Source organism: Myotis myotis, unplaced genomic scaffold (assembly GCF_014108235.1).
Source record: "Myotis myotis isolate mMyoMyo1 unplaced genomic scaffold, mMyoMyo1.p scaffold_m19_p_8, whole genome shotgun sequence".
NCBI lineage: Eukaryota > Metazoa > Chordata > Mammalia > Chiroptera > Vespertilionidae > Myotis > Myotis myotis.
Genome location: NW_023416390.1, coordinates 67276134 through 67420312, shown reverse-complemented (window position 1 = coordinate 67420312; position 144179 = coordinate 67276134). Strand labels below are relative to the sequence as shown.

Below are 144179 nucleotides of genomic sequence, written 5' to 3'. Positions count from 1 at the left end.
CAGAGTCAGGAAACAAACTGGATTTTGAGGACCTTTTACAAAACTGACAGTGAAGATGTTAAGATGATAAGGTTTGGAGGAAGGTGGTGAATTGAGAGGAGTCTGGCTGCTTGTGCATTAACACCTTAGAACCATGACTTCAGGGGACACCCCTCCTCCCCTATTGGAGTCTATTAATTTTTCAGCCCATTTCTTGCAGAAACTACCTGGGTGGCCAAAATAAACAAGAGCCAAGATAATTGGGACTTGAAAAACAAATCAGCCTGGCTGGTATGGCTCAGTAGTTGAGTGTAGAGGACCAACCCATGGGCCAGAAGATCATGGTTTGATTCGGGTCAGGTTATGGGGTCGATCCCCACTGGGGGGCGTGCAGCAGGCAGCAATCTATGATTTTCTCTCATCATTGATGTTTATCTCTTTCTCCCTCTCCCTTCCTCTCTCTAAAATCAATAAAAACATATATATATATATATATATATATATATATATATATATCACACAGATCAATGTGAAAGTGCTGGTGTTGGAGTCAAGATTTTAGTTAGTCCTTGACAGAAATGTGATTTGAAAATCAGGACATAAGTTCGTACCTTATGCTTTTTATCTCTCTTAATCAGCATATACCTTATAGAAATGATGACTCATTTCTCATTTCTCATATTTCTATAATTTATTGTTATAGGGAAATATATTTAGAGCTACTTAGAGCCATTCATATGTAGACAACACTATAAAAATTATGAAATGGAAAACCTCTATGCCAGGGATCAAAACATCATTGGACAGTCATATCTTTACCAATCCAAAAGGAGATTTTGGCCTTATTTAATTATTGCCATTATAGTCTCTCTCTCTCTCTCTCTCTCTCTCTCTCTCTCTCTCTCTCTCTCTCTCTCTCTCTCCTTTTCTTTTTTTTCTTTTCTCCTAAGAGCCAGCACAATTTTAATCCATCCCATTGCAAGGTATGGCCTTAAACAGACTTTTGTGATGGCCCCTCAACCTGAACCTACTTCCGTAAAAGTGCATGCTAGTAAGTGAAACTGAGTCATTGACCTTTCCAAGTGAAGCTGGTCACTCCAGAGGGCTGGGCTCTGCTTGGCCCTCACTCTGCTCGCTGCAGCTCCCCCTTCCTCTGGGGCCATCCCTTAGGCCTGGCCCCAAACCTTCCTGCACCACAGGCAGGTCTAAGGGTCATCCTGTGTGGTTTCTCTATCTGTATTACTTATAATTCAAGAATCTGAAAGCCTGGATCATTAAGCACACTGATCATTCAGACTCTTTGTTCTGGGCATAATCTTCAATCTCCATAAATTTTGTAAGAGCTGCAAACAGATAATATCATTTGAAGGATATAAAATTCATGCTTTTCTGTACTCTTCATTGTACCATAGAGTTCACACTAGGAATAGAAGAAGAAAAAAAGCCCAGAACCCCAGATAGCCTTCCAATGGAGTACCTGATTGTAAACGCTCACAAAAATATCACATATTTATAACCCTGTCTGTGAGGAGAGGTTTTATTTTGTATCCTGACTACTTTTTTATGCACTTAACATCAATCATCTAATTTAGTTAAAAATAATGACATTCCAATCACAAAGAAATCTCTCCCAAACACATACAAATATAAACAAACAGACACACACACACACACACACACACACACACACACACACACATCCTCATACACACGCTTCTCCAGTACTTTTATGCATGACATCGGTTAGCACAGCTCCACATTTACAGCCATCACTATATCTGACCCCTCATTCATGAAAACTCCTGCTGCTTAGCCTTAAGCTATTGGACTCCTGTCATTTCCCACTGAGCACACTGGGGTGGATTTGGGTGTCTTGCCCTCATTTACAATCTGAACAAAAGAAACCCAAGCCAAGAAAGCAGCTGGCACCATAAAAACAGTAAAAACTCTAGCTGGCATCCCTGGTTGCCATTGACTAGCCAAATATCCACAGGGAATGGTGCCAATCTAGATTTCAGGGACAGAACAACAAAATAGATTTTTGTCAATAAACATTGATTTGACAAGAAGTCACACAAATCCATCCATACCAAAGGACACGGACGTTCAGAGTTCCAAACCAATGAGCACATTATGGACAAATTGAAAACCTGCCTAAGCTGGATTCATACATGGCACATGCTCTCCAAGGTCTTCATCTGCCAAATATGGTTATATGGTAAGTGTCAATGTTGCTCTCTGATTCTGCTACCAGCTGACAACATAAACCATGAACACTGACAAAGCAAACACATACCATCACTCTGGGGGCAATGTTTTCCAAACTTTTTTGAAATGAAATAAAAGAAATACGTTTGTAGTAAAGCCTAATACAAACACAGACATACAAACAACAACTGAAATAAATCTAATGGAACAATAGTTATTACTACTATAGATGATATGGTCAATTTTATTCTTGCCTTTCTAGTTTATTGTTATATTCTATTGCATATTTTTAATATTTTAAGCTATTGTTTTGCTCACTGAAATCTATATATATAAAAGGCTAATATGCAAAGTGTCCCCATGGGAGCTCAACCGGCAGACCGGGAGTTCTATTGCTCACTATGACATGCGCTGACCACCGGGGGGATGGCACAGAATGAAGGAAGGCCCCAGCCAGCACCCAGGGAAGGGGGGCCCCAGCCAAAAGCCGGAAGGAAGGCCCCAGCTGGCAGCTGGAAAACCCCGATCAGCCCTGATTGCCGGGCAGGCCTAGGGACCCTACCCATGCATGAATTTCGTGCACTAGGCCTCTAGTTAATTATAACTTATCAATGAGTCACGGCAATGATTTTAAATATCCTACTCAGGATGATATAAATTTTCCTTTTAGAACTTGCTTTTATTTCTTAATATCTTTTGGTAAAAAATAGTTTTTTTTTTCCCCTTTCTTTTCTTGTTATATACAGACATATAGTTATTATCTAATAAATCCCAACAGACATGTGGTTCAAGAAAATTACTCCATCAAATGTATATACATTATGCACTATGTGTATGACCCTGGAATACATGTCTTAAAATTTGCTAAAGACCATCTCAGAAATTACAGCTACCAACATTCATTGCATCTACATTTTAAAACTTATATTTAAAGAATTACAATTAATTATGCAGCTTTTTAGGGTTAATTATTCATCTACAGTTGACCTCGTTAGGGAATATAAAATATATTTTTTGAGCAAGTTAGTAATCCACTAATATCTAGTCAAATATTATTTTTCTCTCTTTAGGTTGAAAACCACATAAGTATGCCCTGAACTTGGGGATGCTGGTGGTGGTTGGGACTAGAGAGTCATCAGTTTGCAATTAACCAGGGACAAATAGATCACTAGCAATACCAGTCTTCCTTTCTTAGCTTACATATTTGTCGTGGGATACCTCATTCCCTGGCTCCTGAGATAGGCGTTTGAATCTGGCTCAGCCAAGCAGGGTATGCCAATGACCTGGCCACCAAAATTAGCTCAAGATTGGGCACATAACCCAAACCATTTAGTAAGAGTCAGTATATAAAACACATCTTTTTAAACATTGGTAAGGTTGTTACCTATAATACAACAAAAATGACTTAGTTAAAGCCTATCTAAGAATGAATCCAGCTCTAGCCGGATCAGTGGATAGAGCGTCAGCCTGTGGACTGAAGGATTCCAGGTTCGATTCTGGTCCAGGGCACATTCCTGGGTTGTGGGCTTGACCCGCAGCGGGGAGAGGGGGGGGGAGGGCATGCAGGAGGCAGCTAATCAATGATTCTCTCTCATAATTAATGTTCCTATATCTCTCCCCCTCTCCCTTCCTCTCTGAAATCAATAAAAATATATTAAAAAGAAAAAAAAAAAGAATGAATCCAAATATTAAAGGATATTAGCTGGGGCTCTGGACCTGGTTATGCTTGACAATGAAAACATCTTGAAGACCACCCACTTAGAAGAACCAACTCATTTATTTGGAATATGATACAAAGCAGCTTTTAATTGAGTTTCCAATAGGGCAATAGGAAAAGGCCTGGCCCATGCTCTACTGTGTTCAAACATTTTGAAGAATCTAGTCACTTCACTCCCAAGTGTATTCTTTAGCAATAATGGCTCTATCATAAATGATTGTGTAACTCTGAGCATCTGAGTATGTCACTGTACATCTCTGTTTTTGATATACTTTACATAAAATAAAAGTTAAGGGTGTTTTAATTGTATTGCCAATTCACTCAGTTGACTAGAGCTTGTGATCAGTGAGTACAAACTCTAGACTTGACCCAAGTTCAACCTTGTAAACTCCCCTCTTCTCCAGCCACTAACTGCACCTCAGTTCCACTTTTTCATTTCACTTAAGATAAGCACTCACTTGCAGCATGCCTGAAAGTATCTGCCTTAATTATTCAGTATAATCCCTTCCTATTGCCAAATAACCAGCTAAAAGAATAAGTATTTTTATAATGTAATGTCTTACTCTTCTACAGGCATCTCCAGCACTCCAAGATATTTGAAATTTGGTTTTTTTAAAAACTATCCTCTTATCTATAATAAAAGGCCAGGCGTCACTACCAGAATGACCAATCGTCCAGTTGCTATGGGGTGCATTGACCACTTCTCGATCTCTCCTCCCAGCCCACAGGCTCCCATCACTGGATGGCCAACGGGGAACCACAGAAACCGGACTGGGTAGCAGCGGAGCGGGACTGGGAACTGGATTCCTGGGGCAGCGGCAGCTTCGTGGAGGGTCGCAGGGCAGCAGCAGCGTTATGGAGCATCCCGGAGCATCCCAGGGCAGCAGCAGCGTCAGGAAGTGTTGCGGGGCGGCAGTGAGCAGTGTGTCATGGAGCATCCTGGTGTGGTGGCCAGCAGCATTGTGGAGCAGCGGACATGGCTCTGATTGCAGGCTAGGCTTAGGGACCCTACACGTGCACGATTTTGTGCGCTGGGCCTCTAGTCTTTTTTATAATGGGCATATTAATAAATGTGAAGTGATATCTCATTGTGGTTTTGATTTGCATTTCCCTGATAATTAGTGACATGGAGCATCTTCTCAAGTACTATTTGGTTATCTTTAAAAAATAAAAGTCCATTTGGGCCCTTTATTCTTTATGTATGTATGTATGTATGTATGTATCTATGTATTATTTTTGGCTATTTAGTTATATGAATTCTGTGTATATTTTGGATGTTAACCTTTTATCAAATATGTGACTTGAAAATATTTTCTCCTATTCCCTAGTTTTCCTTTTCATGTTGATTTTTTTTTTTTTTTGGAAGCGCTTTAGTTTGATATAGTCTCACGTATTTATTTTTGCTTTTGTTATCAAATCCAAAACAGCATTGCCAAGACCAATGTCAAGAAGTTTTCCTCTAGTAATTTTACAGTTTTAGGTCTTTATTCAAGTCTTTAATCCATTTTGAGTCCATTTTGTGTACGGCTTATGATAATGGTCAAGTTTCATTCTTTTGCATCTGGCTTTCTAGTTTTTCCAGCACTATTATTGAAAACAGTATTTTTTCAGTATTGTATATTTTTGGTTCCTTTGTCATAAATTAGTTGACCATATGTATAGGTTTATCTCTGGGTTCTATTCTGTTCTATTGATTTATGGATCTGTTTTTATGCCAAAACATATTGGTGTTTTGGGTTTTTTTTGTTTTTTTATCACTATAGCTTTGTAATACAATTTGAAATCAGAAGTGTGATCCTTCTAGCTTTGCTTTTCCAATCCAGGAACATGAATACCTTTCCATTTATCTGTGTCTTGTTTTTCATCAGTGTCTTATAGTTTTCAGTATACAGATCTTTTACCTCCTTGGTTATATTTATTTCTAAGTATTTTATACTTATTAATTATAAATGAAGTTTTTTTTTTAATTTCTTTTTCTCATATTTTTATTTATAATAGGCATAAGCATCATACCAATTATGGTGCCTGTTATAAAAAAGACAAGACAGCCAGGCTGTCATGGCTCAGTGGTTGATCACTGACCTATGAACCAGGAGGTCCTGGTTCAATTCCTGTTCAAGGAACATGCCCAGGTTGTGGGCTCGATCCTCAGTGAGGGGCGTGCAGGAGGAGCCGATTAATGATTCTCTCTCATCATTGATGTTTCTATCTCTCCCTCTCCCTAATCAATACAAATATATTTAAAAAATTAAAAAGTCAAGACATAAATACTGGCAAGGATGTGGAAAAGGAAACACTTGTACAATGTTGGAGGGAAAGAAAAAAAACAAATGGGCAGAGTCACTATGGAAGTTTCTCAAGAATTTAAAAAATATAGAACTACCACATTATCTGGCAATCCTATTTGGTATATATCTATTATCTCAAGGAGGTATCTGGACTGCCATGTTCATAGCAGCATTATCCACAATAGCCATGACATGGAAACAACCTAAATGTTTGTTAATGGATGATTGGATAAAAAATATGACATCATTGATGAAACAGGAGGACATTATGGTAAGTGAAATAAAGTAGACAGGTAAGGATAAACACAGCATGGTATCACAGGTATGGAATCTAAAAATAAACTCATAGAAATAGAGAGTAGAAAAATGGCTCCCTGAAGCTAGGGGTGGGGGAAATAGAGAGAAGTTGGTAAAAGGGACAAACTTTTTGCTATAAGATGAATACATTCTGAGGGTGTATTGTATTATACGGCAATTATAGTGGATAACACTGTATTGTATAATTGAAATTTTCTAAGAGAATAGAACATAAACAAAAGGAAGATAAATATGTGAGGTGTTGACTTGTTACTTAACTCCATGGGGGGAAGCCTTTCACAATGTATATGTATATCAAATCATCACAATTGTGCACTTGAAATATCTTATGATTTGTCAAATAAACCTCAGTAAATCTGGGAGAATAATAATAATAAAAAAAGAAAGCTTCTCCAAGCTAGTAGAGAAGTTTTTTACTGGATTCATTTTACCCAAGAGGAAACAAAATGAAAGATATTTATTTATTTGCCTGAAATCAAATCACTAAGGAGTTCTATTCAATAGTGCAGAGTGCTCTCCCTCTGCGCTCTCCTTCCCTGAGCACCCTTTGCCTTTCCCTCTACCTCCCGCTGTGCTCCTTCCCCAGCCCCTCACCCCTTTCCCTTTACTTAAGCTCCAGGGGCCCTTCTTTTGCCTCTGTAACTTGTTTTTGAGCCCATTTCTTCTATCACTCACTTCTCCCATCTCTGTGATTTTCTAAATAAACTTTCTCTTATAATTTGAAAAGAAATACAGTGCATTGAGGGAGTAGAACATGGATCAAAGTGGGTATAGGAAGGAGATCTAAATAAATGTGTAGAATATGGTTTTAGCCAAAGGCATGGAGAGAGAAAGGATCCAAACAACCTCGAGGACTTGGATATCATCTTGACACTTGGGCCAAGTTTATAACCAGGTACATGTTTTACATGAGAACGAGCAGACAGAAACTCAGTATTCTCAATAAGTATCATTATAGAGTATGCAAGCATGAATTTATTCACATATCGTATCATTTATTTTATCAACAGCCGTCTCTAGCTTGGATCCTATTTTCTTGAGCAGCTTTGCCTATGTTTTCTTTTGATCAATCTACACATTGGCTGTTTTTCAGCATTTTTCCTTCAGCAGCTAGAGTGAGGACCTCCCACGTCTATGACGGACAGACCTTTAGCTCATCTGTCAAAACAACCTGCTTGTTCACGGAATGTCTAGTCACTGAAGAAAAATGCCCTTCTGTTATTTTCCATCTATTCTCCTCTCAAAATTAGGAGGCTAGCTTTTCCTTTTTCACCCAAAAGAAAACTTATGAGCAGAAGGGTGGATTTTCAAAGCTAATGAAGAGAAAATACAAAACAATATGAGTTAGTCTGACATGCATTTCAAGGTGACAGATACATGGTTTTAAAAGCTTAAAACTATCATCTGCCCTCTCCATTTGATTTTGCAACATTTTGCCATTTTGCCCTTTCTCCTCCCATTTTTAGCATAAACTTACACAATAAGAAAGGGTACAGATAGGCGAGATTCAGAAACATTTCATAATTTAAGCCACAGAAATTTACTATGTCTGTAAAACAAATTGTATACAATGATACAAACTCAAATCCTGTTGCCTAATATTGCTAACCATCAAAACGCATTTTATGCAGTTTATTGTTTAAAATGCCAATTATTTGATCTGTTATTTTAAAAATGTTTTTACTCCCAAAGTTTGTTAATTTTATTCATTTATTAATTTATTCAGCACAGATATTTCTAGGTCACATAGAATGTGTAAATATTTTGTAAAATGTTAATTATTTTTTAGTGACTGAATAATTATTGTACCAAAACACTATCATGAAGGGAAAATATACTGTCTGAGTATTTTGAAACTTGACACTAAATAAAATAATCTGGTGTTTATTATGATATATTTTTCTTTCTGATCTGCTTGAATGTTAGACCCAGGTTTACCACTCTGTGGCTTCCTGAGGAAGTCACTTAACTTTCTAAGTCTTATTTTCCACATTTGTAAATAGATAAAATTGAATTAAGTACAAAGGTTATGCTCATTGTGTGATTTAGATTGCTCTTTTTTTTTTTTTGGTAATTCTTATTTCTACTTAGAGATTTAAGATTCTTTAAAAACTGGGACTGTCTTTGATTTTGCTATATCCTTAAAACAATATCAAGAGACAGTCAAGAAGTGCTTGTTGAGGTGAACTGAATTGGATTATGTTAAACTATTTATGATACTGAAAAGGGAATTGGAGTTTAACGGAGTCAGTTGAATATAATATTTTCTCTCTTCTTGTGGCAGGTTATTCAAACTGATTTCCACTATTCTGCTAGGCTACACTGGAGGTTCAAGGCAGCAGGAATAGTTGAGTTTTTTAAAAAAGTATAAGATAGCATACATAGCATGCCATGACCATTATGAAGACTCCACATGCCCACTCACCCTGTCCCCTGTTACCATGTTTTCCTTGAAACACCTCCTATATCTCTTATAGAGTAAGATAACTTTACGTCAACCTATTCTCCCAGTTGCTTTTGTATTTTAAGCCTCACCTCTAATGGCTGAAAGTGCTGCCTATTCAGGAGCATTAGCTGGAGGAGAAAGAATATGTGGTAAGTCTTCCTGACTCCCTGAAAGTGTATCCAGTTCAAGATGAATTCTGTAGTCAGCCTAAAAATCCAAATGCAAGAGATGCGAGCAAGAAAATGACCTTCCTGCGTCAAGTCCAACCTCTTGCAAACAGTGATCCTAGCTCTGAAGGAGTAGATCTTCCTGGGAAAGGGACTCTGCTTTCCTCCCTTTGTGCCAGGGTGTCAGAGGTTTCAGTGTGTTCTAAATCAGACCCTGGTAATCTTGATGTCCTAGAAGAAGTGTATTTTATGCGGCTATCCTGGAATCAATTAGCCCTCAACCACAGTTTTCAAGGATGTGTGTGGCACATTGTATAAGTTGTGGGCAGATTATAAACTAGAAGATATAGCTCTTGCTCTCAGAAAGCTGACAGTTTAATTGTTTCTAAGGCCTGGTTATGACCTGGGAAAAGGTCAGACTTCCCAGAACTTTAGGTGCCTCAATGAGTACAGTTTTTTGGTGTTTTTTTTTTTTTTTGAAACTAAATTCACACTCAGTTTTAAAAGGAGATGTTGTCTGTGAGAAAGAAACAGCTGTAGGAAAGGCTGTAAAAATGTACCTAAATTACAGACGAAAGGGCCTTCATATGTTGTAAGGAGAACAGCTGGCTTTATACCTTTCAGAAGGAGCTGGAGATCTATCAAGGGCCCCGCACTATGGATCAGTTTGATGATAAGCAGCAGGTACAAAGTGAATAATTTTGGCTAATATCTATTCATTTTACTTATGGCCCAAATATAGGTGTTTTTTAATATGTAACATTAAAATGTTCTCATCTCTTCCAGACTCCTTGGCACACAGATATTTGCCCTTTCTGTTGCTTGGTTCTGCTAAATAGCTCAAAGCTTGAGTGGTTTGATTCCTTTCTGTCATTGGTAAGAACAGAGGTCCTTTCTACCTGGGCCAGTTTGGTAAGACATTACAAAGGCAAGCTAATCATGCTCTTCAGACACTCAGTGGTCTTAACATTTTGCTTTATTGGTCTAGAGGTATTTCTCTCTCACATGTCAATAGATCTCTTTGCTCCTTTTCTCAGCTTTCACCACATCCCACAGGAGCCCTGTGTCTAGGAATAATGACTGTGATGAGGCTCTACGTATTTTGGTGTAAAATAGCCTTTCAGCCAGATGTTAGATCTCTCCACTTATTTTATATTACATTGAAGATGGTAATTCTTTTTTTACCTATATATGCACAAGCTCAAGATATTTCAGAAAGAGTTACAGAGAAGAAGAAAACACTTATTGAAACGTCTGATCTTTGCATCCAGAGTAAACTAAACTTTGGGATCTCCTATCTATCTATCTATCTATCTATCTATCTATCTATCTATCTATCTATCATCTATCTATCTATCTATCTATCATCTATCAATCATCATCTATCTATCATCATCTATCATCTATTTATCTATTAGTACAATTGCTAATTGTATTGGAGAGAAAACTTCTGGGAGCATGTTCTAGTCCCAGAATACTGCGCTCCTTTCATACATGGAAGCTGTGGGGTTGCACTTAACAACTGTTGTTTTCTTGTCACATTTGTCCTATGAGCTGTGAGTGTTACAAAGGTAACTAAAAAAATCGAATGAGAAAAACCTGAAGGGTATTTAAAATTAAAGAAGTTTATAAAAATGCATACAATTTACAAAAATGAACCAAATAAAAGGATGGGAATAATATTTTTACAATTTAAGTTGAATTCTGTGTAGGAGAACTGCATTTGAGGAGAAGAAAAACAAAGGTTTTTACCTTGAAGTTCATCACATACAATTCTTCTATCTCTTTAAGTTTCCTGTGTGACAGTTGGAACCACTGGTGTTTGTCCTTGGTCATTACATTTTATATTATTATTATTATTATTATTATTATTATTATTATTATTATTATTTTAAAAAATGTTTTTAGTGTGTTGTTGTTCTTTTTTTCTTTTTCTTTTTAATTTTTTTTGGATTAAGTTATTACATATGTGTCCTTATCCCCACATTAACCCCCATCCCTCCACTCATGCCCTCACCCCGCTGTTGTCTGTGTCCATTGGCTAGGCTATACGCTTGCATATAAGTCCTTTGGTTGATCTCTCCCCTTACCCCCACCCTCCCCTACCTTCCCTCTGAGGTTTGATGGTCTAATCAATGCTTCTCAGTCTCTGGATCTGTTTTTGTTCATCAGTTTATGTTCATTATATTCCACAAATAAATGAGATCATGTGATATGTATCTTTCTCAAATAGAATGACTGGAAACATAAAAGGCTTTCACCCCAGTTTCTTTCAGTGCAGTTTTGCTCCCCTAGTGTTAAAAAAACACCTCCTTACTAAAACATGCAAGTCAGCAGTGTCAAAAGACAGTGCTTTTCATGAGTTGTTGCTTTTTCCCCTCCATTTACCACCTTCAAACTAAACAAACAAACAAGCGAAAAAACAGGAAAGGACTCAGGTCATAGTTTAATTTGTTGTTATGAGTAATTATGTCTGGTGTTCGAGGTTTACTTCTATGTAAGTTTTAAATAGGACACCATTTAACATATCTTTGTAAGCTGTTCTAAATGATCATTAATTTAAAACAGTCTTATTCTGATAAAAAGAAAATTACAACCTATGAGACCATAGGAACTACAGTACTATTTAGGCTGTGATAGACACTACAAGGAGGAAAAACATATTTAATGAGCATTTTTTTTCTTTGTCCATTTTGACTATTAATAGACACAGATTCTATTTTGGTATGTTGTGAACCCGGGTCCTGGTCAATGAATGAGAGAGAAAGATATACTGTAAGCTTTAAGAAACATTTGAATTGAAAGACTTTGTGATAACTTGTGATCATTTATGACAAACATCAAATCCTCATAACTTAGAAGAGTGTTCAGTTGTTTTTGCACGGTAATATTATAATGCTATTTATATATATTCTTTGTTTTATTCATCTATTCTCATTAAATAAAAAAATTAGGACTTGCTTATGGATGGGAGTTAGTATGAGAGAAAGAAAGGATTAAGGGTGAGTACATATATTTGACTTGAACAACTGAAAAATTTGAATTGCCATTTACTGAAATAGAGTCACTATGGAAAATTCAGGTTTGGGATGGGTGAACAGGGATCAGGAGTCTGATTTAATATGTTAGATTTGAGATGTCTCATCAACACCAATGTAGACATGTTAGAGAGTGGGGTATATATGAGACTGAAGTTCAGAGAAATCTAACTTGTGGAATTGTAAGCATATAGAGAATATTTAAAGCCATACTATTAGCTGAAATCACCTGGGAAAAAAAATGAGTAGATGAAGCAAAAATAAAAACTATTAAGCTTGATTATTATAGGCCTTTAGTATTTATTTTTGGTGGTTGGAGAGATGAGAAAGAACTAGCAAAGAAAAATTGTAAACAACAAGGCAGGATGACTTCAAGAAAAAGTAGTGTCCTAGAAGCCTCAGAGGATGTTTTAAGATGGAAGTAGTGATAAGCCCTGTATCAAAATAATTCTGACAGTTTTAATATTTATTTCTGGGAATCTAAATCATTGTATATATATTTTAGTTTTTGTTTAATATTACTTCTTTTTGTTAAAAGTAGTCTATGATGTTTGCAGATATTGCAATATTGTATACCTGGAATTTCCATAATGTTATTAACCAATATTATTGCAATTTTAAAAAGTTAAGACATGAAAATCTATATACTATTCGAAAACCAACAAAAATAACTTCATGGTGTACCTATATGAAAAACAGACTTTAAGACTACATGTATCATTAGTGATATAGAAGGGCACTTTGCTTGCATATAATAAATACATCACTTAAAAATATTTAAAGCAACATTTTAAATGGGTGCTAAAAATATTCAGTCAGAATGTCAGGCAGAAGAAATAAGATGAGGGGTCTCTTGGACTATGTTATGGAAGTTCAGTTTAATTTTAAAGGGAGTGGAAAATCACTAGATGATTTTAAGCAGGGACTGACATTATCAATTTGTGTTTTAGATAGAGCTGGCAGCAATGTGGAGTATGAAACATAAGTGCCATCTCCCTTTCCTCCACATCAACCAAAAAATATTGAATAAAATCCAAACATGCGGAAACTAAGGGATAAATACTGTCGTCAAGTATATGAAACATTTATGAGAAGGATGCTCAGCAGTTGTTCTGGGTGTCTGTGACAGACCAAACACAAAGGAATACACTAGGATAAAAGCAACGGAGTTGAGTTGGACTTTTAGCAAAATCATCTCAAATGGGGGCTGCTCTGGAAAGGGATACTAAAAGAATGGGTTGAAATGGGCAATTGGAAAAAAAAAAATTTCTTTAAATAGATAGGAGAAATGAGTACAGCTATTAGTTTTAGGGGATTTTTTGATAGTTCCTTTTCTGACAACAAGGGATATGATAAACTATATTTTGAATACTTTAAAGTATTTTTTAAATGATCCTTAAGGTCTAGAGGTGAATTATCCCATCTACTATGCCCCCCAAAACTCTGAACTTACAATATAGACAAATAAAATACTGATCATTTGCATTCAGGACTACTTACTAATATCTTCTAGTAAGTGGTTAATAGAATAAAAATTAACATTGGAATAAGCCCCCCAATAGTTCAACAATCATTTGAGGTACATTTTCCTACATATCTAATTTACTTAATAAAAGAGTCCATGCTGTAATAGACTTAGTAAATGGGGTTATAAAAATTTAAATAAAGTTGTTTATTTCAGAATACCACAAATCCTTTAATAGGGTAATATCATTATGAATCTCTAATACGTTTAAATAAGATTTTATCCAAGAGTATCTTTGTCAGCTCTGGCTGCTGTAACAAAATACCATAGACCATCAGTTCTCAACCTGTGGGTCACGACCCCTTTGGTGGTCGAACGACCCTTTCACAGGGGTCGCCTAAGACCATCCTGAATATCAGATATTTACATTACGATTCATAACAGTAGCAAAACTACACTAATGAAGTAGCAACGAAAATAATTTTATGGTTGGGGGTCACAACATGAGGAACTGTTTTAAAGGGCCAGAAGGTTAAGAACCACTGCCATAGACTGTACTGGATTGATTAAACAACAGACATATATTTTTCCCAGGTCAGGATGCTTGGAAGTCCAAGATCAAGGTATGGGCAGACTTCTGGCTTGTGGACAGCTGCCTCTCACTGTTGGCCTTTTCTCAGTGCACATTCATGGACAGTTTCTCTCCTTCCTTGCTTATAAGAGCATCAATTTCATAGGAGAATCCCACCCTCATGATGTAATCTACACTTAACTATCTCCAAGGGCCTCACCTCCCAAACCAGCACATTGGGGAGTTAGGGCCTCAACATATGAATTGGGGGTCAGGACATAAGCATTCAGGCCATAACAAAAAAGGATGATAAAATATATTTTAAGCAAATTTATTTGACCATGGAATTTTATTTTTATAAATACAACAACAAGTTATTAATGGATTTTATTTTTGAATTTGGAAAAAAAAATTAATAATAGGAAACCAGGTTTCTTAAATAATGAAAAGAAGGCAGAAATTTAACCTATGTTGGTTACAACTATGTTCCATACTTTTTACATTTAATTCCCAAGCTATAGGGTAGCATATAATAATCCCATGAGAAAAATGGGGCTTAGTAAAGCTCTTATTGTCTAAAATCTAATAAACAACTATAGGAACATCTTTACTACTAAAGTCAACTTATGTTCCCAGCACGGGCCCATTTGTGAGCAAACTGAGGTCCTAAAGGTATTATGAGTAGTTTAGACCTGAAGAAATAACAATAATTAGTTAGCAGAGATGAAAGAAAGAGTATTCTGTCTGGGGCACCAGTATGTGTTCTATGATGATTAAGAGCAATTATAGTTTAAGAAAATGACAGAAGTGAAATGAAGGGAAAGAGACGGACAAGGGCCTAAGGAAGATCTTTAGAACCATGTTCACTCTTCGGGCCTCTGAAAGCGGAGGAAGTCAGTCATACCTGGAGTAGTGTTTATGAAATACCCCTGCCTCTGCAGGGTGAAGTAGGTGTCACCTTCCAGTCTGAGATGGTAACTTACACATAATAAGAACTAGCTTTGCATAAACAAGAGTGATGAAATAAAGGTACAAATTTTGTTGCTGAAAATATACAAATGAATAATCTTTCTGCTTCCTGTGGCAAGCCCAGTGCCTTTCAGCACTATGAAAGCAACATCTGCCATTTGTAAAGTTTCTTAAATCTTGAAATGTCCTGTATTAGGAAATATATATAATCAGTATTTTTTCTTTTGACCTCTATTGGATGGATAATATTTTCCTGACTAACCCTCAACATTATCAATAAGTTGTTCCCATTCACTCATTCCCATTCACCTTATTCCCTCATGAACATCTCAATAAGGAGATAACAAACAGCCATCCATTCAGTTTCCTGACAGAAGCTTTCAGATCGAGTACTGAAGCCTCACCTTAACTTGTTTGTCTCTGCCATAGGCTAGGTATGTGCACATTCCAAGGGTATAAGAAAACATATGGCGATTTCTCCGCTTTCATGGAGCTTCCTTTAAAGATGTAGGACACAGACATTACTAAACAAGTAAATAACAAAGGAGATTCTTTGTGACAGAGAAAGATGCTAAAAGAGATTTAAAATATGGTAAGAATGGGGGATTTCTGCTTTGGGAAATGGCTTCCTTAATTATAATTGTCAGGGTCAAATAACAAGGGCAGTTTGGAAATATCTTCTTCAAATGCCTCTTTTGAAAAAGCACAGCCTTACACATGCATTTTAACAGTAAATGTGGGTTTTTAATTCATTTTATTTGCCTTGGGTTTTCATGCTATCCAGGCAGAATATGTAAGAAGCGTTAAATCCTCTAACATATAACCAAATAATATAAAATCTCCCTAGTAGAAATTTGATATGTTTTCCAGATGAGGAGCACATATTTTTAAAATGTTACATTTAAGTTAGGTTATCAAGTTGGCTCATCAGCACCAGACAGGGCAGCTTTCAGGGTCTCTTGGTTCTCTCATTATCCTGAAGTCTTTCTACCGAGTTGGACTACTACTGTATGCCCTTCACAGACAGGATGGATTACCCAGATCCGAGCCAGTAAGATTTATTCTGAAGGCTAACAGAAACTGAAGCTCTCCTCACAGAGGGAAAGAGAAAGAGGGAAGAAGAGGGAGAGAAAAGAGCAAGAAAGTGGAGTGAGAAGAGAAGAGACAAGAGGAAAAATAAACGAGAGAACAAAATAGAGAAGGAGAGAGAGCAAGTGAGAGAGAGCAGGGCCTGAGAAACCCAGAAGGTAGACAGACACCTGCTGTGCCAGCCTACTGCCCAGGGTGGGCAGGCAGGTGCTTCCTCTCCACATGGTTGCCCAAAGGTTTCAGGACCTTATTCTCTGTACTTCAATCTTCATACTCCATTGGGAAGAGGAAACAATTATTTTATGTTTATTTAGAACTCAGGCCGGGGACTTTTACTAACAAAGCCATACTTGAAGGCAGGTTAAAGTCAAAGTGTTCTTAATGGAATGTGTATCCAAACCCCATTATTGAGTTACTGACTAAACTAAAGACAGGGGCCATAATTAGCAACTCTCTTCATCTCTATATCTATTGCATTCCTAGATACAGAACATCAATTAAAGGACAAAGGTGGGGATGATTAAGATTTTACCTAAAATCTCATTTTGATTTCTCTTCTCAACCACTTCAAATAGACAAGCAAACAAAAATCCCTGCTTTATAATATAGTTTGACAAACAACAAATTATCCCTCTCTCTTTGGAGACATTATTTCTTTCCCCCTTTACATAATCATTCCTCAACTATTTGATCTTAAGCAAGTTAGTGAATCCTGCTGGATCTTAATTTCTTCAGCTGTCAAATGAGAATGCTAACAGTACCTACCTCATAAGCTTGCTAACCATATTAAATGAGATTATTTGTATAAAAAAGATTATACCACAAAATATTCAAAGGATATTAATCCCCAGGCAGTTCTCCTTCAGGCATGCAATGGGGGTGTAAGAAGACCTCACTGGTGTGAAATGAAACAGTCAACTGAGTTGGGTAGGAGAGTCTCAAGCAGAAAATTAAAATTGTATTTTCTGTACCCAAATTTGGGAAATATGTCATATCATACAAGGGAGCCTAAGAGAATCAGGAAAGCAAACATATTTAAAGGATAGGTAGAAAATGCAACATCTTTCATGGAGGCTGAGATGAAACTGAAAGGTAATAGAAATATCAAAAAAGTCAAGAGGAGGGGGCATTTTAAGCAAAGTGGATTAATAATATCTAATGCTATTGTATAAGAACTAAAAGATAAAAGATGCGCCTTTCATCAGCAAGAAGAAGATCTTGGTAACACTGAAAGAAGCTACTGTAGTGAAGTGAGGAGGTGATAGTCCGAATTGCTTTGGTTTTTTCAGTAAATAAGAGAGAATGAATTGAAGATTGTGATTTAAGAAAATCAAGTATGGCTCTAAAGGAAATGAAGCAAATTGTGACCATTGCAACGAAATGTGTTCTCTGAAGTCATGGTAGGTAGCACAGTAGACCCTCCAAAGAGATCTGAGCCCTAATCCCAAGAAACTGTCAACAGGTTATCTTACTTGACAAAAGCAATATAGCAGGCATGACTAAGGATTGTTAAGTATTGACATTGACATAAACCTAGATTATCCCAATGAGCCCAAGCTAATTGTACGAGTCCTTAAAAGGAGATCTTTTCTGGTTGTGGTCAGTGAGGGAAAGGTCATAGAAGTGCAAAGCTTCTTGCTTTGAAGATGTAGAAAGGAGGCCACAAGCAAAGGGGTACATTACCTCTAGAAGCTGGAAAATGTTTCATTCCTATTTCCCCTTCAAGTCTAGAGGTGTTAATGGCTTCTTATTATTGCTATTCCCTGGATGCTTTACTTACACCTTTGGATTCCTTAACTCTACTCACACCACTATAAACGGTCCCATTACTATGCTTTCTCCTGTTAAACCCTGTGTGTACCATGGATTTCTGCCTGGAACTGGACTCATGTGCTTTGGAAGCCACTATAAGACCCTTGGTTTTACCAGGAGTGAATGGGAAGTTTTTGAATATTTTAAGTTATGCAACTAATTAGATTATCCTCTCCCCACTTCATTGTATTCATCTGTACAACAGGATAATTGCTCCATGGAATTATATTGAAGGCCCTTTATGTTTTGAAAAGTATTTAATGTATTAGTCAAATTTACACTATTACTCTTATTCTTTATTAACTGGCTGACTTAAGAATGTGGGTTCAGGGGAACACCTTTCCTCAAATCTCACAAAAAAAATCCTTCATCCAGAGCAATACTTAAAATTTTATTTCCTGGAGATTATTTCCCATATCTTTTAAAATATACTTTCATATGTACATATACATCTTACTTTAAGTAAACTTTATTTGATTTTTTTCTCTTTATTGATTAAGGTATTACATATGTGTCCTTATCCCCCCCATTTTCCCCCCACCTCCACTCATGCCCTCACCCCCCTGCTGTCTGTGTCCATTAGTTAGGCTTATATGCATGCATACAAGTCCTTTGGTTGATCTCTCTCCCTTCCTCCCACCCTCCCCTACCTTCCTTCTGAGGTTTGATGGTCTGATCAATGCTTCTCTGTCTCTGGATCTGTTTTTGTTCATCAGTTTATGTTGTTCATTATATTCCACAAATGAGTGAGATCATGTGATATTTATCTTTCACTGGCTTATTTCGCTTATGGCTTTAATTCTTATATTTTTAGAACTTTGGATACTTGCAATAATTTTTGAATGAAATTGCTGAAGTTGTGAAGATGAAGATACCAAGATTATTCCTTAAGTGGAGATTTGATATAGGATGAGCAATAAATAACCACCACAAACTTTAAAAGGATCATATTTGCTTACCCACTTTCATACATATTTAAAGTAATTAATTCAGCCCTAACCGGTTTGGCTCAGCAGATAGAGCATCGGCCTGCGGACTCAAGGGTCCCAGGTTCGATTCTGGTCAAAGGCATGTATCTTGGTTGCGGGCACATCTCCAGTGGGGGTGTGCAGGAGGCAGCTGATCGATGTTTCTCTCTTATCGATGTTTCTAACTCTCTATCCCTCACCCTACTCTCTGTGAAAAATCAATAAAATATATTTTAAAAAAATAAAGTAATTAATTCAATATAAAAAGACCAAAAGAGATTCTCAATATACCCTTGCAAACCCATTTTATATTACACAAAATGGTCTGACAAGCTATAAGCAGATCTATGCTTAGATGCTCCTCATATAACTACTTAAACTAACCTAAGTATTTGCTTACTTACTTGTCCTATCTCCCACAAGACTGTATGCATTTGGATAGTAGGGGGACATTTAAATTCTCTGCTGTATACCAAAAAACAAAAAAAACAACAAATCCTGTCACTTAATATTAATGAAATCAATAATTATAAAAAATCTCTTTCTTCAAAAGATAAGAAAATGAGTGCTAAGACATTCAATAACTTCTCAAAGACTTGTAGCTAGTTAGTAGAACAGGGTATAGAATCTATGTTCCTTGACTTTTATACCACTTATCTCTTACCTCTCTACCACTTACGTGGAACTTCTTTAAAAACTTCCTACTACCTATCTTTTGCCTTGAACTCACTTCAACCACTAAATATCTTTTTTTTTCCTCTTGTTTCTTTTTAAACTTCAGTAGCAGTCTTGGAATTCTCAAGAACGTTTTTCTGGTTCTGTTGTTAGGAGGATGCATTATGTTATGTCTTTGTCTGATCTTGGTCAATCCTTGCCTGAAGGATGAAATATATTGGGCTTGTAATTCTGCATATGTTATGTAAATTATTGTAGCGTGTTGTATTGCTTTGACCTTTACAACACTCTATAATTTGATTGGCTGACTAGTCAGGTTCATAGTGTTTATAGGCTTTCCTTTACTTGGACAGGCATGATGAGATATTCTAATCCAGCCAATCAAAATGTAGAATATCAAAAAGGTCAAAGTAATATAATGTTTTCTTAAACTACATACCATCTTCTCTTTACTGGTTAAGTAATGTATTCTCATAAAATTAGAGAAATCTTGTGAAATAAAGCATATCTGAGAATAGTACATGTAATGAGTATTTAGATTTGATTAAGTTGATATCAACTTTTTTGTTTTCAATCTAGATTCGCTCAAGATAACTACTTATATTTTTAATAAGCAGTGTTATCACAGACTGTGTTTTACTTTACTTTGAATTTCCAGCACCTGTAGTAATATCGTATTATATTTACTGAATAGATGAATAACATTTGTAAACTATACCAAAACCGTATTATTCTGTCCCCTTAGCTTTATGATACCACATGTTCCTTGGTCTCCTTTATAGGCTTATCTCATTCTTTCTGGGGGGTCCCTCAAGGCTCAGTGTCAGACCCTCTTCCCATTATATTCTTCCTTTCTGGTAAGTACATGTAGTTCAACATACTTCAAGTATTATCCCTGAGCTAATATCTTTCAAATGTGTATTTCTAGAACTTTCTTCTGAGTTCTGGAAACTTATATCCAAGTGTCTATTTGAACTTCCCAATTGAGTTCAAGAGGGACTCATGTCTAAAACCAAATCATGACTCTCCTCACCAAACTTGTTTTTCTCTCATTATTCTTATAATAGTGAATGGTACCACTATCCATTTTGATTCAGAAGAAATCTAGACCAACATATTACTAAGGTCAGTAGTTTTTACTTATTAAATATTTCATCACTGCCTTTTTATAGCCCAGGGTACCACCATCTCTTACCTAGGCCATTGGATAACCACTTATTGTTGCACCTGTATCATTCTCATAAGAAATATACAGTTTTATTTTCAAAATAAAACTTGACAATGCCATTACCTCTTCCATTTCCTTCTTTTGCAATAGTGAATTATTCCTTAAGTACAGACCAAATCTTTTAAGTTATCTACAATATTCTGACTATTCTAATATCTGTCTCATCTCAAACCACCCTCCATTTCTCCTTTTATGTTTCAGTCTTGCATTCTGCTTCTTTTTTTTTTAAATATATTTTATTGATTTTTCACAGAGAGGAAGGGAGAGAGATAGAGAGAGTTAGAAACATCGATGAGAGAGAAACATCGATCAGCTGCCTCCTGCACATCTCCCACTGGGGATGTGCCCGCAACCCAGGTACATGCCCTTGACCGGAATCGAACCCGGGACCCCTCAGTCCGCAGGCTGATGCTCTATCCACTGAGCCAAATCGGTTTTGGCGCATTCTGCTTCTTATAATATTTATTTTTGCTGTAGGGACATTTGCTTCTGTATCTTAGTCTGGCTAAAGTCTTTTTTTTTTCTTTCTTTAACTCAAAAGAGTGGAACTGAAAACAAATTCTTTGTCCACTAAATAAGTGGACATATTCCCAGAGGATACAGACTCATCAATTATGAAAAAAAGTGAAAGCAAGTGTAATATGTTGTTCCATTTTCCCTAGATTTACTATAATCAGATACCAGAAGATCTATAATGGAAGCAAAGAGTAGAATCACATCAGACAGACTTGGATACACTGATTTTGTAGCTGAATATACATTCTATGAAAATAACTGCCTAATAGATCTTGTCATTTATATTTATATCCTTGGTTCCAGACCGGGCTGATTTGTTCTTTATTCTGAGGTTATTCTTCCTCGTGATAATTCAGGTAGATTAAGCAAGAAGGAACAGATTTACCTAAATTTCTTTGTCTTGATCAATGTCTATTAAGTATTCAATATACTTAATTTCTAGAATTCCAAATTCTTCACTTATTTTATTTAAAATTTCATTAACTTATGGTTCATGTATTCATGCATATACTCTTTCATGCAACAGATTCTTTTTGAGAGAGTTTTGCTAGGAATAGGGATATACAAGATGAACAAGAGCAGACAAAGCTTCTAACTTCAGAATATAAAAGAGTATCCTAATTGACCAAGGAAGACACCCTAAAGAAAGCAATATTTGGGACTGAATTTGACTGAGGAGTAGAAATTAGTTCTTTGTAACTGTGAGCATGTATGCCACTAGTCTGCCTAAAATCCTCCAGCAGCTTCCCACCTTACCCAGAGAAAGCCTCACTTCCGAACACGGCCTTTAAGGTTCTTTTCTGGGATTTCTCCCACTCAGATATTCAAATGTTTTGTTTCCCCTAAACATTCCATTATCAGTTAAATATCATCATCTCAAACTTCCAATCTGAAGAAATAGACCTTTGCCCAACTTATTTTTAATGAATATTGTTTTTTAAATTACTGTTTATCATCTGAGCCTCTCAGGAGAATACAAACTCCCTGAGAGAATAATCCTTGTCTCTTTTGTTCTTTATTGTGTCTAAACCACCCAGAAAAGTGCCCAGCACACACAGAGAGTTCACTAAATATCCCTTCGATGAATGGATTGGGAATATCAGCATGTGAATTATAGTACCTTTTAGATTTGGTGTAGTCCATTGCTTTGGAATTACTTTAATTTTCAAAAAATTGACTTTATCCTAATTCAAACATTCCAAATGATTAATTAAATAAGACCATTGCATATATTTAATATAAGCAAGGCAATATAGGCCTCGTGTTACTGTTCCTTAGTCTTATTCTGTCCTTCCCAATCACGAACATTGTAGGTAAAAGTGAATCGAATTTTTGCTCATATTTTAAAGCTGATTCTCACAGTACCAGAATTAAGGTCAAACTTGATTTTCTGGAAATAGTTGCTTTTTTTAGGCCTCTCGCTCAAGCAAGCCAGCATCAGTTGGCACCCTTACAGAAACCTTTCCTGCCCCTGTGGGTTCTAAACTATGTGGGGGCAGAGACCAGGAACTCCTTAGGCATTGGCATATTGTTTGCTGAAGTCGTTAGCAGAACGGTCAAAGGAGAAACAACTTAGGGACTAAATGAGAGGAGTTAATTCTTTTTCTGGCTCCTCTTCTTTTCCTATAGGCTCAATGCAAAAACTATGGTTTTGACTGCTTTGGGAAAACATAATAAATCAATACTTTTTATTGTTTGTTTGTTTTCTTTCAGCAGCATTAGAGATCTGCCCCAAAACATAGGCGCTTTGTGTTAGACTGATGGTTGCCAGAGGAAAGGGCGTCGGGGGAACGGGTGAAAAGAGTGAAGGGATTGAGATGGACAGACTAGGAGTTACAAAATAGTCACAGAAAGTAAACTATAACATAGGGAATGTAGTCAATAATATCGTTGGAATTATATATCGTGCCAGGTGGGTACTGGAAATATTAAGGGTAACACTTTGTAGAGTATATGATTGTCTAACCACTATGCTGTATGCCTGACACTAATACAAAATAATATTAAATGTAAAAAAAAAATGTAACGGAAAAATAAATTAAAAAAATAAAGAGACATGGGCACTCTGTTTAATGAAAAACCCACTAGTTTTGGTGGGAAATATGAATGAATTCACTTGAATAAAGTTAATCAAAATATTTACCAACTAAAATATTATAGAATATAATTGGAAATCACACACTACCAAGTGTTTTTAAGTATGTATAAGTGTGTGTTTTTCAAAGTCAAGTCTCAGTTCCAAAAAGTTTTAACATTTGCTGTCTAAGTTACCTTACTGACAAAGGAATTGGACATTCAGATTTGGGGTTAAAACCACAAACCACCTCCCACAATCAAAGATGTTTTGTGAAATATTATAGTTCTTAAAATTCACGAAGATTCTGCTTTGTCAACCACAAAACTCCCTTCTGGATGCTCAGTATCTAATTCCCCAAATCTATGAGTAAGATTATGGTTCAGGTGAAATGTGACACTTAATCGTTAGTCTAAGTCATCGACGATTTGAAAGAAAGGTGTTAGATGTTGGTGGAAAATCAAATTATTATAAGATGTTGGAGGTAAAAGAAAATGGACCCACTTTTTTTTGTTGTTTAAGAGAGGTTATATAATAGTTCAACAAAGTGCCTTAGAGTTTATTAGCACCAGAGTTACCCTTGAATTCTGACTTCCTGTGCATCATCTAATCAATTTCTCACTAGCCCTGCACTGATTTGCCACTACTTGTTACTGTTTTGCTGCTCACCAGAATATCACATTTCTATGCACTATATTTAATAACAAAATAATAAAGAATAATCAAAACATCTTATCATAATAGATTTTTTAAAAATGGGAGCACATATTAAATAACTTTCTGAAACACTTTTCAACTTTCTATTATATGTTGTGACTACACTAAGTAGTATATGATAAAAGTTGCAAAAATAAATGGGCTGTGGGAAATAAATAAAAATAGTAAAGTCTCAAAAAGCCATGAACATTTTTAAGTTTTTTTATTTATTGATTGATTTGAGAGGGAGGGAGGTAAACATCAATTTTTGTTGTTCCACTTATTTACACATTCATTTGTTGATTCTTGTATGTCCCTGACTGAGGATCATAACCACAACCGTGGTGTATTTGGACGATGCTCTAACCAACTAAGCTACGTGTCTAGGGCTCAGCCCTGAACATTTTGAATGTTGGATCAATATCCTTGTTGGAAAGCCATGACAATTTTCTGCAATTTTACCATCTATTCTAAGTACCCTTGTAGCCAAAACTGTCAACGGTGTGCTCTTAGAAGCACTGTTATGAAAGAAGAAAAATAAATTGTTTCTAACTTACTTAGTTTTCAAATGGCTGCTGGGTGATGTGTTGAATAAATCCATTATCACAATTAAATGTAAACAATGGTTTTGACCATTTAAAAGTATTTTATTTTTCTCTTTAAGAAAACAACAACAAACACATATGGTTCAAAATGAGAGAAATCAACTATATAAAAACAGATGGAGGGTGGTTTTATTGGAAGATGGATTAAAATTTAGAAAATTTCTTCATATATATATTTTTTAAATCCTTCTTTGGACCAAATGTTACATATTCAACAAGTTGGCAAGAAGAGGATTTATTTTCTCTCCCCATGCACTCATATGTATAGATACCAGATCCTTACTTTATAACCTAGGGAAACCTGCCAAAAAAAAAAAAATAGAGGTGCAGAGGTGTATAGGATTAAAATTCGGCCTATAGCTTTTCAACAGTGTAATTTGGGTCTTTTTTAGAGATTTACTGGTCAAAAAACTTTTTGTGACATGAAAAAGAGGATTTTGATAGCAGAGAAGCTTTTCTATCAAGAGGTCCTAAACAATCGTTTCCTCAGGTTTTGATACCACTCCCCCAAACACGTGACTATTCTCTAATTCCCTGGCTGAGCAAGTAACCATTTTAATTAGACTCAGAGGCAAGCAACAGTGTGTCCATGGTAACAGGTATAAAAAGAACTTTTTTGAAAAAAGGGGGAAAAAAGGAAAAAAAATGTGATAACTGAAAATGTGTTTAAATCATGATAAAAGGATTTAAACAGATGTTATTTTTTTCAAAGTGTTATTTTAAAAAAAGAATTTTAAAGGGCTCTTGATATGAGAAAAAAATCATTTTTGGACGTGTCTTTTAGGAAAGGCTTCTCACTCCTAACTGCTCTCGTTCATGACTGCCATGGGTGAGTAAGGTTCCTGCTAAAAGAACAGGATGTCAGGAGGGAGAAATCAGTAAGGAAAACCAAGTTACCTTCAGTGACCTGCATAAATTCAACTCAGTTAAAGTATCTTCAATGCTATTTATTAGATTCTGTGAGCTCCAGGACTTTTTATTAAAGTTTGTGTTCAGAAAAGAGACGTGCAGGACTTGAGTTTTGGAGATGCATGGGAGGGTGGGTCAACCTGAGCATGTCGCTTACGCGTGGAAAGAAAGGCAAGAGTAGAGAGCAGTGCTTCCTTCCATGGCAGCATGGGGGATGCACCTTCTACAGCTTTAGGCACTGACTCCCCATGTCAAATGTTTTTGGTTTTTTTTTTGAACTTGACCTTCTTTCATCATATGCATTCATATTTTAAAAAGCACACACACATTTATGTATGATTTTTTTATAAATGGAAATGAGCATGGGATTGATCCTCTCTTAATAGCCCAGGTTTTCAGAATCAGTAAAAGCCATTATGAACAAGGATAGAGTAAGAAAAGACTTGTTCTTGTATTCTTTTTTTTTGCTTTTTTTTTTTTTTTTTTTTTTTTTTTTCTGCCAACAATTGCCTCCTTTAGAAACAGTGATTCTGTCGCTTTGTTCAGAAAGAGTTATAACTCCCGAAAGTTAAATGTCCCTCAGAGGGCCCAGGCAAGTTCCATGGAACTAAGTGAAGGGTAAAGTTATAAGAGGAAACCCAGAGAGAGAGTAGGAGAAAAGGAGGCTTTGGACCTGGCAGAAGGATGGCTTATTTTGGCTGGATTCCCTCCTGTAGTTTAAATACCTACTGATTGAAAGCAAATTGGATGGTAAGGAAGGCTTGAGTGCCCATTTAAGAAAAATAAACACCCAGTGACCCTAAGTTGGTCTTGGAGGAAATCAAACCTCTTGTTGTTTTGCCTCAAATGTTGAAAGAACCTAAATATTGCTTTGTGAGCAACATAATTTTTAGTTCTTCGGTTTTTGCTAAATAAGCTGGTTATCCGAAAAAATACCAGTCGGTCGAGGTAAACTCTGAGGAGCAAGAGAATGTGGGAAAGTAGAATTTTTTTTTAAAAAGTAGAATTTAAATGACTTTATTTTATTTTTTATTAAAACATCAATAATATATACTGTTATATTAGTCTTAGGTATATAATATAGTTATTAAACATTAATTAATGAAGTGATCATTGCATTAAGTTGAGTAACCATTTGTCATTTTTATTTTGCACTCAGATCTGATGTTTAAATTAGTAGGCTCTCTTATATATGGAATCTAATGAACAAAATAAACTGATGAACAAAATAGATCCAGACATAGAAGCATGGAACAGACTGACGGATTTCAGAGGGAAGGGGGGAGAGAGGGAAGAATATTAACCAAAGAACTTATATGCATATATGCATAGCCAATGGACACAGACAATAGTGTGGTGAAAACCTGGGGGAGGGGTGAGTACAGGGTGCAGAGTCAATGGGGGGAAAATGGGGTCATCTATAATACTTTCAACAATAAAAGTAAATTAAAAAAATTAGTAGACTTTCCAAGACTTAGTAAATCTATATTTGTCATATGGGATAAGGATTAAAACAGCATAGCATTAACTGTTATTCTTTTTATATTGAACGGGAAATTACATTTCATGTATCATTCACAACTTGATTTAGTAGTCATGTAAGGACATTCCTATTCTACATACACACATACAAGCTCATACACACATATAAATACATACTCATACACACACATACATTCAACCTACAGGCAATCAGGAAAAACGGTTTCTGGATGTTAGTTGTACATATGATCTGTATTATAAAGAGAGATTATTGGGCCACCAATACATTACAATGTTAGTATAAATACCAACTACAAGTAATTAAATTACACACCCTGAAGTTTCATTTCACCTTGTTTCAATTTGCCTAAAAGCAGAATTGTATGTGTTTATTAAGGCATTAGCAATAAAAGGAGGATCTTTTCTTAAAGGGATATTATTTCCACAACATTAATAAGTGTCCCATGAGGATAAAGGCATATGTTTACAGAAATGATGAATTAAATAAAGTTAGTCTTTTTTTCATGAAAAACTTCTCAAGAATTGTTTAAAAATATATTGTTATTGATTTCAGAGATGATGGGAGAGGGAGAAAAACATTAATGATGAGAGAAAGTCATTGATCAGCTGCCTCCTGCACGCCCCACACTGGGGATGGAGCCCACAACCCAGGCATGTGCCCTGATCAGGAATTGAACCATGATCTCCTGGTTCACAGGTCGATGCTCAACTTCTGAGACATGCCAGCTGAGCTCAATATTTTTTATCTGTTTATTATTAATCTCTAAATGACAATGAGTTCTTCCGCATTTGTCAAACAAACTTGTTCATAGAGCCTTATTTTTTATAGCATCTTTGAAGAATAATGTAACACAAGATGGGAAACACTGACAGAGGGATGGTGCTTTAGTTTAAAAGGTGCTGCTCAAAGACTACCTCCTTTTGAAGTGAATGCTACTTATACTTTGTGTACACCTACTAGGCCAAGCACTGTACAACAGCTTGTGTTCTTCTTTGGACAGCTTTATGAAATGCATGTGCATATCTGCAGTGAGTGGCTAAAACTAAGATCCAGAGAGGTTAAATATTTTTCCAAGTTCATGCAGCTAACAGAGGGGATGAAGCTAACATTTGAAACAGCTTTGTTTTTCTTTTAGGCTGTGTTCTCCCAGGGAAGATAAGCAGCTCACTGACTTATTTTTTTCGAATTTAAGATTTAATCAGGATTCAGGCATGCAACGTGAAACAAAAATACATTTTTATTTAGAAAGCAGGGTAAGTACCTCCCTTCATAATTTCAGAAGTGCCGGGAAGTTTCCCCTTGTCAAAATACCTTCTCAGGGCATCTACATAATGCAAAAATTCTGAAAAAAAAATGTTTTGCTTAAAAATTTCCTTTTCACTTTTGAGAAATGTAAATATTCTTGCATATACTTTAAAGCTGTCTCAATGGCTTAAAGACATTCTCAAGTGCAGCTGAAACACAGCATTACTTAGAGAAAACTCAAAACAAAAATCGAAACAAACCAACCCAGACACCGCACAGTACTTGATATTCAGGTAAACTACATCCAGAACATTAGTTTAATAGAGAAAGGGATCCCTACAGACATACAAGTCAAGCGTTTGGTGAGTGGTCATAAGAAAGAATGTCATAAAGCAAATTATTTTTAATAATACTTGAATATACAAATAGAAATTTTGTATTTTTAATTAAGTAGCTAATCTATTTGTTGAATGGATATAAAGTAATGCAGGAACCTAGATTTTTGTCTTGGTTTTGATTGGTTGATTTCCTGGGCATGTTGACTTGAATCAACCTAGAAACCTCAGATAATTTTATCACATTAAGTACATTAAGAGCATGCTTATGAAGGTTCACATTCATTGGCCTATTTTTCAACTTGCATATTAAACATTTTTTAATTTCCAAGTGCAAAATCTCTTTCATGTAACAGTGTAAGAAAGCACCAAAATGCTATTAAAAGAAAACAATGTTTTCACATTAAACACAAGGATCTAAATCATTGTAATATTTTAAAACCAGAATTAAGTTTTTATGCTTTTCTAATGGCAGAAACATTTCAAAATTATACTCAGACAAACTTATTGATATCACAACTGTGTCATTATAAGCAGAGCCAAATATAATTTTCATAAGTTTTTTTTGTTTCACTTTTTTATGGGCTTCTACTATAAGTTTTACAATATATATGATTTAAAAGACAATAAAAGAATCACCTTTAACCAAACTGAATAAAACTGGGCAACCGTAATATAAGAAGGTACTCTATCAACTCAAAAGGAAAATTATCAACTAGATTCCATTTTGCTCATTATCCAGTCCTTGCCTCTTAAAAGGAAACTGCACCATCCAGAAGTAAAGTCGCTCTATATGAAATTGCCAATATTCAGCCATGTTTTAATGATCATTGGCATCAGTATTATCCTTTGATCATATCAATGGTTTCAAAAAGTTTTGAGATATGGGATATTGAGATAATTCCAGGAATATAGGTCTACTTCCTGAAATTCCAAACTTAAAACCATTATTTAGCATTTGAGAAAACTAGCATAGTCTTTTAGTGGAAGTGAATTGCAGTGTTATTCAATACGTTGGCAATATGTACTATCATAAATTCAATATGTTGGTAATATTTATTACAATTATGTATGTTATAATCGCTGTTGAAGCAGCCCATTCTATTTGTTGGTAATTCAAAAATGGGGTGGGGACGGCAGCAGGGGGAAATCATTGAGATTTTAGAGAAAGCCTAGATTTTTTCACCATCCCTTTGGAAGCGTCCTCTAAGGCAGCGGTTCTCAACCTGTGGGTCGCGACCCCTTTGGCGGTCGAATGACCCTTTCACAGGGGTCACCTAATACCATCCTGCGTATCAGATATTTACATTATGATTCATAACAGTAGCAGCATTACAGTTATGAAGTAGCAACGAAAATAAATTTATGGTTGGGTCACAACATGAGGAACTGTATTTAAAGGGCCAGAAGGTTGAGAACCACTGCCCTAAGGAGTCAAACTGCTTCACTATGTGAATCACCCTTAATCAGAATATCTAGATCGTATAATACTTCTGCACAAAGTAGATTTTATTCTACACGTCAAGCTCTGTAGCATAAATAAATAATGAAAAATAAATATCTGAATAAAAATTAGAAAAAATTATAAGCCCTTTTCATTGTCTCCCTTTCTTCTTCTTCTTTCTATTCTCCACCATCCTTCATAACATTGATGCTCATTATGACACACACTGTTACCTACGATTGGATTGTGGTGGTGCATGGGGGGGTGGGAGGGATAGTTCAGCGAACTAAGCTTTATATTTTTCAATTTATCAATAAAAAAAGAAGCATTATTGTAGTAAGTGCATTCACTGGTGGCAAACCTTAATTTACAATAGTGACCTGTCCACACAGCCTTAAAAAATAGTAGTGTCCTCAAGCCCCAAACTGCAGAGAACAAGAATAAAACATTCCTTGTTCTCAGCTGATGAGACCAAACACCTGTGTCAGACTTCAGTCTATAGCTGTGCCATAAGCTATGTCTGCCACCTGCCTGGGATGAAGGAGACGCTCTAGAGGGAGCCCACCAAATATTTAAGACATTCCGCCTCTGATTTTGCTCTGTGTTCCTCTTTGTGCTTCACACTCCGCTGAATCACATAATACTAAAAGTAACCCCAGGCAATAACTTTTTCAAGTGATGACTTCAATTACTAAACATATATCCTCCTGTCTTAGGAAGATTTCTGAATATCTAGTTACCTGATAATGAATTGTGTGGAGATACTTAAGAGGTGCTTAACAGAAATTGTGCCTCGGTGTGCTTATTAAGCCAAACTAGCATTTTTTAAAATCACAGAATTTAGCAAGTTGTACTCTTGTTCTATTTTATAGAAGAAATTTCCACTGTCACCTTTTATTTCTACATATTTGGATTTTAAATATAGCATAATATAAGTCCATTGCAAAAAAAAAAAAAGAGAGAGTCATGTTGAATGCAGCCTTAAAATATTCATTCTCTTCCTAGTTATAATACACACTACGGTGATGTTTTAAAACTGCAAAGTTTCTATTTAATGTAACTCAGTGTTGCTTTTCTAAATGCAGGAAATTGTTACCCTTATTATTTTTTGGTTTATGGGCACACCAATCACAAGGACATAAGATTCCAAGTCAAAGTTGCTCTTTCATGGTGATTTCAGTTAAGTCTTGTTATATTTCTTGCTCGTGTCAAAAATCTTGTATCTAAACTTAAATGGAAGTCACATAAGCAGCCTTGTGAGATCCCGAGTACCCTTTCAGTGTTCCATGAGCCTCAGCCAAATGAATACTAGTAATTGTCCATCAGCTTATGGTTCATTAGGGACCACAAATCAGTTGAGTGGGAGGTGTTTCATAGGAAACCATTCAAACCTAAGTTTTGCTAGATTTCTAATGAATAGGACAGCCTAGGATAAGGAACTTTCATCTAACAGCTCCAAGGTAGTTAGGCTGGTGGTAGCCAAGGCCCATAAAGCTAATTGGGCGGATAACAAAAAGGGGCAGAATATGGTCTGGAGATAGAAAGGAGTTGGTACTTATTGGCAAGTAGAAGCTTCGTTTTAAGGGTGATCTATAAATGAATTCACTAAAGAATTAAACTTCAAAAAACATCCTCCCACAGTGAAAAATATAGCAGCAAACCTTGCAATTTTGATTTTGGTATTTTAAAGAGATTTTTTTTATTATATGTTAATTATAACTGTTTTTATTAACATTAACGTACATTACTGATGTTTAGTGTTATAATCTTTTAAGATCGTTGTGACTAAAGTTATTTTCAATTACTGTATTATGTCCAATTAGGCTACTATTTTAAAGGGATGGAAACTGTAACATAGCTCTAAATAGAGGAGTCCCCTTGTCTAACCCTCCAGCAATTTTTTTTTTTTTTTTTTTTTTTTTTTTTTTTTTTTTTTTTTTGCCCTTGCACATATGCTGAGAATCATTTTATGATGGGTTTTCTCTTTGGTCCCAAGGAAAAATAAATACATATTCCAGGTTTTAGAAATTCCTAAGAAAACACTACCTATGTTAAAGTGATATGATATTAAGAAAAGCTTTTAAGGTACTAAATCTTACTAAAAACTAAGCAAACCAAAAATAACTTCATGCAACATCCCAAGGAAGATTGGGGAGATGCAGAAATAGTCTTCAAAGTTTTCCAGTTTTTAGTGATGTTGATACTTGAAAAGTGAAAGGCAAACAATGCATTAATTCAAATGGTAAGCTGGCCTTTTATAATCTTAAAATCATATTATATTGTTAATTAAAACATACTTTGATTGAATAGATTAATCATGGACATTTAAAACCAACCATTTAGTCTTGCTTGCTGCATATTAGAGAATTCCATTAACCCGGAGAAATATAATGTGCTACATTTCTTTTGGAAGAACTCTACAAGGCACATGTTACCTATGAAGAAAAGGAGAGCTCTGGGAAATCTGTTAAAGCACAGGTTACTTAGTGAAAGAAGCAAATTATAATTTTAGAACTTAAAAGGAAGGTGTCCCTGATGGCATGAGAAATCAGACAAGAAATTCACTGTGTAAAGGAGAAGTATTGAGCTATCATTTCTTCTCAGTGGCTAATGTGGGCAGGCATCACCTAGGGAGTGGTTGCAAGAGACAATCAAAATGCAGTATTTCACAATTTTTCTTAGGAAAAGTCAGAAGGGACATGGAAGTCATAGCATCGCAATGCCTTAGAGGAAAATATACTATGCCTTCATTTTATTTTTCTAAGAATATATATATCTTCAATTTTAAGTGAAATGTGTGTTAAACAAAACTAGACGTTTTTGCTATTACATAATTTTGGAATTGTTAAATATTTGTGGTAGTAAATTAATTCAATTCAATATGATGTCAGAATTTAATTTCATATATGTAAGATTGACATCAGAATTTTAGGTTCTTTATTCATGCCATCAAAGTTTGAATGATATTTTTTTTTATCCACCTGCTCTCCCTCTCTTTCATTTTAGTTATCAATATACTCTCACATAAAAGTATTATAGTACGCAGTAAAGAATTTTTGTACTAGATGAAAGTTCAATACACAATTAAGACTGTTCTTTCTTCTGACAAGTGCTACTATTCAACATTGGGGGGGGGGGGGAAGCATTTTGTTGAGTTACATAGCAAGATTTCGAGTTATTGTTGAGAAGAATTGTTCACCTTGCCATCTTTGGCATCAAAATGCATTGATCTCAGAATTTCTCCAAGAATCACACATCTAGGGGGAAAGAGCAAACCACACAGAACAGTTCTTCCACTGTGAAAAACAGCAAACTTCCACACCCACAGCAAATCGCAAATTTTCACATATTTGCTCCAGGCAAACATTTGCAATTTTCACAGCAAATAAGGCTTTTGGCTCCAATACACTTTTTTTTTTTTTTTGTCTCCTCCCCTCTTGGGAAAAAAAAAATCACTCTACTTATTTTCAGAAAACCAGAAAAATACATGAGGCAAAATCACTGATAATATCATGCTTATTATAGGTATTTTAATTTTGATAATGTTTATATCTACCAACTTAGACCAAAAAATATTACTTCAGTGTGACTGTACTTGCTTGATTGGAGAATCCATGAGTTTGTGTAAGGACCCTGAAAATGTTATTGTGATTGCTCTTAAAATGAAGGCTAGTGCTTTCAGGACATAGGATTTCTTTTAGCAATCAAATAAAAAGAGAAGTTGGGTTTCCCCTAAAATATTTATTTATTTTTTTCATTTTAGTACTGTAAGGCAATGCTTCTCAGGTAAGGGACAATGAATGGTGCTTTCCATTCAGCTATGAAGTGCAGAGAATTTTTTTCTAGTAATATTTATATAACCATTTGTTTAAATTAAAAACAAAAACAAAAATCTAGAGACAATACAAGGCTATCTCTATACTAATCTCCTCTAATTTACTTGCTTCCCTTTTATGGAAGGGGAATGACAATTATGGCATTATTATAAAAAGTCAGTGAAGATTGTCCATAACTCACCCACAGGAGAATCTTTCCTGGAACTATATCATCCACAGCCTTTGTGCTGTGGTAAAAACAGAAACAAAAAGTTGAAAAGTTAAGTATTGCCTTTATGTTATAGCATGAAACCATGTCATCTAACCAATGTTGGTTTACGTTTTTAAATTTATAAATTCTATTCTATGCTATTCAGTTGATTTACTTTGGAACCACTTTCACATTGCAGGTGTGTGTGAGTGTGTGTGTGTGTGTGTGTGTGTGTGTGTGTGTGTGTGTGTGTGAGTGTGTATATGTGTTTGTGGGTTGTATAATAGAGAACTTTCCATTCCAAAACTGTTCTTTGCTCCTGGTTTCTATACAGGATCAGTAAGTTATTCTGAGGGAAGTCATCTTAAATGAGATGAGGTTCTGCCCCTCTCCAAAACACGGCTTTCTTTGACAACAGAAAAATATCCAGTCCCTTTAGCCTTTTTTAAAACACCAAGCACCACTTGATCCCTGTCTACATTATCAGGTTCCTTTTCCACATCTTTCTTCCATCTCTCCTTGGTGCTACCAATACCTAAATGTTATCACATGCTTCATCCTGCGGCGTGGGGTTTTGTGTGTGCTAGTCTGGTATGTTCTCGCTCCATACAGTTCCCCTGCTGAATTCCTCTTCAATGAAAGCTCAGCTAGTATGCCATTTCTTTAGTAAAACTTTTAGTCTCCCTACTTGAAACTCTTTTCTATCTTTTGTACCTCTACCTCTATGTACCACTCCCTTCATTAATTCACAATCAGTCATTTGTCAGATCTTGACTGAATATCTAATATTGCCGACATCCAATAGAGATAAATACGAAGGTTATTAAACATAACTTTTGCCTTCTAAGAATTCACTATAAGGGACATCGCTCCAATCCAATTATGTAGTCAACTCAAAGGACAGACTATCTCATTATCTCTTACTAGTGCTTTAATATGGCAAATCCTTACATTATTTTAAGAATAAATTATAGTGCTTCACTATATGAGAAATATACATAGCCAATTTGTTCAAAAGTTGATTTATGGAAAAAGTGAGAGCAAAGAGAACCCAGACTATTGGGATTATTTATATAAATGTAGTTTTAAAAAGTGGCAATCATCTGTCCCACATCTAAAAATACAGTAAATTTACTGAGGGAAATACCCTGCTTGTTTGTTTGGGGAACTTCTCCCTTACATCAGCAGTGCTGCCAATAGTTCCTAGCAACTTCCTTGGTGAGTTACTTTGTTATTCAGAACCAAGAAGAAGAGATTTGACCGCATAATCAAGGTTTTCTCTAATCCTATTAATTCAGTGCATATCTTAAATGTACCATATGATGTTTAATGTTTGGTTTTTTTTTAACCTCTATCTTCTTTACCTTTTAAATCTTATGCTAATCACAATGAACACAGTGAAGCCAAAGCTTTCTGATGCCTACACAACCAGTCAATTCACTGGAGAAAACAGAAATTAAAGCTGATCATTATTTTTTGTTTTCTTTAGTTATGGGACAATTGTGCAGTTATTTTTAAATTAAAAAGAAACACTAATTATATGTTTATAACTATGTTATATGATTGACTCATACCTAATATTATATCTATTACATATTATTTAACATACATTGAATTCCTGCTATTTGCCAGACACCAAGTACCAGACATTTCCTTCCTTTTTTATTTATTTTTTTACTAATTTAGACCTTTATCTCTTAACTGCTGTGTTCATCTTCTAACTGAGCAAACTCTCTATCTTTGGCTTAAAGACAGCATCAATAATACAAGCATTTACTGAGTATTATGATGCTTTAATATATTAGCTTATTTACTCTTTGTGGAACTGAATCAGAGATAGATCATATTTCCTATTATATGTTGTTTTCAAATACTGAAACTAATGCTCCTAGGGGTTAAATTGCCTCCAAATTTCCTAACCAGCAAGTGTTGGGGTTAGGATTTGAACTCATGTGATCAACACAGAGACCACAGTTTTAGTCATGATAGTACCATCCTTTATTTGCTCTGGCCAATTTTTGTCAATTTTTGTGTACTTCACAGCAGTTAACTTGGGGATCAAGCTAATACTCTAATCCCAGTAGATCATGCTTTCACTTGCACAGGTCACAATGTAAGCTCAAAAGGGCCCTCATGACTTAGTGCCCTCTTGCTTGCCAGCCTTATTTTTGACTAGTTTCTGTTTCTCCTTTGTTTTCACATAATAAAGAACAATTTGTAGCTTCATTTCCACTCTATACTTGGCCGAACTTCTATGTCTGTGTTCTTATTATACCTGTTTCCCAGAAAACCCTTCCTACTAGTCTTTGCTATAACTCTAATTATTAGTGATTCAACACAGCTCTCATTTTCAGGGAGCTTCTCTAATCATAAGATAAGTGAAATGTCATCGTACCATACCCAAAATGTCTAACACATTGTGCATAAAAATATTTTAGCATTATTTACATTCACTTTTTTACATGTCCCTCTCTTACTAGACTACATGTACTAAAAGGAAAATGCTGCTTATTATCATCCCCACTTTACTTGGCATGTAAAAGGCATTCAATAATTGAATATTGTCGATGCAGATGAACATTTGATTATAGGAGGAGGCAGAGATGGGAAATTAATCCCACAGCAGCATTCAGTTGTACTCATGTGCTGTGCCATATCCAATTAAAATGAGAACTTGCTAAAATTCGAACAATTCTAAAAGGAACTTGTAAGGCTATACCTTTATCTACACTTGGGTAACTCTTTCTGGTTTCTTCCTCTATTCATGTTTTAATTTGATCCTCACAATGAAAGTGTGAGGTAGGCATAATTATTGTCCCCAGACTAGAGAAGAGGAAATTCAGATTTAGAGAACTTGAATGGCTTCTCTAAGATCACACTACTAGATGGCAGCTAGAGAACTGAAACCATGCCATCACACTCAAAAACCCTTTCTCTCACAGTGAACATTAAGGTTATTAAAAAATAGTAACGCCCCCCCCCCGGAAATATGCATTTATCGAACACCCCTAAACTAAAGCATCAATGACACTGGTAAATGGCACTTGTGTGTGTGTGGGGGAAGGGCAGTTACAATACATATTTGTTCTCTGTGTGTTAAAGGAATGTCTTAATTTTGGAATTAATATACCTTTGAGATTATTTTATAACAAGAAGTATATGTTCAATGAATTAATGATTATTCACTAATTTTATTTTCATAATTCAATCTATGGAACATATATAAGTATTAGAGGCCCGGTGCAGAAAAATTTGTGCACTTGGGGGGGAGGGAGGGGGGAGGTCCCTCAGCCTGGCCTGTGCCCTCTCACAGTCTGGGATCCCTCAGGGGGTGACCACCTGCTGCCTTAGGCCCGCTCCCCGGGGGATTGGGCCTAAGATGGCAATCAGACATCCCTCTGGCAGCCCGGCAGCCCTAGGGGGATGTCCACTTGCCAGCGGGGAGCAGACCTAAGCTGCAGTTGGACATCCTTAGCGCTGCTGAGGAGGCAGGAGAGGCTCCCACCACCACCGCTGTACTGGCTGCTATCAGCCTGTCTTGTGGCTGAGCTCCTCCCATGTGAGAGCGCCCTGACCACCAGAGGATAGCTCCTGCATTGAGGGTCTGCCCCCTGGTGGTCAGTGTGTGTCATAGTGACCACTCATTCCCAGTCCTTCTGCTGTTAGGGTCAGTTTGCATGTTACCCTGTTACTATATAGGATAGAGGCCTGGTACACTGGTGGGAGCTGGCTGGTTTGCCCTGAAGGGTGTCCCAGATCAGGGTGGGGGTCCCGCTTGGGTTCCTGGCCAGCCTGGATGAGGGGATGATGGCTGTTTGCAGCTGGTCGCACCCCCTTCAGGGTGGGGGTCCCCACTGGGGTGCCTGGCCAGTCTGGGTGAGGGGTGGAGGGCCGTTTTCAGGCTGGCGGGTGACTGACGCTCCCAACCTCTCCTTTTTTTCTATTTTTTTTTAATTCTGGGATTTATTTACCTTCTATGGCTGTCACTGGAGCTGAGAGCCAACTTTAGCTCTGAGGCTCGGCTCCAGCTCTGAGACCTCGGCTGCTGAAAGCAGGTATCTGGGTTTGTTTGGCTTCTATAATTGAAACACTGTTGCAACTCCAGCTCTGAGGCCTGGCTGGCTGAAAGCAGGTTTCTGGGGTTTGTTTAGCTTCCATAATTGCAACATTGTTTCTTAGAGTGCAGCTCAGAGCTGGGCTGCGGCAGGCGGGAAACCTTGGCTTCCTCCATCACTGGAGCAAGCAAGCCTCCTGTTTGCTTCAGCTGCCTGGCTGCCGGCCGCCATCTTGGTTGGCAGTTAATTTGCATATCTCCCTGATTAGCCAATGGGAAGCGTGTCGGAGGTACAGTTAATTACCATGTTTGTCTATTATTAGATAGGATATAGAATATGGAACATTTCTTGGACATCTTCAATATAATTATCAAATTGACTCTTCTGTATACTTTCAGGAGTTTTTTTGTGTGTTTTTTTTAGTAAAAATACATCATTTAAAGCTCAGAAATATATAATGTTTTCATTTTTGTATGGTGTCCTTATATCTTTATCTGAAGTTATCTTTCAACTATAGTGCCCATAAGCTATCCTATCTAATAAAAGACAAAAAGGATAATTGACCATACCTTCGCTACGCTTCCCATTGGCTAATCAGGGCGATATGCAAATTAACTGCCAGCAAAGATGGCGGCCGGCAGCCACGCACGCAGTTGAAGCGAGCAGGAGGCTTGCTTGCTCAAGTGATGGAGGAAGCCAAGGTTCCCTGCCTGCTGCAGCCCGGCTCTGAGCTCTGAAAGCAACTAAGTTTCAATTATAGAAGCTAAACAAACCCCAGATACTTGCTTTCAGCAGGCCGTGGCCTCAGTGCTAGAGTGATAAACGGTAAATAAATCCCAGAATAAAAAAATAAATATAAAAAGGAGAGGCTGGGAGCTCCAGTCACCGGCCAGCCTGAAAACGGCCCTCAGCCCCTCACCCAGATTGGCCAGGCACCCCAATGGGGACCCCCACCCTGAAGGGGGTGTGACCAGCTGCAAACAGCATCATCCCCTCACCCAGACTGGCCAGGCACCCAAGCGGGACCCCCACCCTGATCCGGGACACCCTTCAGGGCAAACCAGCCGGCCCCCAACCATGCACCAGGCCTCTATCCCATATAATAAAAGCGTAATATGCAAACTGACCCTAACAGCAGAACGACTGGGAATGAGTGGTCACTATGACACACTGACCACCAGGGGGCAGACCCTCAATGCAGGAGCTGCCTCTGGTGGTCAGTGCGCTCCCACATGGGGGAGCTCTGCTCAGCCACAAGCCAGGCTGATGGCTGCCAGTACAGCGGTGGTGGTGGGAGCCTCTCCTGCCTCCTCAGCAGCGCTAAGGATGTCCAACTGCAGCTTAGGTCTGCTCTCAGCTAGCAAGTGGACATCCCCTGAGGGCTGCCAGGCTGCCAGAGGGATGTCTGATTGCCAGCTTAGGCCCAATCCCCCAGGGAGCAGGCCTAAGCCAGCAGGTGGTCATCCCCTGAGGGGTTCCAAACTGCCAGAGGGCACAGGCCCGGCTGAGGGACAACCCCCTGAGTGCACAAATTTTTGTGCACCGGGCCTCTAGTCTATAATAATAAAAGTGTAATATGCTACTTAGACTGGACAGCTGGATGACCTTCCAGACATCCTTCCGGACGACCTTTCGGATGAAGCCACGGCTGTGAGGGCCGAGCCCCTTGCACGAATTTCGTGCATCAGGCCTCTAGTAATACAATAAACGTATTAACTTGTTTACTAAAAAAGCCCTAGTTCATTCCCACAAACATTTATTGAGGGTTTCTTATGTGGGACCTAGGGTAGGCCAGGAACTGTGTTCTGTGATACGTTGGGGTAACAAAAATGGAGAGACCCATACTCCTTTATATTTTCACTCTCATGGTTCTGCAATTATACTTTTTTACCACTTTTAATTCCAAAACACTTTTAAATCTAATCTTTTGTCACGTTTAAATGAGGCTTTAATATTCTTAAATACCTGCCACTAGTAGATTACAGTGCAGGAAGGTCACAGGAAATGAATTTTACTTCTCAACATCACAAACATTTGGAATTACAAAAAGTCCATGGATGAATATTACAAGTAAGAAAAGTACGCCCCAGAAAAGTTTGCTTTAAAAATAACAAAAAAGTTTAAAAATTGATTTTTCCCCAAGTCCAAATAATTGTGGTCTAGCCATCAGAGTAAAGGCTTCATTGGCTCATTCCTTTGATAAGAATTAGTTCATGCCAAACTGTATACCCAAGTGTGTGTTTAAAGCATCACACACAAGCATACACACCCACAAAGAGAGACACACATCTGGGTTTTTGTTGTTCTATACAATTTTCATATCCACCTTCTAAGTCTGCCAGCTGCCCTTTACATTTGGCAAGCTACTTCTTTGGAGGCAGGACATTTTCTTCAAAGACGCCCTGGTTGAGGACATTCCCTGCTGGGAAGTGTCTAGCCAACACGAAGGAGGACCCATCCCTTGCAGATGCTCTCTCTATTCCCATCCTCTTTGTATTCTCCCATACCATGGCCTGAAGTGTCCAGTCTCAGAGTTGAAGCCAGGCTGCTGGAAGTTGCAATTCTTAATTACACTGAACCATGTATCAGCCACCTCCTTTTCTGTCCGACCATAGGATGCCCAGGCCAGGTTCTCTCTGCACTGGCTGGGGCTGGACTCCGGGGTGTGCTTGGGGGTCCTCATGCTGGCCAGGGCCTCTGAATATTGCTAAGCCTCCTAGATGAGCCCCTCGCAGAGCCCCCGCAGGGGTAGGCCGTGCTGCCGGGGTGGGCCTGTGGGCCCTCAGAACCTCATTATTAAACTGTTTGGAAGCTGACTTGCTCCTGGTTAGCTCACAGGCTTTCGGGCTCCCACTGCTTCTGCTCCCTCAAATCTGATTTTTTGAAGGGCATGATTTTAATATAGGTGACCAGGGTGCTTAAGTTTTATTTAGGCAAAAGCCCTATGTGTCATGGGGAGTTTAAATGCCAACATATAATTTTGGTGACATTCTACTTGCGTCTTCCCAGATGCTAGTAGATGGTAATTGAAAAATCAATGCAACATTCTGTTTTAATTATCTTTCTCCAGACACCTATTATAGTGCTACTTTGTCACCCCGTGGAAAAGTGTTAACTAAGCATTTCCTATGGTCAAAGCACTCAGGTGGGTGTTGATGGTCATAGAAAACAAGTATTCTGAGTCAAATATTTTCTCAATGAGCCTCTCAAACTTGCCTATGACCTTCCTTCTTATTGCAATTTCCAGCTTCTTTTCTAGTTGGTTATGTCCCACTTGGCTAACAGTTTTTATCAATTATTCCAGAAACCTTGATGAAGCCACTATATATTAGTGTGCTGAGTTACAAATGCTTTGTGATTGGCTGCTTTCTAAATTTTACAATAATCCAATTGTCCTGAGATGGATTGAGGCCATATTAGTTACATGGCCATCAACAGGCAAGTACTCAAAATCCTTTGAAAACAGTACTAATGTCACTTAATAACAGTTAAGCCTATGGAATAATGCTTCATAGCTAAGTTTTTGAGGCCATTGAAATAAAGATTTTACCTAGTCAGTCTTTAAGTTATATGCCTTAAGTATTTTTTCATCAAGATTTTTTAAGAAAATTGTATTTTTGGAAGTCATGCCTTTTAGCATGTCTGGAATTCAAGTTTCTACATTGTTTAAAAAGGGCAAAGATCTCTGAGAAGTCAGATAAGCTGGTAATTGGCCATTCTTTTGTACACCCTGGGAAAGTTGATTTTTGTGAACTTGGCCCTTTACCTTTATTCTTCTGAGAGATCCATGGAAATGAGTAGCAGAACATAAAGTGTGTCAGGGGAGATATTTTATTGGTGAGAAAAAGAGGAAGGATGGTAGTCTCAGGCCCTCAACTTCAAAATATTTAAAAAAATTTTTTTTAAAGATTTTTATTGATTTTAGAGAGAGAGGAAGGAAGAGGGAGAGATAGAAACATCAATGATGAGAGAGAATCAATGGTTGGCTGCCTCCTGAACACCCACTTCTGGGGATCCAGCCCGCAACCCAGGTATGTGCCCTTTGACAGGAATCAAACCCTAGTCCCTTCAGTCCGCAGGCTGATGCTGTATCCACTGAGCCAAACCAGCTAGGGCTCAAAATATTTTAATTAAATAATAAAAAGGGGGGGAAATGGTGAAATGAGTAAGAACATTGGTTCAGTCCATACTCTTTATTTAATAGTTGGATGGTCTTAGGGGAAAGTATTAAAACTCCCTATCTCTTGGTGTTCTGTGTAAAACGGGAAGGGGTTGTGATTTAAATTATAGGGCAAATGCTCAGCCTAGTGGCTAGTCCATGATAGGCACTCAACAAATGTTACTTAGCAGTACTCATCTGCCCCTTCCTCTTCACCATTGTTACACAGAGGGAATTGGGGTCAGAAATTTGACCCTCTCCCACTGTCAAAGTTTCCCCGAAGGAGCAATGCGGCCATGATCTGAGTGGAGAAAATGCTGAGAGAAATTCGTTCACAGTCTGTGTGAGGGAAAGAAACAGGATGTGGTCTCAGTGAACATTTTAGAAACCCAATATGGCAGGGTTTCTTCCTTCTCTAGCAGCCAGAACAAACAGAAAGTTTCTGAGTACAGGAGAAAATAATACTACAAGTTCTATAAAAAGATACATTATGTCAAAACAAAGAGACATTCCTGAACGCTTAGTGGAATTGATTCAACAAAGTAGATATACTGTAAAAACAAAACAAAATTATAAAAAGGACACAACAGAATAAAACAACAACAACATACTATTAGAAACTTTCTGATTTATGAGATCTCATTAAGATTCGATAGAATATGTTATCTATTTACGTGGAGGAAGGAAATGCGAAACAGGAACAATTTGAAATCAGAAGGCATTGCATGAGAAAAAAATATGATTGCTTAATTGAAATTAGATGCATTTCAAAAACAACAAATAAGATGCATTAGAAAACTGATTTTTAGATGTCAAATCTAAGGAATTCAACCAGACTCAGATAAAATAGTGTAAAGAAAATAAAAGGGAAAAATGAGAAAAATTAAATACAGATAAGACAATAACCCAGTCAAAAACAAAGATCAGGAGCAATAATTACATAAATTATTTTTTCAAGAAAAACATCGCTAGGATGGCAAAAAATCCAAAGTTACAGATTGATACATTTCAACAAATATCAAGAACAAGAAAATTGAAGACATAACTAAATCTATTTAAATAAAAATGTTTAAAATTTAATGATAAAAAAAAGTTATACTAGCAGCCAGGAAGATAAGTAAACAAAAAGGCAATGACTGATTTACAGCAAATGAATTAAATATTGTGAGTAATTAACAATTATCATGAATCAAAAAATAATTTTATCATCAAATATTGGAATTATTTGAGGGGAGAAAAACTATAGTGAATATCTCTTGTTACTCAAATAATTTCAATATTCTTTCATCCAACAATTATTATGTAAAAGTTTGAATATATGTGTCAGGCATTGTGTAATGAAATGGATTTATTGGTAATTTGCTTTATATTTTTACGTTTCCCAAACCTTCATATTGAAAATATTATAAAGGAAAATAAAAGCAAAAAAGGAAATTTATACTAGTAAGTAAGGGGAGAGGAGAGATAAGAGAGGCCAGGGTGTTTAACATCTAAACATTCATGCTCAGAAGAATGGGCAGCTCCTCTTTTCACTGGGCTACATCATACTGATTTCCAAAAGCAAGTCTTTCCCCTTGTCATCCAGCAATCTCACAAGGGCATGGGGTCCAAGGCCAAGGGCAAGGTTTCACAATGATGATGCCCTTCAAACCTTGGAAGCATCTTCACATATCATCTCCCCTTTCTGCCACTTTTCACACCATCACCATTCCAAAGAGGTCACGGGGACTCTTCTTTTACTATTTCTTCTGAGACAAGGCTGTTGTAGTTGTTGACTCCATATTCTTGGGTGACCCATTTCTCTTCTCTGGGCTTTAATTTTTTTTCCCCCTGAGAAACAGATGGAACTGGCCCAGGTGTACAGCTGTTTTTAATTTGTATGTAGTTTATGAGTTATGGCAGTGATTTGCAACATAGACAACCATTGGAATTCTGTGGGGACTTTGTTTGTTTGTATGTGTTTGTGGGTTTTTTTTATTTGTTTGTTTTGTTGTTGTTTTTTATAACACCAATGCCTGTTTCTTATCCCAAGATTCTAATATATATGCCCTGGAGTAAGGTAAGTCCTTCAGGATTTTAAAAGTTATCTGGTAGAGAACCATGGAACTAATTTATTGGGCACCAAGAAAAGACATCCATGTAAAAGAGTATATAGTAAGGAGAAGTTGGATTAAAACTACTTTATTTGCTTTTAGGGGGTACCATCTGCATAGAACAAATACCTAAAACATTAAGATCTTTTACAAAATAGTCAGGTTCCCTAAAAGAAGTCTTTTGTGACAGGGAAGGCAGTTGTCTTAAAAGGATTCTCTCTGGGCATTCCAAGTCCAGGGTCAAGCCACGTGAGTGAGCCAACCCAGTAGACTTCCAATAACTGCCCTCCTAATCAGACATCTGACTACAATTACTAGAGTGACCCAAGCAAGAGGAGCTCAGTAAGTACCTCCCAAATTCCTGACACTTATCAGTAAGTACCTCCCAAATTCCTGTCTAAAATAAAAATCGTTGTTTTAAACAATGTTTTGGAGGCATTCATTTAACCAGTATATTAAGTAGTCCAGATTAGAAAGCCATACTTCTACCTTTCTGATTCAAAAAATATGGCACGAAAAATTAATTTCTTAAATCATCTGCTTATCCCAAAGAACAAGCTTGTCAGAGAAAATTCTAGACTGACATTTTTTTTTTCAAGTTTTAAGTGGCTCATAACTGACTAAACTAATGAATTCCCGTTTTCATATAATGCCTTGGTATTCCACTTTATATGCCAGACATCTGTCCCTTGTGCTCTCCCCTCCTCCTTTCTTTCTGACAATCTTTGCCATTTGTGATGCCCCAAGGAAAACATCCCTCAGATTTCATTCAACTAATATTGGTTAACTTTTATGTAACTAATAAAGTTTTCCCATGGATCTGGCCCTTAAACCATCATTTGTAGGGGTTAAATAAATGTTATTAAATTTGGCCAACTTATCTTTTTTTCTTGAATTCAGACAAATATACTTAGAGGTATAGAAAATTTTATAGTTAAATATATAATTATTCATATAGTTACAAACATATAGTTACCCAGGGTGCAGATAAAGTTTTGACAATGACATTACCAATCCTTTTCATTAGATATTCAGCACAAAGTAAGGCATGGACTTGCTATGTAAACATATAAAGAACAAAAGGCTGTCAAATTGATCTAAAAAATACATACAATCTATATATTTTGGGCAGAAAACATGTATCATTATAAGACATAAATAATACATCTAATTAGGATATGGAATAAATAGGCATGGCGCATTCCATTAGAGAAGCTTTAATAGTCTTAAGAATTAGTCTCTGGTATCATACTGTCTGGGTTCAAGCCCAGCCTCAGCCCTTGTGGTAGACTGCAAACCATTCACCAAAAATATCTATTCTTTTCCCCTCTGAGCTTATGTTTCAGCATTTCTTGCTGTTAGGATTATTATATATCTGCATTCTTGACAATAAAATGAAGTGATATGCAACATCCTGGTCAGTCCCATACAACCTTCTTGCATTGTCTGTATGTCATCTTTTAAGATGATCTTGGAAAATATGTGCTTAATTTTGACATAACTTTTATCAACCTGGTTTTACGAATTACTGTGTGGAAGAGAGTTCCCCACCTCACCCCAAACTCACCACTGACCTGAGACTGCAATGGGTTATTACTATAGGTATATTTTTTAGGTATTATTTGTAGACATTCTTTCAGAATGTTAAGTTTATATATTACTGTAGCCACGGAGCCCTAATATAAACCCTTAGTATCACTGTGACCTTGAGAAAAATTAAAATTTAAGTGCTTCAGTGGCCTCATGTATAAAATGACCATAATAACACCTCCTTATGGGGTTGCTAAAAGAATCAAATGAAGTAGTAAATGTTGAGTATTTAGAAGAAAACATGATTTACTGTAAACATCATGAAATCTTAGCCATCATCATCATTATGAGTATTCAGCATGTAGAAGACCTAATTGTAAGAATAGTCTTAACACTAAGGATTACTTTTTATGGTTTACTTATTAAATTAAAAAATACTAGTACTTATTTTATTTCTTTATACATTAAAGTATCAAATACCTACTTTGTGTGTAGTGTAGTTAGGAGCTGAAGATATAACATTAAATATAACAGATACCTTTACCCTTAAAGAGCATGTTGTTCAATGAAGAAAACAGATAATTACTTCACAATTGCAGGACAATGGGATAAGTCCCATATTCAAGGTAGGGAAGGGTGAAGTGGAAGCATGAATGTAGGAAGCACTTAATTAAATCCAGAGGACAAGACCTTAGTGTTAAGTGAGAATTACGCAGGGCTTATCCAGTTAAAGAAGTGCTTTGGGGGTTCTACAGGGAGGAGAAGAGAATATAAGCAGAAGGAAAAGCATGTGCCCAACCAGGAGGTAAGAGGAAGCATGATAGAATCTTAACAGTAACTGAAGCAATGTGAGCATGTGAAGGGAGAGAGGGGTATGGAGAAAGATGAGATCAAAAGGGGAGCAGAGCAAAGACCATGTAGAGCAGTGGTTCTCAACCTTCCTAATGCCACGACCCTTTAATACGGTTCCTCACGTTGTGGTGACCCCCAACCATAAAATTATTTTCGTTGCTATTTCATAACTGTAATTTTGCTACTGTTATGAATCGTGATGTAAATATCTGATATGCAGGATGTATTTTTATTGTTACAAATTGAACATAATTAAAGCATAGTGATTGATCACAAAAACAATATGTAATTATATATGTGTTTTCCGATGGTCTTAGGTGACCCCTGTGAAAGGGTCATTTGACCCCCAAAGGGGTCACAACCCACAGGTTGAGAACCGCTGATGTAGAGACTTCAGTGCTGTGCCAAAGCCTTTGTGTTTAAAGGAAAGAGGACTGACATGACAAGATTAGGCTTCTAGAAATGAAACTGTCTGCAATGTGAGAATAGATTGGCAAAAACAAACGTGTTCCTCTGTATATTAGCAGAACTATTAGGAGGCCAGGTGGTGGAAGATGGTACAGGTGGTAAATCTATGGGTCTGGGAAATTGATGTTTGTGAGAGTAGGTAGGATGAGTCACAAATAGTATCCAGGTTTATAATTAGGCTACTCAGTTTATAATTAGACTTATTGTTGTTAATCCTCACCCTAGGATATTTTTCCCATCGATTTTTTAGTGAGAGTGAAAGGGAGGGAGGGAGAGGGGGAGGGAGGGAGAGAGAGAGAGAGAGAGAGAGAGAGAGAGAGAGAGAGAGAGAGAGAGAGATTAATAGAGACACATAGTTTGGTTGCTTCCACATGTACCCTGACTGGGCTGGGATCAAACCTGCAACCCAAGTACCTGACATTGACCAGAATCGAATACACTGTCCTTCAGTGCACCAGCTGATGCTTTACCCATTGAGCCACAATGGCTAGGGCATGGTTGGCAGCATTTGAGGGGACTCCCCAAGACAGTTTTGTTGCTTTTAAGTTTGCAGCATGTGGTGGATTTCAAAATGGAGATAATGAGTTAAAACCCAGGCACTAATTCATGTTCAGAAGGCAAATCTGCAAGTATTGTCTATTTGCCCAAATGAGTGGTGTGAAAGGCAAAGAAGAGGCAAATTTAAGTTCAAGAAATGTGACTTATGTAATGTTTATATGTTTATTTAGCTGATGGAGCCACTCTGAGTAAAGTGGATTTGAATGAATATTTATTAGGGTGATTTAATAAAGGAGAAGATTCCTGCATTCTAAAAGGTATTTTAGTGATAATCTCATATTGGAAAATCTCTTCTTAGTTTTCATCATCACTACATAGAAATTGGAAGCTTTAAGAGAACTACTTAATAAAACCCTGCTTTAAAAGAGAGAAAATCAATGTAATTGATCTGAAGATTGATAGAAAATAGATCCTAGTCACCTTGAAAGGGCTTTTCATTGCTACTTTATGGGTAAGTTCTTCATTTTTTTTTCTTATTTAGCAAATATTTATGACAAATCATTTTTCTGATTATACAAGTAATACTTATTAAAAATTTGGAAGATATTGAAAAGTTAATAGAAAAACTCTAAATACTTGAAGGCAATTTTTAATATTTTGTGTGTATTTCCTTCTAACACTTTTAATATGGATACAAATTACTCTACAAAATTATCAATACATTTGTATATCTTGTTCTTATTCATTTTTCTATTTCAAGTATATCTTTAAGTCATTAAATATTCTTTGAAAATTCAAAATATTAGAACTGATGATACTTTATTTTTTAATGCATTTTTATTGATTGCAGAGAGGAAGGGAGAGGGAGAGAGAATCTTTGATCAGCTGCCTCCTGCACACCCCCTACTGGGGATTGAGCCTCAGCCCAGGCATGTGTCCTTGAGTGGAATCGAACTTGGGACCCTTCAGTCCACAGGCTGGCGCTCTATCCACTGAGCCAAACCAGTTAGGGAAGAACTGATGATACTTTAAATGTGGATTCATTCCTCTGTTGGATATAATAGGGATTCTAATTATTCTTCATTACAAAAAACTCAGATGGCCTTTATACATGATATAAGAATCCTGTGTTTTTAGAAGTGAAATTACTTGGTTGAAAAATATGCATAGGTGACGTTCAAGATCACTTGGTTATTTATTAGTGTATTGCAGGGAAATTTTATTCTGGAACCTAAGCTAAATGGAACATTTCAGCCACCTTCTTCTTCTGCATGTTGTTTTCTGTTTATTAAGTGAGCCTATAACCACTGATTGTTCAAAACAGATACCATGAGTTTTTGTGCTGGTAAAATGCTACATTTCCCCCTTAAATTTGCTTTGAGTGAAGATATATATATATCTTTGTAATTCTCTAAAATGGTACTATTTATTCCCACCAATGCTCAGATCGGTGTGGAAACCTTGAAGCGCAGCTCTCTCCATAGCTTTAATGTACTTTATTCTACATGACATTGGAAGGCAGTGTCAATTATGATGAATCATGAAGCTCACAACTAATGATACATTTAAAGCCAATTCATTTGTCTCTTTGATCATGTAAATGTATTGGCATTCACCAAGCCTGCCATGATAGGACATTATAGCTACTTTGGAGTCATTTCATTGTACACTTATATATCAGTGCAGCTGCCACTAATGTTTACACGTCCATGTGCTACACTTCCTCATGATATTTTTGCAGAGGTTAATGCTCGTGCACAGTAGATATATTTATTACGAAAGCAATAACAGACCCATAGGAGACATTACAGCTCTTAAGAGATCAGTGCCTATGATTAGTCCCATTTTATCCTATCTCCTTCTAACTCTGTTTAGCTGATGAGCCCCCTTTTTTAAATTCCTCGTTCACATTGAAACTATTTGGCAACATTCTAATGGTAAAATTATTCTTATACCTATAAGTTTTATGTTTTATAAAATATTTTGTTTGCCTGTAAGCAATCTATTTCTCTAGTACTTGCTCCTTCACTTTGAAGTTGTGTCCCTATTCTTGCTAATCCACCTTTAATAGTAGTCTAGAAAATAATCTACTATTACATAGGAAATATTTCACATCTTGCAAATGTTTTAGCTATTGTGCAATAGTAAGTGATAGCACAGCATACAATGTTATTCCCTAGATCAACACCTTGCAACGTAATTTACAGAGAGGCTTTCTCTTCAAGAAAAATTCTCACTTGCAATTCATGTTTAGTCTGTTTTCCCTATCTTATCCTTAACAGCTGGGTTATATCTGCTTCCACAGAAATGTGTTAATGCATGTTTAATACCAATAGCAAAAAAAGAACTTTGAAAACTGAAAAGAGCCTTACATTTAAGTTTAAAGTAATCTGCCAAATAATTTTTAAATTTTTATTTAATTTTTTTTCTGTCATCATTTATCCCCCCCATATCCTCTTCTACCTCTCCCCTCTTCCCGCCAACAATCATCACACTGTTGTCAATGTCCATGAGTTCTTTCTCTCTTTTTTTTTCCTCTTTGTTGCTCAATAATTTTTAAGTTGATCACCGATTGGGGATCACACCATTAATAATGAACAAAGATTATAATGAGTTAAGGTCCAGTCTACAGAAATATAGCAAAGATAATCATTTTTGTTTAAATCATAACTGAATCCCTAGAATTAATTATTTGTCCTGGACAAATTTACTTTAGAGATTGTATTTTATCCATGGTTTCTGAGGCCGGTGTGTGAAGACAGGAGTTCCATTCTTTCTACAACCTTATCAGTTTCACTCTGCGGGAAGGTCTTCAACCTCGCCAAGTCACATCCTCTGAGATCACATGCTGAGTCATGAAGATTGTTGTGATATTAAACCAGTCTCATTCCTCAGAAGCCACACCATTTTTGCTCAAATTGGAAGGACTATTGGCCAATGGGGGCATTACTCACAGAGTGTTTGTCAGGCCAGCTGTATTGATGTCCACCCGCTACCTATGAGGCAATGTCTCTGGATACTGAGTCACAGGGGAGGGGTGAGCACTTAAGCAATTACAAACCTGCAGATGTTAGCAAGGGAGGTCTCATTCACTCAGAATAACCATAGAGCATTTTTTTTAAATACCAATAAGAATAAAGGTATGGCCCTAACTGGCTTGGCTCAGTGGATAGAGCGTCGGCCTGCAGACTGAAAGGTCCCAGGTTCGATTCTGGTCAAGGGCATGTACCTTGGTTGCAGGCACATCCCCAGTAGGGGGTGTGCAGGAGGCAGCGGATCGATGTTTCTCTCTCATCGATGTTTCTCACTCTCTCCCTCTCCCTTCCTCTCTGTAAAAAATCAATAATATATATATATATATATATATATATATAAAAAGAATAAAGGTATGGGTGAGTTCTGAGTTGTGGAGTTGTATTGAAAGATGATGCTCTACCCAAAGACCTCAACACTGAGCAGGAGTGTTAATGTGAAAATGGTTTTCTCACCTCGCTTTGGTGTTAGCTATCAATGATGGGTAAACTCACCCTATTTTAAAAACCTTGAGAGCCCCAATGGATTGTTTGGTTCCCCAGGCCGACAGGGAACACTTAGTGATGGCACAGCTTACCAAAACCCCAAAACTAACTTTATGTTACTTGTTTATATAACAGATATTCAAAAGCCCATTGTATTCAATTTCCAATTGTACTCTTTCTGTTAAAGGTAGCTAGACTGGAATCAATCATAATAATATTAATGGATTTTGTAGCTAGAAAAGTATCTTCCTTAATCTATATCAATATATTGGTAAATGTCCTTATTTATCTCATACACGTTTTGTACTGAAATATGATAGGGCTATACGTTTGATATATTTAAACCTCACTATTATTTTAACACCAATATGAAAAAACAAAACACCCTGTAAACTAGATTATATTTCGCACAAATAACACACTGAGAGTAGTGAGACCATTTTATCCATAACAAGAATAGTTTCCCTTTTAAAGACGGGCCACTCTTTACACTTAGCTCAAAGCAATACTATACAGGTAGCAGTTCCCTGAAAGATAAATGGCCTTTCACATGCTGAGGATTGGGTGCTATATGCCTTCTGTGTGAGGGGACTTTTTCCTAATGCAGGATTCTAATAAGAAGCACTGATTTCAGTTCAGCATATACAAACCTACAAGCTCTGGTGGCAGGGACGGGGGCGTAAATAATGGAATGACTGTAAGTCTAAGTTCATTGACTCACAAAGGCAGATTTTCTTCTTGGGAAGCAGTGTGTGTGTGAGTAAAAGGGTGGGGGCGGGGGTGGATTCTCTGATGTTACTAATCCAATTCCTGATAAGGCAAGTAAATTAGTCCTTCCAAAAATTTACGTCCTTACTATTTTCTGAGACCTGGTGACATGCTTGGTGCCAGAAAATGTATTTGTTTTCATATACCATCTACAGGATAGGTGGCTGAGGTATAGCAACAAATTCCATGTGGACATTGTTGTTGTTTGTTTCCTCTTGGGAACTATGAAGAAGATGAGAGGCAAACAAATGATACTTGTCGTATGAGAGCAAACTATTTTTAATCTCATTAAAACATATACAACTTTCAAACAGCTTCTAAATTGGGAGACTGCATCATTAAGCATTTGACATTTGTCCAGTTAAAACTATTGACTCATACTTTCTTTGCTCCCCCCGCAAATTACTACAGTGCCACAGCTGATCTGACTATATTTTCCATTTCTTATAAATAGCCACAAGAAAAGTATTAATTATCCTTGTACGATTTAATGCACCAACTGCCTTAACCTTTCAGGTTTTCTTAAACGCCAGCATAACAAGGCATATCCATGGCAGCAAATGTGATTTATGACAGGAATCTTTAATTTCTGTTTTTAAATATGTTACCCACTGATCTGCATACATTTAAATTCGCCTGCAACACTTTCCTCTGTCTTGAGGCTGTTGTTTAATATTCAAGGATGATTTTTGTCCACATACATTTTGGTCTATGTCACCTCAGATTAAATTATTACTGTTTGCAGCCTTTTCAGAGCAGGCCTCAGGCCCTTATTTACAAGAATCAATGAAACAGTAATGAAAATCCATTTTTCATACTATCAGCTCTGGCCTGCTTTTATTTAGTTAGCTGTGTCTAAGCAAGCAATTCATTTTGTGCAAATGTCATGTAGAGAAAAAAGGATGAGCCGTGAAAGGGTTAATCATGAAATAAGACCTAAGCTTTCTCCCATATAAAAAGCATCCGTAATGTTAAAATTTTTTTAAAAAGCCCTTCTTAATATATGCAAAGTAATGTATATTGACACATAAGCAAGGCTTTTCATGATGAATATTGAAATATATATGCAAAGCACAGGAAATGTGTAACATGTTATAGATCTTTCAGTGTACATTTAGAGGAAATGAACCATTTATATTCTACAATTTAGTGAATACCTACTGTTTATTGGTACAGAGCACATAGGAGTATATTTGTCTTAGTAATTTATTTAGGTAAATATATTTATTCTTCTAGGGGTTCTTGTGCTTTTCTTGGTTCTATAGTAGTAGACATAAATATTTAACAATGCATTGTCTCAAATGTTATTCATGTAATTTATCAGCGAAAACAGTGGAGTTGTAATAACTTTTAAGCCTGCATGCACCTTCTCTTAAACCTGAGATTGATTTAGAATGCGTAAAACTGGGCTGGATTTTTTTCCTACTGCCGAGGAGAATTATTTACTAGTAATAACCAAGAGAAGCTAAACTACTCTAGCTACCAAAGGAACAAGGTTCATTTACCGGTTTTTGAATCTGCTTTCTTAAGCAAATACTTTGGCAATAAAAGAAAAGGGGTTAGTGAGAGAAGCAAGCATTTAATTGCTATGAATATATTTCCTTATATTTGCTGACCTACCCACTTTTCTTTATACAGAGATGTAGACACAGAAATATACATATATATTACCCCTTGTGAGTAGTCCTCTGGGGAATGTCTTCCAAATTTTAATGTACTTGGCTATAAGATGTCAGTTCAATTCAAGGCTAAGATCTTGTAAAAGTGACTGTCCACTTTTTAATATCACAAAAGAAATGAATAGAGACGGAAAGCATTTGGAGTCTTCTTGATCTTTGATGTGGACTTGCTTGGAAACACATTTTATAGACTCATAACCCGGATTTTTCTATTTGTACTTTTTTTCCTACTACATTTGGTTTCTTAATTTCTGTTTCCTATGTTTGGTGATCAAATTTCTAATACTGGTATAATGTGCAGATCTGAAAACTTGCTGATTTGATAGTTTCAATTATATTTTTAAAGCAGTAATTTTCTACTGAGCTAAAGCAGAAAATGTCTGCATTATTATCTGGAAGCTGAATCTGAACAGTGGATTCCATACTGCCAGTGTTCATATAGATCCAGGCAAAGACTGGTAATGGAACAGGTCACTGTAAACTAATCAAACATGAAACCAGAACATCTAGTCAATCCCAGTTACCAAGTTGTACTTACCTCCTCAGGTGCTGTTATCTATTACAGTTGCACACAGAGCAGTTTTTATCCAATATTAAAGTGTTATATGTTAAAGAATAGGAAGAGCACATTCCATATGAATTATCAGAGTCTGAATTATTCTGGAAGACTGATCATTAATATATTTTATTGTTAAATGAATGTCGTTAGGTCAAGTCTGATAAAAATGAAAATTAATTGCCTGGTTAATGGTGGTAGTAAATAAGTTGATTATTTTTTATATATTTGGCTATAGAATCAGCCCACCATTGGCTTATTTTCATATACTGACATTTATAAAAGGTGCCAATGACTAAAAGTTTTCCTACCAAACAATGCGTTTTAGAAATCTCAAAGTATTTAAGATAAGGGGAGTAAAAGCACACAGCTTTACTTTTAAAGTTTGAAAGCTATCTATTTGGGTTTCATTTATCCTAACAATCCACATAAACTTTTTCACTTACATATTTTTGAATACATATAATTGCATTACAAATCCAACCTTCATCTGAAAGACAAAGAGGTAAAGATTATATTTGGAAGGCAGTTCCTGAATTATAATCTCCCATTTACAAATGATCAGTAGAAATTTAAGACCTGTTTTCCATGCTTTTCCGTATGATGAGATATGGCTCATCTATTTTACATTACATCTATAAAATTTTGGTGAAAACTTAGAAAATACCAACGTTATATATTAAGTTTAAAAAAGAGAGAACCCCGTAATAGTTGCTTAGTTGTATACTGATTTACAAAATATAGGAGATGGGGTGTTGAAAAGATGTATACAAAAATTTTAGCATCTGATTTCTCTGCTGGATGGAATTTAAGATTGCTTCTTTTAAAAATATTTGTATACATTTATAATCTAAATTTCATAAAATGACTGCAGTCTAGATGGTATTTTTATAATGGGAAGAATATTTTTAATAGAAATGAGGTGAGTAAGGGATACCTCTATGAGAAGGAGCAAGGTACCCAAAGGGGGCTCAAAACCAGAGCACCCCTCCCACCCAAATAGGGTGTTATTTTTTCCTTCCCTGTTCTTTACAATGGAATTTATCCCCATAAGATATTTATTTAATTCAGAAACATTATCTTTTAAAATTTCTCTGAGGAAATTTAGAAGAGGCAGTAATAATTAGATCAAAATTATTGCTTCCTTCCTAAGACCTAACTTAGGAAGGAAGACCTAACTAAATGCGTGAACAGATGGGGAGTTTGGTGGTAGGGTCTGAGCACAGGTAAAGGAGGTCAGCACTGTGAAGAGTAGACTTGGGTGCCAGGCCATACAGAGAAGATTTGGGATGGAATGGATGTACTGGAACCCATTTTTTTTAATTGTGTAAAAAAATTACTAAATCCCACTCTTTTCTATTTCCTCATCTGTAAAATGGTGTTAATTTAGTACCCACACCACAGAATTGTGGTTACAAAAAAATAATACCTTTAAAGCATTTATAATTATTCTTTCACATAGTAATAGCTTAAAATTGTTAGCTATGGAAAGTATATCAAAGTACTTAGGTATCAGTAGGAAGGTATATCTCCAATTGGAGATATATGCAGAATGGGAGGTTTAAAGGTGTGATTTTATTTTAAATTAAATATTCTAAAAAGATACTGAAAGAGTTTTGGATCCAAGAAAGGGAGGATGGGAGAGTAATTATCTTCATTATCCTCTTCATTCTCCTGTTCCCCAAGTAGCAGGGGTCCTGCTGTCAAGAACCAAGGCTAGTATGATTAACATTGATTAAATAGAATGATTTATCTGTGGGTTAGCCTGGGAACCTAATAGCTATATTCTATAGAAAAATATGTTCTTGGTGACAAATAGCCATCTACAAATGAACATTTGAAATATACTCTTTTACAAATTGACCTTCATATTTTATTATATTTTATTTTCCATTTACTTAACAAATGCATTTTAAAATGGCATTGATATATATTCAATTGTAAGCTAGAGAATCAATAAGGAATAAGCAAATAAGAATCAGGGAATATAGTGCCAAAAGAATTTCTCAGAATAAATTTTGGTTAACAAGTGTTCTCAATGAGCAAAAGCCAGAAAATATTTATTTTTATTGTTTGTTTTTGTCAGCTCTAGCTTAGCATTTAGAAAATTAACTGTGTTTATGAATATATTCTATTGTTTTGCCCACATCTTATATAAACTTAAAGTTGAGAAGGTAATATTTCATAACAAATAGCCATCTACCTGATATCTGAAGATGAATCAGTGCCTGACTGATGCACTTACATTAAAAACTGGACAAAATATTTTAGTCAACATACTTAGTAACTAGAGAGAAGGGCAAAATAAAAGAAAAATATGTACATTCTTGTTTTTTGTGAATTACCCTGTCATAGCACAGAATGTTACAAGCATGGACGAAAGTAGCTATGCTTCCAAGAGAACAAGAGGAGGAATTAATTCATCTCAAACATATTCAAATTCCATCAATGATTTATGACCATTTATGAGAAAAAGGAAATATCAATTTCTAAACTTATATTTAATATTTACAAATATGTAAATTAGGCTGTCTCAGAAAAGTGTAGCAGATGTCTCTATCGTCTTGATGCTGATGGACTGCCTAGGTATTACTTTAAAATGATAGATTGGCAAGGAGAATATTATTTTCTACTTTAATCTATCGTATTCATTTGGAAGCATTAATTCTTTTAAAGAAGATTATATATGCAATCCAATCTTGTCAGCCTGGCTCTATTTAATGGGATGTTCTATTTAAATGTGAGGACATATTGATCTCATTCTGAAGTTTCTATCTAGTATCTATCAAGAGGATAAAGTTTGAACATTTGGTACTGTTCCAAAATTTTTGAAATTGAATATGCTATAAAGAAAAAAGCACAACAGTAACTTTTCTCCTTTTGCTTTGGGGGCAGGGGGGAGAGGGAGGGAGAGAGAGAGAGAGAGAGAGAGAGAGAGAGAGAGAGAGAGAGAGAGAGAGAGAGAGAGAGAGAGAGAGAGAGAGAGAGAGAGAGAAAAGAACAATGAAGGAAGTTGTGATCTTTCTTTACACAGGATCTTTTAGCAAGAGGATAAAATACTTACCTCAGGGGAAAAGTAAGTCAAAGGACCCATTTCTCCTTTATTTTGAAAAGTGAATCATTTTGTTCTGAGGCTCTGAGCCATAAACTGTCACAACCTCCACAATGTTCCAATGTATGGTAGTAGGGTTCCTTTGCATATACTATTTCTGGGCTCTCATGAAAATGATTTGAACTAAGTGAATCAACTTACTTTAAGATCTTGGATTGGTCTTGACTGCTTCAAATTGGGTTGTGGAAATGTTCTCACTAAATTATTTTTTATTTTTTATAGCTCTGTATAAAAGTTATGACAAATATTTCTCTTTTTAAGAGAGAGGAATGGGCCCTAACTGGTTTGGCTCAGTGGATAGAGCATCGGACTGCGGACTGAAGGGTCCCAGGTTTGATTCCGGTCAAGGGCATGTACCTTGGTTGCAGGCACATCCCCAGTAGGGGGTGTGCAGGAGGCAGCTGCTTGATGTTTCTCTCTCATCGATGTTTCTAACTCTCTATCCTTCTCCCTTCCTCTCTGTAAAAAATCAATAAAATATTTAAAAAAAACCCACAAAAAACAAAGAAACTCCTTTAAGATAGAGAGAGAGAGAGAGAGAGAGAGAGAGAGAGAGAGAGAGAGATATTAAAGTGAGAGAGAAACATTCATGGGTTGCCTCTGTATGTACCCTGACCTGACCAGAATCGAATCCATAACCTAGGTTTGTGTCCTGACCTGGAATTGAATCCACCACCTTTTGGTATATGGGATAATACTCCTACCAATTGAGCCACACCAGCCAGGACACAAACTTTTTTTTGTATCCATTCAAAGGAGAGTATATTTAATATGGAAAGAGAGCGAAATGTTTTAATAAAATAAAAATTGACTATAAACAATGGCTGAAGTCAAGAATTATCATTTTAATGTGTATGTGTATGTATATGTACAATCCTATATAATAAAAGCCTAATATGCTAAGTGTCTGGTCGTCCAGTTTGCCATTCAACCAATCAAAGCATAATATGCTAATGATATGCTAAGGCAGCTCAACTGCTCACTATGACGTGCACTGACCACCAGGGGGCAGAGGCTCCAACTGGTAGGCTAGCTTGCTGCTGGGGTCCAGGTGATCGGGACTGAGCAAGATGAGCTGGACACGCCCTGGAGCCCTCCCATGGTCCCTTCCTGACTGGCCAACTTCCCACGTCCCTTCCCGGCCCCAACTGTCCACCGGTGGGGCCCCTTGGCCTGGTTTGTGGCCTCTCACAATCTGGGATCCCTCAGAGGATGTCAGATAGCCAGTTTCTGCCTGACAGTGGAAAGACTGCTTGCTATGACACGCACTGACCACCAGGAGGCAGATGCTCCACTCAGGAGCTGCCCCTGGTGGTCAGTGCACTCCCACAGGGAGAGCACCACTCAGCTAGAAGCCGGACTCAAGGCTGGTGAGTGCAGAGGTGGTGGCAGGAGCCTCTCCCGCCTCTGCGGCAGCACTAAGGATGTCCGACTGATGACTTAGGCCTGCTTCCTGTGGGTAGCAGGCCTAAGCTGTCAGTCGGACATCCCCTGAGGGCTCCTGGACTGTGAGAGGGCACATGAATTTCATGCACCAGGCCTTTAGTAGTATTTTATATATTCCAAGCTAAAAAGTAAAAAATTAATTTATAGTGCTGTATAGAGCATAAATAATATTGAATAACAAATATTTTTCTTTAAGTGTTCCACATTAAAGTATTTTAGCCTAGTAGAATTTTCCCAGTAAAGTTTGGATTACATTTTGCATATAAATATCAAGTAAAATAGTTTATAATCATAAAACATTATATTTAGCTAATTGAAGATATTTTATTGTAAAACAAAAACAGAAATGACTAATATGTAGAGATTTCTTTCTATTTTAATAGAACTGAATTAAAATAAAAATTTTAAGTTTTGATGGTATATGGTGAACAACTATCAAAAACACAATTTAAGCATACTTAGCAAATTTTTGTTTGGATTACACTAATGATTATATTAAAGTGTAGTGTTTACTCTTAAAAGCTTAGTGAAATTAAATTAATAAGCATCCAGATACTGTGTTTTGAATATGTCATCAGGTCTGAGACAAAATTTCATGTCTTAAAGGGCCTAGAATATGAATCTGGGATATCTAATTACCTTCACAATGGATTTGCAACTATAAGTATAAATTTTGTATGTGTGTTTACATGAGATGTTTCCTTAGAGTTTCTGCTCAAATCCCTAATATAAGCATAGTTATGATTATAGCATAAGAGCTAGGAAGTATGCTATATGTACATATGATATAGAGAGATTATACAGCTAATATAGGCCATTATTAATAAGAAATTTGAATTTGAAAGCAATTATTCAGGCTACTGGGATGACACCAGATTTAGTGCCAGCATGCAAAAAGGTGAAAACAAAACTCTGTCTTAGAAATAAATGTGCAACCATTCAATATTCACAGGAAGTGAAATTACTTTCCTAAAAGATGCTCCCACTCATTTTTATATTATTTTTCATTATATATGAAATAAAGTACCTCTTCCTGACAAGCTCATGACTTTTTGCTCATGATATATTTTTTCAAGAGGTATTCACTATATTTTCCTTACAAGAAAAAGTGTTTGATTTTTTTATTAATTACTATCTAACTGAAATCAAAATGTCAAAGGGATCTAATTACTAAATAACAGAAATTAGAAATGGGATAAAATTTCACTTATCTGGCTTAACAATGAAACAGATATTTCAAAACATATACCCACACAATAGGCATTTCTATTTGTATTTGGAATGCATTATTAAAATCAATTTGTATCCATAGCTAATGACTGAAGGAGCTGGCACAAATCCACTGTGAATGATAGTGGGAAATTAGCCTGGGAGTCAATTTGCAGAATATTCCCTCTCATTCAAGTGAATGTTTCTGTAGAAAGGTTGAAAGCTGCAACATGTTCTTGATGGATGGCTCTAAATAATCAAAAGTTCAAAATAAATTTGGAACCTCTTTCTCAAGGACCGGTACAAGGTAATCTGGAAATAATGCGTGTGTGTGTATGGGGGGGGAACCACTGTTTGTTTGTTTTTACTATTTGTTTTTACTTTAAATTACATTTGACATTTAATATTATAGCAGTGTCAGGTGTGCAGCATAGGAGTTAGATAATCATATAAATTTATGAACTGATCCCCCAATAATTCTAGTACCCACCTGGCACCATGCACAATTATTACAGTATTACTGACTCTAGTCCCTGTGCTGTGCTTTACATCCTGTGACACTTTTGTAATCACCGATTTGTACTTCTTAATCCCTTCACCTTTTTCACCTAATTCCTCAATTCCCCTCCACTCTGGCAATCCTCAGTATTTTTCTCTGTATCTATGAGTCTGTGTAAAGAAGACTTTTTAACTAATAGGTGATTAGAGGTATTTTAAAAATAATATTTAATAAAATATTTATAAATTGTATCTCATTTTTCCTCTTTTGCATATACTTTGAAAAAAAAAATTCTAAAGAGAGTGGTCTCACGTGCACTTCTAAATCCAGTACCTATTCTGTTCTGCCTTAAAACCTTAGCTGTTTGTCCCTGTTTCAGTCTAAGTCCCTGTTGGCTTCATGTCTGATGGCCTTCGGGAATTCCAGGACTCATAGTATTCTTGGTTCCTGGTGGTCCCTGCTCTGCTTGCCTCTACAGAATCAAGCTGTAGGTAAGGTTACCTTTCATAGTGAATCCTCCTTTCATGTTGGCCAATAGTCCAAGACTGGAAAACTATTTTATTGAACAAATAGGAGAAAATAGGGGAAATCGTGTTGAAAACATCCTGTTAAAGACTCAAAGACACAAGAAAACACATCTCTCTCCTCTCTCAGTCTGTCTGCCTTTCTCATACACACACATTCAAACATGGGAGGTCACTGGGTTGCATATTTTTTGCTCTTCAAGGACCATTTTCTGTCTTTCTACATCCTGTTTTGCTTTGTGTTCTAGGGAGCCGGGTTATGAGGACTGACTCTACAGGACCCTTTTCCTTTTGCTTTTTAATTTGGTTTTAGCCCAAGGGAGATGATGGGATACGTTTGGAAAATGGGAGGAAAATGAGATGAGACTATATATGTCACTCACTTCCACTATAGGTCATCACTCGCCCAAAGGACACAGACGTTGTGTAAAGTGTCTTGCTCTACTCAGTGGTAACCTCAGGGAATTCCTAGTTATCTCCACCACTTTCCCCTTCAGACTGTAGGTGGTAATACTTTCTTTTCCTTGCTAGTCTTGGGCTAATGTCTCATTTGTTTTTTGTTTGTTTGTTTTTGTTGGGGGATTTTCTTTTCTCTTAGGCTCTACCTGCTACTTTGAAATTAACTATTTTATTAAACCTGCTTCAATTATAAGCCAGAAGTCTGACTGAGTAGTCCTTAGCAGGAACCTCTTTCTGACCATGTTTTCCTTCTGGATTCCTCACCTCTTTCCATCTCTCTCAGGGAGGGCCCTTTTCTCTTGATTTTAGGTACGCAAAGCCTACTGCTCTTCAGGATGATGTGCCAAAGAATCCTGCCCCTTCTTGCACACGGTGATATGTAGTGCAAAGTAACCTCAGCAGGATATTGCTGAATGGCTGACTTACTTAGTCCAGATTGTGGCCCCTGTTTGTATTTGCTAAGTTGTAGACTTTCATGGGTAGTTGTTTGTTTGTTTTTATTTTTTTAATAGAACATATATATCTCCCAAGGACAAACTGTTATTCTCCTAGGTAGTAAAACAAAATCTCAATAGCAAGTCAATAATTTCCTAAAAACACGGTATAGACAAGCCTATATAGATACGGCTCTCTGTACTATTTTCCAGAATGTTGTTACTGCTTCTTTTCTCATCTTTCAGTTTCCAGGCTGGGCCCAACAATGTACCATACATAAGAAATGCGGTTAACTATAATGTGTTTCCAAACAACATAATGCCCAACAAGTTGTTTCAAAATGGGCCAAAGACCTGAACAGACACCTCATCAAAGAAGATATACAGATGGCTCATAAGCATATTAAAAGATGCTCCTTGCCTGCCTGTGCCTGCATTACTCAGTGGTTGAGCTTCAACCTATAAACCAGAAGGTCACTGTTCAATTCCAGGTCAGGGTACATGCCTATGTTGTGGCTTCATCCCCAGTGTGGAACCTGCAGGAGGCAGCTGATCAATGATTCTCTGTCATCATTGATGTTTCTATCTCTCTCCCTCTCCCTTTCTCTCTGAAATCAATAAAAATATATTTTAAAAAAAGATGCTCCACATCATATGCCATTAGGGAATCCTATATAACAAAGAAGTAATATCCAAATTAACCCTCACACCCTCACAAGATGGCTGCATACGACCAGGCTGGCAGGGGGGTTAGTGAGGGATGACCAAACAACTGGACAGCAGGCTGCATGAGGAGACCAGGCCAGCAGAGGGGGGCCGTTTGGGGCGACCAGACAGGCAGGCAGGTAAGCAATTAGGAGCCAGTGGTCACAGATTGGAGAGGGTGCAGGCTGGGCTGAGGGGACCCCCCCTATGCATGAATTTCATGCGCCGGGTCTTTAGTTCTATATAATAAAAGGCTACTATGCAAATCGACTGAACAGCAGAATGATTGGTTGCTTTGACACACACTGACCACCAGGGGGCAGACGCTTAATGCAGGAGCTGCCCCTGGTGGTCAGTGCACTCCCACAGGGGGAGTGCCACTGAGTCAGAAGCTGGACTCATGGCTGGCAAACGCAGTGGAGGTTGTGGGAGCCTCTCCTGTCTGTGGAAGCGCAAGGATGTCCGACTGCCGGCTTAAGCCCATTACCTGCAGGGAGCAGGCCTAAGCCATCAGTCGAACATCCCCTGAGGGCTCCCAGACTATGAGAAGGCTCAGGCCAGGCTGAGGGACCCCTGAGTGCCTGCATTTTGTGCACCGGGCCTCTAGTAGTAAAATAAAACAATGAACTACCACTACACAACTGTTAGACTGGCCCTCCAAAAAACAACACTGATAATACCAAATGCTGACAAAAATATAGAAATCACATTAATTGGTGTGGGAACACACAATGATAAGGCTACTTTGGAAGATAATTTAGCAGCCTGTGGGTTGTTGTTTTTTAGTGTGGTTAATCCTCACCTGAGGATATATTTTTTTCCATTGATTTTAGAGAGAGTGGAAGCGGGGTAAGAGGCAGAGAAAGAGAAACATCAATGTGGGAGAGACACATCAATTGGTTGCCTCCTGCAGGCCTCAACCCGGGCCTGAGATCAAGCCTGAAACCAAGCAAGGTACTTGCCCTTGACCGGAATCAAACCTAGGACCCTTCAGTCCTGGGGCTGACACTCCAACCACTAAACCAAACCAGCTAAGATGATCAGGTTTTTTGTTTTGCTTTGTTTTGTTTAACAAAACAACATATTACCATATGATTCAGCAATCATGATCCTTTGTATTTACTGAAATGGGGTGAAAACTTATGACCACACAAATATCTCCACATGGAGTATCTGTAATAATAAAAGGGTAATACCCTAATTAGACCAGACATCTTCCTGGATGTCCTTCCTGACAGAGCTGAGGCTGGAGGGAAGCCAGTCCAGGTCCCAGGTGCCTGTGGGTGGCAGGAAGAGGGAAGAAGCCCAGATCCTGGATGCCTGACAGTGGCCAGAGGAGGGAAGCAGCCAGGGTTCCGGGTACTGGAGGGAAGCCGGTGCCAGCAGCTTGGGGAACGAAGGCCTACTCTTTCACAAATTTTCATGCATCAGGTCTCTAGTTTATTTATAATTGCCAAAACTTGGAACAAACAAAATATTTACTCTTCAATATGTAAGTACATAAATAAACGATGGTACTTCCAGACAAAGAGTTATTATTCCAGTCTAAAAACAAATGAGCTATTAATCCATGAAAGACATGGAAGAAACTTAAAAGTATACTTAAATGCGGGAACCCAATCTGACAAGGGTACATACTGCAGTATTCCAACTATATTATATACCTGAAAAGTCTAAACCGTGGAGACAGTGAAAAGATCGGTGATTGTTAGGGACTGGAAGGAATGATCAAAGCACAAATAATTTTTAAGGCAGTAAAACTATTTTTCTGATACTATACACAATATTATACATTTGTCAAAACCAATAGAATGTACAACACTGAGAGTGAGCCCTAGTGTAAAGTATGAATATGGGTGCTAACGATGTGTCAATGTAGGGTCCTGGAGCATAACAAATGCATCACTCTGGTGCAGCATATTGACATCAGGGAAGGCTGTGTATTTGTGGGGGCAGGTGGTATATGAGAATCTCTGTATCTTCTGCTCCATGCTCTCTGAACCTAAAACCACGCTAAAAAAAATCTGTGTAAACAACAACTAAGTAAATATGTCATGAGGGTTTTCAGTTCTATTTCCATCCTTCTCCATATCAATACATAGTAAGGAGAGAAGACCACTATAGAGAAGTTACCTTCTGTTCCCACAGTGATTGTTTGCCCAGCATCACATCACTCCCTAGCTGAAGAGTTGAGCATTATGGATTTGTTATGGCAACAATTTTTTTAAGCCAGTATAGACTTAGATGGAAAATTAGAGGTAGAGAAAGCCTGGGTCTTTAGAATTTCAGATTTTTCAAAATATTTCACAGAATCAAGTCATTCTTTTATTTTTATTAAATAATATATGGAAACTGTCTACATTGCAATGACATAGTATTTCAAGCTATTAACTTGAAGTGAATATATCAATGTTTATTTCTTTAGAGATTTCTACTATGACTTTCCTCACTATATTATTTTTTATAATTTACAAAACATTTTTATATGCGAAATTTCATTCTCTCTTCATCCAAGTTAAATAGAAATGATCATTGATATTTTCTAATCACCTAGACTTAGACGCCTGTTGATTGTACCTGAGAAATGAATCTCAAATCTTTTCCTTCTTGCGTCCCTTTCTTCACCAGTTTTCCTGTCATCATCACTTCCTCTAGCCTGATATTAAGTTCACCTTTGGAATTATAAATCTGTGATGGGTGCGTGCGCGCACGTGTGTGTGTGTGTGTGTGTGTGTGTACCATTCCCATTTAAAAACAAAGAGAAAATTGGTAACCCATTTTCCATACGAAAACAAAAACAAATTCCACAGCCTGGTCCTCTAAAACTTTCAAAGTTTAGTCTTTGCCTACCTTTCTAGTCACATTTCCAACTACTACCCATTCCTTAACCAATAAACTTTATTTTCAAGATGACAGAATTTATCAGCCTTAAGGCACCATGAGTTTCATGCTTCCATGGCTTAAATATACTACTTCCCCTTCTTTTTAGAATAGCCTCCCTCTTCCCCCTGGTTAAAGTCTATTTATCATCTCAAACACAGCTAATATCCTTTGATCTGAAGTTTTACCAACCTTGACTTCCCTAGAGAGAAACGGTGGCTCCAACTCGCCCAGGTCTTTATACATACCTATCAGATTTAAAGCAGTCTATTCCACTAGATTGGCTTTCCTGGTGGAATTATTCATTTATGCAAAACACAGAGAGGACACATGATAAATACTTACTGGAAGAATGAAGGGATAAATGGACCTCCGTCTTTCAAACTGAGGCTGAGAGAGGACGAGTGACTGGATAATAGAAAGGGAATTAAGTCCAGAAGATGACATGGGTATTCCAGGATCCACTATTCTTTCTGCAGAAGTCCCTCGAAAAGTTTTTCAAAATATAGATGCCACATCTCAGGCCAGACACAACGCGTCCGAGTCTCTGAGCCAGGATGTACACGTTTCTAAGGCTCCGCAGACAAATAGTGTGAGAAGTGAGAGGTGAAATCCACTCTTAATTGTGCCACATCACCCCACACCCCATCACACCCACACCCAAGTGCAGAAACACTGTGTCTGGCTCCACAGACACAAAGTCTTCTGTCAATATTCCTGGAATTCTAGACTTCTGTTCAGGAAGAGGAGTACTGGGGGGATGGACTGCAGTGACAACAAGTGTAGAAGAAAGGGGAGACTCAAACCGTGCATGTCAGGGGGTGCAGCATCTGACCACTCACCCTTTGCAGGGGAGCCAGGGATATTGTGAGAAAGAGGGAATATGCCAGGCTACTCCAGAGTTGCTGATCAAGACACATCAAGACAGATATAAATTTGCCTACAAATTGCAGAAAAGAATGGCTTCCACTTAGTCAATCTGAGATAACTTCTGATACTCCTGCAACCTATCACCGTTTTGAAAGGGCACATATTTTAATGGACCAGGGATCATTCAAAACTCATATTAATTTTTAACTTTTGCCACACATCCCTTAGAAATGGCATTCTGTGTCTTCAGAGTAGTGGGGGAATCATATTTAGAAAGATGGGGAAAAATCAACCTGCAGGTAGAGATTATATCCCCAAATGTACCAGTATACTTGCTTTTTCACTGGGTGCAATAGGGTTTTGTTGTTTGTTTGCTTGAATGTTTTGCCACCAAAGACTTTAATAATAAGACATTCAAGAATTCTTTGTGAACCAACCCAAATCCCACATCACTGTTTACGGAGCCTTGTTCTGCTGTTATTGATTACATATGAATTCCCTGGTATCCCAAGCCATAAATAATTGTATTTTCTTCCTCTTATCCCCCTCCTACCTACTGTTCCCTTTGCCCTGACCTACCAGGTGCCACATTCTGTGTGAGTGCTACAGGCAAGCCTTGATTTGGAGGGGGTGGTGCTTTGTTTCTTATTGGCCTGCTCAACCCAGCATCCCTGCGACTCTTTTGTTTGTTCTGGTCTCCCAGTTTTCTTCACCCTAAAGCCAATCGCTTGCAGTGAGCTAAGACCCCCAAATCGATTCAATCGCATTGCTGCGTGATCTTTTCATTATTTCGGGCTTGTCTTTTCAGATGCTCTGTTTCATTTCTCTGTTGTTGAGAAGTTTGAAAGCTCCTAATTCTAATGAGCATTAAAATCCTCAGGAGTAGCTCTTCTCTTCCCATCAGCTATTTCTGTGTTCTTGCCGAGTTCACTTGCCCTTTAATCTTGGGGCCTCATTAGTCACTTTTATACTGGGATAAAGGGTTGAATTTTACGGAATGGAAGCTCACACTCTGCAAACACTGACATTTCCTCTGTCATCATGACTGCATATGGCAATTGCTGTTACCAGCATTTGTCCAAAAATTTAGTCTGAAAGATAAAGTTATTTTTCGTAGGTGCATCAGACCGATCTTTTGTGTTCCATAAATATTCATGTAAAAGATTTCAAGAGTCAGGGAGAACCATGGATAATCATACTATTGCTTGTGAGAAAAATTAAAGGAAAACAATAAATATTTGTTTGCATAAATGCTATACATATATTAGCAGAAAGAGAGAGCCAGAGCCAGAGAGAGATAGACAGAGGGAGAAAGAATGAGGGTCTATGGTAGGGCAACTCACAAAGTCTATTTCATTTATCCACTAGAGAAGAAGTGCATTAGAATTTCAGCAATATATACGGAGCCTAATGGGAGACCTTAGGGATGGGTGCTTTAGAGGCACTAAAAGATTATCTCTGACATTGAAAATGCTGGTCTCTTGTCCTTGCCTTTTAGTCCCTCTTTCTTCAAAGCTTCGCCTCTGGAAGGACTGACTGCAGTGATATGCTTATAGCTCCATTTGCAGACTTTCTTATAGGTTCATAGATGGAGACGAGAAGGAGGAGGGAAAGGAATAAAATTTAATAACTGAATAAAAATGTAAATAAAGATTTGCCTAAAATTACTTGTCCAAGAAATAATTCTCCCTCCCCCTTAAGCTAATACTTTGATAAGCTCAGTACAGTGATCCTGATTTGGAGCGTGACCTTTGAAAATGCTCTCCAGCTTGATTAAAGATGTATTAAATTTGTTTAAATAAACCTCGTTGTAATGGCACATCATTTGTAAGAAGCTATTAGGGGGCTGGAAACTGTGCTGCTGTATTTGCATGAAAATGTGCCCTGCTCCAATAGAGGATCTCTCCTGAATTAACTGCAAAGGGAAAGTGACACTTTCATAATTTTCTCTGACAAAAAATAAAAGAAAGACAGAAAAACTTTATGCAAAGCTCTGCAAGAGAGGGGACAGCTGCATGTCAGTTACAGAGCCATACGTGTAGTCAGTACTCTCAGTCCAACCAGCATTCTTTTTTAAATGTTATTTTTATCTTTGAAAGTATTACAGATGCCCCCCTTTCTCCCCTACTGACCTCCCCCATCCCTCCCCCACCTCCAACCAGCATCCTTGATGTCCTCAGTGTATTTGGTTAAATGCAATAAGTGAATATTATTTGCCAATTATGTTGCTCCCAGAATGGCTTCATCTTTAAGTCTATGTGTGTGAGCACATGAATTGTTTGAGAGTAACCAAGTCCACAGGGATGTCCAAAAGGAAGCTGCATTATCATATACCTTAAAATTCCAGGATCAAAATTCCTCCCTGGCTTCAATTTTGGTGCAGTCTCTGCAAAGGTGATGCTATCTGGGTTTCGGGAGAAGTTTGAGCACCTGAATGCCTTCCCCCACCTCTCCCACATGCAGTCTATAGTCATCATATGTACGGTAATTCCTACCAGTGGTTCCCAAATGAGCTGCCACTCTGATGAAAGAAGGTCTCTACTTTAATTCAAATATGAAACTAAAATCTTTCACATCTTCTTGTAAGAGTCAGGGTTTGAAGCCACATGCCAATTTGGAGGAACTCTGGCCTCTTCCTAGTCACCATTTTCCCATCTACTCAGGAACAAAAAGGCCCATTTTTAACGTAGCTTCTTCCTGATCAGTCCTATTTTACTGTTGAAAAGTTTTAATTCTGTTTGCTGAAAACTGCCACAATTGATCCAGTGTATGGAGCCTTCTCGCTGAGCTGCCTAAGGCCAGTGCTCTGACATAAGCAGGCAGGGAAATGGCATTCACTCCCTGCCACACTCGGGCAGCTACTCTGTTCCAGGCATTGTGCTAAGAATGTTCACTTTTTAAAAATTCTTAAAATAGCCTCATAATTAGATAATATTCTCATAATTATAAGTTGACAAACCGAGGCTCAGTAACTGGCCTGAAATCACATAATTAGCAAGGTCGAAGCTGTGTTTTCAGCTTTAGTTTGTCTGACTCTGATGCCCATGCCATTTTATTATACTAACTTTGGCTCGAATTTACCATCTGGAGGTAAATTAAAGGGCCCAGCTATGAGGCATGACTGGCAATATTGGTTAACGGTCCCAGATTCAGAGACACATAGGCGTACGTCCTCAATAAGATAAACTACTCATGGAGCAGGACAATGCTATCCTGGCCAGCAATGATTAGGGAGGCCAAATTGTTATCTATCATTTTGAATCTCTCTCTCTCTCTCTCTCTCTCTCTCTCTCTCTCTCTCTCTCTTCCTCTTTAGATTTTCTTTGAGGCTATGGCGTTTTCTGTTAAATATTTTAGATAGCACATTTTCAACATTAAAACTTTTTTCTTTAATTTTCCAAAAGAGCTTAATGTAATTTGAGATAAAATCTGGAGATTAAATTGAGTTATATTTTGACCATGACCTATATGAATCTAAATAATAATGTTTCTCTGCTATCTAAATTTACATGAAGGCAATCCAAAAAGTTTAGAATAATGGAAACATGTTTCAAGCCAGTACCTAGTTTTCTTAAGTGACTACTATGAAGGATACAATGGGAAATGAAAGGAAGGGAAGGAAATTCAAGAACTGTTTATCAGAAAACTAGAAAATGAATGCAGACATTCTTTGGTTGTATCTGAGAGGAGGTCAAAGCATGTTGAGACAATCCCTCTTTATTATTATTATTATTTTCCTACTAATATCCATATGAAATTAAAAAATGAGAATATTTTAATATAAGAAAAAAATTAGAATATTGTGTCTAACCTGCTCATTCAATCAAAAAAGACAAAATAGCCCAGCCAGCATGGCTCAGTGGTTGAGCGTCAGCCTATGAACTGGGAGGTCACTGTTCAATTCCTGGTCAGGGCACATGCCCAGGTTGCAGGCTCCATCTCCAATGTGGTGTGTGCAGCCAACAATGATTCTCATCATTGATGTTTCTATCTCTCTCTCCCTCTCCCTTCCTTTCTGACGATCAAAAAAAATATATTTTTTAAAAATAAACAAATAAAAAACTTGTAAGTCATTGTCCAGCTGATAGTTTCTTTTTGTATTCTTTCTGCTACATAACTGTCTCACCCGGAGACAGATCTTACATTTGATGTGTTCAAAACTAAGAAGGCTTTCAGAGAAGGTGTCATGTCAACCTTGTAAAATTTGTTGTATTTTTTTGTTTTTCACCCAAAATCTACTTTAAAATTTTTCCTCCCAATCTAAAATAGAAAAGTCTCAAAAGTCTCAAATGCTCGGGAAAACCGGGAAGCAGTAAAGCTATCATTTTTGCATAAGGTTCTTGTTAAGTTTCTGTTTTCATTGGTTCCAATGAGCTTCTTGCTTCTGTACATAATCTTCATCCACCTGAGGCTCTGAAGTGCCATCTCCAAAGTGCTTTCACGTGTTCTCCATAAGCAGCATTTAACATTCAGATAATGAGGAAAGGCACGTCTTTTTTTAAAAAAAAAAAATATATATATATATATATATATTTTGACTTTTTACAGAGAGAAAGGGAGAGGAACAGAGAGTTAGAAACATCGATGAGAGAGAAACATCGATCAGCTGCCTCCTGCACACCCCCTATTGGGAATGTGCCTGCAACCAAGGTACATGCCCTTGACAGGAATCGAACCTGGGACCCTTCAGTCCACAGGCCGACGCTCTATCCACTGAGCCAAACCAGTCAGGGCAGGCACGTCTTTATAACCTAAGTGGGGTACAGGCACTACCCGTGCTCCCCTGAGGTCGGTGGAGGGCCACAAAGGGTTACATGCTCTTTGCCAGAGATGTATGCATAGGTTTGTTTTGCTGCAGACAAAGCAAAAGGGAACTCTTTCTGAATCTTTTGCATTAGGGCCCAAAATTTACACTAATGCTCCTGCCTTCTAGTGCTTTTTTCCTCCTCATTTCCTTTTAGTTTTTAATTTACCATTCCCAGCTGAGATACTTGAGCAGATAGAAGCAACCGAGCTCCAGGCTAATTGGTTCATCATGTACTTTATGATAATTTTCATTCTGGATTTTGATTAGGTCAGTGTGCGGACTGCTTTGGTCAAAGATTGTAATGATCTGCCCATTAACTCTGAAATAGGGTCTTTGACTGTACTCATCTTATTAGATATCTCAGCTGCCTTTAACTGTGCTAACCATAAAATATTACTTAATGTCCTCTGCTGGACTCTAATATTTTCCATATTTGCTTTAGTCCTACTCAACTCAATTTGTTACCTTCATTGGAAGTTCTAAATGTTGCTGATGGGCAGATGACATAGTTTCTTCTTAAGAATCAGTAAGAATTTGTAGGATCAGCCCTAACCGGTTTGGCTCAGTGGATAGAGCGTCGGCTTGTGAACTCAAGGGTCCCAGGTTCGATTCCGGTCAAGGGCATGTACCTTGGTTGTGGGCACATCCCCAGTGAGGATTGTGCGGGAGGCAGCCAATCGATGTTTCTAACTCTCTATCCCTCTCCCTTCCTCTCTGTAAAAAATAAATAAATAAATAAATAATTTAAAAAAAGAATTTGTAGGATCAGCTCTTCACACATATCCGGGGCAGTGAAGTGTATCACTGTTCCTCTGAGTCAGCCAGACCTGGTTGCATTTGCAGCGCCACCACTTACTATTTCTCTAACTGGTGACTTACCCACTTTTTGCCTGTTTCTCCAACTGTGGTCCTAAAATCTATGACACGTCCATAATGCACAGCACAGCGTTATGCATATAAGAGAAGTACAATTAACACTGTTATTACCCGTTTTTAAGGGTATCAAAACAGATTTAAAACATTGTAACTCACTGAAATGTAGGTTTAGACTGTAACTTGGAGAATATAGCAATTATTCAGGGTTCAAGCTAGGACAATTTAGATTAAGCTTTCTTGCCTTTTAGACAGCAGTATTTGGGGAAGTGGAAGTGTTTGGATAGTTGATTCTATTCTCACTTTCACTTTGTGTGTCTGACATTCTATTAGATTTTGGTTAATTTCATCTTGGACTTTATTAGTATATATTTATATGAATCAACATTACAGAGGGGTGACTGTCTTTGCTTACATTTTATTGACTCAGATTCATTTACAATTTATTTGTTAGAAATTTGGAGTTCATTTTGAATGATAAATTTTGTAATTCATGTCAAGCCACTGCTTCCATCCAAATTCTTATTTTTCTCCTATTTTAAAATTCAATTATTTTAACCATTTGGAAACTTGTTTTTAAGTCTCCATGTAATTTAATTTATTTCTAATATTGTTTCCCCTTTATTTTCTGTGATTTAACATTTAGACATGAGTGAATGTTATTCTCAAAAGACTAAGAAATTCTAACAGAACTGCTTTTATACAACCAAAGTGAAAATTTGAAATATGGTTTTCCAAAAACTGGTTTCCAGGAAAATAATCCACTTAGCCTAAATTATCTGAATAAACAATATATTTAGAAGAAAAACTCACTGTTGTTCATATGGATGTGTATATATATATATATATATATATATATATATATATATATATATATATATAAACTGACCTTTCTATTCTATCCTATTATGTTTTTAAAAGTCCTACTTTTTAATGACAAAATAAATAAAATAGTAAAATATCAAAGATACAATTTAATTGTTTTTTGAATATTTGGTTATTGTGTAATGGACTAGTGAAGTTTGTACGGTTAATAAAACACACATGAATTAATAAAATAAATTATTATTTATTCTATGTAAGTTATTTTTTATATTTAATGTTAATTAAATTACTAAGTTATGATAGTCAGGATTTCCATATAATTTTAATTCTAATGGCAATGATAATGTAAATGATAAAAAATGAAAGTACCACATTCACTTTATACCAAATTTGTATATAATTTTATAAAATTTTAAAAATAAAAACAAAAGAATGAAAAGTTAGATTTTCTGTTTTAAAAATATTTTTACTTTTCAATGATCAAAATTATCTATTAAAGTCAAAGATAAATGCTAATTACTAAATACAATTTAAATTATTTAAATAAATGAAAACTTTTAATTTTGAAAGTTATATTAAAACTTATTAAACACTTCTATAGTAATAAAACTATCACAGTTCTCACCTAACAGATACAAGGAAGGGGTGCCACGCATCACAATGTTACATCTGGACCTACATAGAAAAAAAAAGTTAACCATGAGTTGCTTAACATTGAAAAATAGTTCTCAGCCATCAAGAGCAACTTTTACAAATACTATATTAATTCATGAATATCTCCAGAACTTCAAATTAGAACATGAAAAAAAAGCATGAAAATGGACATGTAACATTCCTGGGAAATGATAACTATGTGCAAAAATTTATTGCATGCATGCTCTCTGGAAGGAAGAATTCGACAAGTTAATTAATTTGTCTTTCAATTTACCAAGTGCTTCTACTGCTTGTGCTCTCTACTCTCTGAAGCCCTATCCCTCTCATGCATCAGCAGGAGCAAGCCCTTCACATCTTTATGGCATTTTGATTCAATTGTCTTTTATTTCAAGAACACAAGGCAGGAGATATGGAATAGCACTCCTTGAAGAGAGAATGTGTGAGCCACAAAGTGGACCTTCAGGGTTATGGGTCTTACTCCTGAATGCCAGACACACTCATCTGTAATTTAATAAACTTGTTCTTTTCTTGTTTCGAAGATGTGAGATCATCTAAAGCAGTGGTTCTCAACCTTCTGGCCCTTTAAATACAGTTCCTCATGTTGTGACCCAACCATAAAATTATTTTCGTTGCTACTTCATAACTGTAATGTTGCTACTGTTATGAATCGTAATGTAAATATCTGATATGCAGGATGGTCTTAGGGGACCCCTGAGAAAGGGTCATTTGACAGCCAAAGGTGTCGCGACCCACAGGTTGAGAACCGCTGAAAAGTGTAGAGTTCCTCATGTCCAAGTCTAAGGATATCAATTGCTCTTGTTTTAAGTTGTATTCTCCACAATACAACTTCTCCCATTAGGAGCTCCCCACTGTCTCCAGGAAAAAGGGTTTTAAATGACATTCAAACCTAAGGCCATGACTCAGACCTTGCCTACTTCTCTAGGTTCAGTTCTTACCACGCTCAGACCCTGCCTTGGGTCCCTTGCTTATTTTCCTCTTTTCATAATATTCCCTGTTCTTTTACATGGTAGAGTCAGGACTTTTATACAACGTCCTAATTCAGGACCTGTGTTCTTAACCACTATTCTCTACTACCTACCATCACCCAATTGTCTATTCTGCTATGAAGCATCTATTGCTTCACTTTCCTTCACAAGAACATTTAGTAATTCCTACCAACTAACAGGAAACGTTTATATACAATTATATTGCACCACATTTTGAATCTTAATTGCTTACCAAAGTGAATCATTACTTCTCTTTTCATGTTAGGCATATTTATTCCTAACTAGATTATATACTCCATGAAGGCAGAAATTATACCTTATACTTTGTGATGTTCCCCTTATTGCTAAATATCATGACTGTGGCATTTAATAGTTACAATCTTAATTAATCCATTTTTATATAAAAGACTACCTATAGTTGAGAGATGCTTTGTGTATAATGAGCCATTTTGTTATTTGCTTTTTCTCTCCAATTAATTTGGTAAAATTTCCAGCTAGAACATCATGTTTGTATAATTTATCATAGGGCCATTCCTCTTCTCCACTGGGGACACCTTCTTGTTCTACATCTGTGTGTGCTTGGGGCGGACACCTGGTGGAAGGTCTGTTCACAGGCATGCAGATGGGTGCTGAGAGCACACCGCCCCCTCGTGAAAACTGGCTGCTATTGAGAGAAATACCTTATGTCCTCTAATCCAAAACCATTTTGCATATTTTCCTTACCAGGATTTAAAGAATATGCTCAGTTCCCATCCAAATGTGAGAAGTTTAATTTCAAGCTAAAATGTCACAATAGCAAAGAAGTACAAGTATAGAGATTCCTTATATCATTATCAGTTGGCATATCTTTTACTGGATACATACGTAGTACAAACCATTCTAAAATACTCTTAATAAAAACAATAACACATTTTTTTTTATTCTTGTGAATCTGAGTCATTTAAGAAGAAATGTCAAAGAATGATTTTTCTCACACTGTCCAGTCTAGTCATGATAGTTTAAGAACTATTCATCTTTACCTCTCAAATATGTCTAAAATCTCTTTCTTCTGCCATGAGAATGTTCTTTTCTAAACCAGCACTGAGGATTCTTTAGAAGGGACAGATACACAATTAGCTGTTATGAATCTAAGAGACTTAAAATTTCAGTTGTAATTATCTTTTTCTACTAGAGTACCCCATCAATTCATTAAAAGGTAAAGAAACAGATGAAATTGAGCAACAACTGTAAACCAGGTATTTATTCCAATAAGATTATCTACAATTACTTACATTTCTGATTTAAAAAATGTATAATGACAAATGATTACAGTTTGTGAGATCAGTTCAGCAGTTACCTCTACTTTGACAAATAAAGATCTTGCTTCTTCCAGAATCTCTGAATACTTTATTTTGAAAGTAGAGGCTCAGTGCATGAAATTTGTGCACAGGTAGGATCCCTAGGCCTGGCTGGCAATCAGGGCCTTCCGGCTGCTGGCCCGGGCCTTCCTTCATTCTGTGCCACCTCCTGGTGGTCAGCGCATGTCATAGCTAGCAATCGAACTCCTGGTCTCCTGGTCGAACATGTGAGGGGACACTTTGCATATTAGCTATATATACATATATATATATATATATATATATATATATATATATATATATATGGCTATATATATGTATATGTATATATATATAAAATTGTAAAATATGGAACTCAATTTTTTGTTCTACTTTCCAGGTAAAGATATTCAAACTAATACATTTAATACCATTTATAAAAAATAATCACCTTTTTCCTGAACTTATGGTAAAAAAGAATAATCTATGTAAGTTTTTTATTATTAAACCATTGATGGTTATTGTGTATATACGTGTGTGTGTATATATATATGTATAGATGTATAAGACATCAATGCATAGCATTATAATATAGGAAATGGAAAATAGGTACACTTAGAGAAGTATATGTTATTTTTTTATCCTAGAAATTGTTAATTGTAAGGAAAAAATGCTGACTATTGGAAGTTGGAGTTTTTTAGATGTAGAAATCGTGTAATTTTAAAAAGAGAGTAGCTTTAATAATATAGTATTCAAAATGAACAAATATCCTATATAATAAAGAGCTAATATGCTAATTAGACCGAACAGCCAAATAACCAGCCAAATGACATTCTAGACGACCGTCCAGACGACCTTCCTGATAAAGACAGGGCTGCAAGGTCTGGCTAGGGCTGCAAGGGCTTTGAAGGCCGGTTGGGGCTGTGAGGGGTTGAGAGGGGCTGCGTGGTCCAGCTGAGGCTACCAGGGGCTGCGAGGGCTGGCTGGGGCTGCAAAGGCCGAGCCCCTTACACGAATTTCATGCATCAGGCCTCTAGTTAATATATAAAAATAAATGTAGCTTTTTCTCTTTTTTAGTTTTTGAATTTCCATATTAGCTACAATGAGAACAACTACTTTTGTTATTAGAGAAGATTATTTTGATTAGAAGATGAGTGCAGAATGTGTTATTAGGAGGAACTTGGTCAAGCCTTGCCAGTTCCCCCTGACAGTACACAGTTGTGTTCAGGGAACCTGGCATGTGCCACCTCACTGCTTCATGTAATTACTGTGCAGTAACAGGTCTTTTAAATATCAATTCAATGCATATTTAGGAGCTTAGCACACTTAATTGAAAGGGCTACCAGGTGTCTATTCTAATGAGCTGTTAGCTAAATTGGAAAATAGTGGTGGATTGTTAGTCCTTGACTTTGAAACCTTTAAATAACTTGGAGAAAGAGAAGTGGAAGCAGGACTTGAGAAACAGTTGAGAAATATCATAGTTGGGAGTTTTACCTCCTGTCTCAGCAAAGTTTCCCTATCCTTTCGGTAGCATATCTTCTCACACGCTTGATGTTTGTTCTGATGAGAAAAGTACTGTTATAAAAGTGTGCCCACCCACCTTTATTCAGCATTCTATACAGTGGGGCCTTGACTTACAATTCATTCTGAGACCGAGCTCATTAAGGAGCTAGTTAAGGAGCTCGCTAACTCAAATTACTCTGTCAACTCAATGTAAATAGTCGGCCGAGAGACAGCTGGTATCTCAAAACACTCGTTAGTTGGGACACTCGTAAGTCAAGGCCCCACTGTATTTGAGAATTTACTTACTAGCTCATTTCTGTTTTTCTTTTAATTTTTAAAAATTTATTTCTAAAAATATGTAATATTAACTTCTTGATTTTATGATAAGTTGCCTTGAAATAATTATATTGTGAGGTTACATATGTGAGTTACAATTTTAAGGCTGATATTGGTTAACTTTAGTCTTTATTTGCTGCATTTCAAATGCTTATTATCTCTTTCAACTTCTTTGACTATGAAGAGCTGTGTCTACCTTAAACAACCAATGAATGATTGTCACTTAGTTACCATAAACTATCGTATATTCTAAAGTCTAATTTTATTTTGAAAGTTAAAATTACAGGACAAAAATATTTTAATGCAAATTATCTCTTACTAGAGGCCCGGTGCACGGAATTCATGCACTGGTAGGGTCCCTAGGCCTGGCTGGCGATCAGGGCCAATCTGTGGGGCAACTGACGGTATGATCAGGGCCCCCGCTAGCACCCACCTTGGCTGGCCTGGCACCACTCGCTCACTGGACCCACCTCCACCACTGCCATGGGTCGAGGCCTGTGGGCTGGGGGCAGCTCCTGCGTTGAGCATCTGCCCCCTGGTGGTTAGTACGCATCATAGATAACAGTCATTCCGCTGTTCAGTTGATGTGCATATTAGCCTTTTATTATATAGGACTCGAGGCCCAGTGCACAAATTTTTGTGCACTCGGGCTGAGGGGGTAGGGGGTCCCTCAGCCCGGCCTGTGCCCTCTCACAGTCTGGGACCTCTCAGGGGATGACCATCTGCTGGCTGAGGCCTGCTCCCCAGGGGATTGGGCCTAAGCTGGCAATCAGACATCCTTAGTGCTGCTGAGGAGGCAGGATAGGCTCCCACCACCACCGCTGTACTGGCAGCCATCAGCCTGACTTGTGGCTGAGCAGAGCTCCTCCATGTGGGAGCTCACTGACCACCAGAAGGCAGCTCCTGCATTGAGGGTCTGCCCCCTGGTGGTCAGTGTGTGTCATAGTGACCAGTCATTCCCAATCTTTCTGCTGTTAGGGTCAGTTTGCATATTATCCTTTTACTATATAGGATAGAGGCCTGGTGCACGGGTGGGGGCTGGCTGGTTTGCCATGAATGGTGTCCCGGATCAGGGTGGGGGTCCTGCTTGGGTGCCTGGCCAGCCTGGGTGAGGGGCTGAGGGCTGTTTTCAGGCCGCGTGCACCTCCTTCAGTGTGGGGGTCCCCTCTGGGGTGCCTGGCAAGCCTGAATGAGGGGCTGAGGGCTGTTTTCAGGCAGGCCAAGCCTGCAACTGAAGCTCCTAGTCTCTCCTTTTTTTTTTTTTTATTCTGGGATTTATTTACCTTCTGTATTTGAAACACTGTTGTGGCTCCAGCTCCTAGGCCGGCTGGCTGAAAGCAGGTTCCTGGGTTTGTTTAGCTTCTATAATTGCAACATTGTTTCTTAGAGTGCAGCTTAGATCCGGGCTGTCGCAGGTGGGGAACCTTGGCTTCTTCCATCGCCAGGCAACCAAGCCTCATGTTTGCTTCAGCTGCCTGGCTGCTTGCCGCCATCTTGCTTGGCAGTTAATTTGCATATCGCCCTGATTAGCCAATGGGAAGCATAGCGGAGGTATGGTTAATTGCCATGTATGTCTATTATTAGATAGGATTATTGGCATATATAGATGCAACTGATTTCTGAATGTTTATTTTATACTCTGCCACTTTATTGAATTCATTTATCAGTTCTAATAACTTTTTGGTAGAATCTTGTGGGTTTTATTTATTTTTCTGTTGTTGATTTCAGAGAGAGAAAGGGAGAGAGAGACATCGATGTGTCAGAGAAACATCAGTTGGCTGCCTTCTGTACATGCTCCAATTGGGGATTGAATCTGCAATGTGGTGTATCACATTTATTGATTTGAGAATATTTTACTACCCTTAGGTTGTTCCCAGATTGGGAAATGAACCGTGATCCTTCAGTACATGGGAGGACACTCCAACCAAAAGAGCCAAACCAAGTCAGGGCCTTTTTTGCTTTTTCTTTGCAATTTGGATGCCTTTTGTCTTCTTGTCTAACTGCTGTGGCTAGGATTTCAAGTACTATCCTATATAATAAAAGGTTAATATGCAAATTGTCCCCTTGACCAGGAATTTGACTGGGAGTTTGGCCAAGGGTCGGGGGTGGCCAGCCAACCGACTGCAGCCGCTCCCTTCGGCCGGCCTGGCCCGATGGGCTCCAATCTAGGTGGGTCAGCTGGACCCCACCTATGCATGAATTTGTGCACCAGGACTTTAGTGTTGAATAAGAGTGATGAAAGCTGACATGCCTGTCTTGTTCTCAATCATAAGAGAAACACAGTTTTTTTGCAGTGAGTATGATGTTGGCTGTGGGTTTGTCATAGATGGCCTTTATTATGTTGAGGTATATTCCACTTTGCTGAAAGTTTTTATCATAAATGAATGCTTTATTTTATCTACTGTTTTTTCCTCCATCTATTGATATGATTATGTGGTTTATATCCTGCATTTTGTTTATGTGGTATATCACATTTATTGATTTGCTATTTTACCAGCCTTGCATCCAAAGAATTAATCCCACTTGATCATGGTGTATGGTTTTGTTTTTTTAATATGTCGCTAGATCCACTTTGCTAATATTTTGTTGAGTATTTTAGAATCTATGTTCATAAGAGATATTGGCCTGTATATATATATATATATATATATATATATATATATATATATATATAATTTTTTTATTTTTTATTTTTATTTTTTGGTAGTGTCTTTATGTGGTTTGGTATTAGATAATGCTAGCCTCATAATACGTGCCTAGAAATCTTCCTGCCTCTTGAAGTTTTTGAAATAGTATGAGGGGGATAGGTGTTAGTTCTTCTTTGACTATTTGTTAAAAATTTTACCTATGATGCCATCCAGTCCAGAACTTTTGTTTGTTGGAAGTTTTTAAATTATTGCTTCAATTTCACTATTTGTAATCTGTTTATTCAGATTTTCTGATTCTTCCTGATTCAAGTTTAGAAGATTGTATGTTTCTAGAAATTTATCATTTTATCCAGATTGTCCAATTTGTTGGCATAGAGTGGTTTGTAATATTTTCTTAGCATCATTTGTGTTTCTGTGGAGTCAGTTGTTACTTCTTCCCTTTCATTTCTGATTTTATTTATTTGGATCCTCCCCTTTTTTCTTCTTGATGAGTCTGGTTAAAGGTTTGTCAATCTTGTTTATCTTTTCAAAGAACCAAATCTTGGTTTCACTGATCTTTTGTATTTTTAAAAAAATACATTTTATTGATTTTTTTACAGAGAGGAAGGGAAAGAGATAGAGAGTTAGAAACATTTATGAGAGAGAAACATTGATCAGCTGCCTCCTGCACACCTCCTACTGGGGATGTGCCCGTAACCAAGGTACATGCCCTTGACCGGAATCAAACCTGGGACCTTTCGGCCCGCAAGGCCAATGGTCTATCCACTGAGCCAAACCAGTTAGGGCTTGTATTTTTTTTTTATTATTATTATTTTTTTAGACTCTATTTCACTTACTTCTGCTCTGATCTTTACTATTTCCTTTTCTTCTACTCACTTTGGGTTTCTTTTGTTTTTCTTTTTCCAGTTCCTTCACAGTAAATTTAGATTGTTTATTTTAATTATTTTTTTTGTCTCTTGAAGTAGGCCTGCAATGCTATGAATTTCCCTCTTAGGACTGTTTTGGATTGGTGTGTGTTTATTTTCATTAGTTTCAAGGTGTCTTTTGATTTCTTCCTTGATCATATTGTTAACCTATTCATTGTTTAGTATCATGTTATTTAGCCTCCATGTCTTAGTGTGATTTTTAGTTTTTTTCTTGTGATTGATTTCTAGTTTTATACCATTTGGGCCAGAGATGATGGTGACTATAATATGAATCTTATTAAATTTATTGGGATTTGTTTTGTTTTAATGTGTGGTCTATACTAGAGAATGTTCCATGTGCACTTGTAAGAAATGCCTATTCTGCTGTTTTGGATAAAATGCTCTGAAGATATCAATTAAATTTATCTGATCTAGTGTGACATTTAAGGCTATTGTTTCCTTGTTGATTCTCTGTCTGGATGATATTTCCATTACTGTCAATTGGAGTGTAAAATCTCCTGTTATGGCTATCTTACTATTGCTCTCTCCCTTTAGGGTCATCAAGATTTATTTTATATATTTAGGAGCTCCTATGTGGGGTCACAAATATTTAAAAGGATTATTTTTTGTTGGATTAATCACTTTAGCATTATATAATGTCTTTTTTGTCTCCTGTTAAGGGCTTTGTTTTAAGGACTATTTTGTCTAAGTATGGCTACTCCAACATTTTTTTTTTTATATTTACACTTGCATGAAATATATTTTTATATCCCTTTACTTGTAATCTGTGTGTATATTTCATTCTGAGGTGGGTCTGTTGTAAACAGAATATATATTGGTCTTTTTTTCTTTCCATTCTGTTACCCTGTCTTTTGATTAAAGCATTTAAGCCTTTTATATTTGAAGTGGTCACTGATAGTGATTATACATTTATTGCCTCTTCAAAAAGAACATTTCTTATAAAATGGGTTTGGTGGTAAAGGACTCCTTTATTATTTTCTTGCCTGGGAGGATCTTTATGTTTCCTTCAATTTTAAATGATAGCCTTGCTGAGTAGTCTTGGTTATAGGTCCTTGCTTTTTATTATTTTGAATATGTAATGCCAAACCTTTATGGCCTGGAATGTTTCTGTTGAGAAAACAGCTGATAGTCTTATGGTAGCTCACTTGTAGGTAACTAACTGTTTTTTTCTTGCTGCTTTTAAGATTCTTTCTTTGGCCCTAACTGGTTTGGCTCAGTGGAAAGAGCATCAGCCTGCGGACTCAAGGGTCCCAGGTTTGATTCCGGTCAAGGGCATGTACCTCGGTTGCAGGCACATCCCCAGTAGGGAATGTGCAGGAGGCAGCTGATCAATGTTTCTCTCTCATCAATGTTTCTAACTCTCTCTCTCCCTTCTTATCTGTAAAAAATCAATGAAATATATTTTTTAAAAAAATTAAAAAAAGATTCTGTCTTTGTACTTCATCTTTGTCATTTTAATTATGATATGTTTTGGTGTGGACCTCTTTGGATTTATATTTTTGGGGGATTCTCTGTGCTTCTTAGACTCATGTTTCTATTTCTTTAGCCAGGTTTGAGAAGTGTTGAGTCATTACTTCTTCAAGTAGGTTCTCAACCCCTTGCTCTCTCACTTCTCATTCTTGAACCCCTAAGATGTGGATGTTGTTATGCTTCATGTTGCCCCCAAAGTCTCTTAAACTATCTTCATTTTCTTTAAATTCTGTTTTCTTATTGCTACTCTGATTGGTTGTTTTCTGTTACCTTGTATTTCAAATAGCTGATTCAGTACTCTGCTTCATCCAACCTACTATTTATTCCTTCTAGGTTATTCTTCATTTCAGATGTTGTATTCTTCATTTGTGATTGGTTCTTTTATAAGGTTCCTATGTTCTTTTCTATGCTTGCTATCTTTTTTTTGAAGTTCTCACTAAGTTCTTTGAGATAATTATAACCATTTTTATTAACTCTATATCTGGTAAATTTCTGTATCTGTTAAGTTGCTATCTTTAAAATACTTTTTAATGCATGTGATTATATGTATTATTTGCCAAAAGATACACACCAAACGATTAATAAGCTATTTTTTAAAAAAGTAAAAACTACATCTGACCACAGTGGCCACAGACAATATGCCAGAAAGGATATATTCTATCTTTTGAACTTCCCAGTTTTTCATTGAATTCTATAGTCACTGTATTAATTATAACCAAAAATGTGGAACAGAAAAAAATTATTTAAAGGTATTATCATGTATTTAAATGACATATTAAATTGGGTCAGCAGTTTTACAACCAATAAGAAAAAACTTCCTAAGAAAACTGTAACTATGACCTGTAGGATTATAGCATTATCTTCTATGGCAAACCATTTTCTTGAGATTTTTAATTTTTGTTGTTATTATTTTTGTCTTAAACAACATCTTAAATTCTTGACCATCCTGAGTCAAAATCTTGATTTGCATTTCTCCATCTGGTTGCAAATTGTCTTTAATATTCAGAGGGAGAATTTAAAAAAATACATTCAAAATACTGAGTTACAGAATATGTCCTTGATTTCAGCAAACCCATAATCTGAGCAGACATAAATCTGTGTGTTCATGTATAAACCTCTGTTTGATATAAAAAGAATAGCTTTAGCCCATAAAGTATTTTGCCATAGTTATCTCTTGCCTAATTATAGATAATTCCCAGAAGAAAACTGCTTGAGTGGCTGTTGATGAGTCATTTCCAGTTACTCCATTGACTAGGGTAACCAAGATAGTATTTTAGAAATGAGTACTACCTAGAAGGAAGGTAGGCTATAAAACAAGTTTTGGTCAAAAGTTGAGTCATTTTAATTGTATCTATGAAGATACAAAAATAGAAGTTAAAAAAATAGCGAATGTCTTCAACTCACTGACCTTTCAGAGCCAATTGAAAAGTGTTCATGTCTGTCCTCTATTTATTTGCCTCGTGTCCACTGTACTTTTCTATACTGCCTTCACTTATTAGTTTCTTGAGTAAAGCAAAGCCAGAAAAAGAGAGAGAGAGAGAGAGAGAGAGAGAGAGAGAGAGAGAGAGAGAGAAAGAGAGAAACATTGATCAGTGGATCAGTTGCCTCCTGTACATGCCCAGATCTGGGATTGAACCCGCAATCAAGGTATGTGCCCTGATGGGGAATCGAACCTGCCACCTTTTGGTGCACTGGATGACTCTTTAACCAACTGAGCCACATGGCCAGGACCTCTGGAGACTTTTAATCATAGATCGATCACATCTATATAATGGCTTAACTTTTGTCTGAATGAAAGTCATAATGTTTTTATGGGGGTGTAGAGTAAATGGGAATTGTTGATGGAAATAAAAACAAAAGATCTTATAAACTGTCTCATTGGCTATCTCATTAAAGATTGAATATTACCTCCTATGGGGTAAGAAAGTGTTTTCTTTTTGTTGTTGTTGTTCTATTGTTTACATAACTGGCTACTACACTTTCAATTAAATATGATGTTCCTATATTATTTTCTTTGTTTTTTGTCTTTCTTTATTCTTTTTTTTTTTTTTTTAAGGAGGGGAGTAAATCTCTTCCCTTTTTAAAAAAAAAAAAATTAATTGATTTCAGAGAGGAAGGGAGAGGAAGAGAGAGATAGAAACATCAATGATGAGAGAGAACCATCGATTGTCTGCCTCCTGCATGCTCCCCAATGGGGATCAAGCCCACAACCTAGGCATGTGCCCTTGATCAAAATCAAACCCTGGGACCCTTCAGCTCACAGGCCGAGGCTCTCTAACCACTGAGCAAAACTGGCTAGGGCTCTTTCTTTATTCTTAAAAGACATGACCAGCTTAGTTTTATGATGAAACTGTCATCACTGAAATATGCTGAGAAAGAGGAGGACTTCAGAATATTGTGATGTGAAGGGTGCAAGAACTGTCAACATGTGTTCACCAGTCCCTGTACAAAGATTCCTTGGCAGGAGAAAGTCTAGGAGAGGAAAATAAAATTATAAACTACAGATGTTTAACCTTTCAGACTTTTGTCATAGGTGACTCCAAAGCAGATCTATGAAACTACCTTATTCCCCATGACCCTGGAGAGAGCCAGTAAAGTTGGGCTCAATATTTTTTTGTTAGCATTCCAATAGTACTATCTTGGGAAGAGGCTATTTCCAAGAAAGTAAGTTCAATTCTGGAAATGCTAATGCGTTGGCAACATTCCCCCAAGTCTTTCTAGCTAGAGGGAAGGAATTAGGGCAGAGTGCAGCAAGTTACTGGGAGTACTTGCATTTCCTAAATCCTCCAAATTGCTTACCTACTAATCTCTAGTGCTTTGCTTTCCTGTGAAACAAGTCCCATTTCTCGGAATTTAAAGATTGCTTTAATGGATAAGGTGGTGCTGGGGACATGCTATTACCTGTATGTGTGCATAAAACTCAGGTACAGGCTCCCCTCCCCACATCAAACATTTGTTTTCCAACCAGAAAAGAGGAAGTAGATTTAGATTCAAGTTTCTTTAGGGACATGCTCATGCTGAGAGGCAAATGAATGGCCACTGTGGGGAATTTATTTCTCCTGCTGAAAAAGCAAAGGCTAATAATAATTGAGGTTGATTTGCAAAATGCACAGCTTTACAATAATCATATGATACCTAGTAGTTTTGAAATTGAGGTAAAAAAAGGAAGCACTTCAGAAGCCGGCATTATGAAAATCAAGAAGTTGCTTAAAATATTTGAGAGTGTGCTTAGAGAATCAGCTGCCATACGCTTTATTTGCTTCTAAAGAGAAATCATGTTTTCTGTTGGAATAAATTGCACACACAGGTGTTTGATACAGGGTTTATAAGCTATCAAGGGGAGCCAGAATGTTTGGGGTTAGGGTGGGAGGTGTTAATTTGGAAAAGATGGTATGGGGGGGGAGGATAGAGAGAACAGAACAGAACAGAACAGAACTAGTAAGAGAAAAGAAGCTTCCTAGCCATATTTGCAAACTGGGTGGAGTGGTTAGAATCAGCATTTACCACCTGAGTGCAAACCTACCTTGATTTATGCAGTCAAATTAGGCCTCTATTCTCAACTACTTTGCTTATGAGTCACTGCTATAAGAGAAATGAGAAATATAATTAACATGTATATGCTTGTCTGTCTCTGTTTCTCCCTACTATATGGGAACACTACATAGAGCTGTGTCAACAATTAATTTCCTACTAACAGGTCCCCATGGAATTAAGCATCACCCATTTTATTGACAAGAAAACTAAGACTGATTTTAGTTGGCTACAGTGTGTGTACAGTATGTGTGACCACAGTAACACTCATTGCTTCTCATACTGACAGATGTTGAAACATAAAGTCAATGTCTGATATATAATGCATCAATGTAGTAATCTCTCTGGGGGAAACATATAACACTGTATTTAGATGGAGTTTGTAAAGAAACATCACCAATGCAAACTGACCCAGGTTCATAAAATAAACAGTTTGACATCTTATAGTCATGCTCCAGGATATCAAAAAAACAGAAACAAAAACAAAATGGGTTAATGGAGAGAAGGAGGCCCACTCCATGTCTTTCTGATACTACATGGACTTTTCTTACTAATATGCAACTTCCACGGTTTGGTCAATGTGACACCAAAACATCGGAAGAAAAGAGTATAATTTAGCCATGTTCAATAACAGACCTGATATAAGTAGGTTGTTCAAAATCGTCAGAATGGACTCTTATGAAGAGACTCTCACTTTAGTCTGTATAAAATAGCCTGTGTCTTCCTTTAATTTTCATTTAGACTCTCTTCCAGTAAAGAAGCCTTCAGGAGCAAAAAGTATTTTGAACAAAAAGGATACCTTTCAAAAGCTCTGAAAGCAGATTGTAAAAACATGTTTAAAGCAGTTGAATATGATTGTCAAGGAATTATCTACAAAGAAAGAAATAAACCATTTTAATTCTCATAATTATTTTAATTATGACAAATTTTCTTAATTCTAAAAAAGGTGTTTGTTATCCCTGAATATGCAATAATATTTGTATAGTTATTTCTCCCTGAATAAATATTAACTTATTAAGTTCATTTCCATCGTGTTTTATTTTCTGAAACTAAATTCAAAACTCGTGTTTTGCATCTTATTAAACATGCATTTTTAAAAGTTTAGCAATAATGATTGAACCTTAGAATATTTCTTAAGAGTTTCTTCTAAAATTACCTAATGGCAAAAATAGGATTTTAAAATCTTATGACTTTAATTTTTGCTAGCTGGTAACTTGTACCAAAGCCAATGCCATAGAAGCTCAATATGAAAATATCTCTTCTTCTCAATGTATTTAATATTAAATCCAGTGGTAAGGTTTTTGAAGAGAATCATTCATAATTGCTTTGAATAATCTGGAAATGCTCTCTTTGGTAAATATAATTTGAGTTACATTCTATCCATTTTTGATAGAATATAGTAATTCTAGGAATCAGATGAATTGAATAGCATCAAGGAAAATAATAAACTATTTGGACATGGGTTAATAATGTTATTTAAATCTTGAACATACCCCAAACTCTATAATATTTATTTTTGTTCTCATTGTAACTACCTAAAAATATATGTGGAAGCAGAGCAAGAGGTTCAACTGTAGTGATTTGTTACTGGTAAATTTCCAGACTGGATGACTCAGTAGCATATAACCAGCCCAATCTGTAACAATCTTATAAACATAAGGGCTGCTGATAATTACGGCATTTATGGCTCAATAATCAAAAGAAATATTTTTAAAAGTAATTTAATTTTCATTTTGTAATTCTTTATCTTTGTTTTCTTTCAATGTTTTATTAATTCCAGTGCAAATGGATGTTTCTTTACTCTTTCTCATACTTGTGACTTCATAATATTTTTAAAATATAGCTAAAAATTTGAGAGGAATTTGTTTAATCTGGATAATTTGACAATGTAGTAACAAAATAAGAAGTATTTTAAAAGTGTGGCAATATCTTTTGCTTTCTTATAAGATTCTCTATTTGAGGATCTTCTTAAAGACCTAAAGTAATAATGGATTAGTAGCTTGTTCATTTTATTTTATTTTTTTACTAAGGATTGACCCTGATAGAAGCAAGGGATTTAGAGAAGATTTTTTCTTTTCAAAACAGTCTATTCAGATAACCAATGACAGAAAGAAATTTCTTCATCACTATTATGTTGCTGCTTTATTTTTTGTTATGGAAGTTTTAAATAAGTACTTTTAATATACTGAATAACTTCTTTTAATTTTAATGTATGCTGTGTTTTAATTCTAGTACTGTGTGGGATTATCTCATGTTGTTTTGTCATTTGTTTTTTAAGATAACCCTCTAGAAGTCTTCAAAGGTAAAGAGTTTGGGAGCCTAGCTCAAGTTCATAACATCTTTATTTACTAATTTATTTGTTAAGTTTCACACATAGGATGTACCATTATAAATGTACTTCAAAAAAGCAAATATATTTACACCAAAAATTTTTAAAATATATATTATTGACTTTTTACAGAGAGGAAGGGAGTGGTATAGAGCGTTAGAAACATCAATGAGAGAGAAACATCGATCAGCTGTCTCCTGCACATCCCCTAATGGGGATGCGCCCACAACCAAGGTCCATGCCCTTGACAGGAATCGAACCTGGGACCCTTCAGTCCATAGGCCGACGGTCTATCCACTGAGCCAAACCAGTCAGGGCTACACCCAAATTTTTTTTAAATTAAAAACATGGCATTAAAATGCATTTATTATTTTCATCAACAGCTATATTCTAATAAATATAAATATGGGTGTATAATTAAAAATTATAACACATTCAGTAGTTGTACTAATGTTGATGGTCTCTTTCCTGTAATCATCTTCAGTGAGGTTTGTGGAATACTCATTGTACCCAGAAACTAGAATTAAAAATTGGTTTTTCTTTTTCTTTTATTAGTTAAAATAATTTAAAATTTAGAAATAATTACTCTTTCTTTTCTCCCTTTGCCTTTTCTTGGCAATTATGTTTTGGCAACACATTGACTATATAAATAAAGCTCACATATAAGTTGCATAGTGAAGAAGTTACAAGTGGAAAGTTACCTATGACAATTACTTTAAAACGATAAGGCATAATCTTCTATTTAAGATCAAATCACATAATTTTTAATCAATATCTAGGTAGCATTCCCAGAGAGTAACTGATAATTAAGAAAATTATAAGTAAGGCATTACCATTTAAAAACGACTACCATTTCTAAAGTGTGTGGATTTAAGCCAGAAGAATAGAAACCAGACCAACATAGGGCCACATTTGGCTCACTCAATACAACAACCCAGAGATGTGATGGTGATGGCATAATGACATCACCACTCTCCCGGGACCAATCATTTGGAATGCAGGTGGCAGAGCTAGACTGATCTCATAGCAAAATAGCTAACCCATACATACCAACTTTTTCAGGGCTTATAACTGCATTTTCTGTCCATTTGCATCACTGGAGTAAAGGATCTATACAGGTGGTATTACAATATTAAGTTGAAGGTGATATAGGTAATCTAGGACAAATTCTCCTGCTTAACAATAAAAGCATCGATTTAAATATTAATTAAAACATTAATACCAGTTGGACCAAGGTCTCCTTGAAAAAGCCTAGTAACTAGTTAATAGATATAGATTACCATTACTTTTCTGAAATCTATTCAATAGAACAATGTTTCCTTCCTCCCTCCCTCCCTCCCTCCCTCCCTCCCTCCCTCCCTCCCTCCCTCCCTCCCTTCCTTCCTTCCTTCCTTCCTTCCTTCCTTCCTTCCTTCCTTCCTTCCTTCCTTCTTCTTTCCAGTTTTCCTTCTTTCTTCCCTCATCTCTCTTCATCCCTTCTTTCCTTCCTTCCTATGGACTATGTAGTATCAACACTTAACATAAGGTGTGGCAAAAGTTGTATAAGCTGAGTTATACAACTCAACTTCCCATTTATGTGGCTTCATCTTTTTGAGATATAATTCTAATATTAGAATTATAAAGATATAGCTGTATAATTTAATTTTTTAATTCTATTTTTTTTTTCTGATGCTTTTTCATGTACATCCAAAAATAAAGCCACAAAAGTTGATAATTGCCTTTAAGGTCTAGTCTGGCCTTCTGGTTCAAAGCAGTTTGGATGGTACCAGACCCAAATATTTGACTTAATGGTCATTAAAAATCCAAACCCAATGCAAATGTAACTCAAGGCATGCCAAAGTGATAGTGTTTTATCCTTTCTAAGTAACTGATTCATTGATGTCCCTGCATTTGCATGTGTTTTAAATACCTATGGATGGTCAATGCAGCAATAAAGAAATCCTCAAAATCTTAAAAGAAGAATAAATTTCATAACTAATAAATACTAATTGTTGTTTCTTTAGTAATTATTTCTAAGTTTTCAAGGAAATCTTGCTATTACTCATACATAGTAAAAACACAGATAGATAATTCTTTGCAGCAACAACATCCATGTTCAGATGGACCTTTTTTTTTTAATAAAACAGAACTAAACATTTTATGAAAAGGTAAAAAAATCGGTTTGCTAAAATACACAGGGGATTTTCTTTAGGAAATTCATTGGTTTTGAGTTGGGTCAGTTATCAAAGGCAGAAGAAAGTTGGTGATCTATTTGTAGTCATAATTTAAAAGCCATACCATTTCCTTCTCACAGTCACTTATTAACAAAAATCACCACTCTCTATGCAAAGTTCTACAAGTAAAAGTTCTTCCACGTAGATGGCCTTAAGAGAGGCTTGCAATGGCAGATGTTTGGTTAATTACAAAATTAAACTTTATGCTATTTAGGCATAATTTCAGTGAATAATATTTTCCAGACAGAGTTTAAGAAGCAGCTTGTGGTTGAGTAACCTTTTGCCCAAAAAAGGGAAGCAGGTCTCTGTGACTACCTTCTACATTCAGAGAGCATGAGGGTAGAGCATGTTAACTTGACCACCCTAGGAAGTAAGTTCCAGTAACCTTATCAGAGTCTAACTGAATGCCCCCACCCTAGATATTGTGAAAGAAGGATTGTTGAAATAGCACCTGGCATTTCACCCTGAACTCCTGTAACACTTGCTGATTCACTGACCACAGCGAGGGAAAGTACACTAGATGTTCAGCTGGCCTTCCTGGGTGAGTCCTGCTGGTAAACTTGGGCTCATCTGAGAACTCACAGGTTTTAACATTCACATACTGAAACTTTGATTTTTTGTTTTCTAAAATGTGGCAAAACAAATTTTTTAAATGTTAAAATGTAGGAAGATTAAAACTAAATATTTGTAAAAGGAATATCTTTTACAATGTTGGATCCTTTTATTATTGTGCTTTATGAATTTGGGATTATTAGCACCTGATATAACCAAAAGTCTGATTTTTGTGTGTGCAGATTTCCTCCAGGGGGTTTGGGAAAGCTATACTTGACTACACTTGACTAATATGAGTGGATTAGAGAGAAGAGCTTTCATGCTGAGGCCACTAGTTCTGAGATTGAGTGGAACTAAGCAAGATTTACTTGGATCTGTAAGAAATTAGGTAATTGGTAATATATGCAATAATCTACAAGATTTTCTTTTTACTGTTTTACATGTATGTTTGGGAATATATCCTATAAATTAAAAAGCTAATATGCAAATTGACCAAATGGCAGAGCGACTGGTCACTATGACACACACTGACCACCAGGGGGCAGATGCTCAATGCAAGAGCTGTCCTCTGGTGATCAGTGTGCTCCCACAGGGTGAGCCGCTCAGCCAGAAGCCGGGCTCAAGGCTGGCAATCGCAGCGGTGGTAGCTGGAGCCTCTTCCACCTCCACAGCAGCGCTAAGGATGTCCGATGGGAATTGGGCCTACACTGTCAGTTGGACATCCCCCGAGGGCTCCTGGACTGTGAGAGGATGTAGGCCGTGCTGAGGGAGCCCCCTCCCCCCTGAGTGCATGAATGTTGTGCACCAGGCCTCTAGCATATATATATATATATATTAGACTTATAGTGGGAGCAAACTCCACTCTGTATGTTGCTTGTCTTTCATGAAACAAATAAATAACAAAAAAAATTGACCTGACTTTTCCCTTCAGCAAATTGATGAGTTTTTGCTAAGTCAAAAGAATAGAAAAGTCAGAATGATAGACTGCCACTCAGACAATATTCAAATTATCCTATTGTGAATATTCTCCTAGTTTTTGGAAAATGTTAGTTTAGTGAGAGTGTAATTATGTATTTTTTTATTTTTATAACACTGCAGGATATTTAATGAAATGTATACAGCACATTTAATGAAACATTTTAAAATCAGTAAATGAATAGACTCAGTCTTCTTAGAATATGACTATGAAAATTTAAATTAATTCAACAAATGCTTGCTAGCCCAGCTGGCATGGCCCAGTGGTTGAATGTCAACCTATGACCAGAAGGTCATGGTTTGACACCTGGTCAGGGCACATGCCCGGGTTTCGGGCTTGATCTCCAGTGTGGGGCATGCAGAAGGCAGCTAGTCAATGATTCTCTCTCATCATTGATGCTTCTATCTTTCTTTCCCTCTCCCTTCCTCTCTGAAATAAAAAAAATATATTTAAAACACACACAAATGCTTGCTAAATCTATAGACTATTATTTAGCTTATTGAATTCACAGATTACATCCATGTTTCCTGAATTAAAAACAACAACAAAACAAACAAAAACTCTCTTTTTAATAATGATAACTGTGGTTTAATGGCCTAGGGACAGAATTGTGATAAATGACATAAAATATATTAGAAAATCATAACAAAAGTACAGGAGCCACAATTTCTATGATTAGACTATTTCTATAAGTTAGTGGGAGAGTGGATGAGAATAGTGAACCAGCATTGCTTGTTCTCCTTCTTATATGCACTGTACATCATTGCATTTCATATTAATGAAATTGGTAAGAACTTAGAAAACCAAGTATCAGGGCAATTGTTAAATTGTTCAGGAAATACTAAGTCTTACCAATTTGTAAAGACTTTCTTCACTTCAGTATATTTGTTTAATCTTAAAGTCAACCATATTGAGCTCTAATCTACACTAATAAAAGAGAAACATGGTAATTGGCATACGACCGCTACCCTTTTCATTGGCTAATCAGCGAGATATGCAAATTAACTGTCAGCCAAGATGGCAGCCGGCAGCCAGGCAGCTTGAAACTAACGTGAGGCTTGCTTGCCTCAGTGATGGAGGATCGTTGGAGGAAACCAACATTCCCTGCCTGCGGCTGCAGGCCTCTGAGCTGGCAGTTTAAGAAACATTGGCTTTCTATCTCTCTCCCTTCCTCTCTGTAAAAAATCAATAAAATATATTTTTAAAAAAAGAAACATTGTAACAAATACCGCCAGACTTCAGCCAGCAGATTCGTAACATTGTAAGCAAAGGCCAGAAACCTACTTTCAGCCGGAGGCCTAAGAGCTGGAGCCAAGCCTCAAGGTAAAGCTGGCCCAGAATAAAAAAAAAAAAGAAAAAAAGGAGCGGTTGGGAGCTTCAGTCACTCCCAGCCTGAAAACAGCCCTCAGCCCCTCACCCACTGGCCAGGCACCCCAGTGGGGACCCCCACCCTGATCCAGGACACCCTTCAGGGCAAACCAGCCGGCCCCACCCATGCACCAGGCCTCTACCCTATATAGTAAAAGGGTAATATGCCTCCCGGCACCGGGATCAGCGTGACAGGGGGCAGCTCCCAAACCCCCGATTGCCCTGCAGCTCTATGTGTGACAGGGGGCGGGGCCCCAACCCCCTGACCAGCCTTGCTCTGTGCCTGATAGGGGGGAGCTCCCCAACCCCCCCTCCCCCACGGGCCCTGCTCTGTGTGTGACGGGGTAGAGCCATAACCTCCCCATCGGCCCTGCCCTGTGAGAGTGGCGGCACACCAACCCCCTGATCGGCCCTGCTCTGTGGGTGATAGAGGGCGGTGCCCCAACCCCCTGATGGGCCCTGCTCTGTGTGTGACGGGGGCAGCGCCCCAACCCCCTGATTGGCCCTGCTCTGTGCGTGACAGGGGGTGGCGCCGCAACCTCCGCATCAACCCTGCCTTGAGTGTGACAGGGGATGGTGCCCCAACCCCCCAATTGGCCCTACCCTGAGCGTGACTGAGGGTGGCATCACAACCTCCCAATCTGCCCTGCTCTGTGCATGACGGGGCTGCGCCCCAACTCCCCAATCGGCCCTGCTCTGAGCCTGACCAGGGGCTGCACCTAGGGATTGGGCCTGCCCTCTGCCACCCAGGAGCAGGCCTAAGCCAGCAGGTCATTATCTCCCGAGGGGTCCCAGACTGCGAGAGGGCACAGGCCAGGCTGAGGGACGCCCCCTCCCTCCCGAGTGCACAAATTTTTGTGCACCGGGCCTCTAGTATACATATAAAAATGCACCTATTTTAAGCATACTGAATAGATTTGCACAATGTAACTATCACAACAATTAATATAGAATATCTTTATCAACCCATAAAGTTCCTTTGCTTCTCAAACTAGTGAACCCCTCATCTTGATCTAATCTCGTAACCAGTGGTTGGCAAACTCCGGCTCGTGAGCCACATGTGGCTCTTTAGCCCCTTGAGTGTGGCTCTCCCACAAAATACCACGTGTGGTCGTGCACATACAGTGCAATTGAAACTTCGTCGCCCATGTGCAGAAGTCGGTATTTTGTGGAAGAGCCACACTCAATGGGGCCAAAGAGCCGCATGTGGCTCACGAGCTGCAGTTTGCCGACCACTGCACCACTGAGCTGCTCTCTGTCTCCAAATTGATTTGCTTCAACTAGAATTTTGCACCAGTGTTATCATACAGTATGCACTCTTTAGTACCTGACTAACTTCAGTCAGCATAGTGGACCTGAGATTCATCCATGTGTTGTATGTCAATACTTCCCTCTTTCTTTTCCCTGAATTGCAATAAATTACATTGTATTCCATTGTATGAGTTTACCACAATTTTTTATCATTCACCTCATGATAGACATTTGAGTTTAAGCAGTTTTTTTTTACTGTTATGAATAATGCTCCTTTGTGTATTCATATACAAGTTTTTATTTCATTTACAAGATTTTATTTTATTTTATTTTACAAAAGTAAAATAAAGATAGAAAATGGCATATGTTTTCATTTATGTTAAGTAAATACCCAGGAGTGGAATTGTTAAGTTATATGAGAAGGATAGGTTTAATTTTATAAGAAATTGGCAAACAGCTCTCCAAAACGTGTGAACTTTTGGCACATCTTTTCTTTCCTCTGAATTGTATGAGACTTCCAGTTGCTCTACTTCTTCACTATTACTTGATTCTCAGAATTTTGTTTTATTTGGTTGTTTGTCTTTGGCATTCTTTTGGGTATGTAATAGTTTCTTATTTGGTTTTAACTTGCAGTTTCTTGATGACTAATGATGTTGAGCATATTTCCATTAATTGCACATATATTAGATTGCTTGATATTGTCTCACAGATCTTGAATATCCTATTCTGATGTTCTTTATTCCTTTAAATTTCTTTCTTCCTTTTTTAAAACTATTTTTCTCCTTGCTTTTAAATTTTAATAATTTGTATTGGCTTATCTTCAAGTTCATTGATTCTTATATTGGCTGTTTGGGTTGTTTTGATTCAATTATCTCATTAAAGATATTCTACATCTCTATTGCTGACGTTTTCACTTATGTAATTTCCTTCTAATTCTCTTTTATATTTTCCACCCCAACATATTTTACATCTGTACAACTACAACTTTCTTCAATATTATTTAACTATTAATCAGGTATTTTGAATTAATTTGTGATACCTTATGATTAATATAATTTGGGAAGACAACAGGATAACCATTCACAAACATAATGTGCAAATTTTAAAAATTAAATTTATAAAGCTGTCTGATCAAAGTAGTTCCCACTGATTTTTAACCTAATTTAAGAACTAATAATATGCCCCAAAATAGCACAGTTGAGAACAAGAATTAGAAATGCAAAGAATATAATGTTATAAGATAGAAATGCTGTTCAAAAATATATGTACATTCACTTGAACTCTAATTTAGCTGGCTGAGCAGTAAATTTAATTAGTTTTTTAACCCTGACTATGTCACTAATTCCCCAAAGCTTTCTATTGCTTTGAAATGCACAATAAATTCCAAAGCTGTGTAAGGCAAATTGGACAGAGCATAGTTTATATTCAACCTGTCTGTTACTTTGTGGAGACATTCCAAGCACTGGCAATCCTAAAATTAATTTCCTTGCCACCTATTATTTGCTCAAATATCCTTCCTGTTTTTTTTTTTTTTTTGTATAACACTAATTTATTGAAAGAATAAGTTACATTAGACCTTCATTTCTATGAAATTTCTTTAAATTTCAAAAATATCTCTTTTGCACATACAACACACACACACATTTTCTACATATGGTTGGAGTACCATGTTAATAACAAACAAAATTAAGTCTTGCATCATGATTTTTTATGCTCTAGAAATTTACTAAAACAAATCAACACAATTTGGTATACTATGGACCAGGGCCTTATAATCTTGCTATGGTCCAACCACGTTAGTAAAACTGAATTTTTAAAAGGTCACCAATAATCTCTCTCTAAAATCCCAATGTGTTTATTTATTTTTAACCCTGACTTTACCATAGCACTCAAAATAAACAACAATTTTCATCATCTTTTCCTTCTATTTGAACTGCTTCTATATACTCTCCAAATTGTATTGGCTTATGATTAAAATATTTGTAGTGCATACAATAAAAAATAGTCAAGAAATAGTAAGGCATTAATTTGTAATGCTGTGCACACACGTATGCTTTCTTTCTGTTTACACAATTGTAGAACTGATCCGATGCCTTTGTAGTGTTCTTCTTCCTCATTTTGTTTATTTTTGCTATTACATTAATTAATTTTGCTATCACATTAGTATTGGCAATGAAGGAGGTATAGAAAGCACAACTCTCACAACTGCTTTCAGTGCTAAGAAATGCCTTCAGGAAAATCCCATGTGGAACGGCTTTCAGAAATCTTCCTATATGTGAAATACTGTACACATGTATATGTTCAAACACTGCTTATTAACTCCTTTCTTATGACTTTTGCATCATTAAATTGATGGCATTTTCTATAATTTAACTTTAAAATATTCTTATTGCAAAGAAAATTATGTAATTAGGTTCATAGTTTTGGTAACTATTATTTGATGTTCAATGTATCATGTTGACAAACTACATAATAGGCATTTACAATTGTAGATACAAGGAAATGGCTTGGAAGGTTGACCATAAAACTATCATTTGTCATCACAAAGAAAGACCTGACTTATCTATAACAGTGTTTCTCAAACTTCTAAAATATGTTTTATTCCTCGTAGGAACTTTCAAAATATATTTTTTCTAATCCCTCATCTCACAACATTTTAATGTCACAGAATTCTATATACTTGCTTATGTAATGTGGCCCTTTGGAGAGCTACAAAGCATTGTAATATCTGAAGCCTTTTATGCCCCACCAATCCAATTTTTGACCCCATGTTGTTGATACTGCTCCTGTCTAGAATGCAAGGCCTATATCAACTCATTATGATGACTTTTATTATTTCTTTTATTCTACTTTATTTCAATTAAAAATGTTTGTAAACAAATTATAAGGATATTTTATATTCTAAATATTTGTATTCTACATTTTATTGTTTTATAATTTTCTGTATATTTTCACAATGATTTAGTTCCATGATAAGCACTTTTTAATTATATAGTCTCATGCCATAAATTTGTGGCACTAAAATATAAATGGAATACAACTAAAATATAGATAGTTTACTTATTCCCTTACAAAGTAGTTTGAGGTTCATTGCAGCCATAATTTGTGAAGAAATCAGTTACATGACATGGGGGCAGATTATGCAAAACAGGTAAGCTTCACATGAGTGGAACTAGAGGGGGTATTCAATTAGTCATGGAAAGCACAAAGACATAAGTTAGGACAACAAGGTAACTGCAAAAATAGTTCTAACATGGACACGACAACAAACTAATTTTACTAAAATGATTAGAGTGCATTCGGGAAAAGGTATATTCCTGATATAATCTTAAAATTGTAATCATATGATCACTACATCTGGAAAATAACAGTCAAAATTAAACTCAACTTTGTCTGGAATTTACATGGCTCTGTCAAATGTCAGGCTTCTCTCTCCCTCACCAATTTCAAAAATGTTTCACCATGATTTCAAACAGTGAATCATCCCATCCTGTGCCAACCATCTGTTTCTCTGCCCCCTCATTGACTCAAATTAGATGATGGAGGGCAGGGCAGGTTCTCAAGAGCAGCCATTAACACTAGAAATGGAAGGATCTGGCAGCAGACTTTCCATTGGAAATTATGGACCATTAAAACTGGCAAGGAGGACCTTACAGACAGAGCACTGAGGAGTAAAATAAAGCTATGCACAACAAAAGTGTGGGAAATATTAAAAGATAAAAATATAAGCTAATAAACATAAAATAAACTATAAAACAAAGTTGATAAATTGTCAGGTAGCAAAAGGAAAATAAAGGGGTAGAAAACTGTGTCTGAAAAAAACCCAAAAATATTGGAAAAGGTTTTCCGTATGACAGAAAATTATATGTCTTTATGAAAAATATTGCTATCTCCATATTTAAATAAGCTCTATTGACTAGGATTTATACTTGTAAAAAGATGAGTAATGAAAATAATGTACTATCAATTCTTTTTGTTTTGAACATGTTTGTAAAAAGAAATAATCCAGTAGATTTATGGATATGCTTTAGAAAAATTCTTGCAGATATCATGAGAAGACAAAATTTAGCAGATTGTGGTATTATAATTCATTTTCTGTTAAAAAATAAAATCCCCATCCGTTTTGTCTGAAGGAATGAATGAATGTTCTTAAAATCACACAAACAGTGTGAAGTAACTAGAAAGAAAATGTAGGTTTTTGCTTGTGGGTTTTTTTGTATGTGATGATTATTAATTTAGGTTATTTATTAAAGATTTCTGAAAGGTTGACAAATGTAGACAATTTTTAGCAATCTATCTTCCAAATAACATAATATATGTATTTCTGTTATAACATTATTATAATACTAGAGGCCTGGTGCACAAAATTCGTGCAAGGGGATTGGCCCCCACCACTGCAGTGGCTGCCTCACCTTGGCCCCCACCTACCACCCACTTCCCGCCACAGCGGCTGCCTCTGCTTCATCCCCCACTGCTGTGGCTTCATCTGGAAGGTCTTCCGGAAGGACATCCAGAAGGATGTCTGGTCTAATTAGCATATTATGCTTTTATTATTATAGATATTAACCTCAATGTATAAACAGAATTTTATTATTAAAAATCACTTAAAATAATAGAATTGTACCTTCTTCTTCTTCTTTTTTAACACTATCTAAGAATATTTATTGGTAAAAGACAGGTGTTCAAAGATTACCCAACTTTCATAAAAGGAATTATGGGGATAAAACTTGAGAGATAGTTAGCCATATTTTGAAAGATGCTTTGAACTATGGTAAGAAATCTGAACTCTTCAATGACGAAAAATTGAAGCAGAAGGACAATATCAACACAGTGCAGTGGATTTTTAATTTTTAGAGTACTATGCCAAATAGATTAGAAACAGATGAGGCAAGAATCAGGAGCTTTTAGGAGATTATTTAATTAATTATTTTATTTTTAATATATTTTTACTGATTTCAGAGAGGAAGAGAGAGGGAGAGAGAGATAGAAACATCGATGATGAGAAAGAATCATTGATTGGCTGCCTCCTGCAAGCCCCCTACGGGGGACTGAGCCTGCAACCCAGGCATGTGCCCTTGACCAGAATCGAACCTGGGACTCTGCAGTCCACAGGCTGATGCTCTATCCACTGAGCCAAAGTAGCTAGGGCTTAGGAGATAATTTTTAAATGTAATACAGTGTAATGATGACCCAGGTGGTGATGCAGGGAAGACCTGCAAGCTAGAGATGCGATGTTTATGTTTCATGTGTTCTGGGAATACTGTTCCCCAACTGTCATGTGTACAGCCTTTTCTGCAAAACCATTGCTTTTCTGGCTTCTATTCACTAGAACAATGTCTCCTTCCTTCCTTCCTTCTTTCCTTCCTTCCTTCCTTCCTTCTTTCCTTCCTTCCTTCCTTCCTTCCTTCCTTCCTTCCTTCCCTCCTTTTTTTCTTTGTTCCTCCTATTTCTTTTTCTTCTTTGTTCACTTCTTTCTTTATTTCTTACATAACTCTTTATAATAAACTCTTGCCCTAACCGGTTTGGCTCAGTGGAAAGAGTGTTGGCCTGCAGACTGAATGGTCCCAGGTTTGATTCCGGCCAAGGGCACATGCCTTGGTTGCGGGCACACCCCTGGTGGGGAGTGTGCAGAGGGCAGCTGATCAATGTTTCTCTCTCATCGATGTTTCTAACTCTCTATCCCTCTCCTTCCTCTTTGTAAAAAATAAAATAAAATAAAATAAAATAAACTCTTTTTTTGTTTTACTCTGTAGTGATGTTAACAAAATAACCTAAAGCAACACTTTAAGGTAATATATGCATATATTTTAATATGCATAAATGAGAAATAAATACAGAAACATAATAGGCTCTAAATACTGATTGATTGTAATTGTGCTATTTACTTTTTTCGGGTGAGTTTGAAACTTGCAGTTTATAAAGTAATATTCCCTCAACTAATATTTGTTCAATATTTGTTTTTTATCTGAATGAGCACTGTTGAACCTGGAAGATATATTCTTAATGTGACAGAATGGAAGTATTTCTGGGATTATTCCAGTTATCTATGCTATGTAATAAGCATAGGTGTGTAAAAGAACAATTAAGTTGTATTTCTCACAGTCCTAGAGGTTGAATTGACTGTGCTCAGCGAGGCTGAAGGTTTTGTAATCAGCAGAGGCTGGGGCTGATGTCATCTTCGAGGTCGGCATACTGACCTGCCTGGAATGCAAGGATGTTGAGATGGAATAGATGTGGCTCTGAAGGCAGTTTTGTGTGGCTTCTGCACCATGGGAGCTTCAGGAGAGCCAGGCTCCTTGCATAGTCTCTTGGGACTCCAGAGGCATGTGTCTCAAGACAGAGAGGCAGGTAGAAGGGGGCCATATTATCTCTTATTTCCTCAGAAGCCATGCCGGGGAGCACTGTGGTCACCTCTTATTCAAGAAGGGGACTTATATGCTGCCTCTTGATTGAAAAGGTATCAAAGAACTTATAGACATGTTAATTAATATTTCAGCATCAGATTATGTAATAGAATCAACCTGGATAAGAAGGTGAGCAATCAGCCCTGTGTGCCTGAAACTGTGGGTTTGCCAGGATGTAGGACTTTCAATGATAACACTAGGAAACTCAGAAGAATGGATCACTTACAATTATTTTACAACAAAGAAAATCAGAAAATGAGGTAGAGAATTATTAAATAAAATCCTCACAATTCCAGTTTACACAAGAACTACCGAATTATGTGTCATGAAAAACTACAAAGAATAAGTGCTTTCTTGAAAGAGTGATTCCTAGTCAAACAAAATTGACAGTCTTTAATAACATTGTCTCTTTCTTAGAGACTTAGGTAATTTATCCCAACAGCTCACAAATATCTTTGATCCCCAAATATTTCTTTGTCTCATAAAACTTATTAAATGAGTCACATTTGAAAAATCATTGGCTAAATACACGCAAACAATTCAATAAACTGTCTATTTATGTAGATACAATGACATTAATATGGAGACACTTCTAAGGATCAGAAAATATTAGAGATTAAAGAGCATAGTGTAGATGAAAATGCATGCTTTGCATGTATTCTGGTTTACTAATTTGATCGTAGGTATATGAAAATTTCATTGCTCAGGTAAAGATTGAAGTACATAGTTAAGTCATGAATTTCCAGAAATGAGTCAATTTTGTTTTAAATAAAATAAAGTAACAGACACTCAAGCTGAAATTATCCAGCTAAATGTCTGTGTGAGGAAGTTCACACATCCTCCTCACTTTCTGCTTCACTCTGATCAGAAACATTACTCTTCTCATTCTTTTGAATATCAAATTCACCTGACGTGGAAAAATACTGGAACATTCAAGTTTCTATTGCAAACACACAAAATACCGTTTGAAAAATGTACTATAACTATCTTGAAAGTCATTCCATTCATTGAATAAAAGCAAAGTCAGGTTTAATAATTTTTTAGACATATCATTTTGAAATTAGCTAATAAAGTTTTTTAAACTCAATATGATACAAAGTTTTTAGGGAAAGTAGCTGATTTCTGAAATTTTTCTTTCTCTTTTCTTTCTTTCTTTCTTTTTTTGTAGGGGTGCTGCTCCTTAAAGTTCTTTAATGAACCAAAACCTGCAAGTTATCAATTCTATAATCAAAATGCAATACAATGTCCTAAAAAGTGCCCAACAGTGGAGAGTTCACTGATTTAAGGTCTAGTTCACTGATTTATGCTGTGTGATATAAGAAAACATAAACCTCTCAGAACCTCAGATTTCTCATCTATAAAATAAAGGGTTATTCCTTTTATGAAAACTTTTGAAGTTGTCTATGAATAAAATGAGATAGTATATGTGGAAAACAAAAGAAAATAAATTATGATTTTTATGTTAGTGCCATAATAAGAATTTTGTATTAGGAAAGTATAGCATCCCTCTGTTAATGATTACCAGTTATGAAGCACTTTCTCATTGACCCACTTTATGCTAATCACTCAGTTACTTTGTTCTAATGGCAATTAGGTTAGAGCAGTGATTTTCAACATTTATGCTGCAATATTTTGTTTTAATTTTCATTGTTGAAAGTATTACATATGTCCCCTTTTTCCTCCCATTGACCCCTTATAGCCCACCCCTGCCCCCTGCCCTAGGCCTTCACCACCCTGTTGTCTGTGTCCATGAACTATGCATATATGCATACAAGTTCTGCTGCAAGAGTTTTTAAAACATGCAATACCTTACAAATGTTTCTTCTTTTTGAGGTAGGCTATGGACTTCCCTTCAGGACTGCTTTCACTGTGTCTCATAGATTTGGGGTTGTTAATCATTCATTTTAATTTGTTTCCAATAAGTTTTGTTTTGTTTTTGATTTCTGGAAGAAATTAACCAAAGAACTTATACACATATATTCATAACCCAAGGACACAGACAATAGTGTAGTGAAGGCCTGGGGAGGGGGTGGGAATGGGGAGGAGGAAGTCGATAGGGGCAGGGGGAGAGAACATGTGTAATACTTTCAATAATAAAGACAATTTTTTTTTTAAGCATGCAATACCTGACTACTAATCCAGGGCACTGACTTCTTTTCCCTTCGATTGTAAGAAGAAGAAGAAAACAGACAACAGTCAACACAACAATAGCCTTCTGGTTGTGAATGAATCAAAATTATACCTATTTTTGTGTGTGAAATCAGCAAAAAATATAACAATTTTTAGTGTGCCGCAGACTTCTAGTGCTCAGTTTATGTGTGCCGTGAGATGAAGAAGGTTGAAAATAGCTGTGTTAGAGGGATAGTGTTCTCCTTTCACAGGCGAGGAAACGGGACCAGAGTTAGAAAGTCATTTCTCAAGATCACACATCTAAGGTAAGAGGAAGCATGGTGCCTGTTCTCTTTCCATTATGTCACATAGTGCCTTCAGCATCTGGAGATCAGATTTGCCCTTGATTTAAAGAAGTTCTTGGAGCTCTGTACAGTGGTATAGGCCTAAAAAATATCCTTAGGTAAAAGTGGCAACTATTTATATTAGATGGTATAATTTTCTTTTAATTGAACAGAACTATTTGCCAGCCTCCACATTGGACACTGCAAAAACTATTGCACATATTTCACTCAACAATCCATAAGAAGATAATCTTCTCATTTTATGCACAAGGAGACTAAGACTCAGAGTGCTTAAAAAATTGCCTAAAGAGATTGTAAAGATGAAAGGTAAGTCCCTTTATCTTTCAGTTCCAATTCCTGATTTTAAGATACACTACCTTTATTTTCTAAAGAATCTTTGAGGAACATTTCAAATGAGTTATTGAAATTAAGGTAATTTTTTACATACACTGAGCTAAAAGACAAAACCATTGATTGAGCAAATATTGTGAGTATAAAACCTTGAAAAGCTAAACATTACTTAGTGCTTTCTTAGCAATTCATAACAGGCCCATCAGGGGCTGTCAATCAATAATGACCCAATAAAATCAAGAGAGTTAAAAAGAGTACATTCCCATTCAAAACAGCTGTTTCAAATTTCCCCATCTAAACTTCATGCTAGGATTCATTTTGTCTAATGATTAATATTCTAAAACTTCTATTTTGTCTTCTATTGATGTGAGTTTTACTTGGAGCAAAGGGATCCCTTAATAAAATGAATGAGGTAGTAAGTTTTATGCTGTAGTATTTATAATTTTCCATTTTATTGGCCTTCCTAAAAATTTACTTTTCCTTATTCGCATTGCAACTTTGGTATGGCTTGCCAGAACAATACATTTTACATATAATATTAATCAAATGAACTGAAAGAATATTGATTAATTCATTTGCACTCATATTTTTGGAAAGCATAGTATAGCTAAAAGGTGAGTGAAAATGAAAAAAAAAAAAAAGTTTTCCAAAGGGGAAAAAATAAGAAAAAGAAACAATTTGTCTGTGTTGAATTCAGTTTTCATGGCTTGGATAATGCCCATTGTAACCCAATTGTAACACCACTAGCCAGGGTGTCCTCTATGACATTTTATACAGAGAGAAACTATACAACTTGCTTTGTCTAACCAGAGCAGAGCTTTCACAAATATAACCTCCGTAAAATTAGGGGGAAATCTCTATCTAGGGGAAATGTCGGCAAGAGATGGCAATTATTGAAGGATTTATTTTTCTAGTTCATGCATTTTTGTTCCATTTTCACCTTTTACTTTTATTTATTTTTAAATATATTTTTATTGATTTCAGTGAAAAAGGGGGAGGGAGAGAGAGATAGAAACATCAGTGATGAGAGAGAATCATTAGTCTGCGGGCTGAACACCCCACACTGGGAATTAAGCCCACAACCCCGGGCATGTGCCCTGACTGGGAATCAAACCAAGGCCTCCTGATTAATAGGTTAACACACAATCACTGAGCCATGCCTGGTGGGCTACCTTCTACTTAAAAAAAAAAAATGTAAGAAATAATACTATTATCCATGAAAACCCTGCTATATTCCAGGGAACCCTGTTATTTGGGAACTCTTATTTCATTGTGCCAATTTTACTGAAGAAAGTTTAAAATTCAGAAAAGTTAAGGAACCTTACCAAGGTCACACAGATAATAATATCAATTCTGGGACTTCACATTTCATCTGGAATTGATTTTTTTACTAAACATTTCAAAGGGATTCAGACACTGTAAATTAAGTTAACAACTGCTCTGAGAATGCTCTAACGACGTATGTACATGCTAATAGGAAATGTTTGGGGTGTGAGCGAGCGTGTGTGCACGTCCTATTATTTTTGTATATATTAAGGGGCAGCAGTATCCTGTGCTTTTTATCCATGGGATCACAGTTTCACAGAAGTGGAGAAGTATGTGCTCCACTTCACTGATGAGCGTTTGGAGGCCTCTGCGATTATGAAAATGGGCCCTGAATAAGAATAGTAAGCTCTCTGCTAATTGCCTAGACTTAATAGAGTTGGGTACAATTTGAAGATGCATATCAATAAAATAACTCCAAAGATCAAATCTGTATTACAAACCTATGTACAGAGAGATATCTGTGCCTTGGCCAAAAGAAACTTACTGAAATGATACATTTCTGGAAAGAATTGTCACATAGTGCTAAAATGGAACTCATCCTTTTCGGGTCTAATTGAGGCATTGTATTGATAGATATCACAGTCCATGATTTCTCTGTATAGTAATCCTAAAAGCTTCCTTAATACCAATCGCTGGCACCATCTCCAAATGTAACATGAAGTATAAAAAGCGTGGTTTCTGATGCCATTAAACCATGACTTTTGTTTGTTTATTTTGATCTTCTATTATTCCTTTAAATGTACACTTTGGCCATCTTGTCCTTTTTCCTCTAGTTGAAAATTGAAATAGGTCTATTTTCTTGTTTTGTTTTCTACATTTCATTTATAAGACTGTTATCTAAAAACCATTCTTATGTTCCCTTGGAATAAAACTATCATTAAACTTCATCTAGTGAAGAGTGCAGTGGGGGTGAGGGGATGGGAAGGTGGGTGATTGGCTTTTTCTCTCCCTGTTTACTTTGTTTCTGAATTACAGCTGATTTTTAAGACACCTGGGGTCTAAGCAGGTACTAGGAGCAGAAATAAAGGGATATACCAGGAGAGATGATTTGGCTAATGATGGATAGGTACTGTCGTAAGCTAGCTTCATTATCTCAGAGCCTGGAGGACCTGAGAGTGAATCCTTTTTTCTAATGGGCATATCCATGGATTCTTCAGGTTCCCCAGCTTCCCAGGGGGCATCTCTGTTCGTGATGCTCTTCATGCTCATTTCACACAGACTCCTGCTCTTGGACGCCCATGAAATTCTTTGGCAGAACTTAAAACAACTCCATCCCAGCAGTTTCTCTCTATGGCACACATTTAGTTCACCAGAAATATAAACACATCTCTTGCCCAATAAACTCTGGGATCCAAGCAAATTCCAACATAGTTATCTCTCTCCTGTTGCCAAAGGTTGCTTTTGCTCTTTTAAGTATAATCCAACAACAGGGGAAACATTCTGTTATTTCTGGGGGTTCCACAAAGCTCCCTCTCTTGGCTTATGATAAGGAAATATTCAACTGCCCATTTGGGAAGGAGTATAGAAACTCATAGAATGGCAAAAGCTGTCTGGAGAAATCTCTTCTTATTCATATATTTTTAATGTTCTGTTCCAATAGAGGATCTAATAATTGTGGAATCAAATCCTGTTTGTTTGTTTGTTTGTTTGTTTGTTTGTTTTTTCTTTTACAAATTCTTCCTGTGGCAATTCCCTTCATCCTCACTTTTATCTTAATATTAGTATATCTTTTGCGGCACCATCCTTGAAACTACTATTGCAATAGTTCAATTTTTACAGTTTGGTACACAATAAAACATACTTTTAATGATCAACACAAACTTGAATCTCTCCAATAAATTCTAATCAGGTGCATTTATAGGCTATGATAGGTTAACCTTACAATTGAAAGACACCAGTGTCATCTTGTTAGAACTATATTCTGTAGAATATTATAATAGTTCATTTTTATCATTGTTCTATAAGCTCTTTGAGGACAGAAACTATACTTTTAAAAAAAATTCTGTATCACATGACTTAGTATTGTAGCTATCAAGTTGAACAAATATTTGTTGAACAAATGAAAACAGCAGTTCGGAAACAAAAAGGTTCATTTCTTAGTTATGAGCCAAGTTAAAGTATGCTGATATCGCTTAACAGTATCATATACTGGTCAGGAGTAAGGTGATTGGCTTCTAAAACTACGTCTTTCATTTAGTGGAGCACAGGACTAACATTGAATAATTCCTGATGTCTTTTTTTTTATTTTCAGTACATTATCTTTGCATTATAGTTCTTCCACCACCAAATCTCTCCACACAACTTGGTCTTTTCACCTTATAGATGGGAAGACACAAGAATATAGGTGAATCTGTCAGAGTCTTATTTTAAGTTCCTTGCAGACAGGGAATAGGACCAATATAAAATCATTTTTGGCTGGTAAGAGCTAGACTAAAGATGGGGGGAAATATTTATTTTAGAATTATAAAATTTTAGTTGCTGGGTCATAGGCAATTCTATTTTAATTTTTTGAGGAAACCCTACACTGTTTTCTATAGCAGTTGCACCAGTATGCCTTCCCGCCAACAATGCACTAGGGTTTCCTTTTATCCACATCTTTGCCAACACTTGTTGTTTCTTGATTTATTTATTATCGCTATTCTGACAGGTGTGAAGTGATATCTCATTATAGTTTACTTTTAAATTATTTATTTGTGTGAAAGAGAAAAATAAACATTGATTTGTTGTTCCACTTAATTATGTATCCATTATTTGACTCTTATATGTGTTCTTACTAGGGATTGAACCAGAAACCTGGGCATATCAGACAATATTCTAACCAATTGAGCTACCTGTCCAGGGATTCTTATGGTATAAATTTGAAACTCTCTGATTATTAGTGATGTTGAGCAAGTTTTCATATGTCTCTTGTCCATCTGTATGTCCTATTTGGAGAAGTGTCTATTTGGATCATCTGTCGACTTTTTAATTGGATTTTTTGTTTTTCTAGCATTGATATTCCTGAATTCTTTATAAATTTTGGGTATTAACCCCTTTTTGGATGTATCATGAGTGAATATCTTCTTTCATTCTTGTAGTTTTCTTTTAGTTTGTTGATTGTTTACCTTGCTGGGCAAAAAACAATCTCATTTACAATTGTATCAAAAAGCATACTGAGAAGTAAATTTAACCAAGGAGGTAAAATACCTGTACTCAGAAAGTTATAAGGCATTGAAAAAAACACTCAAAGAAGATACTAATAAATGGAAGTACATACCATGTTCATGGATAAGAAGAATTAACATCATTAATATGCTCATACTACCAAAAGTAATACATAAATTCAATGAAATTCTTATCAAAATACTAATGGAATTTTTCACAAAAATAGAGCAAATAATCCAAAAAAATTGTATAGAAACACACAAAAAATCCCAAATAGTGACATCAGTCATGAAAAAGAAGAACAAAGTTGAAGGTATCACACTACCTGTTATCAAATGATACTATAATCAAAACAGCATGGTACTTGCATAAAAACAGACCCATAGAACCAAAGAGAAAGCCCAGAAATAAACCTATGTATATATGGTCAATTAATCTCTGACAAAAGAGGCAAGAACATTCAATGGGATAAAGGCAGTCTAGGCTTATTATTTTTAAGGAACAAAAGGCTCAGAAAGAACTTTTTACTTCCCCACTTAACTGCCCAAAAGAATATAGATAAAGAACCTGGTCCAGGAAGAACCTTATCACCAGAGATTTCTACTAACAATACGGGGCGAAGTGTAATAAAGGAAACTCAGCAGGGCTTGGAGATCAAAGTCCTCTCTATATCCTCTGGTCTCTGCCTGGCATAGCAAACATTTGTTTTCCAAATACGGGTTTTCCATCTCTATGTGAATTGCTTGACTCTCCTTTGGAGTCCCAGACTTCTACCTATTTTCTTTAGTTTAGAATGGCAGAAAATCCCTGTGGAGCCCCTATACATATGAAATTAAATTTTATTTTCTTCTGTTAATCTACCCCATGTTAATTTAATTCTTAGACCAACTAGAAGAACTTTGAAAGATAGAAGGTTGTTTTTTGTTTTTCTTTTTTCTTTTCTTTTCTTCCTGACACTGTTCTTTATTGGTAAAAGAACATGGGTCCAAGTCAAATGCTCTTGTTTAAAATTTTTATTTTTTATATCTTTATTGATTTCAGAAAGGAATGGAGAAGGAGAGAGAGAGATAGAAACATCAAAGATGAGCGATAATCATTGATTGGCTGCCTCCTGCATGCCCCACTCTGGGGATTGAGCCTGCAACCCAGGCATGTGCCCTGACCGGGAATCAAACTGTGACCTCCTGGTCCATATGTTTGCACTCAACCACTGAGCCACTACAGCAGGACAAAGGCTCTTTCAATGAAAGGTAAGCCCTTATGAATTTTGAAACTATAAAAAGGAAATAACACTACCTGAATGATAGCCTATAACATTTTAGGACACATTTATAGATTTTCTCTTCTTATAAGGTAAGACGTTGTAAGGATATCAGATAAGTATGTATCTAACTGATCGTCAACAAATACCTGTACCAGAGCACCAGCCACAAGTAAATCCCAGACCCAGTGCCCATCACCATCCACGTCACAGAATAAAAATGGCTTTACTTCTATAGTCTGCACTGGCCTCCACAGAAGGAGTTTATCCTTGAAGTCCTCTTCTCTATTCTAGCCCTTGGCTATCTCATCTAGTCCCAGTTTCAATTATCACCTCTGTGGGAATGGCTCCTCCTTCCACCCAATTATTGTTCCTTTGTATTTATTTAAAATCTTGAGTTTCTCTGAAGATCACCTCCTCCAGTCATATCACTGTCTCCATCTTTTTTGTCCTTGTCATCTACAGGCCTCTGATTCTCCTTGAAGACATCATTAAGTCACAGTTTTTGTCTCTATCCTGACTCATGTGATCATTTTATCAGTCTTTATTGCTCAGTGTCACATCCTTTAATAACACTTACCTCTTAGTTAATCCAAATTTTAAAACAAACTCACCATTTGGAATAATTTCAAATTCAACTCTCAAACTATGTGCTTGAAAACTATTGAAAACTGGATCCATGTCTAAAGTATCTTTGTAGTCTCCAAAAGACATTTTAAGGACTTAAGTTTAGAATGAAACACTTCCCTTACCCCAAAACGAACATTTTCTTTATTTTTGACTTTCTATGCATATTTGAAAGATCCCTCTTCTCTTCCCTTGTCCTTGGCATCTTCAAATTGATTTCTCAAATTTTCTACTGTGAGTTTGATAGGGGCAGAACTAGAATGTTGGGGAACCAGCTAAAATGGTGAGAAATATTAATCATGCTCTGTTAACTGTGATTGTTTTGTTGGATTAAAGAAGGCACATGCTAACTTGGCTGGCCACTGCACTCAGGAGCTCACCTGATGGTGCAGCCCTTCCTCCCCATTTGAAGCTGGAAAGACTAACAACTTTGCTGCAGAAACCAGAGCCAGAAACCAAAAATGCCAGCCCTTTGAAGACCCCTGCCCTTTTCTCATATCACTAAGCCTTTTCAAGACCCTGCCCCTTTTGCATAACACTAAACCCTTTGAAGATCCCCAGTCCTTTTGCATATCGGTAAACTGACCATTTGCCCTTTTGCCTATTTTCCCTTGTAATCCTTTGTACTCCTACCATTATAAGCAGCTGGCTTATGGAAGGGTGCAGCACGTATTTTTTTGTGGATGACCTGCTGCTCTCTCATACTGCTGGCAGTATTGGAATAAACACTCATATATGATTCAACCCTGTCTTTGCTTTATTGGCTCAAGTAGTGACAGGCAGCATGGACCCAATGTTTGTCCTGTCACAAGTTTATCACTTAACCCTCTCCTTCTATTGAAGTTCTAATTCTTGGCACTTAGTCGGTTCTGTATCCTTCAATTCAGTTGTTTCTCTTTTATAAGAATTGTGCTCATAGCAATAGCATTAATGCGGGGCATGTCGTAAATGTCTGTTTATTTTCATTTTCAATCTTAACTCTATGTTGATATTCATTTTGAGGAAGATTCAAACTTGATACACTATCAATGTCAGAAAAGAAAGTGATGCCTGGTAAAGCCTGCTCTGCCCAACACTGCATTGTGCACATTTATTATGCCTTTTAGTGCTCATCAAAACCTTCCCAGGTTGATATCATTATCCCCATTTTAAAGAAGTGGAAATGGAGAAGTCACTGTGCTTCCCATAGATCCAGAATTAGTAAGTGATAGAATTAGAATTTGAGATAAACAAGTCTGTTCCCAAATATAAAATAATTGATCTGGTGCCCCTCTGCGGAAACCACAGCCTGGATGTCGGCCTGGGTGTTCTTTCTCTTTGTAAATATGTTCCTATTTCATATTAGGAAACTGAGGTACAGAGAGGTTAAGTAAGCTGACAAAGCCATGCACCCAATTATATGCTTCAGTGTGTTTGTATTTATTTGTTCACATTAAGTCAACATAAATAAAATATGTTAAATTGCATAAGTAAAACATGGTATGCAAAAGGTGTAAGTTTTGGTTCCCTGGATTTCTGGAGTAAAACCTCACAGGTATACCACTGGGCTTCTGTGGACTGTTTCTTACTGAGAGTGATTTTTTTCTCACTGAAATTCCCCGATGAACTAACACCATGTGAGCAAAAACTCTGAGCTTCATGCTACCTCAGATTCATTTTGATATTATTTATTTAGGGCATTCAATGTTCTTTTTTATCCTTCCAGAGAGATCAGGCTTCTGATTGTAAAAAACCCATCAATCCTCTCCCTAGGCCGAGTAGGAAGATCTGTCTGATACCCTGTAAAGCACTATAAACAAGAGATCAGGCACATGATATTAATTGACCAGATCATTATTCAGTTGATCAAAAAAACAAAAACAAACAAAAAAAACCACATCATAATCAACAGAATTTCCTTAAAATTCTGCCTCAGGATAAATACTCTCATTTCACAATTATAAGTCAATTTTCAAAAGTAAATGGACCTGGATAAAGTACATGATCTTGACTATATCTGTGGTATGCTTTTTAAGAAAGTTGAAAACTCACAGGGGCAATCCCTATGTTAAAATAGGATAGAGAATTAGAAGGCACAGGAGAAGAGCTAATAGTATCAAAAATCGAATTGGCTTACTTGATATTTTCTTCATAAAACAGGCCCGATTCCTAGATTCAGAAAATAACTTTTGTCAAAAACCTTTCCCCTAAAAATGTGATTTTGATAGACACCTACTTGTCAAGACCTAAAAAAGCACCAGACAGAAAATTTTTACAATTATTATTTTTTCAATCTATAATATTAGCTTTCAGTATACTAGGTTTATAAGGGGAGTGGCCGGTGAGTTTACATAGCTATAGGAATCTGCTTTTGAGAATTTACTTTGAAAGTAGAAGGATACTTCAATGAAGGGCCGGCTTTAAAGGAGACATGAAATCACAGATCAATGTAAGAGATCCAATGCAAATCTTGTGTCCAGAGGCTTAAAAATTCATGAGCACATATTGTTTGATAATTCTGAGTGTCTTACTGATAATAAAAATGAATGAATGAGAAAAAGAAACACAATATGGGTGTCTACTAAAATAAGAAATCACAGTTTATTAAAAAAAAAACTTTTAAAATTGAGTATATTTATTGCTTTGTTTAAACAGGAGGAAAAGGCTTGTACCTTGTAGTACACCAAACACTTCAGGGAAATGGAAAATACCTGTCAGAGAAGGGGGGGCAGGTCATTGTTTCTTCTGGTGAGCCGTAGACTTGAATGCTCACTTATGTTATTACTAAGGTGAAACCTAGGTTTTAGAGAATTGTAAGTATCTGTGCATATATAACACATCCAATCAGAAGAAAGACTCCATCCATGTGTGTGTGAGAGATGAATTACACTGATGTCTGTTATACATCCCTAACATAGCTCATGAGATCAATTAAGATGTTCAAGCAGCTACAAAAAGGATGATTGAGGCAAATGGTAACATCAGGATGACCATATGGCAAGGGGAAACTAGAACTGTTTGGACGTAAAATGAGAGCCATCGGAATTCCAGTTACAATCATCCACTGCGCAGCGAGGAGATAGCAGAATGAGGCAGCCAAGAAAAATACTAGCTGAAGAACCGTTTGGGCCGCGATAAAGACAAACAAGCCTGTGCTTCCAAGTCAACAAGCAGGTGCTGGGAACACAGTGACATCACGTGTGCCTGTTCTCCTTCCCTCCCCTCGACCCAGAGCCTCCTGGTTGACGGCAGAACCAGGTATTTGTCAGAGAAGTAGCTCTTGGATTTTGCTCTTAGTGAAAGGGGCTGTGGGGCAGTGTTCAGCCAAGGGGAAATATTTCTGAAATGAGACCAAGAGAGAGTGTACTCCCTCTGTTTTTCCAGGGACAAGCACGGGAATTGTGCTGCTCTCTATCCGTGGTCCTCAACCTTCCTAATGCCGCGACCCTTTAATACAGTTCCCCACGTTGTGGTGACCCCCAATTTCATTGTTACAAATGGAACATAATGAAAGCATAGTGATTAATCACAAAAACAATATGTAATTATATATGTGTTTTCCGATGGTCTTAGGTGAGCCCTGTGAAAGGGTCGCGACCCACAGGTTGAGAACCGCTGCTCTGATCTAGGACGATTTCCCTCAAGGATGCCCATGAGCTGTGCACCACGAGTCATCATCACCACAGGATACAGTGGCCTTTGGAAAACTTAGCTTACCTAGCGATGCATTATCAGGTGATAACAGCTTTGACAGTTCTGTCACCCCAGCAGGAAGGTCTAAAAGGTTTTCATTTTTCAGATTTTCTTCAAACTGCAAACTGTGATAGGCAATTTAGCCTAACTTTTCACAGCGGTTTTAAATCTATATTGACTAATGATTCCATCATGTGTTGAAAGAAACGACACTTTGAAATCTTCATCAATTAAGGATGTCGAAACATAAGAGCTGAACCCACCCCTCTAGATGGAATATGTCTTTTGGAAAACTCACTAACCTTTTCATTCACAGATTAGAAAGCCACTCTGAATACAGTCAAGCTGACTGAAGCTAAATGGAAATCTCAGACTGGGGAACATCGCATGATCAAGTAAGAAATGAAATGATCTACAAAAGATGCACAGGCAGGGAGCATCATGCCTAAGAGCAGGAGTTTTGAAGCAAATGTGGGGTTTCCTCTCTGTGTGACATTAGGCAAATAACCTCTCTTTACCTTGATTCCTATGTCTTCAAGATAGATATACACTTGAAGCTACCTCATAGGTTGGTTGTGAGCCTCAAATGGTATAAAACACATGTGCTTAACGCAATATTTGGTATACAGAAAATGCTCACTAAATATAGTTATTTTTGACATTATTATGAAAATAATATAAGTGAAAAGAAAAAAGGAGATTCTTGTTTATGTCAAGTGGAAAAGCACAAGAAAGGAAGTGGTCCTATAGTGTTAGTATGCATAAGAATCACCCAAAAGATTATAAAGAATACTGATTTTTACATAACATCCTGTGATGATTCTGATACAGTTGTTCCACCAACTGTATAGGTTGAGAAGCATTGAAGTAAGACATTTCTTGTTAGGTTGCTAACAAACCTAATAGCTATAATTGCTAATGTGTATTTGGGAATACTATTTCTATCTAATGGCATGTATGCATTCTCTGATACTATTAAATAGAAGCATCAGCTTAAGTTGATGTCCAACATTCTAATTTTCTTCAGAGGAAAGTCTGCCTACAATAGAAATTGCTTCATATATTTTCTTTATACCACTTTCTATAATTGCACTATTCAGATATTTTGCACCATTTATCAAATATCTTTTTCAGACATTATCCCAAGGTCTGTAGTCAGCCTGATAAAGGCGTATTGTCTCTGTTAATAAGAAACTTACAAGATAGTGAAAAAAACAAGTGAAAAAATTTACGTATCGTATTATGAGGATGATAGAAGTGTAAGCAAAGGAACCAGTGAAAACAAATAGAGACACACTTAAATGGAGAAAGTTGAGACAAGAAAAATTTGGGGAGATACATCAAACCATTTTCAGAGGTCCACAGTTTGATTCAATAAGCCTTTGATAAGTTTCCCTTTTTTAAAATATATTTTATTGATTTTTTACAGAGAGGAAGGGAGAGAGATAGAGAGTTAGAAACATTGATGAGAGAAACATTGATCAGTTGCCTCCTGCACACTTCCTACTGGAGATGTGCCTGCAACCAAGGTACATGCCCTTGACTGGAATCAAACCCAGGACCTTTCAGTCCGCAGGCTGACGCTCTATCCACTGAGCCAAACTGGTTACGGCAAGTTTCCTTTTTTTTTAAAAGTTATTATGATAGGCATCCCTGACTAGCATTCTCACTGGTTATGGAGCATCAGCCTGTGCACTGAAGGGTCACGGGTTTGATTCCTGGTCAATGGCACATACATGGGTTGCAGGTTTGATCCCTGGCCTGTCGGGGCACATGGGAGAGGCAACCAATCAATGTGCCTTTCTCACATAGAAGTTTCTCTTTCTCCCTCCCCTCTTTCTTTCACTCTCTCTAAAAATCAGTGGTTAAAAAAGTCCTCAGGTGAGGATTAACAAAACAAAACAAAAAGATTACTGTGCTGGGCAAAGAGGGAAATCGAAGAAAGTATGACTCAGTTCTTATTCTAAATATGCTTACATTTTACTAAAATATTTAAGTATCTCACAAATATTTATTGTTGAAGAAGAATATAACAAAATATTACAGTAAAGAAATGTTACTCAATCTCAGTACTATTAACATTTTATTGTGGGGAACTGACCCTGCTTGATAGGATGTTTAGAAGCATCTCTGGCCTCTACTACTTCACTGACAGAAAGCTTTTTATCTTCATTTTCCCCGAAATCATGACAATCAAAAATACCTCCAAATATTAACAAATATCCTATGGAAAGCAAAAATCACCCTAGTTGAGAATTAGTGCATTAGCGATACAAATTAAACATGAAATTGGAAAAAGTGAGATAAACTTAAGTCAAGGTGTATCAGGAAAGACTTTAGGGAATGAAAGGAAGTTGAGTTGGGTTTCTGAAAAGGCAGAAAGTGTGAAATAACTTACTTTAAATAGAAAAGCCAATGCCTAGAGAATTCGCTGCATGAGAGAGATGCAGGAGTAGAGATGAAGCATGTAGGATCATGGGAATTCTTCCATGCCAAGGAATAATGTTAGACTTCATTCTGAGGACATGAGGCACACTTGAATGTTTTGGAGCAAAAAGTTATATGCTCTGGTCTTAAAAAGATAACTGATGATAGTGTGAAGAATGCATTGAGAGAGATAGTGACAGAAGCAAAAAACAAAACAAAACAGCAACAACAACAACAAAAAAAAACACCCCACAAAACCTATGTGGACATGATAATGGCTAAATTGGGATATTCATAAAGGAAGTGGACAAGAGGAGATAGATCAAAGAAACACAATGCAAACTAAGCAATTCTAATGAGAGCTAAGTAGCAGGAGTACGTTTCTGGTCTGGAAAATGTGGTAAAAAGTGTTGTAATAAATTAAAAAAGAGACACACAAGGGAGATGTGTTGTTAGTGTAAAAGTAGGAATGGAAAAGTTGATTAATTCTGTTCTGTTGTTCATAGCACATCTCTGTGAACACATTCAACAGTCAATAGGATGTGCAAATCAGAAGCTCAAGAGATGACGGCCTTCAACCTTCAAAATACAGATGTGACTCAGATGCCAAACCAGAGGTAAAGGAATACACATACACACAAGTGTTTTGAATATAAAATTTGAAGTATTAGGACACAAAAAGTGGGCGTTGAGAAAGAGAAAAAGCCTGCAAGATAGCGATAAGGAGAATACAGGGTTGCCAAGGCCATTGAGGAGAAAGGTGTCAGAAAAGAAGTCATTATGTTTGGGTATTAGCCATGTAACTTTACCAATCACAATGCAGAATTTATACTATTGACTGGCTCATTCATACAATATCAATTTTCTACTATAAGTAAAATAAAGACTACATATTTTTTTTTGAAAAAAATAAGAAATAATGTAATAGTCTCACTGTCATATTTATCAGTTAAAACCTTTGTTTTTCTTTTAAAAATTCCCTGATTCTTAAGTTCTGCATTATACAATTTATTAACACTGCTTTCTGGTATTCAGTTTTCAGAATCATTGTATATACCGAGCCCTAAAATGTAAAAAATTTAAGAATATAAATGATATCCACTTTGTGACTTAAACATTATGAAAGAACTGAGAGGAGTTAAGACAAAGGAGGGAGGAGGAGAGCAGGAGCAAAGCACAGGGATATTAATTTCCTCATTTTATATAATGGGTAATTCAGGAGATAGCAACTACAATTTCACTATTGTTTAAATGTGTCCCTTGGCACTTCCAAAGGACACCTTCCAATTCAAGATGACTGAATAAATACGTTTCCTTCTTATCCTTAAGTCACTCCCAATATAATGCAAATACTAAGTAAAAATATGGAATAATGCCATAACTGTAAAGAGAACTAGTAAGAGTTATTCATAAGTAGATGTGATTCTCAGTTTATTCTAGACCAGATAAAATGTGTAGCCATAACCGGGAGCATACTCTGACAAGTTTACATTTTTGTCAGAACCCCAGAGGGGCTTAAAGCACAGAATTTGTAAATATGATGGGAAACAGGAGTGAAAAATTGAGCAGAAAAGAGGCACATTAGTTTAAGATCTACGTATGAGAAAATTAGTATCCTCCTACCCTCCTGTTTCTGTGCACAGATGGAAGCAGCTTGATGCCACTATTCAGGTAAATTATAAGTGAGTAAATGTGTAAATAAATGTATCTTTTGGATAGCTTCAAAACGTTTAACATGGGTGCAATTTCTCTCGAGTTTTCTTCAAACTGCAATATAGGGGTTCCAATCTGAAAGCCAGCTCTTTGCTCACTTAGCTCCAAGCAAAGGCTGAATCTGATACTCCATTCCAGTCATACTTTCTACTCCTGGGAAATGATTATTATAGAATTTATCTACTTAAAAAATAGCCGAGGAAACTCATGTGAGCTACCAATTCTTAAATCTTAAGTACAAATGCACTGGCAAGAATTCCCCTACATATAGAAAAATTGAGCAAACTTCAGGAGAGCACTAAAACAAGCAGGAAAATTAAACTTTGAAGAATAAAAGCTAATTTCGGAAACAAAAAATATCCTTAAAAATAAGTTTTATGCCGAAGCCGGTTTGGCTCAGTGGATGGAGCGTCGGCCTGCGGACTGAAAGGTCCCAGGTTCGATTCCGGTCAAGGGCATGTACCTGGGTTGCGGGCACATCCCCAGTGGGGGGTGTGCAGGAGGTGGCTGATCGATGTTTCTCTCTCATCGATGTTTCTAACTCTCTGTCTCTCTCCCTTCCGCTCTGTAAAAAATCAATAAAATATATTTAAAAAAAATAAGTTTTATGACTATATTAAGAGAGTTTATTCATGCACAAAAGAGCAACATAAAGAAAAAATTGTTGAACAAAATAGCTCTTTTCAAGAGTTAAAGGGCATGTCTCAAGTTTGGAAAGGTATACCACATGCCCACCAAGATATGAAAGAAAAGATCCAGTTAGACACAGTTAGACACATTCTTTTATTGCAGAGATGGAAATTTAAGAAAATCAGAAACACCACCAATGTCTCAATCACAATTTCGGATTCTGAGAGCTTGTGAAGCAAAGTCCATACATTTTTAAAGAAAAATGAATTTGAACATAGTATTTGATACCCAGAAAAACTATCATATTTTGTAAGATAATTAGGACATTTTGAGAGATGTAAAGACACCCCCTTATGTAATTTTAAAAGTTTGTTGAAGAGGTACTCAGCAATATAGTCAACAATATTGTAATAAGTATGTATGGTGCCGGGTAGGTACTTAAAATATTGAAGGGAACACTGTGTAAAGTATATGATTCTCTAACCATTATGTTGAACACCTGAAACTAATACAAAATAATGTTAAATTTAAAGTGTAATTTAAAAAATTCAAATTATAATAAAAAAGGAAAGTACAAAGACATAGGAAGACATATGATCTTGCAAGCAGAGGATTTCCATCATGTTAAATATGTAGCAAGCCGAGAGCAAAATAGGACAGACTAAAACAAGAAGACAAAAAAATATTGAGAAAATATTCCAGGTTAGTAGAGAGCATGTGAAACAGAATAGTTGAGAAACTGGAAATTCACAAAGTAAGATAAAAATTAAAGACAAAAGTTACAATAAAAATTATTATTGTCATTCCATTGGGGGGGAAAAAAGAAACATTAAAGAAAAAATTTGTAAGAAAGAAAAAAAAATCATGTTTTAAATATAAAGCAAAATAATATATGGTTTCATTTAGAGACATTAACAGATATAAGAAATAAGAATCCACTTAGTAATCCTAATACCATGTACATTCTCTTGGGATGGTAAAATGGATACACGGAGTAGAAATATTTTCTCACTGCTTCATCCAGCAAGGAGCAGCATAGGCAGTATAAAAAATAAATACTACTTAGTGGTTTTAACTTGTTGATCAACTTTTGTACAAAGCACAAATGATCTGGGTGTGTTCTGTGTACCAATACTTAAGTGTTAGAATTATAAAAGATGGGTTCAGATGACATAAGTGAAGTATTCAGTTTCATCTCACGAAGTGTTTGTGAGTTATGAAGTATTTTATTATAACAGAAATATAACTCTTATATGAACTCTATAATTCTTCTTTATTTAAAAACTAGAGGCCTGATGCATGAAATTCGTGCAAGAGTAGGCTTTCCTTCCCCTGGCTGCGGCACCGGTTTCCCTCTGGCACCCGAGACCCGGGCTTCCCTCCAGCACTTTAGACCCGGACTTCCCTCACAGCCCTGCCTTCTCCGGAAGGTCCAGTCTAATTAGCATATTACGCTTGTATTATTATAGATAAAAGTAAAACAAATAAAATTATGTCACAGTGACCTCTGGATGCCACAAAGGCATAAAGGTCACATAAATAGTTAATGAAAGCTTATATATATAGTAGCATGCAACTTACTTGTTCTCATAATTATCTATGCAAAGCTATCATGTATTATGTGGTAGATTTGTAAGAAGTACAGATTTAATTCTGGTATTCAGGCACACCTCAGAGATATTGTGGGTTCTGTTCAAGACCATCACTATAAAGTGGGCATCACAACGAAGTGAGTCCTAATCTTTTTGCTGATGGCGGGTCTTGTCTTCAATTTGTAAAAGTGCAACATCTGTGAAGTGCAATAAAACAAAGCATGATAAAACAAGGTCTGACTATATATAAATATGCCAATATTTAGGTTTCTATTTTAATAAGTACTTTGCCACATTTAATTTCCAATCCATATTATAGTGCTGAGATAAAACATATTTTACATGTGAGAACACATGGTTTTTGATAGATACATATGTAATGTGACACTCATACTCTATATGTTACAGAGGAAAGCACAGGATTTAACAGTAGTCACACAGGTCTTAGAATGAGATAAAACAAGTTATGAATCTGACTACACTGACATCTAGCTCTATGGACTTAAGTTACTTAGCTTTTCACAGGTGTAATGTCCTCCATTGTAAAATAAGGATAATAACACCTATTTTGAAAGGTCATTGCATAAACTTGAGAAAATACATGCAAATTGCCTGACATACAATAGTTATTCTCTAAATGGAGTCTACTGTTACTTTTATTATTAACAAAGCATATTTACCTAGTCTATTGGCATCATGAAAATATGGTAAAGTTTATGTCATTAATGGTTTTATTTTACATTTTTTTAATATTCATGTAAGCCTGAAATAAACATAAAGCACATTACTAATATATTTAGCAATATTATCACTCAGGAATCTTAATTTAATAAATAGAATTCATCCACATGTTCAAAATCTTATAATTTTTAAAAAATATATTTTTATTGACTTCAGAGAGGAAGGGGGAGAGAGATAGAAATATCAATGATGAGAGAGAATCATTGAGTGGCTGCCTCCTGCACTCCCCATATTGGGGATCAAGCCTGCAACCCAGGCATGTGCCTTTGACCAGAATCCAACCCTGGACCCTTCAGTCTGCAGGCAGACGCTCTATCCACGGAGCCAAACTGGCTAGGGCCAAAATGTTATAATTTTTAACATGATTGTAGAACTAGGCTTGTTGAGATCACTGTATATTGCCTTCCCCAAAACCTCAGAGAAAAAGTTAAAGATTAAGTTCTAAACGTACACCAGGGTTGGCTCTAGCTACCAATAAGAATTAGGGGCCAAGCGAAACCCGAGAATTGTTGTAAACACTAAGCAACAGTTACCCACGAGTATATTATTGAAATCTCTGACCTCAGAGATCTGATTATGTTACTTTCTACTACTGTCTGTACCCTATTTACTAAAGCAAAACAAAACAAAACGTGCCTTCTATTGCATTCTAATGTGAAATATGAAGAGGCAAAATTTTCAAATGTGTTATCATCACTACTCAATTTTTTATAAAAAATTGCCAGCCACAAGATATTGGCAGTGTCAGTGGCCCCTAATTCCCCCACAACGTGAAGCTCCACTCTCCCATGTAGTGCTAGGGAAGACGGCATACGAATTGTGCAGGTGGCAGCCTCACTGGAGGCTCTCCTGCTGTAGATCTGAGAACTGTGAATCATTAACATTGTTGTAAATGTCAGTCGTCAGACTTTCAGTGTCATCTCAGGCTCTTTTCCTGCTTTTTGCTAGACCTTCCATTGCCACAGGGGTTGTAGGCACTGCATTAAGTATTCATCACAGAGTTGCTGTTCTTTGATGGTGTTGGAGAGAGAACAGTGGTCCACTATTTCCATGTGTGCCACTTGGTATGTAGAGCGGGCGATACAGCAGGAACCAAATCGTTCTGGTGCATACCACACAGACCGGATAAAAAGGGAGCAATCCCACATAGTTTAAACACATTTGCTCTGTTTAGTTTGAAAGCTATCTTAATTGTAGACTTTGATATGAAAAAAATTATCTAAAGTAGTCTCCCCTTATCCACGAAGGATATGTTCAAAGACGCTCAATGATGTATGAAACCACAGATAGTACTGAATCCTATACATACTATGTTTTTTTCCCCTCAAGCAGATTCAAAAAGTTTGAGAGCAAGAAAAGGAGAGTGGTCTGGGTTTTTATTGTGATTAGGGGCTGAGACCAAGGTGAGGGCCTTGTGCCATTTGAGTATTTTGCTGGTACCAAAGGAGAGAGTATCCAAGCTTACCAAAATGTGGGGCACAAAAGAGAGAGGAAGGGGTAAGACTTAGTAACTGTCAACAAACAAAACAAAATGGTGTCAGATTTCTTATTTCATGGGTGCTAAAATACATTTTTATGATAGTGCAATTGACTATTTCTTGATTTAGTTCTGATGATTTTTGTTTGATTTATTTTGAGTCCCTATTTTTAGGTACGTAATCATTGATAATTTTTGTCTTTTTGATTATGAAATGTCCTGTTTATTTCTCTTAATGCTATTTTCCTGAAGTCTATTTTATTTGTTATTAAAATACTGAATTTTCAAAAAAATACTGAATTTTCTGCCTGACAGTGTGGCTCAGTTGTCGAGTGTCAACCTATGAACCAGGAGGTCATGTTTCAACTCCCCGTCAGGGCACATACTCAGGTTGTGTGATTGATCCCCAGTGTGGGGTGTGCAGGAGGCAGCTGATCAATGATTCTCTCATCAGTGATGTTTCTATCTCTCTCTCCTTCTCTCTTTCTGAAATCAATAAAAAAAATATTTTTTTAAAAAATACTGATTTTTCTTATGCTTATTGGTTATCTGTATGATATACTTTTTCTCTCCATTTAATTTCAACCTATAATTGGCTTTATTTTTAAAATAAATCTCTTATAGACAGCATGGGGTAGAGTCCTGCTTTTCCCTCCCATAACCTGCTCAGCCTTACTTCATCATTGGATTACTTAGACCATAACATTTAATATTTACTGTAATTAATAAATTTTTTGAAATATGTTTACTATTTTATTTGTTTTATGTTTTTCTCCATCTTTTTGTTTGTTTCTCTGTTTTCATCTTTCTTTATTTTGGATTATTTGGATATTTTTAATATTTCAGTTTAGTTTCAATATTGGCTTTTTGGCTCTATCTTGTTCAGTGTGTGTATGTGTGTGTGTGTGTGTGTGTGAGAGAGAGAGAGAGAGAGAGAGAGAGAGAGAGAGAGAGAGAGAGAGAGACAATGAGAGATAGATTGCTTTAAGAATTAAAATACACATTTATCACACTGTTAACAGTCTTGCAGAGCCTATATTGTACACTAACATAAATTGTAAAAACACTTAAACCTTATTGGAAGCTCTACCTCCCTTTCCTTTGACCTTTGTTATTCATGGAAAATTATGCAACACTTATATAAATAGTCATGCGTATCTTGAAAAAAAAACTTGAGGCCAACAATTAATATTTTATATTTACCATTTTGGGAGTTTTTCTTCATTCCTATAGATTCAAGTTTTCCTCTAGTATCTTATCCCTTCAGCTTGAAGAACTTTCTGGATCTCTCTAGTGTCACTTATGATATAGGTAATTAGTAATATAGCACCTGCTTCTGATTGTTCATGTTATTTTGTTATTTTAAATGTTACATTTCTCTATAAATGTTAAAAAATAAAAGAATACTGTCCATCAACTCATTCAGCTGAAAAAAAAAAATAACTTCAAATCATCTTCCCTATCCATATAGTTTCTGTTGAGTGGCTATCTTGTTTCATTTTAATTTTCTCTTTTACTATCAAAGGACACATTCCCTGCAAAAGAAAATGATTAGTGCCTCAAACTGTTTAGTTTTCATTGTTAAGTTAGTAGTGAGTTTATCTTATACATTTCAGTGGTTGCGCATTCATGAGAAAGTCTTACTATTCTTGCTTTTACTTAGTAAGGGGCTCTACCTAGATGTACCAAATAGGAATCCATTTTCTGATATCTACGTTTATGGAGACATTCAATTGAAACCTATGCAAAACATAGAAAACATGAGGAAAATGGCCATTTTAAGATACAGATATATAGAGTAATTATTTGAATAATCTCAAATAGACAGGTATCATTTTTGAAAAAAAATTATTTACTTAAAAAATTGTATGTGGCCCTAGCCAGCTTGGCTCAGTGGATAAAGCATCAGCCTGCGGACTGAGGGGTCCCAGGTTCAATTCCGGCCAAGGGCACATGCCTGGGTTGCAGGCTCAACCCCAGTAGGGGGCGTGCAGGAGACAGCCGATCAATGATTCTCTCTCATCATTGATGTTTCCGTCTCTCTCTCTCCTTCTCCTTTCCTCTCTGAAAGCAATAAAGAAATATATTTTTTAAAAAATTGTATGTGTTACATATATGCACATAACTGTGATTTCTGGAACCATCAGAACCTCAGCTTCTTGTTCAAAGGTTAATTTTAACAAAGCCCTGTGGGTACTAGCCCCATGTCAATCTCCATGGCTGAGTAAACCTTCCTATTCACAACTCTCAATAAACAATTTCAGGGTTTCTCAGCTTGTCTAGTCACAATAATTAACCTAAAATTTTTGTTGTCACATAATTCTATGTTAGCTAAGGGGACAGAGAAACATCTGGATTTTATCATCTATAAAATAACGCTTCATAATGATGACATTTCTGTTGTTTCCCTCTAATCATTTCTTCTCTAGATTAAGCAACATCGTTTCTTTTTTCGTGGTCCCAATTTTTCCAATACTTTTCTCATGTTTATTTTTTCCACCGTTGGATCCCGCATATTGATTGTTAATGCACCCTATTGTTCTGGACTTGTGCAATTCTGACACAATTTTAATCCTTTAAATCGGTTCCAACTAATGTTTCACATACCCTCGACTTTATTTATCTCTAGTTTTTACAGGTTATGTTCCTATTTAAATATCCACTAAAATGTTCACTGCTCCCTTTGCTTTGTCTCAGTAGAGCTACGGTTTCAAATATTCTTATAGGATCAAAATCAACTTGTGACTAAAAAGAAAAAAAGGAAAAGAGTTGTCCTAGAAAATAACTACATTTGCAGTAGTTTGGTTAAATGTGTGCCAAGCTCACTGAAATGCATGGGTTAGGAATATATGTCTTGAATTATCTTGTCTTCTGGTTAGAAAACGTCCAAATTCAGCAGGAGTTCTTATAAAGATCTACTGATATGGGAAGAGAATGAGAATTGACCAGTGCATAAATAGTTATTAAATAGATGCAGCTTAAGAACAGTTATCCACAGTACAGATAAAAATATTCTGAATGGCTACACATTCTGGTTCATGGTGGTGCTGAAACATTGATGAAAGTTGGGGAGAAGTGAGTCTGTTAGCTCAACAGCTCAGGCCAAAGAATACTTTTTGCCTAAAACATATACATAATTGTGGCCGAGGTTTAATTCAAACATCAGGCTTACAATTCTATTTCACTTTAATTTAAAGTGAAGTTCAATGTCAAAAGGGTTAATACATCCATGAAAGTCCAATATTAATTATTAAATCATTGCAGACTCCAGGATGCCATAATATGGAAAATAAAAGTACTTCAACCATCTAAAAATCTTTAAACCTACAAAAACCTGGGTTGGCACTGCCATCTTAATTGACTTCTTCCAAGAAGGAGGTGGAAAGAAAACAGTCAAAGTATGAGTCAAGTCGAACATCAGCCCAGACTTGGTTTTAAACGTAAGTTGTTAATTTTAATTATACAGAGACAATTTCATTACTTCATTTTGTCTGTCTTTTTTTCCTTCACAATTATATTCTGTACCTTCATTGAACAAATCAATACAATATGAGGCACTACAAAAAATCTGTTCCAAATTATAGTAACATGAGGAATAGTAACACAATTAAAAACGTATTGTGTTCCTTTCAGAAATAGAAGTTGCTGAAGATAATTTTATAGATTATCAGTTTATTAATTCATCACAACAATGACTTCTGCCTTTTAATTATTTGATCACAAGATAATTTCATATTATTATCTAGATTCAAAACACAAAATAAATACATGCAAAGGATAAATTTTTATTGATCATAATCAGAATGTGAGATCCTTGAGGGCAGGGATTATATATTTTTACCTCTGTATTTCCAGGGTCTACCATCCTTGGAACAATATAGAAGATGCTACATAAATTATTATCAAGTAAATGTGTAGCAATGATGATTTTTTTACTGTAAAAGTAATGTTATTTTGAATTTAGAGTAAATCCAAACAGTAATTAGACTTAAAAAAATACCTATGTATATATGCAAAGTCCCTTCAAATATAATTTTTTTCTTACAGTTTAATGCCTATTTTTATAGTCCAATTTGAACTCAGCCCAACAATTGTAGCTCTTACTGTTTTAACCCATCTTGATTAATTTCTAATGTAGCACAACTTCAACATAAATATAATGAGGATGACAACCAGGACATAAAGAATCCAGAATGGAGAAGTTATCCCTGTGAGAGAATACTTTCTTTCAGTTCCTCTTCATTTTCTTCCTCTCTCCTGCCTCTGTACTTCCTTAGAGGCAGGCGTTTATGTATATGACAAACTCAAAACTGTTAAACAAGCAATCACTTACTGTAACCCTTTTGTCTTCTCAAGCAGCACCATTAAAAGGTGTCCAAAAAAGGTCTCCAGCAGTTTCACTTGGCAATGAACATTTTGAGAAAGTAACAGAAATAAAAATCCTGAGTAGTAAAGAGCCACAAACAGAATGCTTCTAGTGCCATAGAAAACACAGGGAACTTCAAAAGTATGTCATCCGATGTTTAATGTTTCACCATTAACCTTATTCACACTCTAAAACTAGTTCTTATTGGACTTCCTACCTACTGGAGAGAACAAATGGCTTCTTGATAGTTACAAGATACAGACACTGCTGTGCTTCGCCCAGTGCTAGAAATAGAGGCTATACGTACACTGTTATTGAACTAAAAGACATAGATTTAGCTTTACAGAATTTCATGGAGGGAAAAGAGAAGCAAGAATTTGTGTGATCCTACTACATGAAAGAAAAAAAAAAATGTGTCAATCAAGAGTAATCAGTGTAAAGTCTCTTTTCCTCATATCTTTCTCCTTAGCTATCTCAAGATTTCTGCGCTAGCAACCTGTTTAGAACCATTAACAACAGAATGTAAAGCGAGGAGTGCCAAGGTAGGGACAAGATAATGATGAAGGTTCCTGAGAACATACCTTCTTGTGTAACTGCTATGGATGTCTCTTCATTTCTGAGCTAATCAATATTTGCTTTTTCTTCTAAGATGTTGCTGTAGTTGTGATGAAGTGCTCTTGGATTGTGCTTTACAGTATGGAATATTGATGACCCTTTAATTTGTATGAGCATTCCAAATATAATTTTTAGAGACTAAGCCATGACTTTAACTAGTGCCTTCTCCCAAAGAGAGAATCTTAAGAAACTCCAAAGCATTACATGTTTACAACTACTTTGCTGTAGATTTCTTATCTCCCCCAGGAACACGAAGACATTATGTTGTCATGAGATGATCTGACTTAGACTTCACATCAGGGATTCAGGATTTTAGGAAGGCATGCCTTCTTCCCCTGATAACTACTCTCCTTATCCAGCTTGTCATGGAAGCCAGAAGTCTGGAAGTAAAGTTCTAAATTGCTATGAGTTGACATTATGAAATGCTTACTGTATACCAGGTGCTTTGCTAAATATGTTACATAAATGTCCTTATGTAGCCACAGGGAACTCTTACCACAGTCTAACAAGTATACATTAGTATTCTCTCCAGTTTATTCATAAACCCACTGAGGCTGAGAGAGGTTAAATGATTGTTGTGGTCACAGGTCTAATAAGTGTCAAAGCTAGTTTCTAAACACAGGCCTTTGTGATTTACCAGAGCAGGAACTCTTATCAATACTGCACCTACTAACTGCCTTCTCTCTCCTGCCCCACTTCCCAATTCTGCCATTTCAGTCAAGCCCTTGCACATTGTTTTTTCCTTGATTATTGCAATAGCCTCCCAACTTGTTCCTCTTCTATCATTGCCTCTATTCCTTTACAGAGCCAAGCCATCCCCCCTATTGTATGATCTTTCTAAAATACAATCATAATCAATTTATTCCTCTTCCGATAATCCCTTTATGAATCACTATCATCCACAGAAGAAACATCAAATCTTTAGCATCCTATTTATTCAACTAGAGGCCCAGAACACGAATTTGTGCATCAGTGGAGTCCCTTGGCCTAGCCTGTGGTATGGAGCCGAAAGCAGCTCTCCAACATCCCCTGTAGGGTCCCAGATTGTGAGAGGGCACAGGTCAGGCCAAGGGACACCATCGGTGCATGATCGGGGCCTGGGAGGGACACAGGAGGTTGGCCTGCTGAGGAGGGACTGCGGGAGGGCTTCAGGGCATATCTGGCCAGTCTCCCTCAGTCCTGATCGACCAGGCCCCAGCAGCAAGCTCACCTATCAGTTAGAGCATTCCCCCCCTGGTGGTCAGTGCACATCATAGCTACAGGTTGAATGGTCGACTGTCTGCCCCCTGGTAGTCTGCACATCATAGCGAGCGGTTGGGCGACCTTAGCATATCATTAGCATATTATGCTTTGATTGGTTAAATGGCTGACGGGACAACTGGACACTTAGCATATTAGGCTTTTATTATATAAGATGATGCTCTGAATCCTTCAGTGGCTAACATTTCTAAGAAATGTTGCAGCAAGTAGTCCCCTAACCACAGTCTCTTGTATTTATGCTATGGGTATTTGATGAAGACAGTTGTCTACTGGCAGGCAAATAAACCTTCAATGGCAGATGGCCTGAGATCTCTGCTCTCTAGAAGCATTTAATGTTGCAGACAGACTCCTAACCAATCCAGGTATAACCTTTTTCCTGAAGAGTTTTAACATGTGGGACAAAGAGAGTGAGAGATGCAGAGAAGTGAGTGGCATTGAAATCCAAAGATCTATGTAGAAAGCCATCAAATATAATGGAGCAGATTATGAGTAAAGGGGAGCTATGAGCAGAAGAGAATATAGTCTGCAGTTTCTTTCACAGAGACAAATTGCATAGGCAAAGACAAACTGAACTATATGAGAGTAGTAGGCTACAAAGTCAGCTCTCATATCTTCATTGTTCAACTTCTTGTGGGTCCTGATATTTGATTGAGATTGTTTCCTCTGCTCTCTAACTTCTCTGTATTTTTAAAATCCTTAATGTATTCTTAATATAAATCCTAATTGCCTAATACTTTTTTTTTTTAGATAGCCTCACTTATTCTTAATAAATTGATGCATGCCTACCTGTTCAGAATCAACCACTGCTACACTTCTCAGTCACCAATGGTCCACTCATACCTTGGGGATTTTTCTGAACACATTCTGGTTTCTTGTGATGCTGAACTGCTCATTCCACTGCCTCCATTTATCACTGAAATACTCTTTAAACATTTCTCCCTCCTCTTCTTATCCTCTGATACACTCCAGAGCCTTGCTGCTGTGATCCAGAGATACACTCGACATTGCCTCTAGATCATAAACACTTTGAAGACAAGGAGTGTGTCTTATACATTTGGAAACCAGCACAATTCTTATATAATATGTGCTTAATCAATATTTTATGAAGGAAGGAAAAAGAGAAGGGAAGAAGGCAGGCAGACAGGCAAACAGGAAGGTAGTAAGAAAGAAAGGAAGGAAATTAGGAAACATTACACAGTTACTGATTTAACATCATTGATAACACATATGCCTGAATCTTGGTTTTCCTCTACTTTTTTGTGAAGTGGAAGTGAATAAAGTAGAGCCTTAAACAGGCTCAACTGTATGAAAGTAAATGGAGTGTGTCATAAAAGACAAGAAAACTTTTCAAAGAAAAGAGAAATTAATAGAATTAGAAGTCAGGTGCATGACATTATGTGTTCTGAGACCCAGTGATTCCAGTGATTTCAGTTTACTCTCTGTGCTCTTAACCAAAGTTTCAGAGAAGTATCCTCTTACATTTTTCTTAGGTCAAAGAATATGGACATGTAGTAAAGATGTTTCCTTATTTAAACAGACCTACTTCATGAGACAAGGCTCACATAGGCAAATTCCGTAGTATTTTAGGCATTCCTGAAGAAATCATCTTGCTGATTTTCAACCTCTGCCAAGTGGGCTGATGTGTGTTTCCAAAATTATTTGGTCCTGTTTCCTTCCTGGAATCCCAGAAAGGGTGTGTGATGCGTGCATTGTAATATGTACAAAAAAGCCACAGTTCTTGTCCTGAAATGACTTAAAATATAAACTTGACCACCTCCACCCTTTTAATTTTACTAAAGGTCACAAGGAAAGTCATGGGGACTCCAGTGTAGCACTGAGAATATAGAAATAGACATTTGGTCATGTGCAGACAACACAGCGGCACTGTAGTCTTCTCATATAAACTGGAAGTGTCCTGGTCAAATTAGAACATTGATTGCAAATTGTCTTCAAAACAAGAACTACTGATCAACGGAGTTCTAAAATTAAAATTATATTTGTGAGATGGCTAGTGGTAGGCAGGATTTTAGCTCAAATGATCAGCGCCCCCTGATGTTTCATTTGTGAATATGTTACATTTTATGGCAAAATGGGCTTTGCAGATGAAATTAAATTTATAGAAATTAAGGTAGGGACATTCCTGTATAGTCTGGGTGAGAATCCCATGAACCTGTCAAAGCAGAGAAGCTTCCCATGCTGAAATACAAAGAGGCAAAAGCGATGTGGCTGGAGAAGAGGCAGGCGAGACACAAAGCAAAAAAGCACTCAACCTATCACTGCTGACTTTAAAATTATTGGGAGACATAGGCCAAGGAATGTAGGCAGTATCTAAAAGCTGAGAAGGAACCCTGGATACTCAGCAAGGAAACAGGGACCTCGGTCCTACTAGCATGGGACCAAATTCTACCAATAACCTAAATGGGCCTGGAAATGGATACTCCCTAGACTAGAGCCTCAGAAAGGAATGAAATTTTGTTGATACCTTGATTTTGGCTTTGTGAGATTGTAAGCAGAGAACTCAGTAGAGTCCAATGGACAATAAGTACATATTGCTTAAGGTGCTAAATTTGTAGTAATTTAACATAATATCAATAGAAAATGCATACATGACCATACATATTTTGGTGAGTTATAGTCAATGATCCTTTACCACAAGTTAACACTTTCAAATGACCAGTGAATCTTTTCCAGTCACTTTAACTTGGAGTTTAACTTGCCTATATGCATTGGCCTAAATGTTTTATTCTAGTTATTAATTTTTAGCTTTTCTTGAATTTAACTTTTTATCACCATTTATCCCCTCTATACCCTCCTCCACCTCACCCACTCCCCTAACCCCACAATCACCACACTGCTGTCCATGTCCATGAGTTTTCTTTTTTTTCCTTTTTTTGCTCAATTCCTTCACTCCCTAGCTCTGCCCCCCTCCCAAGAGGTCAGTCTGCTCTCTATATATGAGTCTCTATTTTACTTGTTAGTTCAGCTTGTTCATTAGATTCCACATATGAATGAAATCATATCTTGCTTGTCTTTCTCCAACTGGCTTATTTCACTTAGCACAATGTTTTCCAGGTTCATCCATGCTGTCACAAGAGTAAGTTTTCTTATTTTTACAGCTGAATAGCATTCCATTGTGTAATGTACCATAGCTGTTTTATCCACTCATCTAATGATGGACACTTGGGCTACTTGCAAATCTTGGCTATTGTAAATAACACCGCAATGAACATAGGGATGCATATATTCTTTGGAATTAGTGTTTTAGGTTTCTTTGGATAAATTTCCGATGTGGAAACCCCAGGTTATAAGGAAGTTCCATTTTTAATTTTTTTAGCTACCCCCATACTGGTTTCCACAGTGACTGTACCTATCTGCATTCCCACAAACAGTGCATGAGGGTTCCCCTTTCTCCACATTCTTGCCAACACTTGTTTGTTGACTTATTGATGATAGTCATTCTGAAAGGGTGAGGTATGTTCCCTCTATTCCCACTTTTCTGAGAGTTTTCATTATAAATGGGTGTTGGATTTTATCAAATGTTTTTTTTTCTGCATCTATTGAAAAGTAATTTTTGTGTGGTGTATCGGTGTATCACATTTATTGATTTATGAATACCAACCATAAGTCTCACTTGACTATGGTGTATGATCTTTTTAATATATTGTTGGATTCAGTTTGCTAATATTTTGTTGAGGATTTTTTTTTTAAATGTATTTTATTGATTTTTTACAGAGAAGAAGGGAGAGGGATAGAAAGTCAGAAACATTGATGAGAGAGATTGATCTGCTGCCTCCTGCACACCCCCTACTGGGGATGTGCCCGAGATCAACGTACATGCCCTTGACTGGAATCGAACCTGGGACCCTTGAGTCCGAAGGCCGATGCTCTATCCACTGAGCCAAACCGGTTCGGCAGAGGATTTTTGCATCTATGTTCAACAGGGATATTGACCTGTAATTTTCTTTCTTTATAGTGTCTTCATCTGGTTTTGGAATTAGGATAATGTTGGCCTCATAATACTTCTCTGACCATAATATTATGAAACTAGAAATTAATCATAAGAAAAAACTGAAAACCATACAAAGACATGGAGGCTAAATAACATATTACTAAACAATGAATAGGTTAACAATGGGATCAAGGTAGAAATCAAACTGAACCTTGAAAAAATTAAAATGAGAACACAACAACCCAAAAATCTGTGGAATACAGGGAAGGCAGTTAGTCCTAAGAGGGAAATTTATAGCTTTACAGGCCTAGCTCAAGAAACAAGAAAAAGCCTAAATAAACAACCTAACTTTATACTTAAAAGAACTTGAACAACAAACAAAGCCCAAACTGAGAAAGAAGGAAATAATAAAGACAGAGCAGAAATAAGTAAAATACAGGGTGTCCCCCCAAAAAATGTATGCACAGTTTCATAGCTGACATCTCAATTTTTAAAATGAAATGTATTTTAATAAACACTGCCTTTATAATTATTCAAAGTGTGTATATACATTTTTTTGGGACACACTGTAGAGTCTAAAAACACAATACAAAAGATCAATGAAACCAAGAGCTGGTTCTTTGAAAGTATAAACAAGATTGGCAAACCTTTAACCAGACTAATCAAGAAACAAAGAGAAATGATGCAAATAAATAAAATCAGAATGAAAGAAAAGTGACAACTGACACCAAAAAAATCACAAAGAATTGCAAGAAAATATTACAAACAACTACATGCCAACAGAAGTTTCATTTTTAAATTTTTGTTACTATTGTGTGTTGTTTTTAAATGTCTAAGCAGGCATTTGGTTATATGTGTTTGAAATTTCCCCAAGTTAATATCACCACAGTCATACTGTGTGGCTTGAAAGTCGGTAATGTAAATGTTCATTCTTTGAAGGAGAATCTTATCTCTGTACCTAAAAGTTCCTTGGCACATCTCCAAATGGAGGTCACGTAGCCTTCTATTCAGGCATATGGATTAATGATAAAGCATATGGATGTGTCTTTGATACGTAATTTAATTTAAATGCTACACTCCAAGTAATATGTAAGGGAAAATAACCTCAAACTCCCTGCTGATCAATACTTAAAAAACATGAAATGAAGGAAACATTTTTTGTCAAAATTAGTTGAAGGATATGCAAGGCATTCATTCTTCTAGATAATCTAAAAATCTCTTTCTTGATGTATTTATTAACTAGAGGCCCGGTGAACAAAAATTTGTGCACTCGGGGGGGGGGGGGGTGGTCCCTCAACCCGGCCTGTGCCCTCTTGCAGTCTGGGACCCCTCGGAGGATGCCCACCTGCAGGCTTAGGCCCACTCCCTGGGGGATTGGGCCCAAGCTGGCAGTCAGACATCCCTCTGGAAGCCCGGCAGCCCTCAGGGAATGTCCACTTGTCAGCAGGGAGCAGACCTAAGCTGCAGTCGGACATCCTTAGTGCTGCTGAGGAGGCAGGATAGGCTCCCACCACCACTGCTGTGCTGGCAGCCATCAGCCTGGCTTGTGGCTGAGCAGAGTTCTCCCTGTGGGAGCAGTGCACTGACCACAAGGGGGCATCTCCTGCATTGAGCATCTGCCCCCTGGTGGTCAGTGTATGTCATAGTGACCAGTCATTCCCAGTCTTTCTGCTGTTAGGGTCAATTTGCATACTACCCTTTTATTATATAGAACTAGAGGCCCGGTGCACAAAAATTTGTGCACTCGGGGGGGAGGGAGGGTCCCACAGCCTGGCCTGTGCCCTCTCGCAGTCTGGGACTCCTTGGGAGATAACGCCCTGCGGGCTTAGGCTTGCTCCCGGGTGGCAGAGGGAAGGCCCAATCCCTAAGTGCAGCCCCTGGTCGGGCTCAGAGCAGGGCCGATTGGGGTGTTGGGGCGCCGCCCGCTGTCATGCACAGAACAGGGTGGATCGGGAGGTTGCGATGCCACCCCCAGTCACGCTCAGGGTAGGGCTGATTGGGGGGTTGGGGCACCCCCCCGTCACACTCAAGGCAGAGGGAGGTTGGGGAGGTTGGGTCGATGGGGAGGTTGCGGCGCCACCCCCTGTCACGCACAGAGCAGGGCCAATCCTGGGGTTGGGGCGCTGCCCCCTGTCACACACAGAGCAGGGCCCATCAGGGGGGTTGGGGCTCCTTACCCTGTCACGCACAGAGCAGGGCCCATTAGGGGGTTGAGGAGCTCCCCCCTCTTACTCTCAGAGTAGGGCCGATAGGGGAGTTGGGGCACCGCCCCCTGTCACACACAGAGCAGGGCGGATCAGGGGGTTGGGGTGCTGCCATTCTCACACTCAGGGCAGGGCCGATGGGGAGGTTATGGCTCTACCCTGTGACACACAGAGCAGGGCCCGTGGAGGGGGGGGGACGGGTTGGGGCGCCGCATCCTGTCACACACAGAGCCGCAGGGCTATCAGAGGTTGGGGAGCTCCCCCGTATCAGGCACAGAACAGGGCTGATCAGGAGGTTGGGGCTCCTTCCCCTGTCACAAACAGAGCAGGGCGGATAGGGAGGTTGTGGCCCCACCCCCTGTCACACACAGAGCTGCAGGGTGATCAGGGGGTTTGGGCGCTGCCCCCTGTCATGCTGATCCCGGTGCCGGGAGGCCTCTCGGCTCCGCTGATCCTGGTGCTGGGAGGCATATTACCCTTTTACTATATAGGGTAGAGGCCTGGTGCATGGGTGGGGCTGGCTGGTTTGCCCTGAAGGGTGTCCTGGATCAGGGTTGGGATCCCCACTGGGGTGCCTGGCCAGCCTGGGTGAGGGGCTGAGGGCTGTTTGCAGCTGGTCACACACCCTTCAGGGTGGGGGTCCCCACTGGGGTGCCTGGCCAGCCTGGGTGAGGGGCTGAGGGCTGTTTGCAGCTGGCCACACACCCTTCAGGGTGGGGGTCCCCACTGAGGTGCCTGGCCAGTCTGGGTGAGGGGTTGAGGGCTGTTTTCAGGCTGGCAGGTGACAGAAGCTCCCAACCGCTCCTTTTTTTCTTTTTTCTTTTTTTTTAATTCTGGGCCAGCTTTAACTCTGAGGCTCCAGCTCTTAGGCCTCCGCTGCTGAAAGTAGGTATCTGGTTTGTTTCGGTTCGAAACAATGTATAACTCCAGCTCTGACTCCAGCTCTGAGATCCCAGCTCACTGAAAGCTGGTTTCTGGGTTTTTTTTTTAGCTTCTATATTTGTTAAAATGTTTCAAACTGCAGGCTCAGAGGCCTGCAAGGCAGGCGGGGAACGTTGGTTTCCTCCGTCACTGAAGCAAGCATGCCTCATGTTAGTTTCAAGCTGCCTGGCTGCGGCCGCCATCTTGGCTGACAGTTAATTTGCATATCACCCTGATTAGCCAATGGGAAGGGTAGCGGTCATACGCCAATTACCATGTTTCTTTTTTATTAGATAGGATAGAGCCCTGGAGCACGGATGGGGGTTGATTGGTGTGCCCTGAAGGGTGTCCCGGATCAGGGTGGGGGTCCCGCTGGGGTGCCTGGCTAGCCTGGATGAGGGGCTGATGGCTGTTTTCAGGCTGCCCACACCCCCTTCAGGGTGGGGGTCCCCACTGGGGTGCCTGGCCAGCCTGGGTGAGGGGCTAATGGCTGTTTTCAGACTGACCAAGCCCGCCGGCAACCGAAGCTCCCAGCCTTTTTGTTTTTGGTTTTGTTTTTTTATTCACTCCAGCTCAGTGGCCATGGCGACTGGAAGCAGGTATCTGGGGTTTATTTACCTTCTATAATTAAAACTTTGTTGCCTTGAGAGGAGGCAGCAGCCAGCTGGGAAGCTTGGCTTCTTCCATTGCTGGGGCAACCAATCTTCCTGCTTGCTCCAGCTCTGTGGCTGCTGGCCGCCATCTTGGTTGGGTTGATTTGCATATAGTAGCTTTGATGGGCTGGTGGGCGTGGCTTGGGGTGTAGTGAAGGTATGGTCAATTTGCATGTTTGTCTATTATTAGGTAAGATTACTTCAAGTTTGTTTTCTACTCAGCATTTACAATGTTTTAGACTTTTGAGATCTTTCAGTGAACCAAACACACAAACTCCCTGCCCTTATGAAACAGTTTAAAAAATAAATACAAAAAAGCCATACCAGTTACTGATAAGTATTTTGAAAACCAATAAAACAGGGTAAGATAGAAGAGTTCCAGTGGCAAGAGAGGTGAGTACTCAAGCAAAGCCTTTCTGAAAATGTGACATTTTATCAGAGACCTGAATGGAGGTCATGCAGGAGAAGAACTCACCAAGCAGAGAGCACTGTTAGTGCAAAAGCCCTGAGGTAGAACTATGTTTGGTATTTTCAAGAAACAGCAAGGTGGTCAGCATAGCTAAAGTGAAACAAGTTTGGGAATGGAGTTGAGGAGAATAAGAGAAGCTATCCCATGTATGGCTATTTAGACCATTTGAAGAAACCTGGATTCTTTTTAAAATTGATGGAAGTCAATGGAAGGTTTATAGCTAGGTACTGACATGATATGACTTATTTTTCAAATGAATTACTTTGACTACTTAGTAAAAGACAAATATAATGATAAAAATGTTGATGTGTTCTTGAAGCGAGGTAACAGTGGTTTAGTCTAAGGTTTTGGCAATAAAGATGATGAGAAGTCATCCAATTCAAGACATCTCAAAGGAAGGTATAATAGAAATTATTGGTGTGCAATATGAAAGAGAGGAATTAAGAACAACTCAAAGGTTATAGCCTTAACAAATGAAATAATGAATTTCAATTTTTCTGAGTAGATGAACTAGAGAAGGAAGCATATTTTGGGGGTGAAATCAATATTTTCTTTTTGGCATGTTAAATTTGAGATGCTTATTGAGCATATCAGTGGAGATTTTGAGTTTGAAGCTAAAGAAATACTAGTAAGCTTGTGTTAGATATATTTTAGAGTCATTCACATAAAAATAACATTTAAAATCACCAGTCTGGATGAGATCACCAGTCTTGAGATCACCAAAGGAGTAACAATATGCAGAGAAAGGGAGAGTTTCATTAGCCGAGTTCTTTGATGAAGATCCAGAAAAGCAGGTAGAGAAAGAGTGACTGTCTCAAACACTGCCGGGAGCCGGTCCATATTTGCCGGGAGCCGGTCCATGCTTGCTGTTTCAAGGGACCTGGCATATATGGCATACTGTTCTTAATATGTTTGCTCACCTTCTTGGCACTATGTGTTTTAACCAAGGTCTCTGAGAAAGGTTGTTTCCCCAGGTAGGGATTTTCCCCTGAAGTTAGGGAGGGAATAAAACCTCTTAACTAAGTGCCAGGTGGGTAATTAATCACTTAAACTACGAACAATCATGCTTAAGCTACATAATCTTTACTCCCTGGAATGGAGATAAGAAACGCCCTAACCTTTGAAATAGAGATTGATAGGATTGGAATCAACTGGTATAAATACAGATGTAAGAAGACAGAACTTAGAATACAGAACTTAGAACACAGAACTTAGATTGAGAGAACATGGCAAAAGATCCTGGACTGAACCTGACTACAGAAATTGGCAAGAGAACCTGACTAGAACCTGGTGACTGAACCTGGCTGGAGAACCTGGACAGAACCTGGCTGGAGAACCTAGCGAGGGAACATGGCTACAGAACCTGGCTGGAGAACCTGGAGAACCTAGCAAGAGAACATGGACACAGAACCTGGCTGGAGATCCTAAGCAGAACCTCTCTGGAGATCCAGACCAGAACTTGGCTGGAGATCCTGGCTGGAGATCCTGGGTGGGTTGCTGATCAGCTGAACGCTGTCTCCGTGTCGTTCCTTCTTCGCCAACTCCGTCTACGCCTATGGGAACCCCTGGACCTGCTGGGGTTGGACCCCGGCAAAACACATGTTCAAGTTATGTAGAGTTATTCTCAGTGACTTGATCTATAGTATTATGCTATTGGTGGACAATTATTGAATTTCCTATACTAATCTTTTTGAGGTCCAGTGAGGAAAGTTCTTTCTAGTCCTAGAACCATGCATAGGTGCTTCTTTTGATGATTATCTTATTACTAGAGGCCCGGTGCATGAATTTTTGCACGGGTGGGGTTCCTCGGCCTGGCCGGCGATTGGGGCCATCTTGCTCAGTCCAGGGGCAGGGACCGTGGGAGGTTGGCAGGCCATGGGAGGTTGGCTGTGGGAGTGCACTGACCACCAGAGGTCAGCTTCTGCATTGAATGTCTGCCTCCTGGTGGTCAGTGCACATCATAGCAACCGGTCGTAACAGTCGCTTAGGCTTTTATATAGAGAGATATTATGAACACTGCAAATCACAATATAGTTTGGAATTTCTATTTTACACTTGCCTCTGAAAACAGTCTAATTTACTCAAAAGTCCAGTAAATATAAAGTACTTTAGGGGACACATTCTATGTACCAATCTCACATTTGCCTTCATCTTATCTTTCCTACTTAATTTTTATTTTACCTTTGTTCTATTCCCTAAACCATACAAATTTTAATTTTACTTTATTACATTATAAGTTTACATATATAAATTTTCTGCAATGAATAAAAACAATAATAGATTTATGGATAGGAGAGAATAGATAGATGATTGATAGATGATAGTAGATTAGATAGATAGATAAATGATGATAGATAGATAGATAGATAGATAGATAGATAGATAGATGATACATAGATTTAAACACATTACCATCACATTCCAATTTTAGTGGCATTTTACATGAACTGTGCTATATGGTATGCCTGGCAACATAATGCACCAAGTTTGGATGTTTGGTGAAGAAACTCAGGCCAGTCTATTCTGTGCATTACAGCAAGACAAATGCAAGTTACAGACCATAGCTCTCTTTCCGATACAATCATCCACTTGCCTTTATTTTCTCTACACAGAGTGAAATTTGAAAACTAGGCTGAAATAAACATTAAAGAAGTTTCTATAGTGAGTTTAGCTTCCTCTGAGCCATGTGAAAATGAGCTTATTTTATACACATATATTTATATGAAATCTGCTACTCTCACAATACACATTGGTCAAAATGCTTTTGTTTAGAAAAAAATCATTCATGCACTCTACCAAAAAGTTCTAACAGCTATACTTCACTACGTGTTCAAACAAACAAAGGGGACAAAAAAGAGACACTAAAGATTATTTTTATGATAACAGGCCAAAACCTCACCTCAGAAATACATACACATGCACACTGGGTTGCTCACATGTTGCAGGGAGGTTCTTTGCCATCGGAAATCAAGTTTTTTTTTCCAAACCAATGCCATCGAGACTTGAGTTAGGAGAACCTTATATCTGGCTTCTTTGATTTCTACTGTTTATTGCATCTCACATTTAAATCTTACCTCAGCCCTGCATTCTTTAAACCTCAATTGTAAAGTATACATTTTACACAAAGTTACAGTTGGGGAGAAGGGTGAGGATCACATCTAACTCCTCACTGTGGGCAAATTCCTTAATGCCTCTATTGAGGGTAGGGAATGTCCGGCCCACGGGCCATATAAGGCCCTGGAAATCGCTTGGTCTGGCCCAGCCAAAGCATTAGGAGTGAGTTAATGAAATGGTTGACCAAATATAGCAGGCTTAGCAGGCTAATTTTTAAACTGATAATTTTGTATGGCCCACGAATGATGTTATACGTATCCAAATGGCCCTTGGCAGAAAAAAGGTTCCCCACCTAAATAGTCAAAAGTACCCACTGATAAAATCACTTATCTAACACTTGGGGAATAATTCAAACTGTCATACATTTAGATTAATCTTTTTAGAAAAAATATTAAAAATGAGAATTTTTCTTTCTTGACCAGGTAATTCAGGTCACCATTATAATCATTAGATACTTGAGTTCACATCTCTAATGAAGCAGAAATTGTCCTTAGGGCATCTTCTCCGCTGCAGATCCTCACTATCTGCAAGAAGCTTGGGGAAATTATTTCCTTAAATCTGAAATGGACTATGCACCCTTTTTATGATGCTTTTTTGGCAGAGAGAACAAGCTTCAAGGAACCAACTTCTTCCCAGCAGTACCGCGTACACACCTACCACCTTGAGCCTTATTTCCACGCCCGATGATGATAAGAATTTTAGGAACTGGAAATTATAAAGGCTTGCTTGGCAGCCTTTTCATATTGTGAGTGATAAATCAGAATTGGGGTGCTTGCCAGCAAAAAGTTCTTTCTTATCTGAGTAAATATATGAGGGTGGATCTGCTACAGGCAAAGCAATTTGGTTAGAATATCATGATGGGTGCAGTGGGTGGGCTTTTGCACTGTTTTATTGCCTTCCTCATTTGGGGTTTTGGCTCACACTCATTTGTCCACAAGCAGTATTAGTTGGCTTTTCCCTTTTGCACTAAATTTTCTTACCTTCTCCCCCGCACCCCCGCTTTCTTTGAGATTAACCATTGGCCTATAGAAATAAAAGAAGCATTTTCTAAGCAAAGCTCCAACCAGCCATTCCTCTCAGCCTTCTGTAGATCTGCAGAAGACTACAAAGATGAAGCAATATTTTTCAGTACCTCTGATTTCACAAGTGTGTAAATCCCCACATTTCTTCCCCTTTACACTGAGCTCTCATTTGGGTGCTAATAGTTTGCATTCTTACATGCCACCTGTTGAAAATAAAAGTCTCATGACTTTTATTTGCAAATTTGGTCTATCCTGGTTTAGCTTTGCACAGCACTCTAATTTCACAGTGCTTAGCAATAACTTTTATTAGTCACTCCACCCAACAACCATATGATGTCAGGAACTTCAGCTCCCTCTGTCTTGACTCTTGACTCTCTCCTCTCTCCTTTCTCCTCGCGCCTCGTGCCTCGCTCCCTTCACACATGTACCCACTTATAATCACTTGAATTATTTTAGCAAATCTTTACATGTGTCCCAAAATCTTCCATATAACTCAAAACAGCAAGTATTTGAAAAGAGAGTTATTCTTCTGTGTGGACAGGAGCCACTGAGGTGTGGATAACTAGAACTCTTTCTTGAATTAGAGGTTGGTTGGTTTAGAAACAATTTACACCGGAAGTCAGGAGGCTTCTTGTCTTACCTGTGTGGCTTTGAGCGCCTCATGGACTCTCTGGCAGCCTCAGTTTTCTCGTTGGTAAAAATGAGGCAAGTAGATGAGTTCCACAGTGTCTCTCAGGCGTGTCATTGCTCAGTCCTTTCTCCAGGGTCACATACGTGTGAGAGAGGTGAGGGATGCATTAGGGACTGACTTTGCCAGTTCCACACGTGGTGTTCTTCCTTTAGATCACACAGTCTCTGACAATGAGCCTGCGGAGAAGAGGGACAAGGTTGCAGGTTTCCCCAAAACCTGCTTTGCATACCTAAGACACACATTACTGAAAAGTTCACTTTGTTAAAAAAATTTTTTTTAAAGTTCTTCAAGGTTTAATTCTTCCTGCTATTGTGGAAAATTTGCTTTCTCTGGTCATTTGGTAAATACATAGCTTTACAGGGAAAACAAACAGCAGCATTTTGTGTTTCTGCTGCTGGGTTAATGTGCCATATTTCAGCCCCATCGTGTGCTGACAGCGCTGTGCTTCAGAGGGTTATGGGGAACCAGGAATCCTTGAAAGGGGCAGGGCAGGATGTCCTTTTCTCGTGCTCACTGAGTCACAGAAGACGGATGCCTTTGCAGGGGTTCTGTAGTTGTGATTTCAGTCAAGATCCAGTGGCTCGCAACCACTTCTCTAAATCTGCATGAAGAAGCAGCGACCGGGCTGTGTGAATTATGCTCAGATGCATTTTGATTAAGTGCTGAAAGTGGCCTTTTTTCGTGAAGTCTGAAACATCACCGTGCCATTGACACGTACAGTGCACAGGGAGCAGCATATCCTAAGAAACAGGACCAAACCCCCCCCCCCACACACCCTCTCCTGTGCCCAGGTAGCAGTGTACCCCGCTGGTATTCAATTGCAGAGTATTTCCTTTAGCATCTCTGCCTCCTCGGCAGCCACCTCTGTGTCTTTGGAAAGGCAGGCCTTCTGTACTCAGGGCATGCTCCCTTTACAAGCGTTGTGACAAGATTGTGTTTCGGTTCCAAAGGGTTAATCCCACAGTGAATTCTTCTCATGTGTAATTTAATACTTCATAACTGCTGAAAATTGGAGTCCACATAATTTATTTTCTTTGGTCGGGCACATTTGCCTCATGCTTGGCCGGGGCTGACTTCAGAGAGACACACCTAAAGCTCTCAAGTGTCCCAAGTGGCCTATGTCAGTTGTACAGAAGGATTGTGGTCCTTGGCCAGGGCCCAAGGATTAGGTGTTCCTGAGAAGGTTTTTTTGGCTCTACAAAGCCCTAGGATGTCATGGGAATAGGCTGCACTCCCTTTTCCCCTCGAAGGCCACATATCAACAGGGTATCTAACCACTCAGAGACAGGCTTTCCACAAAGGTATACATTAAAATAAATAGAACATGCGACCAGAAAGACCCGGACGAGAGGGAGGAATGGCTAAGTGGAGACAGGAAACAATTGCTTCATTGTTGAAGCCTCCAGCTCTTAGAATCGCAGAGTGCAGCTCCATCTACAGGACTGTCGGCAAAGCTGGAGCTTTCTGCCCAAAAGGCAGGACCGAAGTTTACATGCGTTTTTATACAGCTCGCTTTGCATGGGGCTTCACCCAACGCACAAAAAAATCTGACTTTTTACTGAAAAATAATTGTCCCTCTTTGATGAGAGGGATTGAGAGAGCAACACAGAGATAATAAGTGAGAGGGGCTAGCTGTTCAAGGGTACTTTCATTTAGCTCCTTTTTTCCTACTTAGGCAGTAAATATTCTTCTCGTCCTAGCAATACTCATTTCATCTCTTTCTTTCCTTTTCAACAACTTCCTCTCATTTGGTTTCCTCTCATTATTCCTCAGAGTGGGAGGGGGGCATGTGTATTTTCCCCATTCAAACAAACTAAAAGGCTGTGTTTGTTTGAACACCATTCTTGTACTTCCTGGCAAGCTTTGGACTGTAAAGAAGGTTCAGGTTTTTAGGTTTAAAGGAGCT

At 37.3% G+C, this 144179-nt stretch overlaps 1 pseudogene; it reads right to left on the bottom strand.

Moving 5' to 3' along the window:
* Positions 1-40710: 40710 nt before the first annotated feature.
* On the bottom strand, positions 40711-106928 carry LOC118662064 (annotated as a pseudogene).
* Between the last annotated feature and the right edge of the window lie 37251 nt (positions 106929-144179).